The sequence below is a fragment of the Arachis stenosperma genome, chromosome 1 (assembly GCF_014773155.1).
Source record: "Arachis stenosperma cultivar V10309 chromosome 1, arast.V10309.gnm1.PFL2, whole genome shotgun sequence".
NCBI lineage: Eukaryota > Viridiplantae > Streptophyta > Magnoliopsida > Fabales > Fabaceae > Arachis > Arachis stenosperma.
In genome coordinates, this window is record NC_080377.1 from 126,643,557 (window position 1) to 126,787,735 (window position 144,179).

Sequence of the window (144,179 nt, forward strand, 5' to 3'; positions counted from 1 at the left end):
TCTAATCACGAATAAAGTATAGACTATTATATATTGCTGGAAAGCTTTGGATGTCTAATTTCCAATGTCGTTGAGAGCGCGCCATTTGGAGTTCTGTAGCTCCAGAAAATCCATTTCGAGTTCAGGGAGGTCAGATTCCAACAGCATCAGCAGTCCTTTGTCAGCCTCCTATCAGAGTTTTGCTCAGGTCCCTCAATTTCAGCCAGAAAATATCTGAAATCACAGAAAAATACACAAACTCATAGTAAAGTCCAGAAATGTGAATTTAGCATAAAAACTAATGAAGACATCCCTAAAAGTAACTAGATCATACTAAAAACTACCTAAAAACAATGCCAAAAAGCGTATAAATTATCTGCTCATCACAACACCAAACTTAAATTGTTGCTTGTCCCCAAGCAACTGAAAATCAATTAGGATAAAAAGAAGAGTATATATTATAAATTGCAAAATATCAATGAATAGTAATTCTAATTGGATGAGCGGGACTTGTAGCTTTTTGCTTCTGAACAGTTTTGGCATCTCACTTTTTCCTTTGAAGTTTAGAATGATTGGCTTCTATAGGAACTTAGAATTTCAGATAGTGTTATTGATTCTCCTAGTTAAGTTTGTTGATTCTTGAACACAGCTACTTTTATGAGTCTTGGCCGTGGCCCTAAGCATTTTGTTTTCCAGTATTACCACCGGATACATAAATGCCACAGACACATGACTGAGTGAACCTTTTCAGATTGTGACTCAGCTTTGCTAGAGTCCCCAGTTAGAGGTGTCCAGAGCTCTTAAGCACACTCTTTTTACTTTGGATCACGACTTTAACCACTCAGTCTCAAGCTTTTCACTTGGACCTATGATGAGCGGATAATTTGTACGCTTTTTGGCATTGTTTTTAGTATGTTTTTAGTATGTTTTAGTTAGTTTTTAGTTAAAATTCACTTTTTTGGACTTTACTATGAGTTTGTGTGTTTTTCTGTGATTTCAGGTATTTTCTGGCTGAAATTGAGGGACCTGAGCAAAAATCTGATTCAGAGACTGAAAAGGACTGCAGATGCTGTTGGATTCTGACCTCCATGCACTCGAAGTAGATTTTCTGGAGCTACAGAAGTCCAATTGGTGCGCTCTCTTCGGCGTTGGAAAGTAGACATCCTGGGCTTTCCAGCAATGTATAATAGTTTATACTTTGCCCGAGATTTGATGGCCCAAACCGGCATTAAACGCCGGAACTGGCACAAGAATGGGAGTTAAACGCCCAAACTGGCACAAAAGCTGGCGTTTAACTCCAAGAGAAGTCTCTACACGAAAATGCTTTAATGCTCAGCCCAAGCACACACCAAGTGGGCCCGGAAGTGGATTTTTATGTCATTTACTCATCTTTGTAAACCTTAGGCTACTAGTTCTTTATAAATAAGACATTTTGCTATTGTATTTTCATCTTGGTTCTTCTGGTTCCCTCTTTGGGGCTGAAGCCAATGATCACTTTTGTTCTTATGTATTTTCAACGGTGGAGTTTCTACACACCATAGATTAAGGTGTGGAGCTCTGCTGTACCTCGAGTATTAATGCAATTACTATTGTTCTTCTATTCAATTCAGCTTGTTCTTATTCCAAGATATTCATTCGCACTCAAGAACTTGATGAATGTGATGATTATGTGACGCTCATCATCATTCTCACTTATGAACGCGTGCCTGACAATCACTCCCGTTCTACAAGCAAATAAGGCTTGAATGTTTATCTCTTGGATTCTTTAATCGGAATCTTCGTGGTATAAGCTAGAATTGATGGCGGCATTCAAGAGAATCTGGAAGATCTAAACCTTGTCTGTGGTATTCTGAGTAGGATTCAATGATTGAATGACTGTGACGAGCTTCAAACTCCTGAAGGCTGGGCGTTAGTGACAGACGCAAAAGAATCACTGGATTCTATTCCAACCTGATTGAGAACCGACAGATGATTAGCCGTGCCGTGACAGGGTGCGTTGAACATTTTCACTGAGAGGACAGGACTGTAGCCACTGACAACGGTGATGCCCAACATACAGCTTGCCATGGGAAGGAGTAAGAAGGATTGGATGAAGACAATAGGAAAGCAGAGAGACGGAAGGGACAAAGCACCTCCATACGCTTATCTGAAATTCTCACCAATGAATTACATAAGTATCTCTATCTTTATCTTTATGCTTTATTCATATATCATCCATAACCATTTGAATCTGCCTGACTAAGATTTACAAGATGACCATAGCTTGCTTCATACCAACAATCTCCGTGGGATCGACCCTTACTCGCGTAAGGTTTATTACTTGGACGACCCAGTGCACTTGCTGGTTAGTTGTGCGAAGTTGTGTTTATACCATGGTATTGAGCACCAAGTTTTTGGATTCATTACCGAGGATTATTTGAGTTGTGAAAAGTAGTGATCACAATTTCGTGCACCAACCTGCATGCCACAAGCACATGGTTAGAGACAGCTTGATTTAGCCGCTTAGGCCTAGATTTATTTCCTTGGGCCCTCCTATCCATTGATGCTCAAAGTCTTGGATCCTTTTTTTACCTTGCCTTTTGGTTTTAAGGGCTATTGGCTTTTTCTGCTTGCTTTTTCTTTTTCTTTCTAAAATATTTTTTTTCACAAGCTTTTGCTATTCACTGCTTTTTCTTGCTTCAAGAATCAATTTCATGATTTTTCAGATTATCAATAACATTTCTCTTTGTTCATCATTCTTTCAAGAGCCAACAACTTTAACATTCATAAACAACAAGATCAAAATTATGCACTGTTTAAGCATTCATTCAGAAAACAAAAAGTATTGTCACCACATCAATATAATTAAACTAATTTCAAGGACAATTTTCAAAATTCATGTACTTCTTGTTCTTTTGAGTTAAAAACATTTTTCATTTAAGAGAGGTGAAGGATTTATGGAATTTATTCATAGCTTTAAGACATAGTTACTACTACTAATGATCATGAAGTAGAGACACAAAACATAGATAAACATATAACATAAAAACCGAAAAGCAGAGAAAAATAAGAACAAGGAATGAGTCCACCTTAGTGGCGTCTTCTTCTTGAAGGACCAATGATGTCCTTAAGCTCTTCTATGTCCCTTCCTTGCCTTTGTTGCTCCTCCCTCATTGCTCTTTGATCTTCTCTAATTTCATGGAGAATGATGGAGTGCTCTTGATGTTCCACCCTTAATTGATCCACATTGTAACTCAAATCTTCTAAGGAAGTGTTGAGTTGTTTCCAATAGTTGTTGGGAGGAAAGTGCATCCCTTGAGGCATCTCCGGAATTTCTTGGTGATGAGCTTCCTCATGCGTCTCTTGGGTTCCATGAGTGGGCTCTCTTGTTTGCTCCATCATTTTCTTAGTGATGGGCTTGTCCTCCTCAATGAGGATGTCTCCTTCTATGATAACTCCAGCTGAGTAACATAGATGACAAATAAGATGAGGAAAAGCTAGCCTTGCCAAAGTAGAGGACTTATCGGCTATTTTGTAGAATTCATGGGAGATGACTTCATGAACTTCTACTTCCTCTCCAATCATGATGCTATGAATCATGATGGCCCAATCCACAGTAACTTCAGATCGGTTGCTAGTGGGGATGATGGAGCGTTGAGTGAACTCCAACCATCCTCTAGCCACAGGCTTGAGGTCCAGTCTTCTTAGTTGAACCGGCTTGCCTTTGGAGTCTCTTTTCCATTGAGCTCCTTCCACACATATGTCCATAAAGACTTGGTCCAACCTTTGATTAAAGTTGACCCTTCTAGTGTAGGGGCGTGCATCTCCTTGCATCATGGGTAAGTTGAACGCTAACTGATGAATTGGATTTTTGACGGTTTAGAATTTACAAATGAATTCTCGTTGCAAGTATAGTTTCTAAACCAATCACTAATCCTTTCATACAAAAAGTTGTTTGTCACTAAAACAAACCCCTAAAATTTATAAACCGAAGTATTCAAACCTCGGGTCGTTCTCCCTAGGAATTACAATAAAGTGTCTTGTTATTGGTTGTGAGTTATTTTGGGGTTTTTGAGATTTTAGACAAGAAATATAAATGGCAAAGAAAATAAACTAACAACTAACAAAGCTCTTGGAAAGATATGAGAACTAGAAGTCCTATCCTAGTTATCCTCCTCAATTGTGATAACAAATTGTCCATTGCTCCCACTTAGTTAACCTCTCACCATGGAGGAAAGTCAAGTGGATGAATCAATTTGATTCCTTAAGTCCTAATCAACTCCTAAAGGAAAGACTAGCTTTAGAGGCATTCAAATCAATTAGCAACTTCTAATTATCAATCAACAAAGGAATTAGATAACTCAAGAGTCACTAATTACTCTACCTAGGCCAAGAGGAACAAAACCTACACTAAAATCCAACCAAGCATTTCATCAAACACTTGGAAGGCACAAAAGAAAAGCATAGTAATTTGACAACAAGAATGAAATCTAACAACAATTATTGAAAGGAATTAACAACAACAATTAAAGGAAACACATTTATTATGAATTACCTTGATTGAATTGAAAGAGAGTAGAAGAAACAAAAGTAGATCTACATCAAAATACAAGAACAACATAAAGGAAATTACAACAAAAGAATGGAAGAAGAATGAATGTAACAACAAGGAATTGAGAAGATAGAAGTAGAAGAAGATGAATTAAAATCTAGATCTAAGAACTAAACCTAATCCTAATCCTAATCCTAGAGAGAAGTGAGAGCTTCTCTCTCTCTAGAAACTACTTCTAAAACTAAACTAAACTAATGGTTAAAGTTAGTTGATTCCTCTTCAATCCTTGGCTTAAATAGCATCAGAAATGAGTTGGATTGGGCCCACAAGGCTTCTAAAATCGCTGGCCACGTTTTGCTTTAAGTGGACCAGGTGGCAGCAACGGCGCGTGCACGTACTATGCGCGTGCGCGCCACCATACGTGTGGCAACTATGGCAAATCTTATATCGTTTCGAAGCCCCGGATGTTAGCTTTCTAACCCAACTGAAACTGCATTATTTGGACCTCTGTAGCTCAAGTTATGGTCGTTTAAGTGTGAAGAGGTCGGCTTGACAGCTTTCCAGTTCTTTCATTTCTTCATGAGTTCTCCAACTTTTCTTGCTTCTTTCTTCATTCCCTTGATCCAATCTTTGCCTCCTAAACCTTAAATCACTTAACAAACATATCAAGGCATCTAATGGAATCAAGGAGAATTAGATTTAGCTATTTTAAGACCAAAAAACATGTTTTCACTCTTAAGCACAATTAAAGGAGAGGTTATAAAACCATGCTATTTCATTGAATAAATGTGGGTAAAAGGTCATAAAATCCCTTAAATGAAGCATAAGATAAACCCTACAAATGGGGTTTATCACTAACCTCACATTTTCCAGACTAAAATCTAAGTATTTCCCCCGAACTATTGTAAGATAATTCTTTGGACTCGGGTTCACACTTTGATCATGGTTCCTAGTGATCCATGCATTGGCATAGAACTCTTGAACCATTAAGATTCTAACTTGTTGAATGGGGTTGGTTAGAACTTCCCAACCTCTTCTTTGGATCTCATGTCGGATCTCCGGATACTCATTTTTCTTGAGCTTGAAAGGGACCTCAGGGATCACCTTCTTCTTGGCCACAACATCATAGAAGTGGTCTTGATGGACTTTGGAGATGAATATTTTCATCTCCCATGACTTGGAGGTGGAAGCTTTTTTATTCCCTTTCCCTTTTCTAGAGGATTCTCCGGCCTTAGGTGCCATCAATGGTAATGGAAAAACAAAAAGCTTATGCTTTTACCACACCAAACTTAAAATATTGCTCGCCCTCGAGCAAGAGAAGAAAGAAAAGAAGAAGAAGAAGAAGAAGAAAATATGGAGGAGAGGGGGAGAGGTGTATTCGGCCAAGAAGGAGAAGAGAGGTGTGTGTTGTGTGAAAATTAAGGAGAATGGAGGGGTTTATATAGGGAAGTAAGAGAGGGTAGGTTCGGCCATTTAGGGTGGGTTTGGGTGGGAAAGATTTTTGAATTTTGAAGGTAGGTGGGGTTTATGGGGAAGAGTGGATGGATGTGAGTGGTGAAGGGGGTAATTGGGAAGAAAGATTGAGGTGATTGGTGAAGGGTTTTTGGGAAAGTGTGTTATAGGATTAATTAGGAGGTAAGGTGGGAATATGTTGGGTGGAGATCCTGTGGGGTCCACAGATCCTGAGGTGTCAAGGATTTACATCCCTGCACCAATTAGGCATGTAAAATGCCTTTGCATGCAATTCTGGCGTTTAAACGCCGAAATGATGCACGTTCTGGGCGTTCAACGCCCATGTGTAGCATGTTTCTGGCGTTGAACGCCAGTTCCATGCTTGTTACTGGCGTTCAGCGCCAGCTTTCCTCAGGGCATATTCCTGGCGTTCAAACACCAGGATGTTGCTTGTTTCTGGGGTTCAGTGCCAGATCCATGCTCTGTTCTGGCATTGAACGCCAGCCAGATGCTCCTTACTGGCGTTTAAACGCCAATAAGTCCTTCCTCCAGGGTGTGATTTTTCTTCTGCTATTTTTTATTCTGTTTTTAATTTTAATATTTTTTCGTGACTCCACATGATCATGAACCTACTAAAACACAAAATAACAATTAAATAAAAATAAAATTAGAGAAATAAAAATTGGGTTGCCTCCCAACACTAAACTTAGAGTTTGATTGTGGGGGCTCTGTTTGACTCTGTATTAAGAGAAGCTCTGCATGCTTACTCTCCCTTGTTACAGAAGGATAGCCATGTGCCTTAAACACAAGGTAGTCCCCATTCAATTGAAGGACTAATTCTCCTCTGTTAACATCTATCACAGCTTCTGCTGTGGCTAGGAAAGGTCTTCCAAGGATGATGCATTCATCCTCCTCCTTCCTAGTGTCTAAGATTATAAAATCAGCAGGAATGTAAAGGCCTTTAACCTTTACCAACACGTCCTCTACTGATCCATAAGCTTATCTTAATGACTTGTTTGCCAATTGTAATGAGAATAAGGCAGGTTGTACCTCAATGATCCCCAGCTTCTCCATTACAAAGAGTGGCATAAGATTTATGCCTGACCCCAGGTCACACAGAGCCTTGTTAAAGGTCATGGTGCCTATGGTACAGGGTATTAAGAATTTGTCAGGATCTTGTTTCTTTTGAGGTAAGGTTTGCTGAACCCATGTATCTAGTTCACCAATGAGCAAGGGAGGTTCATCTTCCCAAGTCTCATTACCAAACAATTTGGCATTCAGCTTCATGATGGCTCCTAGATATTGAGCAACTTGCTCTTCAGTTACTTCTTCATCCTTTTTAGAGGAAGAATAGTCTTCAAAGCTCATGAATGGCAGAAGGAGATATAATGGAACCTCTATGGTCTCTATATGAGCCTCAGATTCCTTTAGGTCCTCAATAGGGAACTCCTTCTTGTTTGAGAGACATCCCAGGAGGTCTTCCTCACTAGGATTTTTGTCCTTCTCCTCCCTTGTGCATTCGGCCACATTGATTACATCAATGGCCTTGCACTCTCCTTTTGGATTTTCTTCTGTATTGCTTGGGAGAATACTGGGAGGAGTTTTAGTGACTTTCTTACTCAACTGGCCCACTTGTGCCTCCAAATTTCTAATGGAGGATCTTGTTTCACTCATGAAACTTAAAGTGGCCTTAGACAAATCAGAGACTATGTTTGATAAGTTAGAGGGGCTCTATTCAGAATTCTCTGTCTGTTGCTGAGAAGATGATGGAAAAGTCTTGTTATTGCTTAGCCTGTTTCTTCCACCATTATTAAAGCCTTGTTGAGGCTTTTGTTGATCCTTCCATGAGAAATTTGGATGATTTCTCCATGATGAATTATAGGTGTACCCATAAGGTTCACCCATGTAATTTACCTCTGCTATTGCAGGGTTCTCAGGATCATAAGCTTCTTCAGAAGCTGCCTCTTTAGTACTGTTGGATGCATTTTGCCATCCATTCAGACTTTGAGAGATCATGTTGACTTGCTGAGTCAACACTTTGTTCTGAGCCAATATGGCATTCAGAGCATCAATTTCAAGAACTCCCTTCCTCTGAGGCGTCCCATTATTCACGGAATTTCTCTCAGAAGTGTACATGAATTGGTTATTTGCAACCATGTCAATAAGTTCTTGAGCTTCTGCAGGCGTTTTCTTTAAGTGAATGGATCCACCTGCAGAATGGTCCAATGACATCTTGGAAAACTCAAATAGACCATAATAGAATATATATAATATGGTCCATTCTGAAAACATGTCAGAAGGACACTTTTTGGTCATCTGCTTGTATCTTTCCCAAGCTTCATAGAGGGATTCACCATCTTTTTGCTTGAAGGTCTGAACATCCACTCTAAGCTTGCTCAGCTTTTGAGGAGGAAAGAATTTATCCAAGAAGGCCGTGACCAGCTTATCCCAGGAGTCCATGCTATCTTTAGGTTGTGAGTCCAACCATGTTCTAGCTCTGTCTCTTACAACAAAAGGTAAAAGCATGAGCCTGTAGACTTCAGGATCTACTCCATTCGTCTTAACAGTCTCACAAATCTGCGAGAACTCAGTTAAAAACTGGTAAGGATCTTCAGATGGAAGTCCATAAAACTTGCAGTTCTGTTGCATTAGAGCAACTAATTGAGGTTTCAGCTCAAAATTGTTTGCTCCAATGACAGGAATTGAGATGTTTCTTCCATCAAACTTGGACGTTGGTTTAGTGAAATCACCAAGCATCCTCCTTGCATTATTGTTGTTGGGTTTGGCTGCCATCTCCTTCTCTTGTTCGAAAATTTCAGAAAGGTTGCCTCTAGGTTGTTGTAATTTAGCTTCTCTTAGTTTCCTTTTTAGAGTCCTTTCAGGTTCTGGATCAGCTTCAACAAGAGTGTCTTTTTCCTTGTTCCTGCTCATATGAAAGAGAAAAGAAAAAGAAAAGGAAGAGGAATCCTCTATATCTGGACAAAGAGGATCCTTATTATTAGTAGAAGAAGAAAGGAATGAAAGTGGAGAATCCAATCACAAAGGTGAGGATAGAGGCAGTGATTTGGAGATGAAGAGAGGTGAAGAGAAGTGTTAGTAAATAAATGAATAAATAGCAGAAGAGAAGAAGGAGAGAATTCAAAAATTAATTTGAAAAGTTAGTTAATGATTTTCGAAAATTAAAGATAAGATATAATTAAAATTAAAATTTAAGACAATTAAAAAGAATTTTTTGAAAAAGAGATGAGATATTTTCGAAAATTAGAGAGGGAGAAGTAGTTAGGTGGTTTTGAAAAAGATAAGAAACAAACAAAAAGTCAAATTTGAAAAGATAAGAAGATAAGAAGTTATATAAGATATTTTGAAATCAAATTTTTGAAAAAGAATAAATTTTGAAAAAGATATGATGAAAAGATAAGATAAAAAGATATGATAAAAAGATATGGTTGAAAAAGATTTAATTTTTAAAATTAAAATTAATTACTTGACTAACAAGAAACTAAAAGATATGGTTCTAGAATTTAAAGATTGAAGCATTCTTAACAAGAAAGTAACAAACTTCAAATTTTTGAATCAATCACATTCATTGTTAGTGTAATTTCGAAAATTATGATAAGATTAGGAAAAAGATTTTTGAAAAAGATTTTGAAAAGATAAGATTTTTAAATTTGAAAATTTGACTTGACTTGTGAGAAACAACTAATTTTTAAAAATTTTTGACCAAGTTAACCCAAAATTTTGAAAATTTGGAGGGAAATAAGGAGAAAATATTTTTTTATTTTTGAATTTTTAATGAGGAGAGAGAAAAACACAAACATGACCCAAAACATGAAAATTTTGGATCAAAACACATGATGTATGCAAGAACACTATGAATGTCAAGATGAACACTAAGAACACTTTGAAGATCATGATGAACATCAAAAACATATTTTTGAAAAAATTTTTATGCAAAGAAAACATGCAAGACACCAAACTTAGAATTCTTTAATGCATGGACACTATGAATGCAAAAATGTATATGAAAAACAACATAAGATACAAAACAAGAAAACATCAAGATCAAACAAGAAGACTTACCAATAACAACTTGAAGATCATGAAGAACACTATGAATGCATGGAATTTTCTAAAAATTAATGCATAAATTTTAAAAACATGCAATTGACACCAAACTTAAAAATTGACTCAAGACTCAAACAAGAAACACAAAATATTTTTGGATTTTATGATTTTATGATTTTTTGTATTTTCTTTTGATTTTTTTAGAAAATCATTTTTTTGAAAAACGAAAATAAAGAAAAATTTTTGAAAGAATTTTGAAAACTTTTTGAAAAGAAAATAAAAGAAAATTACCTAATCTGAGCAACAAGATGAACCGTTAGTTGTCCATACTCGAACAATCCCCGGCAACGGCGCCAAAAACATAGTGCACGGATTTTGTGATCATCAACAATGGCTTCAATAATTTGGTAGCTCTTACACGTGAATTACACTTAGTCACAACTCCGCACAACTAACCAGCAAGTGCACTGGGTCGTCCAAATAATATCTTACGTGAGTAAGGGGTCGATTCCACAGAGATTGTTGGTATGAAGCAATCTATGGTCATCTTGTAGATCTCAGTCAGGCTGATTCAAATGCGATTGGATTAGATAATTAAAAGATAAATAAAATAGGATAGAAATACTTATGTAAATTAATGGTGGGAATTTCAGATAAGCGTATGGAGATGCTTGTCCCTGTTGAATCTCTACTTTCCTACTGCTTTCATCCAATCCTTCTTACTCCTTTCCATGGCAAGCTGTATGTAGGGCATCACCGTTGTCAATGGCTACATCCCATCCTCTCAGTAAAAATGGTCCAAATGCTCTGTCACAGCACGGCTAATCATCTGTCAGTTCTCAATCAGGTTAGAATAGAATCCCGTGATTCTTTTGCGTCTGTCACTAATGCCCAGCCTTCAGGAGTTTGAAGCTCGTCACAGTCATTCAATCTCGGAATCCTACTCGGAATACCACAGACAAGGTTAGACTTTCCGGATTCCCATGAATGCCGCCATCAATTCTAGCTTATACCACGAATATTCTTATCAAGGAATCCAAAAGATATGCGCCCGGTCTAAGGTAGAACAGAAGTGGTTGTCAGTCACGCGCGTTCATGGGTGAGAATGATGATGAGTGTCACGGATCATCACATTCATCAAGTTGAAGTGCAACGAATATCTTAGAACAGGAATAAATCGAATTGAATAGAAAATAGTAGTAATTGCATTGAAACTTGAGGTACAGCAGAGCTCCACACCCTTAATCTATGGTGTGTAGAAACTCTACCGTTGAAAATACATAAGTGATAGGTCCAGGCATGGCCGAATGGCCAGCCCCCAAAATGTGATCAATAGTCTCCTAAGATGAATAATAAAATAAAACTGAGACCAAAGATGAAAATACAATAGTAAAAAGTTCTATTTATACTAAACTAGTTACTAGGGTTTACAGAAGTAAGTGATTGATGCATAAATCCTTTTCCGGGGCCCACTTGGTGTGTGCTTGGGCTGAGCTTGATCTATCCATGAGCTGAGGCTTCTCTTGGAGTTGGACGCCAAGTTGTAACATGTTTTGGGCGTTCAACTCTGGTTCGTGACGTGTTTCTGGCGTTTGACTCCAGAATGCAGCATGGAACTGGAGTTGAGCGCCAGTTTACATCATCTAATCACAAATAAAGTATGGACTATTATATATTGCTGGAAATCTCTAGATGTCTACTTTCCAACGCCGTTGAGAGCGCACCATTTGGAGTTTTGTAGCTCCAGAAAATCCATTTCGAGTGTAGGGAGGTCAGATTCCAACAGCATCAGCAGTCCTTTGTCATCCTCCTATCAGAGTTTTGCTCAGGTCCCTCAATTTCAACCAGAAAATACCTGAAATCACAGAAAAATACACAAACTCATAGTAAAGTCCAGAAATGTGAATTTAGCATAAAAACTAATGAAAACATCCCTAAAAGTAACTAGATCATACTAAAAACTACCTAAAAACAATGCCAAAAAGCGTATAAATTATCCGCTCATCAATTACACAGTTGGTTCCTATACTTTCACTGAAATTGTAAATTGGTCCCTACACTTTAAAAATTTGTGATTGGTCCCTAAACAAAATTAAATTTGTAATTTAGTCCACACCATTCAAATAACGTTTGATTTAACAGAATACCCATCAGCATATTCGCTATTTTAAACATGTGAGTTACACGTGTTTGATAGTAAGGACTAATTTGCAATTTTAGTGAAAGTATATGGATCAACTATATATATAATTTAACCATTTGAAAATGACCAAAAACTCTCTAGGCTATCTGAACCCACCCCACCCCTCCCCACCTCTCTCACTCTCACTTTTTTCACTTTTCAAAACAGCACCTTACCCTCCACCCCTACCCCATCGTCCACCGTCTTGTGTTCTACCTTTACATTATCACCGAACCTAACCCTCCACCACCGCCCCCATCCCAACTCTAAACGCAACAACTCTCGACTACTCATAGCATCTTTGGCGACGACGGGATATAGCTTGACAAGCTACCACCTCAAGCTCCTCCTCCTCTTCATTGATTTGTAGGTTGACCTGCTCCTCTTCCTCGGAGCTCGGATAGCTACAGATGGTTTCATCAAAAGATACTTGCGACTTCGCAGGCCTCACCATGGAACAAAAACTCTTCTAAAAAACACATGACGTTAGGAAGTTTTGTGTTTGGTCAGGAAAAAAAATTAGTGACAACGAGAGACAGAAAGACACGATTGGATATGATATCGTGGAGGGGTTGAAAAATTGCATCGTTGTTGTAACGCTTAACAACGTTCTTGGCCATGGAAACCTTCTTTTGTTCCCTGCAAGAACGTCCACTATCCTTCTCCGTCTTCATAATCTCGTTCGTTAAATTTTCTAGAGGATTTAATCCATCTAAGAAACCACCAAGGAATCGCTCTGCAACCTTAAGAATATAGCGCCTTACACGCGACAGCCATGGCGTACAGCAGAAGAGGCACGACGAAAACAATGAACTAAGTTGCGATGGTTGTGTTGGGGATGGGCCTTGTCCGAGTCAGGTTTCTGTTTAGGTGTGTTGGTCCAGTTCACTTTCTAAAATAGCACCCCACCCCAGCATTTTCTATCTCTTACCTCGGTTCACTGTGGTTATGCCGAATCCACCGCATCTGTGCTCATGAATTCCTCTCTTTCTCCTGCGTTCTGCTTTTACATTATAAAAAAATTAATTTTCTTTTTTTAGCTATTCAGTTATTGAATTATAATATGTTAATTTATTACTGTTTTTATATGGTTGTGATAAATTGAGCTACTATTTTTCTGTTGATTTGTGGAGGAAATGGAAGAAGGGAGGAGAAGCGGGGGAGAGAAGGGATAATGGAAGAAGGGGGCGGGAGCGGGCTTTGGCGGTGGTGGCTCAGGGTGGTAATGGAAGAAGAAGAATAGAAACGTTGAAGAGAGGAGGAGGAAGAAAACGAAGAAGAGGAAGAAGAGGACATTATGGTAAATGTGCATTTTTTTTTACGACAAATGTCATTAAGGACCTACCTAATTACAAAATTATATTTTTGTACATGGACCTAATTACAAACTTTTAAAATATCACTACAACAAATATGGCCTTTAGCAACGCCAAATTTTGTAACACCTTAAAACCGTTCTCGTAGATAGGTTTAGACAACGATTTTTTATAGTGTTACTGTTGAATTCAACTTTTTCATTATTTTATAGTAACAAATTAAAACCGTTCTCTTTGACTATTTTAAAGAACCGTTTTATAACCATTACCATGATTTGTATTTAAGCAACGATTTTTTATCGTTGTTTAAATAATTGTACAAAGAAAATGCATAAAAATCGTTGCCAAAATGCTACACTTTAAAACCGTTCTATTAGGTGGTTTTAGACAACAGTTTTTACAATGTTGTTGTTGAAGTTCAATTTTTCATTATGGTATAGTAATGAAATAAAATTGTTATATTTGACTATTTTAAAGAATGGTTTTATAACCATTACAACAATTGTTTATGAAACAAAAATTTTCTAATATTATTTAAATAATTATACAAATTAAACAATAAAAATAAAAATAATTTTAAATAATCATATAAATTAAAATTATTTTTTCTATAAATACTGAATTTATAAAATACTCAAAAACTATTGTTATAAATACATAACAAATAATTTTTTTTAAAATAAAATTAAAATAAATTTATAATAAATATTATATATTTTTGTTATAAATATATAATAAATATTATTTAAAATAAAATTAAAATAAATTTATAATAAATATTATATATTTTTATTATAAATATATAACATATATTATTATAAAAAAATAAAATTAAAATAATTTTAGAATAAATATTATATATTTATTGAAAAATTTTTCCTCTAAGATAATCAAGAACTCTGATCTCTTCAAAAAAAAAAGAAAATCAGAGCGCGCTCTTCCTCCTTCCACCATCAACGTAACCTTAACCCACACCAACCCAGGCCATCAGATTCAGAGTTATAGCAACCCAAGTTTTTGGAAAATTAAATAATGAGTTATTTATAATTTATTATAATTATTGAGAATTTTATTTAAGGAAAATTATTTTACTGAAGATAATTAATTAGAGTTTCATAAAAATTGAAGTTTAAATTAATTAGAATTTTATTATAATTTTTATTATATTTGAATGTTTCACATAATTTCAATAATTGAAAAATAAGAAAGAATTGTATAATTTAAGTTAAGTAACCTTTATTACGAATAATTTATGATTTAATTCGAGTTTCTTATTTTTAGAAAATAATATGTTAAGAATGATTAAATTGATTTTATAAATATTGAGTTTAAGCTATTTAAAATTCTTGCGTAATTTTATTATAATTGGTTATTTTATAAATTAGAATTAAAGTTCCGGTAATAGAAAAATAATGAAAAGTTATATCACTTAATTTGAATAATTAATATTTTATATTTAAATTATATTTTATAAAATGTGATTAATATATTTAATTTTAGTCCCATTTATAGAATTAAAAGTGAGAGATCACACTTTATTCTCTCAAGTGTACAAAAAAATGGAGAGGATCCATTTCCTATAACCCCATCCCTTTATGAGAAAACGCAGAGAAGAGAGAAAGAAGCTAAGCACCGTGGGAAAGAGAAAGGGAGAAGAGGTCGCCGGCGGGGGAAGGGGAGACCGCTACTGTCATTGCCACATGACGCGAGGAGTGGGAGAGCTCGCACCGCACCTTCATCGTTGTTGACCCGTCGAAGCTAGCGCGAAGGAAGAGAAGGAAGGGGCGTTGTCTCGCGCCGTCACCGTCGCGTCTCTCTACTGTCGCCATAGAGACCGCCATCATCGTTGATTTGTGCTTGCCAGAGGAAGCCGCTGCTGCCACTGTGATGCGTGCGAGAGAAGGGAAGTCGTGCGTTGTTTCCATCGCCTTTTCTGCTCGGGGTTGTGGTCGCCGATTGGTTTCGTTGCTGCTGAAGAAGAAGACGCGTCCGAGATCAGGGGGAGTGACGCGCAAAGGAGGCTGTAACGGAGAAGGAGGACACGCTGTCTCATCGTCACCGCTGCCGTTGTTTCCATCACCGTCATGCTTCATGATCACCATAGGTTACTCTGTCATTGCTGTTCTATTCTGCTTTTTCCTAGTAGCATTGAGTTATGTTCTGTTTTCATTATTTGATTTGGTAATTAGTTCTCTGAAAATGTTGTTCTGGTTTTGTTTTGATTTTAATATTAATTTTATATTGATTTAGAATAATGCTGTGTGAGTTTGATTTGGAATTGGTTCTCTAGAAATTTTAATTTGATTTTAATATTGATTTGGTATAGTACTATTCTAATTTTGATTTGGTAATTGGTTATCAGAACATGTTGTTCTAATTTTTTTGTTGTTTTTAATATTAATTTTGGTCAATGCTCTGTTTTGGTCATTGATTTAAAATAGAAAAATATTACCACAATTATTTTGAGTCACTTTGAACTGTTCAATGCAAATAAGTTTGATTTTGTTGTTAATATTTGGATGTCATAAATGAGAAAAGTGTTTTAGTTCACTAAGTATAGTGAATTTGCCTATTTGTGTCGGTAGATAGGTTGAAGGTGCTTTTGTTACGTGGTAACTAGTGTCTTTGATCGGTTTTGTTTGATTTATAGGTGATAATGCTAGTGTGTAGTCATAGAAGTGATAGTAACATTAGTATTAGAGTTATGATTATGAATTGCTTATATTTTATTTTTTATTGCTGTTGTAGTTTGTCTCTTTAAAATAAAAAAAGGAAATCAAATAGTGCGTCTCTCTGTAGCTGTCACTATCTTAGACATTGAGCTACACTACAGGTAAAGAGCAATTGGATGAGAATGAAGGAGATAATATAGAGGAGCAGGACAAGGATTATATTAATCCAACTGAAGCTGCGGTCATAGACAATACTGTGAAAGATAATTTTTTGGTCTCCTTAAAATCATTTTATGACATCATTTCTCTTTAAATTTACTGTTGTGAAAATTTTATATATGATGACTTCTTTGTATAATAGGGATATATTTTAATAAATAATTTATTGGATCTATTAATTGGTGGGGGTGGTGGGTTGAAAAAGAGTGTTTGTTGGTGAGCATGATGATGAAAATGGTTGTATTGAGTTTTGTTCTATTGCCATTATTTGATTTGGTAATTAGTTCTCTGAAAATGTTGTTCTAGTTTTGTTTTTATTTTAATATTAATTTTATATTGATTTAGTATAATGCTGTGTGATTTTGATTTGGAATTGGTTATCTGAAAATGCTATTTTGATTTTAATTTGATTTTAATATTGATTTAATATAGTGCTATTCTGATTTTGATTTGATAATTAGTTATCTGAACATGTTCTGATTTTGTGTTGTTTTTAATATCAATTTTGGTTAATGCTCTGTTTTGGTCATTGATTTAAAATAGAAAAATATTACCACAATTATTTTGAGTTTCTTTGAACTATTCAATGCAAATAAGTTTGATTTTATTGTTAATTTTTAATGTCATAAATCAGAAAATGGTTCACAAATATAGTAAATTTGTCTATTGTAGATAGATTCAAGGTGCTTTGTTGTGGTAACTAGTGTCTTTGGTGGGTTTATTTGATAGGTGCTAATGCTAGTGTGAATGGAAGTAATATTAATACTAGAGTTATGGTTATGAATTGCTTATATTTTTATTCGTTGTTGCTGTTATAGTTTGTCTCTTTAAAACCAAAAAAAAAAATCAAATAGTGTGTCTCTCTGTAACTACCACTATCTTAGACATTAAGCTACACTACAGGTAAAGAGCAATTGAATGAGAATGAAAGAGATAATATAGAGGAGCAGGATAAAGATTATATTAATCCAACTGAGGCTGAGGTCATAGACAATACTGTGAAAGGTAAATTTTTGGTCTCCTTAAAAATATTTTATGACATCATTTTTTTTAAATTTATTGTTCTGAAAGATTTATATATAATGACTTCTTTGTATAATAGAAATATATTTTAATAAATAATTTATTAGATCTATTAATTGGTGGGAGCGATAGGGTGGGTTGAAAAAGAGTGTTTGTTGGTGAGCATGATGATGAAAATGATTGTGTGTAAGGACATGGTTTTTTGTTATTTTCATTAATAAGCACAAATAATTTACTTGAATTGATTAATTTGAGCTAGGCTTTCAATAAAATCAAGACTCAAGTTAAATAACAAAATCCGAACAAGAAAATCAAGACTCAAGTGTTAAAATAGTTAGTTTTCTTATAGCAGTTGTGAGAGTATGTGACTTTTACTTGGTGCCCTAGGTTATAAATAACTCTCTCTATGTAATTGAGGTGTAATTGCTATCATTTTTAAATAATAGTTCAGTTTACTTTCACTACAAGCTATTTATTTTTCTAGCTTCTGCATCTTTTCTATGTAGTCCTAGTTCATTCCTTCTTCTTTCTTTTTTGGGAAAGTTTCTAGTTGTTTGTCATTCATTGAATTAAGAGAGAAATTTTTTACAAATGAGGCCGATATCAATTTAAGCAAAATAGATATTTCTCATAACTTATTATAATATTTTTAAATTTTCTTTATTTCAATTTCACACTTCAGTTGATATAAAATTATTATGTTTGCGTACCTGTGTAACACCCTAACTTTTAGCACCTCATGATCGTACTAAAAGTCTGAGTGCTATTTACCTTTAAACCTTTTTATTATATACTATCTTTATTTAATATTGAGCCTTCGCGAATACGAACCAAAACTTTAATTAAGAAAACGAAAAGAGACTTTATTTTACGCCACTAAATCACAAAAGTATATATATTCACATAGTATTAAATACATAAACTTATCTCAAGATTCCCAAAAACAAATCCTACCCCTCTAAAAACTCTAACTAACAAGGCGAGGGGAAAACAAATCCTAACAACTCAACTTATAAACATATTCCTCTGTGCTCCCGTAACTTGACAATGAGCCTTTGCACCTGTAGCTGAAAGGGGTAGAGATAGGGGGTAAGAACCGGGAAGTTCTTAGTAGGGTCGGGGTTAGAAGTTAAGTTCATTTTGCCATTATTAACCAACCGCAACTAACAACAAAACACTTATGAGCATGAATAATAAAAGAACTCAGAAGTCAATCAGTCACGCAGCACACACACACAATCACAGGGTTACACAGCACAGAGATATGCGCAAACAAGCATGATGCATGTCTATTCCTATCGCAGGTAATGAGTTCATTTGTCGGTTTCGACCCGCACCCGACGCAATCCGACCCGCAAGTCAGATAAGGCATTCCAGCGGCATAACTTCTGCAAGTTTTCACTTCTTGCAGGCGCTGATTCTCCAGCTGAAGTATGCCAAACATGACCTCTGCAAGTACTTGCAGGCGCTGAATCTCCAGCTGAAGCATGTGCCACTTTCTCCTGGAAGTCGTTCCATACACACGGGCGTCCCCGCACAATCATTCAAAAACAAAGCCCACGGCTTAACACTTTCACATCGGCACCATGACTATTTATTTTCCGTCACCCTCTCGTGACCTTTCAATCATTCTCATAAGTACACGTGCCGATTTATCTTCTCTTTTTCTTTTAAAACTAAAACCACATCTTTATGCCATTCTCCAAAATCTTTAAAACAATTAATAATCCAACCGACTCCAGCAGCAAAAATATTTCTTTAATAATTCAAAATCAGTTATTATATTTCTTAGAAGCTTTGGAAAATTTCATTTCTTATTCCCAAAATAATCAAAGCATCCCAGCTAGTTGTTTATACATAACTGAATCAAAATCTCAAGCAAACAACAATAATTCAACAATAATTTAGCATAAACTCATTCAAATTCACGCAATAATCAGCTAAATCAACATTCACTTATCAAACTCACATTTAATTATTATAAAATTACCAAACCTAACCTCCATACGAAATCAAATTAACGGGACCTCCGGAAAAGTTTTCTGACCGAACCGCTGAAGAAGAAAGCGTCAGAAATCGTCTGTGCTTCCTAGAACTCCAGTTAGTCGAACTCAAGGGGAAGAAGAGCTACGTCACTGTCAACTTCTACCGAACAAAAATAACACCAATGTATAAAAAATGAGGATACGAATACTTTTACCGGATTAGATTTTTTATTGGAGTTAAGAATCGCAAAAAAATCAAAACCGAAAGATCAAGAAAGCTACGGTTCTCTCCCTTTCTCTCTCGGTCACTTCTCTTCTTTTTTTTTTTTTTGTTCTTCTTTCTCACCGTTCATGCAATGAAGTCAAATGAAACTAGATGATGATTAGCATAATAGAAAATGAGTAGGTGTCTTGCTTAAGTGGGTTCCACCGTTATATATATACACATGTATACATATTAGCCACACTCCTTATTTTTCCTGTTCCTTCCTCAATAGTTCGGTGGTATTGAATGAGTAATAATAATTCAAGGCTGATGGTGAGGAATGATTATTTGTGGGGTTTAGAGTTTATTAGTCATATATATATATATATATATCGTAAACAAGTCATGAAAGAAATCCTTGTCATATATATACATATGCATATATAATTCATTTTTCATTTCTTTCTTTTCTTAAATGGCTTCGGCCACTTTTTTTTTTTTTGAATAATAATAATAATAATCATAATAATAATAATAATATTTATAAAAATTAATTTAGACGGTAACTATCAATATAATTTTTAATAGATAATTCAAAATAATAGAATAAATTATAATTAAATTAAATTTTATTTTTAAATTTAAAGTGTAAAATTTAATTTTAAAAATTTGGGTGTTATAACCTACATATGGTGGGATAGTTCCCCACACACGCACAAGCTCACACTTTATAGTTCACGTATATATATTGCTGCATATGGTGGGCTATTTTCACATTACAATTTATATTTTATCAAATGATAAATCTATCACTGAAATGAGATGAATATCTGAATAGAATCTGTACTCATTAATTGTACAAGAAAAGGTACATACACATACTATGATATGATATAAAAAAAATGATCTTTGTGACTTTTTTTAGACTTTGACTTTAATTTTAGAAGCAGATTCTAGTTTCCTACGCAGTTGGAATAAATCATTAGCAATAGTGAAATTATGGAATTTTATTCGTTTGACTAAATGGATGAAGCTGTTTTTTTTCAATTAAATATATATAAATCAATAAGAGAGGGATGGTATATAATGCTAAAAATATTAATGTTTTAGTCTCTTTGAATATATTATGATAATTTTAATTAGTCTTTTTGTATACAAACAACAGTGAAAAAACACGATAACCTACACAATGCTTGAAGATTCATACAAGACAGTTGGAAGATAGAGAAAAAATTACTCTAGATATTGAAGAAGGGGTAATTACTCCTATTGATGAAGCTGTAAACAACTTGAATAAATTTTTTGGCACAATGGCAAGAAATTCAGATTTTTGTCCATTAATTTATACAAACTAAAAGGGGATTAAAGATAAAGAAGCTATTTGAGAATGTGTTCAAGTGAGAATATTAGTATTATTTTTTTTAGAAACTTAAGGAAATGTACACATTTTATTCTTACTAGCAAATAATATAATGTGATTGTGGATCTTACAATAATTTTTGTAAGTCAAATTTGATGGAAAATGTTCAATTATTTTTCTCTAGTGACTTGATTCAAATAGTTTAAATTATTTATTGATACTAAATAATAATAAAAAAATTGAAATTAAAACCGTTGCCAAAAAACGACACCAATGGTAATGTTTTAAAATCGTTGTCTTAGACGACTATAAAATGAAAATGATATTAAAACCGTTGTCAAAAAATGACACCAACAGTAACGCTTTAAAATCATTAGCTTTGTGAATAATAAAACTACAACATTTTAAAACCGTTGCCTATTCAGTTATGATTTTAAATCATTGGATCACGAAAGAGAACGGTTTAAAACCGTTGCTTATCAAGTAACAGTTCGAAACCGTTGTTTAAAATTTTTTTTCAAAACCGTTGCCTATGCTAGTAAATTTGGCAACAGTTTTTTTTGTTACCGTTGCCTTAGGTAAAAAACCGTCGCCTTTGAGCATTGGCAACAGCCGCATATACCACAGGTCAAAAACCATTGCCGAAGCGTTGCCTAAAGTTTTAGGAACGGTTTTTCAATCTACGGCAACGTACCGTTGCGAAAACCCTTATTTATTGTAGTGTATATAGATCAATTTGTAATTTCAGTAACAATATAGGGATCAACTGTATAATTTAACTAATAAATTAGTATATTCTCGTTTAAATTCTAAATCAAAAGTAATAATAATTTATTTAATTCACCATTTATGACTAATTGATATCCAAATAAAATAATATCTTTTCTTTTAGTCTTATTTAATTATTCCAAATCAAAAATAATAATTACTTATTCAATTCATTATTTATAACAATAATTAAAATCATCGTTATATAAATTATTTAATATAAAATAATTTAATTTGTGATTATAATTAATATATATATATATATATATATATATATATTGTCTATAAATAAATTAAAGAATAATAATTTTCAAACAAAAAGATACAAACAAAAAAGAAAAAGATAACATAGATAAATATCGAATACAAAAAGAATAACGCACGTTTACATAAACGTAATTTAGTTGGACTTAGTGTAAAAATAATATTTGGCTGCTTAGTATTTTCGTTCTATAATTTATATATATAACAAGTGTATTAACCAATCACGTGATAAAATTAAAATTATAATTTTAAATTATTCTATTAAAATTAATTTAAATTATAATAATTTAATTAATAAATAAATAATATAATATGTATTGTTCGTGTTTTTTTAAATATAGTATTAAATGTATTAATTCGAATATAGCTATTAAGTATATAAAAATTATGTTTGAATTATAAATTTTTTAAATAAAATTATCTCGTTTAAAATATTTAAATTATGATTTCAATCATAAATTATAATTATAATTTAAACAAATTTTTTTGATATAATATTACATTTTTTTCTCCACCTTACTATTAATATATTGATATTACAAGTCAGTTTACTGGATCTTGACTGAAAAAAAAAATAATTACGTATTTTTATAATTTAATTTATTTAATACATCATGTGCTAATACTAACAGTATTTTTTTTAAAAATATATTGATAAAAATTGATATAATATAATTACAAATATAACATAAATAAATAAAATATATAATAAATGCGAAACCAATATGTTTATCAATGTCTTTGTTAAATTTTATAAATTAGAGAATATATTATGTATTCGGTTGTTTGGTGATCATATAGATGATCAAGTAATTAGATTGTAAATTGATTTCATAGTGTACATCTTATTTTTTTCTCATTTTTGAATGAAACCGAGAATTAAAAGAGTAAATAGTAATACATAAAAAAAAAAATTTTACATTGATTTCTCAATCTCAAAATTTGAAAAGATATAGACCTTTCTTTCTACCAATTCATTCTAAAATATTTTTGTCAAATAATTGTTGATTGAACAATGAATTTTATCGTACTTCAAAATAAATTAAATATAAAAACTATTAGCATTTACAAAACTATTAAAAAGAATTATCTTTGACTTGTAAAATAGTGTATTTATAAAATTAACTTAAGATATGAAACTACAAATACTTATAAGAATTTAATTTTGATGCATTGACAGTGTAAAGTAGTTTTACACCTGCATCCAATTACGTAATGACACATCAATAAAAATAAATACATTTCACATTGACCGTGTGAATAGTCATCCAAAAGAACGGATGTGATTGCACAACTGTGTAAAATGCTTTACACTGTCAGTGCATCGAAATTAAACTCTATTTATAAATTGAACTTAGCATTATTTAAAAAAATTTAGTAAATAAATCAACTAATCTTATCATCTATTAGACCTATTTCTATGTAAGTCATCTTGCTCTTATTAAACTTGGATGAAACTTTCTATAGCTTTATAATTCTTGTCTTTATTTTCCATACTTTCTCTTTATATAATCTACTATAGGTGATATTATTGATAGAATCATAGTTAAAAGTCATTAGGTATGAAAAAAGATAGAATAAAGACTATATCAAAATTATAAATTTTTTAAATGATAAATATAAAAGAAAATTTAGTATTGCTTATTATATATACTAATAATATGTCAATAGTTTTAAAAATATACTAATAATACTAATAGTTTAAAGATAATTGTACTACAATTATAATAAATTTAGTTATTACTCTAAATAAATAAAATAAATAATATATTTAAAACCTAAAGAAAAAAAATTAGCGGTAATTATGTTTAGAATATTCTCATATTTTTTTTGCTTGCCATTCTTTTACCACAATATTAAATAAAAAAACTCTAAATTTAAAATATAATAATAAATATGACATGTGATAGAAAAATAATAAACTAATATATATATATATATATATATATATATATATATATATATATTATTGCTATATAGGGAGCCGATACACAAAGATATGTTATCGTAATAAAATATTACACTATGAATAATTATATTTGTCAAGTAAATTTATTTATACTCTATATTTATTATATTATTTTATGTAAAATTAAAAATTACTCTTCTAATTTAATATTATATATATTTGGTTCCGACATTGTCCAAAATTAAATTGGGATTATGTCTAAAGCCTTAACACGGTAAATGGAATATAATTAATATCTAATATTTTAATAATTAAATACCTAAAATAAGTTAATAAATAACAATAATTAATACCTAAAATATCACATATATATATATATATATATATATATATATATATATATTTGATATTGTCCAAAATTAAATTAAAATTATGTTCAAAGTCTTAATATTGTAATTGAGGTATAATTAATACCTAAAATTTTAATAATTTAATACCTAAAATAAGTTAATTAAATAACAACAATTAATACCTAAAATATTGAAAAGGAATTTTTAATAAATATGAGAAATAAAAATAAAAAATTAAATAATATTAGTATTTAAATAAAAGAATTGATAAAGAATAATAATTATAAGTAAAAATAATATTTTTATTTTGAAAAAAAATACATGAAAAATTGTTTAATAATCTATGCCATGTACATAATAATAAATTGTTCAATAATACGTATTATGTACGTGATAAAGTTGAAATTATAATTTTAAATTATTTTATTGAAATTAATTTGAATTGTAGTAATTTGATTAATAAAAAAACATGTTATGCATTCATTTTTTCTTAATCTAGTATTATGTGTATCAACTCTAATAAAATTATTAATTATTTTTGTTAATCTACTTTTTTTTAACTTGTGATTTAAAATAACAATTATAAATATTAATAATTAAACAAATTATTATATTATAATTATTTACGTTTTATTCCCAAAACTAAAAGCATACTATTTCTTTTTTATTTAATAGTTCTTTTTATTTATACTACTAGTATATATTGATCAATTAGTCAATGATTTTTTTATTCGTAGGATATATTTATTTATTTTCTTTAAATAATTTTAAATCTTTTCTTATTTAAGTATACATATATATTAAGTGACATATATTAATTATTTCTTAATTTTTTGTTTACCTACAATCATCATTAATTTTGTTATTCCATTAATACCATCATACGTGTAATAACATTTATAATCATACTAATTTTTGTATTTATTTATACATATATATATATATATATATATATCAATTATTTAGTTAATAATAAAAATTTTTAAAATATATTTATTTTGTTAAATAATTCTAAATACTTCTTTATCTAGTTTATATATATATATATATATATATATATATATTAATTGTATGTAAATATATTTAAATCATATATATTAATTATTTTTTTTATCGTGATTAATTTTTTTTTGAGTCTACAATTATTTGATAATTTTTTTATTCTTTATTATTATTATGTTGTAAGTGTAATTTTCATAAATTATAATAATTTATTTATTTATCTATACATATATATTAATTTTGTTAAATCATTCTAATATATATATATATATATATATATATATATATATATATATATTAATTGTACATATAAAAATTTAAGTCACATATATTAATTATTTTTTTGTTATGAATATTTTTTTATATATATAAAATTATTTTTTATTCTACAATTGAGTAATAATTTTTTATTTTTTATATCCATGCATATGCTCCGATCCCTTTTCATATGCATGATTAACAATTTTTTTTTTAAATGGTGATATTATCATTTTTTTTCACATATTTTTATATATTAGCAAGAAAGCAAAACCACGTATTGTGATTCTTTTTCTTTATTCACGCCTTAATCTTAATTAATCAAGCTTGTGTCCACACAATATAATTAAACTTTTAATCATTCTAATCTATTGATGAATTGTATTAAGAATTACTAGTCTAAAATACAAAAAAAGGTGATACATATATCCAAAAAAGAAAACAAACTTAAAAATAAAAAAAAAAAAGAAAAAAAGTTCATATTAAAAAGTTTAAAAATAACATATTCAAAAAATAATAGTCATAATATATAAATTGAGACAACAATTTAAATTTTTCTAAAACTAATTTAATCAAATACTAATATTAGAACTAAATTATTTAAATAATATTTAATCTATTCTAATATTTAGATACGTATAAATTAGAGTCATTCTCATAACAACCAACCGAAATAACATCATAAGATCGAACACTTAGAATTCATATAAATTCAGACTATCTTCTTGTTAAATTGTCAAACTAAATTGACTTTTATTCTCCTCAATGACATTGCATTAATGCACGAGAAGGCTAGTAGTTTCTAAAAAAATCACAACATGTTATAAAATTATTTTTAATACAAAAAGCTTAAGAGAAGAAAATTTAAATATAGTACCAATTTTTGAATTGCATCTTCAAGGTTGACACGAATTTTTCAATAGTGAACCTAAATTGAGCAAATTCAATCTCATTATATGCTCCACTTCGAATATTTTCGGACAAACGTAGAAAACATGGAGGGGATGTGACTTGAACTTGACCTACAAAACTCCTTAGAAACAATTGCCTAATCAAAGAAAAATAACATATTAGAAAAAAAAGAATACTTTAACTCTTAGATTTAGACTCACTAACCACAAAGAAACACTATATATAGCCATTAATAGTACAAAAATAATTATAGAAATTAATTATTACAATATCAATTTACCACGACCACTATGAACGTTAGTATCATATTTATGGCAATTAGAATTATAAATTTATGTTTAATTTTTTATATAATTATAATTAAGATATTTTTCAAAATTAATATAATTATGCACTATTTATTAAATACTAATTGTAATATAATTCTAATAAAGATATTTTTTCAGAAGAGAGAATAGTACTTTTATTTTGAAAAGAAAATAAATTTATGAGGAATTGACACCTTACTTTCATTAGTTGGAGGAAAATCTAATTTTAGTATATTAAGTAGATTATTTTATATAATTATAATAAAGATATTTTCCTAAATTAGTATAATCATGCATTATTCATTAAATTCTAATTGTAATATAATTATAATAAAGATATTTTTTAAAATAATTTTAGAAAAGAGAATAGTGCTTTCATTACATGAAAATAGTACTTTCTAAAAATAAAGATATTTTCCTAAATTAGTATAATTATGTATTATTACTAATTATAGTATAATTATAATAAAGATATTTTTATAAAATAAATTTAGAAAAGAAAAATAGTACATTTATTTTGGCGGAAAAATGAATTCATGAGGAATCGACACTTCACTTCTATTAATTGGGGGAAAATTTAATTATTAAAGTAGATAGACAGATAGATAAATAGATATTTATACTTATAAATGTTTATTACATCTATAATTATTTATTTATTTCAGTAATGATTATGTAATACAAAATAAAAAAGGGAAAGCTCAGTATACAAGCGATTAGGGCTTGTAACTATTACAAGTTTATTAATGTCTAATCCACCAAAACGTGTTGCAACTCCTACGTCACTTACACGCGCTTTATTAATGCCATTTCACGTTTTTTTGTGTGCCTCTTTTTCTTCTTCTTCTTTCTCCGTGCTTCCTCTTCTTCTTCCTCTTCCTCTTCCTCTTCCTCTTCCTCTTCCTCTTCCTCTGTGTCTCTTTTTCTTCTCTTCCTCCCTCTTTTTTTTTTATTGAAATTTCTTCTCCTCTTTTCGTTTTCTCTTTCTCCTTTATCAAAATCACTAGAAAAAACGAAGAAATATTATTCAAGGTACGTTTCTTGCCTTCTCTTTTTCCTCCTTCTTCTTCTTCTAGCTACATGTTCTTCTTCCTCTTTCTGTTCTTCTTCTTCATTTACGTGCTTTTCTCTCTGTTTTCTTTTTTCGTTATTCTCGATTTCTATTATTTTTTGACATCAAGCTCTGAAATCGTTTTTGAAGAAGAAAAAGTAGCAGAAGATGGGGAGGAGAAAGAGAAAGAGTTCTGAATTATGCATGATTTTGGGTGTATTTTCTTAAATTCTTTGGGTGAATTCCTGTAACCGTTTGGGTGTATTTCTGTAATCTCTTGGGTGTATTTTATGTAATCGTTTGGGTGTATTTCTGTAATCTCTTGGGTGTATTTTATGTAATCGTTTGGGTGTATTTCTGTAATGCCTACCATTTTTTCTGAAATGAAAAGTACACCCATAGATAACAGTAAGATACACCCATAGATATGAGTCAGATACACCCATAGATATCAGTCAGATATCACTCAAATACACCCAAATGATTACAGAAATACACCCAAAGGATTACAGAAAATACACCCAAACGGTTACAAGAATTCACCCAAACGATTATAGAATACACCCAAAGGGTTACAGAAAATACACCCAAAGGATTTAAGAAAATACACCCAAAATTCGTTGAAGTACATCTTATGCATAATTTAGAACTCTTTCTCTTTCTCCTCCTCATCTTCTGCTGCTTCTTCTTCAAAAACGATTTTACCATGAAAAATTGAAAAAAAAACGAGAAAACAGAGAGAAAAGACGTAAATGAAGAAGAAGAAGAAGAAAACGAGGAAGAAGAACGTGCAGAAACGAAAGAAAAGGAGAAGAAGAAGAGTAAGAGGAAGAAGAACGTGCAGCAAGAAGAAGAAGAATTTCAAAAACCATGAAAATCGAAAAAAACGAAGAAGAAGAGGAAGAGGAAGAGGAAGAGGAAGAGGAAGAGGAAGAAGACGAAAACGAAGAAGAAGAAGAAGAGAAGAAGAAGAAGAAGAAGACGAAGACGAAGAGGAAGAGGAAGACGAAGAGGAAGAGGAAGAGGAAGAAGAAGAAGAAGAAGACGAAGAGGAACTGTTTGAGTGGGGCGCGTGTAGTTACGCTCCATTCAAAATGAGTTAGTACGCGTGTTAATAAAATTTGGGCTGATAACTTGTAAAACTTGTACGGTCTTTTTACTTGTATGTGTAGCAGGGCCCAATAAAAAAATACATGTATTAAAAGAGTCAAAAGAAGCAAATTATGACTTTGTATGGTTTCTAAATTTTGATGCAATATTTTCGTTTAGTTAATACTCTCCTTTTACTATTTTGCCCTTTCGTAAGTAATATTCCTATAATAAATGTCTTATTAAGAATAAAGTATTGTTTTTATTTCTAATGTTTGGGGTAAGTTTTAAAGTTTTTTTTAATATTTTAATCGTCCTATTTAAGTCCCTACCGTTTTAAAATTGACTCAATGTTGTCCTGCCGTTAGAGATCCGTTAATAGAATTGATGGCGGGACAAAATTGAGATGATTTTAAAACATTAGGGATTTAAATAGGACGAAAATGTTGGGGACAAAAACGATACATAAAAATAAATTTTAATTTAATTTTATCTTTCAATAATATTAATTTTTTTTACGGTACATAGTATTCAATTATTTTTTAATTACATCTAAATAAATTACACTTAATCACATTACTTTCATTTTAAATAAATTTATTTTTTTATAATTTTAAAAAATTTTGATATATTAGAGACAAAAGGTATAATTTATATTTTATTATATATATATATATATATTAATTTTTTCTTTTCTATAAGTTTATATACTAGTCATTCTATAAATTAAACATTTCATGATAACTAAAAATCTTTAAGAGTAAAATTATAAAAAAAATTAATTTATTTAAAATAAAAGTAATATGATTAAGTGTAATTTACTTAGATGTGATTAAAAAATAATTGAATACTATGTATAGTAAAAAATTGATATTATTGAAGGATAAAATTAAAATTTATTTCTATGTATCATTTTTGTCCCCAACGTTTTTATCCTATTTAAGTCCCTAACGTTTCAAAATCGTCTCAATTTTGTTTTGCCGTCAATTCTGTTAACAGATCCCTAACGGCAGGACAACATTGAGTTAGTTTTAAAATATTAGAGACTTAAATAGAATAATTGAAACGTTAGGGACAACTTTAAAATTTACTCCAAACATTAAGAACAAAAACAATACTTTACTCGTCTTATTAATAACAAGTTATGTTCCATTAATTAATATTTTTTCCATATTAATGCACATATAAATATTTCACTTATACCATATCATAAAAGACCGTTAATTGATAAAAGAAGATAGTATCTGAATTTTTGTTGCTACACATGCCTAAATTTAATATGCATAATCCATTTATCATGAAAAAAAAAAAATAGGTCACTTCACCATAATAAAATGATTGACGTCTTAAATTATACAAATGTTCTAAATAAAAATAAGTTACATACGTCTATCTTAAATAATTTTATTATGTAAATAAAATTAAATCAATTTAATTTAGCATGTAATTTAATAAGAAAGTATACTAATTTCTTTTTTTGTTTAGAATTCATATCAATATAAAAAGAATGATTAATAGTCGAATTAGTTCCTAAAAGATAACGCATTCTTTAAATTCGTCCACAAAATTTTTTTCAATCAAATTGGTCATTCAATGATTACGAATTAATCATATCTGTCTTTCAGTTACTCTATTCACAATTTTCGTCTAACGATTAATTATGTGAAATGTTAACTAATAGCATATATAACACATAACATGTTCAATTAGACATTGACTAAATATATTTAATTACAAAAATCTATCAATTTAGTCATATCACTAGGTCATATTAGGAATAGGATTTTTGTAATTAAGGAAAACGACTAAATTAATAATTTTTCATAAACATATTTAGTCAATACCCAATTAGACCTATTAGGTATTATATATCATGGTTTTGAAAACCGGACCGGACCGGCCGGTTCGACTGACACGCAAAACCGTCTTGCAAAAAACCGATTTAAAAACCGGCTGAACCGGTGAACCGGATGAACCGGCCGGGTCAAAAACCGGTTCTGTATAAAAAAAAAACCCACCCCCCAAAACACCCGACCCTCTCCCTTCTGTCTCACTCTCACATTCCAACCAAATCCCTAATTCGCCTAACCTTTGAGAGAAAACACCGCCGCCAACATAAACTCCCAGCAACCACCACGGCATCCCTTCTCCCTTCTCCATTCTCCCTCCCTCTCATCAGTCTCACTCACCCAAATCCCTAACCCACTATGGTGCTACTTCCCTCTCTCTCTCTCTCTCTCAGCCAGGCGCCAACAGCCCCTCCTCCTCGTCTCGCTCTCAGCCAACAACAGCAGTCTCCGGCGACCCATCGTCTGGAAAGCTGACCACCATTCTTACCTTCCCTCTTCTCTTCTCGCCTCTCCTTTTTCCTTCGAACGCTTCTGCCCCCACTCAGCTCTCGTCACTGCCACAGAGAGAAGCTGAATCTCTCTGCCCTGCATTGTTCCGCCGCGAGCTCAGCCGGCCACCACCAACTCTGGGCGGCACTACTTCTGCTCTTCTTTCCCTTTCCATTTCTCAGTCTGTCTCTGCTACATTTCAGGTCCCCTGCCTTATCCCTACTTTCTGCTCTGTTTCTTTACTTTCTTTTATTAATTTTGTTATTAATTTTAGTTAGATTACTGATTAATCATAATATAGAATTAAGAAATTGGTATGGATGATGAGAAAGAGACATGTATAAAGATGGGGCCATGAGGCATTGAACTAACTTGATACACACATACACTAGTTTGATCTGCCTTTATAAATAGGTGATGTAGGAATAAATGCTTCTAGTTGTAGCTCAAACGTGGTGATTGTAAGAGATCCCCAATTGAAACAAAAAACAATTTGGTTCTTTTTTGTTTTCTTTCCTTCTTCTCTGATATTATCATTATTGTTTGGTTTTGGGATCTTTTCCAGTTTCTGCTCGTTGGCTGCCATAGTTTTTTGGGGCTCTATTCAGCTTTAGGAGAATACAGAAAGAAAAGAAAGCTACAAAAGTAAGAGTTTTTCCTCAGAAGAAAGATACCATACATACATTTAACAAGGTTTGTAAATATCTTAAACTAGCAGAACCTAGTGCAGTGAAATGGGTAGTGCTCCTTTATCAAGCTTGCCATGGGAGAATTTTGGATTATTCAAGCTATATTATATTATGCGATGCATCTGTTATGTATATAGAATAAGTCTAACTACTTGTGTGTTTTCAATTTGATAAATACAGTATGTGTTATACGGTCCATTGGTGGGGAAAGTTGTGTATGAATGGTTGAATGGCATGGAACTCTACTCCATGATCAGCTGCTGGAGCCTTCACTTGCTCATACTATGGATTCTAAGAGGAGGAGTTCATGTTCTGTGGAGTTCTTAATAATTCTGTTTGTTAGAATAGATAGATATATATGCTGTTAGGTAGCTAGGTTGTGGTTAGAGGATTCTAGGCCTAATAATTTCTCCGTTATTGATTATCCAACATGGCTTGATACTGCTTGTTTGCTGAATGATGTTGGTGTGATCATTACTGTGTTGTTTCTGTTTCATGTGACCTGATTCTACCTGCTGTCCTGCTGAACTATACTTGTGAAATTAAGTTTGATGCTGCCTCTGTACATGCAATCCATGCTTTTCTCATGTTAATTGCAATTTTTGGATTCATGTGCTTATATTTTGCTGCTACTTGCTACCCAAATTTCTAGAAATTGTTCTGTTTTTAAACTTGTTACTTAAGAGTTGAACGTGGCACTTTTCAAATTCTTAATATCACTATATTTCTCTTCCTTAATGATCTATGAAATTGTTTAGTTATAAACTTTGATGTTTGAAGTTGTTTGTGAACTTCTAATATTAAGTTATGGATAATTTATTATGTGAAATTTTAAATTTTATTAAGTTAGAAATGATTGAATTTATATATTTAAAATTATTTTTAAATTTGTTAATAATTTTATTTAATATTTAATTAAACCGGTTGAATTTCGGTTGAACACCGGTCGAACCAGTGAACCATTGAACCAGTAACCTCACCGGTTTATTGACCGGTCCGGTTTTCGCAACCTTGTTATATATTTTATCAATTAACGTTTTACAACATCAATCTTTAAAAAAAAAATTGTTAATAGAATGACTGGAGGACAAATATGATTAATTCGTAATTTTTAAAAGACTAATTTGATTGAAAAAATCATTTAAAAATAAATTTAAAAAAGTCTTATCTTTCAGGAATTAATTTAACTAGAATTTGGATCCTCTAAATTTTAAATTTGTACTTTAGAGGGTAAAGTATGATCTTCTACCTTTGAATGATTTCTCTCTCATATTTATTCTTAGTCTCACCTATAAAATAAATAGTGAAAGATCACACTTTATTCTATAAAGTAAAATTCAAATTTTAGAGAATCCAAATCCATTTAACTATTAACCCATAAAAACAATAAAGAGAAATGGATCAGTGTTTTAATTAGAAAAAATTTTTATACCACCCTTATAGCATCTTAATAATGTATATTCTAAACGCATTCCAATTGTTAATTTGAAAGTAGTTAAGATTCAAACATAAATAGTTGTAAACAAAAAGTACACATTGATACAGAAAAATGAGAGTAAACAATATTACAGAATAAAAAAAGAAAAAAAAAACTGAAGTAATTGACATTAAAAGAACAATAGAATATACACATATATAATTTTAATCCGTATATTTCAAAATAATTGTCCAAAACAAAAAATAAATAATATATATATATATATATATATATATATATATATATATATATATAAGTAAATGTAAGTTTTGTTTAAATTATTGTAAATAGATAAAATATAATTAAAAAATACATATAATTAATAATTATTTAATTATCTAAATTTAATGTTTAATATATAAGCTTTTATTTGCAAATCTTTCTTATAATATATATTTCTTCCTCTAAAGTTATTGACACCCATAATTATCACAATGGCCCACAAAATTCTTACTCTATGCACAAGATGGGATGCAATATAATCCACTAAGAAAATACGAAGACATAAAATCTATTAAACTACTCTTCTATTTTAGCCCATGATAACAACAAAGAAGTCTCGTGGCCCACAAATTCAACCCAACAGAATACATAAATTTAGTTCTAATTTTAAATCATTATTATCTTATCTTATCTTATCTCTATGTTATCTTCTTATCTTATCTTTACTTTTACTTTCATAGGCAATGCACTATATATATTTAGTTTTACCTTCATAATTTTCAATTCAATCAGTCAACAATCAATAAAAATTATTTTCTTTGCTTGTCCTATTCCTTCATAATTTTGTTATGGTATCAGAGCTCTTCTTGAGCTCTCATCAAACGAATGTCATCTTCTTCTGGAAATCCTAGCTATTCTTAGCATGATATTGGGGAATCTCATTGCTATTACCCAAACAAGCATGAAACGTATGCTTGCGTATTCGTCCATAGGTCAAATCGGATATGTTATTATTGAAATAATTGTTGGAGACTCAAATGGTGGATATGCAAGCATGATAACTTATATGCTGACATCCATGGATAACATGGATAAACCACCCGATTTAGATCCTAAAACTTTTTCAACTCTCCCGCCTACCATGAATAATCAGCCTTCCAATTTAACTCAAGATACAACCAATCCCTATTATATTCATCCAAGCGAAAATCTTACCTCAGTCTTGGTTACCCCTGTTCTCACAGGAAACAATTACCATTCATGGAAAAGATCCTTCACTATGGCTATTATTTTCAAAAATAAATATGGATTTCTTACCGGTTCTATCTCCTCTCCTCTACCCGGGGATCCCCTTTTCTCGGCTTGGGAACGTTGCAACAACTTGGTCTTATCTTGGTTATTCCATTCTGTCCCCTTCTATAACTCAAAGTATCCTCTATTTTGACACTGCCTCCTCTGTCTGGACCGATTTGAAAGAACGATTTGCTCAGAGTGATCTTCTCTGAATTGCTGAGTTACAAGAAGAAATCTATGCACTTAAGCAGGGCACTCTATCTGTCACCGAGTTCTACACATCACTAAAGTCTCTTTGGGAGGAACTCGACAGTTCTCGCCCTCTCCTAGTCTGTTCATGTCCAGCAACATCTCATGGATCACAAGATTTCATAATTTGCTTTCTTAAGGGATTGGATGAACGATTTTCGGTGGTGCGATCTCAAATACTTCTCCTAGACCAATTACCTCCAACAACCAGAGTTTTTGCATTGGTCATCCAACATGAACGACAGCTACAAGTCACCGCTTGGATTCTAGATGATCCACGTTCCATCACTGCCGCCGTCGATTCGCGGCACCCCTCACAAGGTCGCGGTAGCGGTCGCAGTGGCTTTTCCTCCAGCAAGGGTCGCGGTAGTTTCCCCTTCAGCGCGGGACGTGGTGGTTCCTCTAAGTTCTGTACGCATTGCGGTCGTAGTGGCCACACGATTGAAGTCTGTTATTCGAAACATGGGTTCCCACCAGGGCATCCACGTCACTCTGGTAGTCAACATCACTCCGCTGCTATCGCCGTCGCCACTCCTCCTTCAATTGCCCCTCCAGTTTATGATGAGAGGGCAGCCCTAGGTCATGTTGAAGGGCATACCCATCAGCCGAATCCAAACCCAATTTTGGACCTCTCACTAGCCCAACAACAAGCTCTCATAGCACTTCTTAAAAGGACCGAGTCTCCCTCTTCAGAATATAGAGATAATGGTTCATCAAATCAAAATGGATTTTTGCCTAATCCGAGTACTCATTATCTTTGTTCTTCAAACACATTTTCTATTTTAAATAATTTTTCCAACAAAAATACCTTTTTAAATTCTTGGATTATTGACTCTGGTGCCACAGACCATATTGCATCAAACTTATCTTAGTTTATTTCATATTATAAAGTCTCTCCCATTATCATTCACTTACCAAATAACACTAAAGTCACTGCTTCCTATAAGGGTGTTGTGCAATTTTCTTCATCCTTAATCCTTCATGATGCTCTTTATCTGCCTCACTTTAATTTTAACATTATTTCCATTCCAAAATTACTTCCAATCTTCAATGTCAACTCACTTTTTCATCTTCTTCTTGCACTTTACAGACCAACACTTTGAGGACGATTGGCTTTAGTAGAATGAAAGAAGGCTTGTATGTTGTTGAAAATACTCTCCCTCACACTCCATCAACTTCACATTCCATTCATACTATCAAAACAAAATCAACCATTACACCATCCGAGCTATGGCATTTTCGTTTGGGTCATCCTTTTGAACAAAGACTTAATTATTTACATAAGTAATTTCCTTTTATTTCTATGCATTATGATAAAACTTGTGATATTTGTCATTTTTCTAAACAGAAGAAACTTTCTTTTTCTAAAGCTTTAATAAAGCTAATGCAATTTTTGATTTATTACATTTTGACATTTGGGGTCCATTTTGACAAAATTCTATTCATAATCATAAATATTTCTTAACTGTCGTTGATGATTTTAGTCGCTTTACATGGGCTATTTTATTAAAATCAAAAGAAGAAGTGCAAAATCATGTAAAGTTGAAACACAATTCAACTCTAAAGTCAAAACTGTCCGTTCTGATAATGGACCAGAATTTATTTTACATGATTTTTATGCTTCCAAGGGCATTATTCATCAACGTAGTTGTGTTGAAACCCCTCAACAAAATAGATGGGTAGAACGCAAGTATCAACATATTTTAAATATAGCTCGTGCTCTTATGTTTCAATCTAATTTACCATTATCTTTTTGGTCTTATGCTATTAAACATGCTGTTTATTTGCTTAATAGAGTTCCATCCTCTGCAATTAATTTTCAAACACCATTTGAGATTCTATTTAATCATCCACCAAATTATCATGACCTTAAAGTTTTTGGTTGTTTATGTTTTGTGTCTATCCTAATGACAAATAGATCAAAATTTGATCCAAGAGCCAAAAGGGGTGTTTTCATTGGTTTTCAAAATGGTTTTAAAGGATATATCATTTATCTTTTGGATGACAAAAGGATTGAAATTTCTCAAAATATTGTATTTGATGAATTAGTCTTTCCTTTAGTCCACACAAATGACCTAATCTCTCCCTCCAACCCAACAACAAATTCTGACCCAAATAATTTTTCTATCAACACACATAAACCAAAAATACCAACCCTTCCAATTGAACCCTTACCCATACCCATTGACCCAACTCTATCTAATTCTTTATTCTCTCCAACAACCTCTCCTTCTTCCTCACTATCGTGTCCTAATCAACTTGAATCCATGACAACCAAATCTCTTTTGAGGCCCACACCCTCCTCTTCTTCTGCACTAGACACTAGTCCACCCTCACCTCCTCATCCCCCGTCACCTTCCTCACCACTTGAGCAACCCCATCCTCGTCATTCTGATCGACCTCACCGACCTCCAGCATATCTCTCTGATTACTTGTGCAATTCGTCTCTCACCTCTACCAATCAATCTCCCTCAAAGTGCAAGTATCCTTTATCTTCAGTCATGTCTTTTTCTTCTCTTTCATCTTCACATAAAAGGTTTTTATTATCTCTACATTCTGACGTTGAGTCAAAGTTCTTTAAAGATACCAATCAACATCATAATTGGCGTAGTGCTATGAAAGATGAGCTGGATGCTCTTGAGTTGAACAAAACTTGTCGTCTTGTTGATTGTCCTGCAGGTGTTAAGCCAGTTGGCTGTAAATGGGTCTATCGCATCAAACGCAAGCCTGATGGTTCAATTGATCGATATAAGGCTCGCCTTGTGGCTAATGGATTCACCCAGACTGAAGGTGTTGATTTTTTGGAAACCTTCTCTCCCGTTGTCAAGCCTGCCACCATCAGATTAGTTTTGGCATTGGCCTCTATGAAGCATTGGCCCATACATCAGTTAGATGTCAATAATGCTTTCTTACATGGGGATCTTTCTGAAGATGTTTACATGACTTTGCCACCCGGGTTCACATCTCCTCGCCCAAATCAATGCTGCAAGTTACTAAAATCATTATATGGTCTACGACAATCTAGTCGTATGTGGTATGACAAACTTTCTCATCTTTTGCTATCCCATGGATATCAGCAGACTTTATCTGATTATAGTCTATTTGTTAAATTTATTGGTGCTCAAATTTCTATACTTCTAGTCTATGTTGATGACATCGTTCTCACTGGCAATTTTATTTCTGAACTTGCTTCTATTAAGTCTATTTTGCACCAACACTTCCGAATTAAAGATTTGGGCCCTTTAAAATATTTTTTGGGTATTGAAGTAGCTCAATCAGCAAAGGGAATTTGCTTATCTCAGAGAAAATATTGTCTTGATCTTTTGGAGGATTCTGGTTTATTAGGTGCTAAACCTGCCTCTGTTCCAATGGATGGTTCCACAAGATTATATCAAGACAAAAGTCCCTTACTATCTGACCCTTTTGTGTATCGCCGTTTGGTTGGGCGTCTTATCTACCTTACCACTACTCGACCAGACATCATGTATGCCACTCAATAATTAAGTCAATTTATGGCAACTCCTACTGAATCTCATCTTCAAGCTGCCAAGCATGTGTTACGATATCTGAAAAACTAGCCCCGGCAAAGGAATTTTTTTCCAAGAGAATCAGAAATTCAGCTTCTCGACTTCAGTGACTCTGATTGGGCCGGATGTCCTGACACTCGGCGATCCTTAACAGGCTATTGTTTCTTCTTAGGCAACTCTTTAGTCTCTTGGAAGACCAAGAAACAAACCACTGTTGCCCGCTCATCCACTGAAGCAGAATATCATGCTCTTGCCAACACAACTTGTGAACTTCAATGGTTACTAAATCTGATACAATTTTTACGCATCTCTCCTATCCGCCCACCAGTTTTATATTGTGATAATCAAAGTGCTCTTCATATTGCTGCTAATCCAGTTTTTCATGAACGGACCAAACATTTAGAGGTCGATTGTCACTTGGTTCAACAAAAAGCTCAAGCTGGAGTGATGAAACTTCTTCCCATACCTTCTTCTGGGCAATTAGCTGACATCTTCACAAAGCCTTTGTCTCCTCAACCCTTCCATCTTAATCTCAATAAGCTTGGAGTTCTCGATATCTTTCATCCTCCAGCTTGCGGGGGCATATTAAACTACTCTTCTACCTTAGCTCATGACAACAATAAAGAAGTCTCGTGACCCACAAATTCAGCCCAACAGGATACATAAATTTAGTTCTAATTTTAAATCATTATTATCTTATCTTATCTTATCTCTATGTTATCTTCTTATCTTATCTTTACTTTTACTTTCATAGGCAATGCACTATATATATTTAGTTTTACCTTCATAATTTTCAATTCAATCAGTCAACAATCAATAAAAATTCTTTTCTTTGTCTGTCCTATTCCTTCATAATTTTGTTAAAATCGAAAAAGAGCCATACAATAATTACAATTTATCTTAGACTTCTTAAATAGTTTTTGCCTTGCTTTAAATTTGTGTGATTTCCTCTAATATTTCGATTCACTATGTTACATATTATCGAATTGACTCGATTTTATTTACATAGAATTATTTAAAATAAATAAATAACCTATTTTTGTCTAAGATATTTATGTAATTTAGAAGCCAATAATTTTATTCAGGTAAACTGCCTAAAGAAAATATCTATTAAGAATTATTTATAAATCTATCATTATTTTGTTTAAAATTTAAAACAGAGAAAAAAAAGAACTATGACAATCACGTTTTTATTGTACACTTTTTTTTTCACGGAATGAAGGGGTCAAGGATCCAAGAATAAGAAAAAGAATAATAAAAAATTTAATTATTCTTTTATTTTTTATAGTTTTATTAAATTTATAATTAAATTTTTATATTTTTTTAATTGAATCTTTATAATTTATACTGCTTTTAATTTTATAATTAGATCTTTTTCATGTTAAAATATTAAAATTAACAGAATATTTATTTTAAAATATATATAATTAAATATCTAATTAACTTTTTAGTTGTGGATACTTTTAATTTGCAGAAAAATATTCAGTTAATTCTAATATTTTTTTTACACTAAAAAGAACATAATTATAAAATTAAAAGTAGGATAAGAACCCAATTATAAAACCTAATTATAAATTTAATAAAACTATAAGGACCAATAAAATAATTAAACTAAATCAAAACTAGTCTCTTGTCAATCTAAAAGTGCCAGAGTGATCCCATGACAAAGCTAGCACAATTTCTCGAGGAAAACGGTTGAACAAATAAAGACCAATTGGAAGATGTTGTCCAATGATAAACAACAAAAAAAAGCACTGAAGGAAGAATGAACCAGTAACTTCAGCAATGCAAATTCAAGAAACTACAAATTTAACAAATCCTACTTATGGTCTAATTTACAGTAATATTTTGATCAGCAATAAGGAAAATTTATTGATTAGCAATTCAGAAATATGCAAAAATACAAGAAGAAGGAAAATCTAGAAAAGAGAAAACATGAAGCGATAGTGTATGGACTCACTAACGGTCGATGGTGAGTCAGCGACCACCCTACGAAAGGCGAAGAAGCAAGAGACAACCCCACGAGTTGCTTCTGTCATCGGCGACGAGACAGATAAACCACGAGATGCCAGCAGTGTGATTGAGACGAGACTCAAGTGAGACTCAGATGCAAAGATAACCACGGACGACGAGCAACAACCAACACGCATACATATGGCTAGAAGCTAGAATAGAGCAGAGCAAGGGAGGACAGTGGCTGATGCGGTAGAACAGAGCTGGTGCCGATGGGAAGTGACTGCACGATGGAGGCAGGAGGCTAGACCGGCAATGGTGGTTTCGATTTTTGAAGCTCCAACGGCGGTGGCTGGACGGAAGTTGCAACGATGGCTTTAAGCTCGAAGTTGCGACGACGGTGGTGGCTGGACGGAAGTTGCGCCAGTGGCTTCGATGATGATAAGAGGAAGGAAAACTGGAGAAGCTCGAGGGAGTGCTAGGACTGGGAGCTACGCGTTTGTGGAGTGTGGAGTAGAGGGTTGAGTAATGGTTAGGGTTCCACAATGAAAACAGTGCTGTTTCTAGAAAAATCCTAAAAATTGGTCGGTTCACAGTTGGGTTCGACTGACCGGTTCTCGATCGATTTGGGAGTCCAATGCCGATTTTGCAAACATTCGGTTTTGTCTTTTGTCCAAACCGAAATTTTCATCGGTTCAAGTTGAACCGCTTTTTAGAACCTTGGTTTTAAGGCTAAAAGTCTCATCTTGCGTTTGGCTCCAAGCCACCTGGTCAGACCCTTTACTAGGGGTGGCAATAGGGCGGATTTTTACCCTATCCAACTCCGTTCTCATCCTACAATAATCCACATCGAACCCGCCACGCTTCTATATGCGGGTAATAAAAAGTTAAACCCTAACCTATTTCTGCGGATATTTGCCTCGCCCCTACCCGTCTCTATAATTATTAAAATTCAACAGATAAAATTAAATTTTAAAATTTATATAACTATCATTACATACATAACATAAATTAAAGTAAAAATTTAAATATGATACAATATTTTTAATCATTTTACTAATATATATATATATATATATATATATATATATATATATATATATATACCGGGCGGGTAGAGACGGATTTAACATAAACCCAACCCTACCCAAAAACTTGTTTCGTTAAAATCCGTTCAGTGCGAGGTGGGTACCACAAATTCTGATAGTGTTGCCACCCCTATTCTTTACCAGGGATAGAAGCGGCATAGCTAAAATTCTTTTGGGAGTAGCTTTTAGAAGCATCTAGTTCGCTTGTATTGATTTAAAGTTTCGAATTATTATCCCATTATTTTATTTACTAAATGTGTATAATATAAAATTCCACATAAAAAAGAAATAAAACATACTTATAAAAATATGAATATCTTTTGGACACATTTTGGTAGGTGAGCATAACAGATTTTATTACCATAATTCCTACTATTGAGAATAAAACTGCAAACTCAAAATATTAAAGCTAATCATATCCACACATTTGTGAAAAATATTGAGTTATTGTGAAAAATATTGAGTTTAACTTTTAAAAATAAAAGAATTAAAAAGTATTTTCATGCTCAAATAAATATGAGAAGTATATCAGAATAGTAAAGATAATTTATAACTTAAAATTTATAACTTAAAATCTTGAGAGATAGAAAATATTTATATATAGACATTAGATGAATGACACTCACGTCATAATCGTTTGTTTATTAAGTTGGTAAAATTATTGTATATAAAATCGAGTTATGACTTTTAATGTATAATAAAGAGTGAACTATAGCATAATAGATTATATATTGTATCTTACTCTTAGTAGCATAATTTAGAAAAGAGAAAAATAGTTAAATAAAAAAAATGTATTAATTATGCAAGAGAAAAAGTCAAATGAAATACATTTTAAAGGTTTATTTACGAAAGAGAAATATAATAAAAAATAAAAAAACAAATAAAATTTTGATTTCTATAATTTTTTTAGTTTTGGTTCAATAAAATTTAAAATTTATATTTTAATTTTGATCTATTAGTCATATGACAAAATTATGTTTGAAACCAAAATTAAACATAAGATTTTATAAAGCTTAAAAAGTTGAACATTTTATATAGACCACAAATTTATTTAAGAAAAATAAAGTGTTTCTTAATTAACTATGACCATGAAGTGTCAATTGAAGGTGTATTTGGTTGAGTATTTGAGTTACAAAACGGGGCGTTCAATGGTTTGAAATGTCTTTTTCTTTGGACTTTTTTTTTGGATTTTTTTTTTCTTCTAAAGACAAATGCAATTTCATATTTTAATAAATTGTAGTTTTTGTGTTCAATAATTACAGTTGAAAAAATAATTTAAAAAATTTATTTTTTGTCAATTTTGTCTTTTAATTTTATATAATGTATATTTTTGTCTTTTTTTTGAAATTTTTAATACTCATTGTTCAGATAAAATTTTTAATATTTTTACTAATACAAAACTTTTTTTATGAAACTTTTTTTTGGTTATTTTTTCGTTTGGTTTTATATAATTCTTATCGTGGATTCTTGAATTAAAATGTAGTCTGTTTATCATGATTAATATTTTATAATATAAATGATTGATCCTAGAAAGATCAAATTAAATAAAAAAAATACAAAAAGAGTATTGAAAAGTTATTATTAAAAGAGTATTAAATGTCAGCACATCAATTTAAGTTCTTTTAAATTAGGATAAAAAAGTGTTTGAAAAAATGTAGTTTTGAATAATATAAATTCATGTATTTTGTTAGTAATTTTGACTTTAAATAATATAATTTAAACAACCTTTATTTTATTATAATTCATTTTTGTATATAAATTACTAAACATATATCATATTAATACGCTTTTTTTATATCAAAATCAAATTTGTAAAATCAATTTGATATAAAATTTTTTTTGCAAACTTTAATATAAACACATTTTAAACTTTGAGTTGATATTTAAATGGGTTGCTACCTCTATAATATTTAAACGTTCAACACTCATATAAATAAATAAATGAATTATTAGACTGTATTTGAAAGAAAAATTAAATCTGAGTGATAGATATTTAAAGATTGAAACTAATTTAAGTTTTCAATTTTTTATATTATATTTAATACAAAATATATAAAATTGAGTTATCTTTCAGTATCTTATTTGGTTTAAAATAAATATAAAAATAAAATAAAAATATTTACTAAAATATCTTTAGTTATTAAAAAATATTATTAAAATTTTAATTTTAATTTTCAAAAATTTTAATCTCTTATATTTTCACTTTTTAAAAATATTAAAAAAATTAAAATTTTATATTTTAAAACTAAAATTTTATTTCTAATTATCAAATACAATATTAAATCTCAATTTAAATTTCAATATCTTAAATACATGGCACGCTCATACTTATTATCACTTTATCTCATATTTATTATCACTTTATCAAAATTCAAAAGGATTTTCTGCCAATACTAATCACTGACCACTGCGATTCACCTGTCACGGTAAGAGCGTTACTTCTGTTCAAGTTTATCAGTTACACTAAAGTACATGTACTCTTATAATTTCGAAAAAAAAAAGTAAATTTATATCACTTATATTTCAAAAACACTGTATTGTAATTTTTGGATAGCTTGATGAAGTCCCAAATCTAAAATTTAGAAATTTAACTCTACAGTATAGTTTAAGTGATCTGTCTAATTTACAAAAAAAATTAGACAATAATTAGAACTAAGTCTACTTTAAAAAATTGGTGAAAATATAACTACAAAAAATTAAAGTTAATAATTTTAAAGTGTCTAAATATAATTATATTTTTTCTGGAATATCTTTAGTATATATTAGTCATCAAAAAACATTTTGTATCATTACTATTAATGAGTCTGTAAATAGTTATATATAAAACAAGTGTTTGAAATTATTCTTGACAATCACTAATTATATAAAAAAAAAGAAAAATATTTGGTTATGATTTTTGTCTTCTACAATAATGATCAAATATTAATTTGCAAAAAAGATTGGAATTAATAAATTTTAGCAATTTTGATAAATAATTAATCACTATAAAAATAAAATTATTTTTAATAAATAAATTTGATTTATATATATATAAATTCTGATCAATATAAATATAAATTATGTGTTTTATAGATTTTGATAAATATAAATATAAATATAAATTATTTCTGATTAAGTAGTAATTTAAAATAATAACATTTGATAGACATACAGTAAAATAATTTGGAGTACTTGTTGTGAAAAAAAAAAACGTACAACTGTGGGTGCATTCGGGTCATAAGAGTGTAATGACTGGTTATTGGCTGTTTCCTCGGTTGCATCGCCCTCTTTGTTCACTATATATCTTGCCACTTGCCAACTACTTCATTGCCCAAACTTCACTTCATTTCATCATCACTACTAACTAGATTAGCGGCTACTTTACTGTCCTCTCTCACTGCATTTTTCTTCACACATGGAAACTGGAGGAGGCTTTCACGGTTATCGCAACCTTCCTACTACTACCTCTGGTATATATCTACACATATGTAGCTACATATATTCCATTATTTAATGTTATATGTTCTCTCTTTTTCTGTTTTCATTTAGCATGCAGAAATAGTATACATATATGTCTGCAACTACTTATTCTATTATTCTGCCACATGCATGTAAGGTTATCGAATTTTCTTTAGCTAGTCATTTTCATTTTTCTGATCTATCTTTCTAATCATCTCTCATTTTTTCTCGTTGATTTCTCTATCTATCCCCACCATGGTAACGGGTTTAATCAATGGGCAATGGCACTACTTCCTGTTTTGCTTTCATGGTTTTACATGGGAACAAGGTTTATATTTATTTTTTTTCCTTCTTAACAACAATAAAATATTTCTTCATTGTTAAAATGAATGAACAGGCATTTGAAACACTAGCAATATACGAAAGTAATGATGGTGACACTGTAATGATGCATTTATTTTATGTTTATATACGATAGATATGTTTCTTAGATTGGAATGTACAAGTGGCAAGCATGCCTAGATGGTGCATGCAGGAGTGGTGCTGACTGGAGAGTTACAAGTGGCATACATGCATTCTTCCAAATAATTAACATCACAAACACATCTCCCTTCTTTAATTTTCTCTGCCAACTTTAGTTCATTTTCATTATCTTATCTTGTCTTCTTCTTTCTCTTATTTCTCATCCAAGCATTCTTACTTGGAAAGACACACATACTACTACTACTCGATCTTCATATTAATATTATTCGTGGTCCATTATTATTATTGCATGCACTAGTATTAAATAGATAGTTTAGATAAATATAAATATAGTACTCTCTTATACATTATTATTATTATTATTATTATTATTATTATTATTATTATTATTATTATTATAAGAGAGTACTCAAAAAATAATGTATCTATAATTAATTATAAAAATATTGATCATTAATATGATATTTCTATATTTATTTAAATTTTTCATTAATAACAAACTAAATAATAAGCACACAAATATTTTTTGAAATATCAACCATAATGATATACATTCATATTGTATAAAGTACAAAATTTAATAAATACTATTTTATTTTAATTTATTTTTCATTTGAATCACACGAAACAAAAACTACTAATGGTAACCGTTTTCTTCTACAACTTGTTTCCTTTACACGTATGACTGTACTTTATTTTCATCTCCATCTCGAAAGACAAAAAGTTCCTGCATGTGCAGCCCCCAATAACCACTCACAAGCAAACATGTTTTAAGTAACTCCCCTCCCCAATGCGTAGCTTCTTTGACCATATAAATTTGGGCGCCGCATCCAAGATTGCCATTTAATTTCCTCTCTATACACTTGTACTTTTTACTTGGTAGCAAAGTTATATACACGAATCATAGTTAGTTTGATATATGTATATGCATATAGGGTTGAAGCTATCTGTGTCAGAGATGAACATGAGAGCAGTAGAAAACAACACAGGAAGCAATAATAATAATCATACAGATGATAACGAATGCACTGTGAGGGAGCAAGATCGGTTCATGCCAATAGCAAATGTGATTAGGATAATGCGCAAGATCCTACCACCGCACGCTAAAATCTCTGATGATGCAAAAGAAACAATACAAGAATGCGTATCAGAGTACATCAGCTTCATCACCGGAGAAGCTAACGAGAGGTGTCAGAGGGAGCAACGGAAGACCATCACGGCGGAGGACGTTCTTTGGGCAATGAGTAAGCTTGGCTTTGACGATTACATTGAGCCTCTGACGATGTACCTTCACAGGTACCGTGAGCTTGAAGGTGACCGTACCACCATGAGAGGAGAGCCACTTGGAAAGAGAACTGTTGACTATGGAACTCTTGGTGTTGCTACTGCTTCTGCTTTTGTTCCACCGTTTCACATTGGACATCACCATCATCATCCTCATCCCAGTGGTTATTATGGTACACCCATGGGGAATTACATTAGAGATGCACCCAATGCTAGCTCGTCTCTTCAGCCTCCTTCACTTGCTCATGCTGAACCAAATACTCAATACAAATGATCCTATCATGCAATAATAATAGACACTGGTGGCTACTAATAATTAAGGTCTTATTATCATATAATAATCTAGCTGCTTAATTTAACTAGGACTGGTGGTTTAATTTAATTTTCTTGTTTGTGTGTGTGAGAAATGTGAATCTGAACTTTGATAAGTGGTTTAATTTGATTTTGTAATCTGTGTGTTTGAGAGAAACGTGAATCTTAACTTTCTCATTGTTAAATGATTCTATTCTATTTTATTCATGCATCTTCTGTTCCCACTGTGCTATGAAGCTGAATTTGTGGTTTTTCAAAATTTTTTGACCTTGACAAGGAGGAATTAATAATTCCTACAGCACACAAAAAATTTCAAAATTATTTAGTTTTAACTTTTAACTCTCAAGTCAGGAGAATTTAATAATTTATGTAGAGAAGAGCTAAAATAATGATGTACAATACACATTTTTTTTCCATAAATTTAATTATAATTTTTTATATTTTGTAAATTTCTAAAATAACCACTTACAATACACCATATTTATCTCCTAGTATGTTTTGTTATTATTGTTGTTGTATTTATGTCATGTAAGTACTTTAGTACTAAAATAAAACATGCACAGATGGATTCTTTTATATTGTTTTAAAATGTGAATCTAATATAATAAAAAAATGTTATATGAATTTTTTAAGATTTTTTTATTTTTAATATTAAAAATAATTAATTAAAAAAATGGTCTTTCATATCATAAAAATGCATCAAACAAGTATATCCCAAAAAAGTGTTGGATCATTTTTCTTAAAAAAATATTATATTTTTTATTTTTGTTAAAATATGCTAAGTACTTTATTATTTTGGCAACATCCCACTCAAAATTGTTTTGAACTTGTCTTCTTTTACACATTCTTCTTAAACAATGTTGTTGTTATCATAGTCTTCCTCTTCAATCTCTTCCTTTTTTTTTATTGGATGCTTTTTTCCTTTTTTAATAACTTTCTCTTCCTTTTTTTCATTTTCTTCTTTTTATAGCACAAAATTTTAATACATAACACAAAAATTTTAATATTCAACACAATTTTTTGAAATGATTATGTGTCTGAAATATTAATATCCAACCAACATAAAATTTGATATATAGGAGTTGAATTTTATACAAAATTTTTAATTTATTTTGTTAGTTTTTCTTACATAAAAGTAATTTATATAGGTTATATAATTACTGAATTGCCTTTTTTAAAGATTTTATAATATATAAAAAAATTCAGTAATTTTATTTTTTATATGATACCAATACTTTTATAGTATATTTAATTAGAAAGTTGTTACATATCTTTTTAATTAAGATTAGTTCTTTCAAAAATTTCAAAAATTTAAAAATAAATTATACATTATTAGTTATCTCAAAATACCGCATTTTTATAGAATGCAAAATACAACTCTTAAAATAAAATTATAATCGAAATAAATTATCATGAAACAAGGTAAAAGTTTTCTTTTCAACAATATAAGTTTAAAAAATTAGTATTTTTTACAAAAAAAATCTAAAATAGACAATATAATTATTAAAAAAAAATTGTAAGTTATTATATTCATAGAGATAAGTACCTATATAGAAATTAATTTAAAAAATATAAAAATTTGAGTGTATGATACAAAATTGGTTAAGTAAAAATATTAGTGAAAGAAATAATTGAGACTTAAATCTATCACATTATTAAAAATAATTACATATAAAATTACTAAATATTTTAAATATTAGTAAGGTCACTACTTGCTTTTTTTGAATTCATTCTTAGTGTAATATAAAAATTTTTAAAGGTCTATAAATTTAAAATATTCATATACAACTAATAAAATATATATAATATAAAAAATTTAATACACAATAATAGTTTTTTTTAAAGATTACAATTAACTCATTTAGTTAACAAAACATATTTACAATAAAAATTTATATACTATGTATCAAAATTTATATGCTATGCGAATAAAATTTTGTGTTCTCTAATCAAAATTTTTGTGCTAAAAAACACAGAAAAAGAAGCGATGACCGTATACTTGCGTTTTTTTCTTTTTATCATCAAGGTTTTCATAATGTATACGGATTAAATTGAATCTTTACTAGAGAATATCTGATTCCAATTTACTCAATTGAATATGCAATGCTTTCTATAAATAATTTATGGAAAAGTTAAATAACAAAATAAAGGACCAATTCTTGTAATAAAAACATTATTGAAAGAAAGTAGAAACACCCCCGGGCTACTCGGATATCAAGTCCTTCATTAACACTTTGTTTGGTATTGAAGAATTTATAAGGAAAGAAGAGGAGATAAAAAAATGGATGGAAAATTTAATTTTCCTGTTTGGATCAGTAGAAAAATTGTATGAAAAACAAAAAACTATATGTGGAATTCAGTTTAATTTTTTTCCCCAAAAGTGTGAAAAAAACTGGGATTGAATTGTAAAAATGGGTAAAAGTACTTATTTACCCTTTTAGTAACATCTTTTATTGAATTTTTATGGTTTAGTTGTTACTAATGTTTAAACAGCTAAGAAAAAATTGTCTTTACTTCATTGGCAGTCTTAAAAAACATTTGTTCAATGCATCTTCAACTCATTTTTTTTTGTAAATTATACAAAATTCTGCTTTGGTTAAATTAGTTTTTGACCATCAAAATTATTAAGTGATTTTAGAAGCTAAGTCTATTGAATTTTGGTGCTTTTGACCATCTTCAATGCAATTGTATATGATTTTTTGTTGTTTGTAGTAAAAAAGAAATATTAGCAACTTTTATTGTTATTATTTTATTTTTTTAAAGACAATTTAGTGATTTTTTTTTACAATATAATTAAAGAAATTAATAGTGTAATCTGTGAGTAATTTTTATTATTCTTTTACACAATTATTTATTTGTATTTGTTTGAAAAATAAAGATATATCTCGTTGTTTATGACATTTAAAATCTTTAAAAATAATTTGGATATTTTTTATTGAAAAAATAATTTAAATACATTAATAAATTATAATTTATATATAATATATGTAAGGATAATAAAATAATTTTATTCTATAATAATTTTTTCTTTTCTTATTTTTTTTATATCCAAACAAAAAAAAATTCTTCTTATTTTTTTTTCTTTCTATTTTTTCTTCATCCAAACAACATACAAAAAAAATTTACTTTTTTTTTATTTTCTTTTTTTTCATTTTCTTTCCACTTATTTTCCATCAAACATCTAAATATAGTGTAAATTTCTTGGCTTCCTTTTCTTTAGTTTGACTTTGACCTGATTTTCCCTCGAGTACACACTATACAGTAGAATTTTAGAAAACATACCTTCTTAACTGTTATTAAATAAATTGCGTGCTAGGTATGTAATTATCTTGATGAAGAACCAATAATAAACTGATCCAGGGGTAACTTCTGAATGGTTGAGTTACATCCAAAGTTGTATCTGTTAGTAGGACTAGAAAGGAGTTGAGTTGAATTGAGTTGAACTAGCCCAAAATTAAATTTGGCTCACAAAAATTAAGTTTGGTTCACAAGTCGACTCATTAACAATCGAACTTATTTCGTAAGCTCAAGTTCGACTCAACCAAAGCTCATGAGTTGACTCAAACTCATGAACTGACTCAAATAATAGGAACATAATATATAATTTATTAATAAATTATAATATATATATATTAAAAATATTAAAAAAATTGTATATATTCTCTATCTATCAATTATAAATTTTTTATTTATGTCTTATATCAAAATTATATAAAAAATACTATAAAATTTTAAATAAATAAAAATATTAATATATATGTAAAATTATATATTATTATTTTTTATATATAATATATATTAAATTATTAATACGCATATCCTATATGTATTTAATTTATAATTTTAATATTATATATAATCGAACTAGCTTACGAGCTAATGAGCTGAGTTTATCCAAACTCGACTCATTTAATTTATGAGCTCAATTTCATGTTCAAGCTCGGCTCACCACCTTACGAGTTTAGCTTATTGAGTTATTAACGAGTCGAACTCGAACTGGCTCATGAACTGACTTCACTCATTTCCAGTCCTATCTGCAAGTATAACAACTTGTGGAACTCGATTAATTGACTGAATTCGTAAATTAGTATAAGTTTATCATAACACATAATAATATAGAATTAATACTGTTGATAAAAAATATCTAGCTTCGAGAAATGTCATACTCGAAATATAATGGAATTTTATTTCGAGGAATGGAGGCTGTATCGAGTAAGGTTTGTCAAGGAATGAGAAGCATGAGCCAGTCAATGGATTAAGTCGAGAAGATAGTCGATGTGCTCAGTCAAGAAATAAATTGGTTATTTGAAGTTTATTTTAGCAGTTACTCACATTGTGTGTAACACTTTAATTAGCCTAAGCTTTACCTCGCGTCGTAAAGCAAAGGTTAATCAAAGATTACGACAGTTCTAAGCTCATACATATAATATATAGAAGAAATAATATTATTTAGAAGCCTGATGAAGGATATAACTCAAAAATGGGATTTGAAAAGCTCATAAGTACTAGCGAAACTACTAACTTAAAGCACAAGAAACAGATGTAATATACCAAGATATAATAGTATAATATTATAAGAACCTAGTCACGACTCGCAGAGTTTAAGTCGGCTAGCCAAATATACAGACAAAATAAATTGAAGTTTAAAATGGCTTATACAACTTTTGTTCTCTCAATACATGCCTCTAGGCAAAATAAAATACAAAAGTGAGAGATGTATAAACAAAATAAATCAAAAGGACTCCAAAAAGATATTCGGATCCTCCGCTTCTGTCACCACCCAAAGCAACTCACCGAGGTGGGTTGCGACCTGCATCTGAAAACAACAACAAAAATATGGTATGAGAACCGGAGATTCTCAGTATAGTAACAGTGCCAGTGATATAAGACCCCGGGACGCCGAAGGCAATTCTAGACTCCAAATCCCTCACAAGATTCAAACTTAAGGCATACTAAAATAATAAAACATAATTATATAAAACCTTAACATAAATAAACAGGGTACTCTATATTTCTATTCTAACCAAACACCGCTGTCCCACAGGCTTCACCAACCTATCCTCCATGCGATCCCATTGCCACCGCCTTCCGAACCTCCTCAATCCCAGTAGAAAACACAAGTATATACAATACAAGTAAAACATAAGTAGAAGCATATATAACAATTAATTCAAATAGAAATTAGACAGGTTATACAAATAGGAAAACAATATCAAGTCGGCAAAGCATACAAACAGATAGAAAATGCACATGATGAATGCCTGCCCTACTGGCTATGATATCACATTGTTGGTTCAACTGCCAACCCGACACATCTCCATGGAGATGTTGCCCTTCGGAATCATCATATGGGAACCCTCAAGATATAGTGCTCAGATCACTATCCAGGGTTTTGCGCCTGTACGCTCTATTGATCCGAAGGGATGCGAGCGGGATACTATTGCCACTGACCTCACATCTCAACACAAGCGGGACAAACCACCGCCCTTACACTGCCGCCGCTACCTCGACAGGCGGGATCCAACCGCCGTCCCTGCCGGACGCATAGCGTCTCATAGTCTCAATATACAAATGATACATCAGTGGTTTTCAGAAAACATTTGCAATATATCATGGATCCATCATCTCATTCCGAGTCCTCGACTCATCTCAACCACTGTCAATTCAATATCTCCATTCATCTTCCTCACTCCACCAAACCCATCCCTAGTACACTAGAAACCTAAACCTCCATTTTCTAGTTTTCATAATAATCATCAACTAAAACCCTTAGCTTATTTCCCATATTCCCATATTCAAAATTAAGCCCAAATGCCTTAAAATGGTGTTATAGAAGCTTACAACCTTGTTGGGAAGGTGAAGTAGTTGAAAATAAAATTTAAATTTGTGAAACAGGGCGTGTGCGTACGTGCAGGGCACGCTCTGGAGAGTTTTAAGACGTGCGCGTACGCATAGGAGTGTGCGTATGCACAGGTGCCAAAATTCACAATGCCTGTTCACTCGCACAACCTGTGCCAGCGCCCCCAACAGATTGGCCTTCCCAACGTGTGCGGCCACAGCGCTGTGCGTACGCGGCAAATAGATTGCCTGCCTCTGTGTGTGTATACGCACAGGTCTGTGCGTGCGCACAGGATAAAGATTTCGCAGAGGTGTGCGTGCGCACACACCAAAAATAACAATTCTGCAACTCTGCAGAATTTCAGATTTTAACACCAATCTTTGAATGATCATAACTCCCTCTATAAAAATCCAAATTTTACAAACTTTATATCAATTCGAAGAGTTTTCAATGAACTTTGATTCTAAACCAGTTTCAATAGATTTTAAAAACTGAGGCATAAGTTATGATCAGACAAAACTCACCAAAAATAAACTTTTACCCAAAATCACAACTTTCACAATTTCTTGTAAAATATGACCAAAACCATACCAAACCATTCCAAAACTCCATTTCTCATCCCAATCTACCCTTTGCATCATATTTCACCAATCTTGCCACATATCCCTTCTCATTTCATCCTTCTAAACCTCAACATCAACTATATAACACTCATAAACAATCCACATTCAAATTTATCATTTCATCAACCTCAACATTACATTAATCATACCAATCTACTTTTCAAATCCATACTATTATTCATCATCATCATACCATCATAAATCATCATACAGCAACATTCAACAACTCATCAACCATATTAAGTTCAAACCTATCCTATGGGTCACTAGCCTAAGTGTTCATGAATATTATATACTACATAGAGGAAACCAAAATCATACCTTGGCCGATCTCCAATACGCACCAAAACCCCAAATTGAGCCCAAGATAAGCTTTCAGTCATAATCTAAGCCACCAAGAATCTCCAGCAAGCATCAACAATCATCGACAAGCTCCAAACTCACCATAATCAAGCTATATATACATAAATCATCACAAATCAACTTAGGGCTCATTATAATTGAAATTTCACAAGAGTTTCAATGCCTCTTACCTGGCCCAATAGTTTTGAAAACCAAAACCAACATCAATCAAAGGTTAGAGTGTACCTAAACACCTAAAAATCACAAAACCTCACTTAGCCAAAAACCCTAAAACTCAAAACTTTGAGGAGAAAAACTAAGAGAGATTCGAGCTTTTCTTACTAGTTTTTTGGGTGGGTTTTGTAGAGCTCTTCACAAAGAACGCGTAGCCACAAACGGTGCAGCGATCGAAGTTCTATAGCTTAAGATATGAGCTTGGGAAGATTGAAATGAATAGTGTTCAAGGGTTTCTCTTCTTTCCCTTCTCTTTGAGCTGGGTGTGTGTATTTGTTAGTGTGGTTTGGCTGTTTGGGTTCATTAAATGAACCTTATATATGTTGGGTTTGGGCCCAACTTGGGTCCGGTCCAATCCGTTAGCATTTTTAGTCCGTTCGGTCCAATTTTGGGCCAAACTTTTAACACTAACGCCCGATTTTCTATTTCTAATATTTTTCTAAGGTTTTCGACTGTTTTCACTTTTTCTCGCATAGTACCGAGTAGACTTGAACCGGTTTAATCGGTTTGACTATTGGTTCGCAGTTTTTTACGATTTTTCTCAGAAAACACATTTTTTGACTCAGAAAAACCTGCTGAGTCCTAAAATTACATTTAAATTCTTGAATTCTCACTCTAACTTTTGGAACTTGATTTGGGCAATATTAATCACTTAATTAAACGGTTAATTGATCTCGGTTCTTACATTGTGCAAAAGGAGCGAAACAGTTACTCAAATACCAGCATATGTGGGAGTTACCCTTGAATCTGATTGGTCAAATATTTTTATAAATAGATAAAAGATCAATGAAAAAGTGGTTGGAACTTTGCTTAAAAAAATACTCAAGCACACTCACATCCCAAAGATTTTTTGAGTCTGTATTCGAGTCATTTTTCTGTAGGGTTCCTTCTACATCTTAAATTTCTATTTACATTTTCTGTAACCTTTACTTTCCATACAAATTTATCTTTCAAGCAATAGTTATTTTTTTTCCTTGTTTAATTTTAAGTTTCAGTACTTTATTTTCAATTTCAGAAATTCTTTGATCTAATTGAAGGCATTCTACTGTTTCATTTAAATTCAATGCACATTATTTTAAATTTAGTCAATTTATTTTTAAAATTTATTTTGTTTATCTTTCATATTTCCTTTTATTTTGTTTAATCTAAAAGGTCATTTAATGCACTTTAAAAATCTGGTACTCATAGAAGAATAAATTTCACTTTTAGACCATTAAATATCAAATCACTTTTAATTTGTTAAAAATCGATAAAACAAATACATAACACATAATAAATTAAAATAATATAAAATAATAATTTCACCAAATAAAATATAATAAACTAAAATAATAATTCAAATTATAATAAGTATATCCATATCTTTTATAATTATGTAATAAGTATGAAACAAACTACAAACACAAAACACAAAATAAAAATAAGACTTGAATCAACCCTAAAAGCACAGACATAAAGCAAAAATATGAGTTAGAAGTTAGAAATTTAAATTAGGAGACATAAAGCAAAAATATGAGTTAGAAGTTAGAAATTTAAATTAAGAGTAAAAGCTCATAAGCACATGCAACCATAGCAAAAAAAAAAAGGCGAAATAAAACCGAAATAAGTGATCGATGAAGAAGGATGGATGGAGGAAGAAGTTAGTCAGGAAGCACAAAGAAAAAAACTAATAAAATTGTGAAAGAATAAAAAAAGAAAAAAAAGAAAAGAAAAGATGAAGATTTTTTATTGATTGTTTATTGATTGAATTATGAAAGTAAAACTAAATATATATAGAGTATTGTCTACGAAAGATAAGATAAGATAAGAAGATAACAAAAAGATAAGATAAGATAATAAAGGGTAAAATTAAAATTGAGTTTATGTATTCTATTGGGTTGAATTTATGGGCCGTGAGACTTCTTTATTGTTGTCATGGGTTAAGGTGGAAGAATGGTTTAATACGTCCCCACAAGCTGGACGATGTCAAGAACACCAAGCTTATTGAGATTAAGATGGAAGGGTTGAGAAGATAAAGACTTGGTGAAGATGTCAGCTAGCTACCCAGAACAGGGAATGGAGAGAAGTTTCATCACTCCAGCTTGAGCTTTTTGTCGAACCAAGTGACAATCAACCTCTAAATGTTTGGTTCGTTCATGAAAAATTGGGTTAGCAGCAATATGAACATCACTCTGATTATCACACTATAAAACTGGTGGGTGGATAGGAGAGATGCGTAAAAATTATAACACATTTAGTGTCCATTGAAGTTCACAAGTTGTGTTGGCAAGTGCATGATATTCTGCTTTAGTAGATGAGCGGATAACGGTGGTTTTGTTTCTTGCTCTTCCAATAGATTAAAGAACTGCCTAATAAGAAACAATAGCCTGTTAAAGATTGTTGAGTGTCAGGATATCTGGCCCAATCAGAGTCACCGAAGTCGAGAAGCTAAATTTCTGATTCTCTTGGAAAAAAAAGTCCTTTGCCGGAACTAGTTTTCAGATATCATAACACTTACTTGGTAGCTTGAAGATGAGATTCAGTAGGAGATGCCATAAATTGAATTAATTATTGAGTGGCATACAAATATCCTCAAAAAGATCTCCATGTAAAAAAAGCATATTATTGACATCCAACTGATGTATGGGCCAATGCTTCATAGAAGCCAATGCCAAAACTAATCTGATGGTGGCAAGCTTGACAACAGGGGGAGAAGGTTTTGAAGAAATGAACACCTTCAGTTTGAGTGAACCATTTAACCATAAGGCGTGCTTTATATCGATCAACTGAACCATCAGACTTGCGTTTAATGCGATAGATCCATTTACAGCCAACCGACTTAATGCTTACAGGGCAATCAACAAGACGCCAAGTTTTGTTCAACTCAAGAGCATCTAGTTCATCTTTCATGGCACTATGCCAATTAGAGTGTTGATTGGCGTCTTTAAAAGATTTTGGCTCTACATCAGAATGTAGAGATAAAAGAAACTTATGATGAGAAGATGAAAGAGAAGAAAAAGATATAACTGAAGATAGAGGATAACGACACATTGAGGGAGAGAAATTTGTGGATGTGAGAGAAGAATTACACAAGTAATCAGAGAGATATGTTAGAGGTCGATAAAGTCGGTCAGAATGATGAATACGAGGTTGCTCAGGTGACGTGGGATGAAGAGGTGATGATGGGTTAGTGCCTATTGCAGAAAGAGGGGAGGTTGTATGACTTGAAATAGATTTGGGGTCATGGGTTCGATTTGGGTAGGACACGACAATGAAAAAAAAGAGGTGTTGTTGGAGAAAAGGAAGAATTGGATAGAAGGGTTCAACTGGAAGACTAACTGAATATTGTTTTTGAAAATGCGTGTTTGGCAATGTTGGGTTGAGTATATGGAATTGGACATTTTTGGTAACTAAGGACAAGATCATTCATAAAAAATCTCATTTATAGAAATCTCAATTCTTTTATCTTCTAAAACATAAATAATATATCCTTTAAAATCATGTTGAAAACTAATAAACACAGCCTTTTTGACTTTTAGATCAAATTTTGATCTATTTGTCATTAGAGTAGAAACAAAACATAAGCATCTAAAAACTTTAAGGTCATGATAATTTGGTAGATGATTAAATAAAATCTCAAATAGTATTTTAAAATTAATTGCGGATGATGGAACTCTGTTAAATAAATAAACAGCATGTTTAACAACATAAGACCAAAAAGATGATGGTAAATTAGATTGAAACATAAGAGCATGAGTTATATTCAAAATATACTGATATTTGGTTCTACCACTCTATTTTGTTGAGGAGTTTCAACACAACTACATTGATGAATAATGTCATTTGAAGCATAAAAATCATGTAAAATGAATTCTGCTCCATTATCGGAACGAATAGCTTTGACTTTATAGTTGAATTGTGTTTTAACTAAAGTAATAAATCTTTTTACATGATTTTGCACTTCTCCCTTTTGATGTCAATAAAATAACCCATGTAAAGCGACTAAAATCATCAACAATAGTAAAAAATATTTATAATTATTAATAGAATTTTGTCGAAACGGACACCAAATATCAAAATAATAAATCAAAACTTGCATTGGCTTTATTAAAACATTGAGAAAATAAAAGTTTTTTTTTTACTTAGAAAGATGACAAATATCACAAGTCTCATAATGATACATAGAGATAAAAGGAAGATGTTTATGTACATGATTAAGTCTTTTGTCTAGAAAGGTGTTCTAAACGAAAATGCCATATATTTGAAGGTGTAATGGGTGGGAATTGGATGAAATTTATGGAATATGCAGTGGATAGATTTTTACTGAAATTGAGTTCAAGGAGATATAATCACTCTCTCATTATGCCCAAATCAATCGTCCCTAAATTGTTGCTCTGTAAAGTGCAAGAAGAAGATGAAAAAGTTAGTACACATTTGAGTGCTGAGGTAATTTTTGAGATGGAGATAATATTAAAATTGAAATGAGATAAATAAAAAACATCATGAAGAACTAAAGATGGTGAAAATTAAACAATGCCTTTATAAGAAATAGTAATTTGAGAACCATTTTGGTAAATGAATAATAATAGGAGAAATTTATGTGTAAGAAATAAACTAAGACAAATTTGATGCAATGTGATCTGTGACACCAGAATTAATTATCTAAGTGAAAATTTGTTAACAATAGGAAAAGTACTTAAAAAACAAAGATAATGAGTAATTGAACTTGACAGAAGCCTAAGTTGGTTTGAAGGATGAGTTTTTTTATTGGAAGAAAGTGTCATGAAAAAAAGTGTTTGACTGAGGAGAGGTTTAAAAGAGGCTCCTGATAAAGTTGCTGGTGTGCCATTTCTCCTTGACCTAGGATAGAGTAGGGAGACAGTTCAATAATTCGAAAAAAGATGGCTTTGAGTTAAATTGGAAGGTTGATTATTCATAATGGGAGGGGGTTGAAGGGATTTTAGGATCTGAATTGATTGGTTTATTTATGGATGTTAGCAGCACTCAAGAGGAGTTCTGGTATCATAATAAAATTGTGAAAGAATAAGAAAAAAAAAAGATGAAGAATTTTTATTGATTATTAATTGATTGAATTATGAAGGTAAAATTAAATATATATAGAGTATTGTTTACGAAAGATAAAATAAAAATAAGATAAGATAATAAATAGTAAAAATATAAATTTGCAACTAAATTTATGTATTCTATTAGGTTGAATTTGTGGATTGCGAGACTTTTTTATTATTACCATAGAGTCAGATGAAAGAATAGTTTGATACAAATTAAAAATATTAAAGTAAGACAGTAAATAATAATTTTTTTTTAAACTCAAACAACATCAGTTTGGCTCAAAATAGGTAAAGTCACAAACTCACGAATTTAAATGAGTTCATTCAAGTCAACTCGAATTCAATTAAATCTATATAAAAATAAATTTGAGACCAAATCAACTTGATTCCATTTCTTGAAAATATAAATTTAGAAAATTCCACGAGCTAACTCTAAAATTTTCAACAAGAAACATCAGTTTTCAAGAGAAAATCCGAGTGAAGGAGTGATGGTGGCTAAAGTAAAAAACAAAAGGAAAAAAGAGGTTTTCCTGAGGTGAAATACATGTTGATTCTTACGATTTAATGCCACCGCAGTGTTCAGGTGCTGAGCCAATGAAAAATAACGAGCAACTGTGGCATCGACTTAAGAAGGGGAAAAAAAAAAGGATAACTAGCCAAAATATTCAAGCGGTGCACACGCAGCAAAAATTTTAAAAGATTTACTTGCTTTTTGGTTTTTGGAGGGGTCGTGGGGAAGACTGGAGAGGATTGATATGAAAATATCTTCCGAAGTAGTGGTATCACTGCAAAAAAAAGAGAGATTTATATAAAAATAAATAAGCCAGCACGCTAAATAGCCAAATGGCTTGTATAACAATAAGAATAGAGAAATAAATAAAATAACAAAATACTAGTTATAACAATTAGAGTTAATTTCGTTTTGGTGTCCGAAAATGGGAAGGCCGGTGGGTACAGCGGAGAAGACACACGAAAGAAAGAAACAAAATTAAAATTGCAATTAGAAAACCCTCTTTGGTTGTTGTTCTTCCACTGAGACTAAAGTCTGAAGCTGAAGCTTGGTCTTCATGAAACAGAAAGAGAAAGAGCATTGAAAAGAAAATAAACGAAACGACGTGTCGTTTTAGTCGACGGAGGAAATTATGGCTGAGAAGGCGGAGGTGCAGCTCAAGGAGCTGGGATCCAAGCTTGACACCCTTCCTTCCTCCAAAGACGTTCTTATCAAGCTCTTGAAGGTACCTTCCCCATTCCGATTCCCTCTTCTCGCAATTCAATCTCTTTAGGCGGCTTCCTTATTTCTCGTTAATTATTATTTATTTATATTATAATTATAATTATAATTATTAGCTCAAATGGCTTCGATATCGGTGGGCTTAGTCCAAATTTAACGCTTCTCTTCTTCATGGTCATGAAGTTTGTTTGAAAGTGGGAATATGGCATCTGCTTTATTTCAACGGTGTTTCCTGCAACTGGGAAACGAGAAGTGCAATTAGTTGGTTTGAATTTGCTATATATTAGTTGAAGCTTGTCTTAATGTCGAGTAAGCTTGTGAAGAATCTTGCGACTTCTTAGGTTAATGCTTGAGTGGTAGGAAAGGTGTAAGGTGCTCCAGTATTGTGTGCTAAATCCAGGGAAATTGCTGAATTGACTGACCATTATAATGATCTTGTGCTCTGATTCTAATAAGTTTAATATATTCGGGATGTGAAGAAAACTGGGCAGCAATGGATAAAGATGCTGAAAATTGCAACTTAAGTTTGTGGATGTGAATGTAATAAGTCCATGTATGCGGAAAAGGGAGAAATTGGGGTTATTTTTAAAATGCTATTGTGCTTGAAAGTTTGTTTACTTGAGATGGATTATGGCATAAAGAAACAGCAAGATGAAGAGAGAAACATATATTGGACTGTGATTGGTGAATGAGGGATTGTTGAAGTTTCATATGCTACCGTTGAAGTTTATATAGATGTAGTCTTATAAACGTAGTTTTTGCTAGAAAGTTAATATGCCCTTTTTGTGTTGTCAACTGCTGTTCCCCTTCTCACTTTTCTCTCCCTCTTACTTGTAGCAAGCAAGTACATGCCTTGCTGAGTTGGATCAGTCACCTTCGGTTTCAACATTGGAGTCAATGAAGCCCTTTTTTAATGCAATTGTTAAGCCAGAATTGCTGAAGCACCAAGATAAAGATGTCAAGCTTCTAGTTGCAACCTGTGTGTGTGAAATAACTCGAATCACTGCCCCTGAAGCTCCTTATAGTGATGATATTCTAAAAGTACCTTCCCTTCTCTAATACCCTATAATCATGAATCATCTTCTCATTTACAACTTGAAAGTACAATTGTTTCCCGTTTAGTTTCAGCTGAAGTTTAAAAAGAAATTGGAAAATAATTACCGTTATCCTTTGTCCTACCTAATCTTGGAAAGATCTCTTTACAGGAAACCTTTCACTTGATTGTGGGCACTTTCAGAGGTCTAAGCGACACTAATGGTCCTTCCTTTGGCCGAAGAGTTGTTATATTGGAGACTCTTGCAAAATATAGATCTTGTGTTGTAATGTTAGATCTTGAATGTGATGATCTTGTGAATGAAATGTTCAGTACTTTCTTTGCTGTTGCCAGGTTAGTTTATAATAAAATCTGCCAAGTGGTTAATTGCGTGATATGCTTGTTTATAATAAAACCTTTAATTATTTTTTTGATTAAACATTCTCTTTGGGTTATGAGTGTTGCATGAATATTTTGTTTCATGCTCAGAGATGATCATCCAGAAAGTGTACTGTCCTCCATGCAAACTATAATGGTGGTTCTCTTAGAAGAGAGTGAGGATATCCGCGACGATCTTTTATCTATTATATTGTCTTCATTAGGTCATGAAAAAAAAGTAAGTACTTTATGTAATTTCTTTCTCCTGTTGAAGGCAGATATTAAGAAACTATATTTAAGAAATTTTAATTCCAGGATGGTACTATGGCTGCAAGGAAGCTTGCTATGAATGTCATACAGCAATGCATAGGAAAACTTGAACCCAGCATTAAACAGTTTTTGCTATCGCTAATGTCCGGAGATGACAAGCTGGTGAACAGTCAAGTTGAATATCACGGTGTTATCTATGACCTATATTGCTGTGCTCCCCAGATGCTATCTGGAGTTCTCCCTTACGTGACGGGGGAGCTACTGGTGAGTAGTGATTTATTACCTTGACACTGTCTTTTTAAACAGATTATCATTTATTTACAAGTTCCTTATTGCTCTATGAAGTGTTTCCGTTGTGAAATTTTATTTTATTTTTTATCTTTTTGTGCTTTGTGGAGGTTCTAGCTTTGAAATGTTTAAACTTGTTATATCAGAGTCATTACTGGAGCTTTTTTTCCCCTAATTAATCTAGTTCATGACATTAACAGAATTGTTTATTCTTGCGTGTCATCTTGATGTCCGGATTCTCACATGTAATTTGATAATTTGTAGACTGACCAGCTGGAAACCCGTTTGAAAGCAGTGAATTTGGTTGGCAACATAATTACTCTTCCTGGATCTTCCTTTCCTGAAGCATTTCAGCCTATATTTTTAGAATTTTTGAAGAGGTTGGCTGATAGAGTTGTTGAGGTTCGCATGTCTGTCCTTGAGCATGTTAAGAACAGTTTGTTGTCCAATCCTTCTAGAGCTGAATCTCCTCAAATATTATGTGAGTGCATTAAGCACACCACCATTCTTTTACTATAGTATCAATACTATTATTGTTGTTGTTGCTATTGTTGTCTATATGTACTGATTGTATTTGGGTCAAACTTAGCTTCCCTATGTGAGCGGCTACTGGATTTTGATGAAAATGTCCGAAAGCAAGTTGTGGCTGTTATCTGTGATGTAGCATGTCATTCACCGAATGCAGTTCCAATTGAAACTGTGAAACTTGTTGCAGAACGTCTTCGTGACAAATCTGTATGTATAGATTTATGTGTCTATTTTTGTTTTTGTTTCCTTCTTAATTCATTGTTTGATGATTTCAACTAAGGTATCTTGATCCTTATTTTGTTTTGCATTTGCAGCTACTTGTTAAAAGGTACACATTGGAGAGATTGGCTGACATGTATAAAATTATTTGTGAGAAGCGCTCTGACAATGTCAATCTTAATGAATATAACTGGATTGTTGGGAAGATCCTTAGATGTTTCTATGATAAAGATTTCAGGTGAAACACTTGTGCTTTTAATTCTTCATCTCTATCATCATGTGAATCAAAATTTATTCCTTTTTATGCATTGGTTATACTTGTACTGATACTAGTAACACTCATATCTTGAGTTTCTATTTTCTTGTTATAATATTTAGTAATTATGATTTTGAAGATTTCTTCTTGTATTTGGGCACAGGATACCTAAAGTTTGGCCACTCTATTTTTCTGTTACATTTGATCAATGATTTCCCTGTTATTGCTTTCTTCCCCTATTTGGTTTGGTTTTATGTTATTTCTTTCATAGAGTTGGGGGTGTTCAGGATCAATGACTTCCATGTTGTTTCCCTCTTCTCCTTTTTGGTTTGGTTTTCTGTTATTTCTTTTCATTTAGTTACTGGTGTTATAGTTGTTGGTCTCTCTCTCTCTCACTCTCTTTTTTCCTTTCTCCTACATTCTGCAGGTCAGATATAATTGAATCTGTTCTGTGTGGGTCCCTGTTTCCTGCAGAGTTTTCAGTCAGTGAACATGTTAAGCAATGGATTGGGATTTTTTCTTTATTTGATAAAGTTGAGGTCAAGGCTTTTGAAAAGATGCTGGAACAGAAAAGCAGGTAAGATTGGTTGACCTTTGTGAAGGCTTGTACTGCACCTGGCATCCTGATATCAGTATGTAAATCAAATTTTAGTTTTAACAGTATCTCTTTGGTAGCAGGTTACAACAAGAGATGCAGAAGTATCTATCTCTGAGGCGGACAAGTCAGGTATGTGACTTTGGAACTTTTCAAAGGGAAATTGATGGGCAGAAAGGATTGACTCTTATTTAAACGCAGGGTAAAGATGTTCCCATGGTCCAAAAAAAGATTTTGTTCTGTTTCCGAGTGATGTCTCGTTCATTTATTGACCCTATAAAGGCTGAAGAAAGTTTCCAGATTCTTCATCAATTAAAAGATGCTAATATCTGGAAGATTTTGACAAATCTTGTGGATCCAAATACTAGCATTGACCAAGTTCGTGTTTACCAGGTAAATAGTCTATAACTTACAGATACTGACGGTTTCAGAGATATTTATTTTTATAAACATGTTAAAACTGTTTGGCCATTAATCGTTGGAACTACTAAATATTTGAAGGCAGTATTCAATTCCTCTGATATATTTCATCCGCTGGCTTCATGAATTTGAGGGGTTATTTTTTATCCCTTTGCCATTGGCATCTTTGTTTGCTACCATACATTGCACTGCCAAATGCTAATTACTGTGCCTTTCTGGTGCTTTTTGGCAATAATCCTCATTAATTTTCTCATTCACTCTTCCAGTTAATTGTAGCCATTTTTAACATTATAATTGAGCATGAATCACAGTTTGATCATAATTTAATGTTTTTATCAACTGATGCTAGGACAAGTCAAACTGCTGTTTTACCAACTAGATTAAAGTAAATTTAAGTCCAACATTTTAATGAATTTACAACTTGATGCTTTTATATCTGTCTCTAGGACTGCTTTTCTCTAGCCAGTAAGAATGCTTTTTCTAGGTAGAGACCGATTGAACTGCATAGATGTCATTGCTGTAGTTATTCAAACCAGTATAGTTTCTTTTCCTTGTGTGTAAAGAAAGAAACTCTTGCTTGTAATTTGTTATGTGTTGATTTAAAGTATTTATTTATGTATTTTTGTTTGCAGGGTGATTTGCTCAAAATTCTTGGTGAGAAGCATCGCCTCTATGAATTTCTGAGTACTCTTTCTGTGAAGTGCTCCTATATGCTTTTCAACAAGGAGCATGTAAAAGCAATTCTTTCAGAAACAGCTGCTCAAAAATCTGCTGAGTGTGCTCAGCATACACTATCTTGCATGAATATACTGGTGGTAAGAACACAGCTTCTTGGTGTCCTTGATTAAATTTAGTTCTTGAACATTATTTGATGTCTTCGGGTGTGATTTATATTTAAATAGTTGTTAACTGGCGTCAAAATATTTTCAAAATTGCAAGGTTTATTTCCATAAGATTACTGAACAAAGTTGTGAGACATGAAAATTAAAAAGTCAGCATTATCCCTCCCTTTTTGCGTTTCTTGTTCTTCTTCTTCTTCGTTAACTACACTCATTGTAAACTGCAGATGATTGCTCGTGTCAGTCCATTTCTTCTTACTGGCAGTGAGGAGGAGCTAGTGAATTTACTCAAGAAAAATGATGATTTGATTAAAGAGGGTGCTTTGCGTGTGTTAGCCAAGGCTGGTGCTACTATTCGTGAACAACTTGCAGTTACTTCAAGGTTCTCCTGTTAAGGTTGTTAAAGTTTTAAACCAAACTTTTCACATAATTTTCTTACCATCTCTTTATTTCTTCCAGTTCTGTAGAGCTTATATTGGAGAGACTATGTTTAGAAGGTAGTCGAAGACAGGCCAAGTTAGCTGTCTATGCACTGGCTGCAATATCGAAGGATGACAGCCACAAACCTCTCTCTGTTCTATACAAGGTTTATATGGTTAATTCATTGATTATAAATATACTCATGTTTTATAATATTCTGATTCTTTCCCACCTTATATACAGAAACTTGTAGATATGCTGCAACAGAAACAACATCTGCCTGCAGTGCTGCAATCTCTGGGATGTATTGCTCAGACCGCAATATCTATCTTTGAAACTAGAGAGGGTGAAGTCAAAGAATTTATTATAGACAAGATTCTGAGATGTGATAGTGTAAGCCTTTGGTGTCCCTCTGAATGGTGTGCTTTTTAATGGAACAAGCATTGAAATAATTGATTTTCATACAAACACATCTTTCTCTGTTTCAGAAAGAAGATCGCACGAGAGAATCTTGGGATGATAGAAGTGATATTTGTATGTTGAAGGTTGGTATGAAGAATAGTCTCTTGCTATTGGAGATACTTAGGATAGCTTTTTGTGCTCTGTAATTTGATATATTGAATATGTTTGTAAGTTTGGTTCTTTTTTAATAATTTATACTCTATGTTACCCTTTTTTTACCTTCTTTGCTACAGATATACGGCATTAAAACCTTAGTAAAGAGCTACTTGCCAATTAAAGATGCCCATGCTCGTCCTGATATAGATGGTCTTTTGGATATACTTAGGAACATCCTATCTCATGGTGAAATTTCAAGAGAGCTACAGTCCAGGTTTTATAAGCTTCAGAGTTGTATATATACACATTTAAGTTAGTTCAAATTGAATTGTGGGTTCAAATACTGTGTATTCATTGATGCTCTCTTGCAGTTCAGTTGATAAGGCCCATTTAAAGCTTGCTGCTGCAAAAGCAGTTCTTCGTTTATCAAGGCTGTGGGATCATAAGATACCTGTTAATCTATTCCACCTAACTCTAAGGGTATCTGAGGTGAGCTCCTTTTTCTGTGTAGTTAATCTTTTTCATGAACGTTTGTGTGTGTTTTTTTTTCCTTCCCCACCTAATTATTATGAAGATTCAAGACTACTACTACCATATTTGTAAACAGTAATTCATTTATTGAAGTTCTCATTTCAATGTAGAAATATTTGTTTCTCTTTCTGTTTTGACTCTTGCAGATCAGCTTCCATCAAGCTAGGAAGATTTTCTTAAGTAAAGTTCACCAATATATAAAAGAACATCTCTTGGATGCCAAATATGCGTGTGCTTTTTTGTTCAACCTATTTAGATCTAAGCCAGAGGACTTTATCGAGGTAATAAATTCTGTCTTTGGTAATTTTCAAGTTTTAGGTAAATTGTTGATAAATAATGCCTTCTTTGCAATTTTAAGTTTTCCTAGCTTTGACGTCAACTTTGTGTTTTTATGATGACTTGTCTCTGTTAACGCAGGATAAACAGAACCTGGCTGATATTATTCAAATGCTACACCAAGCAAAGACACGACAGCTTTCTGTGCAATCAGATGCAAACTCCTCAACAACTTATCCCGAAGGCATCCTTCCGCACCTAGTTCATGCACTTGCTCACAATTCATGTCCAAATGTTGATGAGTGCAAGGATGTTGGAGCATATGATAATATATACCGGTACTACTTTACCCAAATAAGAAATTTGAGCTGGATGAGTATTTATATACTCTTCAAAAAGGGTGTGAGAAGATTTGAGAGATCTGGAAAAAGGGGGGAATAGGGCAGCTTGGATGTTATGGTATTTCATATACGTTTTGTCCTGTGCAAATCAACTTGTCGCTTACTAATGCCTGTATTGCTAATATTTGGTTCTCTTCTGTTTGAATTTGAAAGATAAGAAGAAAGCCATGTGTATTGAATTTATGCCTTCAAAAGTTTTTCCTTTTGGCATATTGAGCTGCACTTGTTCTTTTTTGGCTCTGATGCTTACATTACATGTCTATGTTTTTGCTGATTTGTTTTGTATTTAACAAATATTTAGATGCGTATGTGGTGTTGAATTCAAATTATGGTTAGGAATGGAACTTGGGTTCAGTAGCTAGGAATTATTTTTTAAAATACTTGAGAGATGGAGTATGTTATGTTGCATATGCTTATTGCTAGTGTTTCAAATGTTCAGGCAGCTGCACTTAGTTATGTCAATGATACTGCAAAAATATATAGATGCCAAGTCAGAAGCAATGACTGACAAAGAGAATGAAGCAATATCTACCATCACCTCTATTCTTGAGAATATCAAGTGTTCTGAAGATATAGTTGATTCGTCAAAATCAAAGGTTGAGGACAAATATAGTTTAACTTTTGACCATTAAAACTAGTAAAAGCCCAAGTGATAAGGGAGTGTAATCTTATATTTCTGATAAATGAATGTCCAGAATTCTCATGCAATATGTGACGTTGCGTTAGCAATAACAAAGCAATTGGTGCCAAAGGTTGTTGATTCACAAGGATTTTCCCCTTCAGTTCCTCTACCTCCAATGCTGTACAAAGCATCTGACAAGGAAGGAGATGAAACCGTGGTATGCTTTCTTTGGATCTTTTTTTTTTTAAAGAAAAATAAAGGTTCTCCTTCCAGTATGCTAAGTTATTTCATATGGAATTAATGCTTAGTAATGCAACTGAATTCATCTGGCAGGTAAGTGAAGTGAAAACCTGGTTGGCTGATGAAAGTGTCTTGACTCACTTTGAATCTCTTGAACTAGAAGTGGTAAGTGTGATGCAAAGTTTATGTCAACTTCTAGTGCTTTTCACTCTGGACCATGTGGTTATGCTTTTGCATGTCAGGTTCCATCTGAGTCTGCTGATAATGAAACTTCAAAGGACAACGAACAAGATGAAACTGACATGCCTCTGGGAAAGATGTTGAAGCGCATAAAAGCTCAGGCAACAAGTGGAAAAAAGGTGAAAAGGAGTAAGAATGTTACAGCTGAAGTGGAAGATGCTGAAAATGATGATGATATCTTAACTCCAGTCAAACAAAATAACTTGGATAAATCAGGTGTATCTACCAATTTTGAACCTAGTAATGGTCATGAACATTCTTTGAGTAAGAATGAACTGAAGAATTCAGAGTATTCATCATCAAGTAAAAAACGAAAAGCTGGAGAAACTACACCTATCTCATCATCTAAGAGTAGGCGGTCATCTACCTCTAAGACTTCTCAAAGAGTATTAGGAGAAGACTTTCCTGAAGATGAATTAATGTTGAGTGCAGGAGTTGAGCCTGATGGAAAAAACAAAAGTAAGCAGAGAAAAATGGTCAAAGGCAGTGACAAAGACTTGTTAGTCTCCTCATTAAAACGAAAAAATAAGCACTCTGATAGCTATCATAATGATGAGTCTGCCGAACCTGATGAGCATGAAATGAAGGTGCAGTCTTGTGGTCAAGTACATTTATGCTGATGTGGAATCTAATTTATCTACATTGTAGACTTAAGCCTTCTTTTTTATTTTTCCTTTTTCCCCTCTGTTGCAGAGTTCCCATAGTTTTAAACAAAGTAATAAGATGTCAAATACAGCAGGGTCTACAAAAAAGGTGAAACGAAAAACTACAGCAGGATTGTCCATGGTAAATACTATATACAGGATTTTAGTTGATGTTGTAATGGTTTGCATTTTAATATTACCCATATGCAATGTGTGTATCTTAAATGACACGCACACAGTTATTATTTGTATTCTTGCAAGTCTCTTTATTCAGATCGTTTGATTTGATATATTATCTACAGTGCACAATGAAGGAAGATGAAATTGATACTGAAGATCTAATTGGTTGCAGAATTAAAGTTTGGTGGCCCTCGGATAAGAAGTAAGTGCTTATGATTATAAGATCATGATGTAGAAGCAAAACAAATTATTGATGTCAATATATCTCTCAAATGTTTGTGCTGCATTTTCAATTCGTTTGGATACTGCAATAAATATTTGCATCTGGCTATCCACCTGACATACTCAATATCTTCCTCGTTGGAACCCTGGAGACATTGCTTGTTAGAGTTTTCTTCATCTCTGCCACATTCCAATTGAAGTCTTTATGATGGTATATTGATGGTCTGCAGGTTTTATGGAGGCACTGTTAAGTCTTATGACTCACTAAAAGGAAAGCATGTGGTATGCTGAACTTACCTAATTTAATTAAACCCCCTTCCCCACGGAAAAAAAACTGCCTTTTCTTCTCCCCCTCTGCTTTCTGCTGTTTAATTCTAATACAAATTCCCTGTCTCACATCTTGTTGAAGATATTATATGATGATGGTGATGTGGAAATACTCCGTTTGGAAAAAGAGCGGTGGGAGCTCATTGACAAGGGTCGCAAGACTTCTAAGGTGGGTTTTCCTTTTGTGCTGTTCCTACTTTTCACCGACTTGTTTCCAATATTTTTTGTTTCCATTTAAAGACATTAATTATATTTAAAATCTGAATATCTGATGCACTTTTTACTTTTTTCCCCCCCTCCAGAAGTTCAAACCCTCTTCGCTTGAAGTGTAAGTATTCCTTTACAAGTTAGTTTTTATTTCGGTTCTATCTGCATGAATTAGATGTTTTAATGTGTATGAATTATGAGAATGATCATAATATCTTAGAAAATGAAAAGGCCAAGTACGTGTTAATCTATTTTAATTTGTGTGCTGACTTCCGCCACCCCCCTCTCTTCTTTTTTCCTTTTAATTTGTTTTATAGGTCTGGGTTCAAACATAAAGGTCCAAACATAAGGTCCGATAAAAGAACAAAAAAAAGGTGAGTGTAAATAACTGATATATTTTTGCACATTTGTGATTCTTTCATTTATTTATTTTTTAACGCTTCAATCATTATCTTTGTCCTGTAGTATAATTGGTAAACAATCTCCGAAAAAGCCTGTAAGACGTGAGCAACCACATGCGTTGAAAAGTAATTTCCATGAGGAGAATGTAAAAAATTCTTCTGAAGTATCAAATCCTGAAGAAACAACTAGTGAGATGGACTCAGGTACTGCGTCTTAAATGAGGCCTATGTGTTTGTGTCTTAGAGTTCAGACTAATCACGTTTAATTATGTATGTATATCAAGAAAATTCAGTTGATTGATTCATGATTATTGATTCATCGTTTAGGCTGGAATGAAACCTGGTAATTGTATTCTACTTTCAATGTATTTGTATTTCTAGTGTCTCATGAAATTTCTTTTGAAGATGGTTCAGAAAAGGAACTGGCTGAAGTGTCTGATGAAATCATAACAAAAAAGAACGAGTCTAAGAAGAAAGCAACATCAACTTCAAGAGGAAGGAGGCTTCAGAAAAAGAAGAGCTGGAGTCATTTAGAGGAATCAGATGAGGAGAAGCAGGATTATGGCGAAAGGCTTTCTGATGACAATGTGAGCATCCCACAAGGTGGTCAAGACGACATTGATGGTGAAGAAAGAGAAGTGGAGCAATCAAGTGAAGCTTCAAAAGAAAATGATCATGGAGAAGAAGAATCAGATTCTGAAGGGCACCAGGATAACAGCAATTTGGGAGGTAATCCTATACAAATGGAGAAATCACATATATCATCAAGCCTTGATGGTGCCGGGGTTGCTGAGATTTCTGATGATGAAGCTCCTTTGGTAAATGATTTATCCTTTCCAGTACTTATAACCCTTTTCTTTGTTGCATGTTCTAAGCTCATCAATGAGTTTGTCTGGTGCAGAGCAAATGGAAACATCGGAAGACAACATCAGGGAAAAAACGGTGAGCATTGTAGCAAATATGGACAGCAGCACCAGCAGCAGCAACAGAGGTGACAGGTTTCAACAAGAATGAAGATGACCTCCAACTTGGATGATGGATATCATAGTTATTATTAACACACCATAAAATATAAATGTGCTTAGCATGCCTGGTGATTACTGGTTAATGGCCATGGCAATTTTATACAATGTAAAAAGAAAATATTTAGGGCGCATCTAGGTTCATTAGGAGTAAGTTCATGCTAAATGAGATGACCTTTGTTTTTGGTACACTGCTAAATGATCTTGTATTAGGCCGAGGAAGTTATAGGTTTAGCTTTAGCATATGATTCATTACCGACTCTGGCTATCAACAATGTGTACAGCTATACCTATACGTGCTGGATAATTATGTTTGCATCTTTAGCATCTTTATGTTTTTGCTTAATTTTTATAATGAAATGTTTAGACAAAAGAAATTTAATTAATGAAATTGAAAACACAGTATTTAAGTTAGAGTATACCAAGTAATTAATAAACGTTTTGTTCTTTGTTAAGAACTGAAGTCCTTTTCAGGACGAAATAAATTAAGGACGCATTTGGAGTGAGTGAACTAATTTATACATGATATACGACATAGAACACATTTTTCACTAGTAAATTGTGCATTTCAAAATAGACTGATAAGAAATGATTAAAATGCAAGAACGAATGTTGAGTATCAATATTTGTTAGTGAAGTGACACGCTCTCTTCCAGTTTCCATGACAGCAGATCACCGAGGAAGTTTGGTCAATGGTCAACCCGCGGTGTCTAGGTGGAATGACAAGCAAGCTTCACGTGGTGACTCTGGACGAGGATGTTCCATTAGCACTTGCTTCTTTATATAGTTTTGTGTTACTCTCCACTCATTCTGTTGAGTTTTCCATTGCTTCTGTTGTCGGTGTTCACTTGCTGGTTTCTTTTTTTTTTTGTTCTAGTTGTGTTCTTGTTGCTCTATAATTAAAATTAATGGGTGAAGGGTTGAGGCTACTGAAAATCACAGTTGTGCGAGGGAAAACATTAGTGATCCGGGATTTCAAGAGCAGTGATCCTTATGTTGTGGTCAAGCTTGGCAATCAGGTATATCCTTTTTTTGTTTTAATTAATATCATATCAACACTAATCAACATACTTTAATCTCAGATCAGAATGTTAGTATGATTCATCTAACTGTGTATCAGACAGCAAAGACCAGGGTCATCAATAGCTGCTTGAATCCTGTTTGGAATGAAGAGCTAAATTTCACTCTCACTGAACCATTGGGATTGCTCAATTTGGTGAGTTGAGTTTCTTGATATTTGTTTTTCTCTTCTTAAATAATGAAACTTCCTAATATAGTGTAAACTAACTAACAAGTTGGTCTTGTATGAATAGGAGGTATTTGATAAAGATGTTTGGAAAGCTGATGACAAGATGGGAAAATCATACCTGAACCTTCAGCCATTGGTGGCTGCAGCTAGATTGAGGGACATTTTGGGGAGTTCATGTGGTGAAACAGCACTGAGGAAGGTGATGCCAGAGAGAGATAACTGTCTTGTCCGTGAAAGCATCATCAACAATAATGTGAATGGAGAGGTGGTGCAGAATGTTTGGTTAAGGCTTGATGGAGTTGAGTCTGGGGAGCTTGAATTGACCATCAAGTTGATCACTCCTGTTGCCTCTTAGTAGCTTTAGCCCTTAGTCTATTTATTTATCTATTCTTATTATATAAAAGTTAATATCTGTTATAAATATATTTTTTTAGTAGCTTTAGACCTTTAGCTAAGAGTTGGGTTCTTAGCTAAGAGTTAGACCCTTAATTATAAATAGCGCTTCTCATATTCTCTAATGCATACAATCAATAATAGAATTACTTATTATTCTTCTTATTCTCTCTCCTCCTTCTCTCAAATCCTAATTCATATTTTCATAACACATTATCAGTTTTACTCTACGGCTAAGAAATTATCTCCCCCCACTACACACTTTATTTTCCTTACTACTTATTTTATTTTCTCCCCTTTTCTTAAACATAATTGTCAATTTTTTTTTATATATACATTCACATTTATATATATACCACACATAAATAACTATTTTTATCATTTTTTTCATAAATGCATTTTTTTCCTTTGTTTTAATCCATATAAAAATTTTTAAAGTTTTATTGAACAAATTTTCAGAGAATTATTGTATGCTTTAGGCACTTTGAGTCATTCAGGAACTTTTATATAAATTTCTTTATCAATTGAGTTGTATAAATAGGTTGTAACAATATCTATTAGAAGCATGTCAAACTTTTCATGCACAGCTAGACTAATCATATATCTTAATGTTAATTGAGTCCACTAGGAGAATAAGTGAAGTCAATACCAAGTTTTTGTGAGAACCCTTGTACTACTAGTCGTGCTTTGTATCTTTCTATTCTATTTTTTTCATTCTGTTTACGCACAAAAATCCACTTGTATCCCACTAGTTCTATACATTCAAGGGTTTTGATTATAAAACTAAAAACTTCACATTTTCTAAGTGAAGTTAATTCAGCGTGAATTGTGTCTTTTCATTTTGACATTTTGGTCAATCATCTCTCTGTTTGCATTCTTTGACATATTTTGGTTCATGATCCTCATCTTACTTTACTATTTCTACAACAATATTATAAGCAAAAATGTTGTCGACAACAGTATTCTTTCGATCTCATATTTTTTCGGTAGTGACATAACTTATCGAGATCTCTTCATTTTCAACTACCTGAACCTCTTCAGAGGTTTCATCAATAGTTATGTCTTCGGATCCCCTTTGAGTATTTTCCTCCATATTGTGACCACCATGATTGATTATCTCTCTCCTTTTTTTTGAAAATTTTTATCCTTAAAACCGATTGGTCTTCACGCTTTAAGCGTGGATTGCTTTCATTTGTACTACTTCCGAAATACTTATTTTTATTGATGCATTTGTTGCTACAATGTGAGATTTTGTTATTCTCTTTAGGTCAGTAAATGCATCTGACAATTAGTTTGTAATATTTTGTAAATGAATTAACTTTTGTACTTCTATTTCACATTGTCTAGTGCGAGGATCTAAATGCAATAACGACAATGTATTCTAAGTAATTTCCTTTTTCAACAGCTTATTTTCTCTCCCTAATTTTGGAAAAGTTATTTTATCAAAATAGTAATCAGAAAATCTTGCCTTAAATAAATCACCTGTCGTGGGTTCAAGATGTTTTATAATGAACTATGCTAAGGAGACAATGAAGAATCTTAACAATGTGTACATAGATTGTTTATTTAGTCTAATAAGGGTAAAAAATAAAAATTATTCTACAAATTACCTTAAATCCAAAAACCTTCGTTCATTTATTTCAAAAATAACCATCCAAATCCTAAATTATAAACAATTTCACCCCCAAATCGCTCTTCCTCCCCAGCCAGCAGCCACTCCTGTAGCCCCCTCCCCTATCACTGTCGTAGGATTGTCATCAAACAACTATTCACGTAGTTATTGAAATAATCATCTGGCTACCTAGTGAAATGACCATCTAACATTTGTTAATTATAATATACTTAAACTGAACTAACAAAATAACTATTCAATTAAGAATTAAAATAATCATCTACATACCTAGTAAATTGAACATTCAACACATTTACAAGGTGAAAAGAGTTGATGGCAACTAGATTGTGAAAGAGAACATAATTAAATCAGAGGTGTTAAAGAAGAGAAAAAAAAGCTAAAAAATGCATTGCTTGATATGTTTGCAATCAACATTTTACATTGCTAATGAGTGAAGATATTGACAAGAATTGACATGTTAATTCCATCCAAACTGATCCGAAAAAAAAATTATATTATATTGGAAGAAAAGAAAAACAAACAAGAAAAATTGAAGGAAGCATGCATACATAATGTTGTATGGTGTGAATTGCTGTAAAATGATTTTTCTAGTAGCTTACTATACATTTCTCTCTGACAAAATTCTCCAATTGAAATCGAAAAAAAAAGTTAAAAATGCATGAATGGTCATGTTTACTATGCAAGAGAACAAAATAAGTACTACTTCCTCATTGAACTTGAACTTAGAACAAGAAACCCGGCGACTGTTAGGAGCTACACAAACACCGCAATGGGGGCTGCTTGGGTCACTCTTTGTGGGCGAAATAAGTGCTCAGATGTCCGCAGCGAGCACTCTTGCGTCAGTGGATGCTCTAGGTGGCGGCGGCTTGTGTTTCTTGCGGTGACGGACCAGTGAGAATGGAAGAGAATAGGAGAGACGAAGCGAACACACATGCGGAGAGAGAAGCAGGTTTGTTCTCTCCACAATTCCAAATCTTAGTTTTTTTTAATTCAAAAACGGTAATTGTTAATAATTAATTAAATTAATTATTATATACTCTTAATTTTCTTTTTATTTTTATTGTATATATTGTACACTAAAATTAATATCTCTTCATTCTTTTTTCTTTTATAATTGACGGACATAACCAACATATATCCTAATATCCTCAATCTGTTTTGGGTTCCGTCTTTGTGCATTGTGGTGGAGTAATTGGGACATAAATTGCACATTTAAATACTTTAAGATGAGTAATATTTGACTCCTAACTACAAATTAATTGTAAAGGAGAGAATTCTAAGTAGAAATTAACCATTTAAAAAGAACATGTTTTCATAAGTGTTAGAGATATAATCATTAATGTTGCTTTCTCCCATTAGCTTAAGTTTTTGGGATGAGTGGTTTCATAACTTGGTATCAGAGCTCTATGTTCGAAAGGTCAAGAGTTCGATACTTAAGCCTATGCAAAATCAAACAAACTCAGCGAGGAGGAGTGTTAGAGATATAACCATTAATGTTACCTTCTCCCATTAGCTTAAACTTTTGGAATGATTGGTTTCATAACAACAAAAACGTCTAATAACAATAGAAACTAAAAAAAAATAAAAACAAATACAAAAATAAAAATAACAAATAAAAATATAATTTTATATAATTTTAATATAAAAAAAATTTATATTACAAATTTTTTTAAATAATATAATAATTATTAAAATATATTTTATATTATCATTAATTTATCATTCTGCACATCATGCAGGTACCAATCTAGTTTATTGATAATGATTAATTCCATCATATATAGATGCCTATGCCAATGTAATTTATTATCTAATTTCTAAATGAAAGTGATCTGCTTCATGCTTATAATTTATGCCATGTGGTAATGGGATAGTAATAAAAAGATAAAAAGATAAAATTGATAAACAAAAATTACCAGCCAAAAGTCAAAGCAAACAGAAAATGAATAAAAATAATAATTAAAAGAGGTTGCCTTACGTGCCTAAAATTTAATCCATAAGAATAGGATCAAAGAAAGGAAAGTGTATACTGTATACTACTGTGGAAATTGATGAACGTGATAAGGAAGAGAGCGCGGAAAGACAAAAAAGAAAAGACAAAAAAAAAAATGAGGAAGTGGGTCCCTTTCACAATAACATATAATAATTGCCGTATTTAGTTTCCCAACGTAATTCGCTTTTCCTTCGTTTGATCTTAGCTACTTTGCTTGGCTTCTCAAAGTCTCGCGCCTCTGTTCTAACATCGACCTTCTTCAATTCTGTTTCCTTCTTGTTCTGACTGTGAGTTTCCTCTGCAACCGTAACTGTAACAGTAATTTTAACTATGTGATGGTTCTTGTGACATAACAATAACATATCATTTTTGTTGTCAAAAGGTTATTTTTTATATTTCCGGAAGCACCCCATGTCGCCAAAATCCCGAGGTATGTCTCTCTCTTGTTAAATTTTGAGACGCCAATCATTAATTTATACAAATTTCAATTTTGAGATCAGATGGTGCTTCTCTCTACTTCCTTAGCTTGCTGAATTTTAGAAACTTAAGATGGATTCCCTCTGAAGGGAAGTATAGTTGATGAATGAGAACAGCATGAAGCCTCTCTAATCAGTGAATTTAACTCCGCTTTAACTCAGCCTCGGTGCATATGTGTGTGTGCTTTTTTTGTTACAGATGTTTGTATTGTTGGTGTTGCAAGAACTCCAATGGGGGATCTACTTGGCAACCTATCATCTCTATCAGCAACACAACTAGGCTCAATTGTTATTAAGGGTAATGATCAATGTGCTTTGTCCAATTTTTTTTTTTTTTTTTGCCGCCCGGGGGGGGGGGGGGGGGGGGTTCTTTCTTATGGAAAGGGTTTAGCACATGTACCCTTACCATTAGTAGAAAGTTTTAAATGTTTTTGTTTAATGCATGCAAAACAAATGCATTGGAAACTTAAAATTTTTTTTATTTTCAATTAAAACTTTCTTTTAATTTGTAAACTTAACATCAGATACATAAACCCTTATGGAGTCAAATACTTGATCTTCTTGTGTTTTATGTTGTCATGTAAATATATGCAGCTGCTCTCAAGAGAGCAAATGTTGATCCATCCCTTGTGCAAGAAGTGTTTTTTGGGAATGTTCTTAGTGCAAATTTAGGACAAGCTCCTGCCCGACAAGCCGCCTTAGGGGCAGGCATACCTACTTCTGTAATCTGCACGACTATTAACAAGGTGTGTTCATCGGGGATGAAAGGTACATCTTTTAGTGAGTTCGGAAGGCTATTCATACTCCAATATATGATTTATTAGCGGGTATGTGATGAAATCACGGTCCTGTGTTTTTTGTTGCAGCTACCATGCTTGCAGCACAGACCATAGAATTGGGTAGAAATGATGTTGTTGTGGCTGGTGGTATGGAAAGCATGTCAAATGCGCCTAAGTACATTGTAGAAGCAAGGTTTCCTTTTCATTCATAAATTGCCAAAATTATACACTTTGCCGTGTTCAAATGATTTTCTTGTGGTGTTTCAGTAGATACTTTATCCCGCCTAGTTTCACCTACTAAGTTGCTTGCATTTTATGCTGGGTTTTTCTTGTATATATTGCACTTGTAATACAGGAAGGGGTCTCGGTATGGACATGATACGATCATTGATGGTATGATCAAAGATGGCCTTTGGGATGTCTATAATGACTTTGGCATGGGAGTTTGTGCAGAACTATGTGCAGATCAGCATGTCATAACAAGAGATGAGCAGGTTGTGTAATATATTTCATGCTATGCTTATATATTTCTTTATTATATCGATTTGAGAAGCTTTACCTTCTTGCCAAATGACATTACTCTATCCCTTGGAATATATTATTTCAACTCATTGAAAACCTTAGTTGAATCAAGTATTCATCTTGCTATTCTTTTTTTCTATGTATATCTGTTAGGACTCGTATGCCATTCAAAGCTTTAAGAGAGGAATAGCTGCTCAAAATGCTGGTCATTTTTCTTGGGAGATAGTTCCGGTGTGATTATGATTTCTGCCTGCACTGAACTGTTGATAACTTATGTGGTAATATTTATGTAATTCTGATTTAACACTTTGGTCTCCTACAGGTTGAAGTTTCTGGTGGAAGAGGGAAACCTTCTAGAATAGTTGATAAAGATGAAGGATTGGGGAAGGTAAGCAGATAACAGTATGTAATTACATGTGTTAACTTATCTCTATAGGACATAGTGGTAGATATTAGGATTACATTGTGATGCTATGTGTATGCACATCTAGAGTATAATGTACTAACCAGAGTTACTGATAAAGGAGAGTTTATTAGAATTTAGAGTTTCTTTCACTTTACTCTTTTTTTTCTTTTTTATTTTGTGGTATCTTCTGCCTCTATTGGTATAACTAGAGAAATTTGTCACCAAATTCACGTCAGTTCCGTAATAAAAAAAAAATCTGTATCTGTTATTTTTGTTTTCAGTGTTATCTCAGCATCTAGCCTTTTGGTACCGCCAAGGTTAAGGTTCTCCTGAACACCCTAAAATTAAGCTCTGTTAATATGGTATCATACACTGGTTAATGTTGGTGTGCTTACTTCTGTTATTTAGTTCAGAAGTTCTTCTGACTTTTTATGGTTTGCAGTTTACTTGATTCATGGTCTTTCTGACTTGCTTGGCATTGGATTATGGTGGAGACTGGTGCATTTTGATTAATATCTATATTATTGTTCTTGTGGCTAGTTTGATGCTGCAAAGTTAAAGAAGCTTAGAGCAAACTTCAAGCCGAATGGTGGTACTGTGACTGCTGGCAATGCTTCTAGCATAAGGTCCGTCTCTTCCACCATGTCGCTCTAAACTTCATACATGTCTCTTTGCTTATCTGTTATATGTGCTCTAAATCTAGAGTGCATTCTTTATTCTTATGTGAATTCATGGGAATAGTTCTATTCATCATTGCAAGAAATTCGATTAGTTTTAATCATACCATTCTAGAAAACACTGATATAGCAATCACAAGGTTGTGAAGTGCATGCCCTTTTATTGATAATGAACTGGTTTATGGATTTGACTAGTGATGGTGCTGCTGCAATAGTGCTAGTGAGTGAAGAGAAAGCACGTGAGCTCGGATTGCATGTAATAGCAAAGATAAGAGGATTTGCAGATGCGGCTCAGGTCTTGTGACTGATTATTCTAAACTGTTTTGATCTTGATAAATATGATCATGCAGAGCTGAATCAAAATGATCCTTACAGGAACCTGAATTATTTACAACTGCTCCTGCCCTTGCAATACCAAAAGCTATATCAAATGCTGGTCTGGAGGCTTCTCAAATTGATTATTATGAAATAAATGAAGCTTTTTCTGTAAGGAATACAGCACCCTTTACTCATTTATTCTTATTTCCTTTATCTTTTGTTGTTCTAATTTCTTCTATACAGGTTGTGTCTCTTGCAAATCAGAAGCTTCTTCGTCTTAGTCCTGTGAGTGTTCATGTGACTAAACTAGTTCTTTGCACATTAATCTGACATTTTCTTTTGGCTAGCATGGCTGCTTCTCCAATTTGATTCCTTCATTCTGCCCCATTACATGACTAAATATTGTATATAATTCATGCATTTCTTATTAAATGCAGGACAAACTTAATGTACATGGTGGAGCTGTATCATTAGGCCACCCACTGGGTTGCAGCGGGGCTCGAATCCTAGTTACATTAATAGGGGTAAATTGCAATCTTGGTTACTCTAAGCATCTTATTCCTTCACCCTTACATACTTTTGCATGTATATGAACCAACTTGGGTTCGGCTGTTTAGGTATTGAGACAGAAGAATGGGAGGTATGGCGTTGCTGGCATCTGCAATGGCGGAGGCGGGGCATCTGCACTTGTCCTTGAGCTCATGTAAGCACTTTTTTTCTTTGGTTAAGCTTTAGCCAAGCTTAACATACTTTACAGTGTAGTTGGTCCTTGTTTTTAATTAATGTAGCTTATAAAGTTATAACTGTAATTGCTGGTGAATTAGTCAGGGGCCTTAAAGCCTTATGCTCAAATATGATGCTTAAATATGGTTTAAGATGATAAATGTGGCTTAAATAAAGGGCAGAAGATAATCCTTGTAGAACAATGAGGTTTATACATAAAAGAATGGAAATATTGTCAATGAAATTGAACAATCTTAATTCCTGTAAGTTGTAACAATCTGTGTCAACTATCTTGGTATGTATTCTGATGAATAATTAAACATATGTTTGCTTATTATTAATCGAGAAATCCCCAATAATTGAGGATTTTTGCAATTTGCAGGCCATCAGCCAGGTTGGGGCATTCTAACTTATGATCTTGGTCTCCTCACATACTGCTTCACAACACTTCTGTAGCATTTTTTTTTTTCTTTGATCGATGAATAATGTAATAAGTTCAATTAGAGAAATAAATGGAAGTATTAGCTAAGCATCACATTTTTCTTTCTTGGATTCATCTCCTTCTATTCATATATCTTTTAACACTATTATTGGTTCAGCTTTCAATGGCATTCAGTTTCTTCCATAATAATTTGGTTTGGGGATTCTTTGAGCATGACTTGCATGCCTTCCCCTTCTTGTTTATAGTGTTTATTCTATGGAAAAAGATTTTTTGTTAAAAAAAATTCACTATTGTGCTATTCATTATAAACTTACGTTATGACTTTTGAGAGATTTTGGTAATTTTATGGCAGCAGATTAGATTCAAAGGGGACAAATAATTAAAAAAAAGGAAATGCAAAAAGAAAGGAAAAGAAGAAAAGAAGGAAGGCAGAAGGAGTTATTAAGATGTGAAGTTATTCATTGTGAAACATGAATTGATTTAATTTGTTTTATGAAAATTAGCAAATTTAATACGAGGAGTATCAGAATGAGTTGAATAAGAAAGATGGTACCAATAGGGAAGCTAACGTAAGTACAAATAACTATTTGACATAATCTTTTTCCTAAGAAGTGAGATGCCTTAAAATATTATAGGTATTATTTTTTATATATATTTTGTTTTAATATTAAAAGTGATTGATAAGAAGAGAAATTTTTTATACAAAAAAATGTACCCTTAAAAAAATAGTACAAATATTATTTCTCAACTTTAAAAGCATTTTATTTTTAGAGAAATATTAAAAAGTTAGAATTTATTGTTTTTTGTCTTTTTGGCCATTAATGTTTAACAGTATAGGTTAGAAGTAGGGTTTTTATTTTTTGTATTGCAGTACAAGTAGTGTTTTTCAATAATGGAAAAACTTAGTGTATTTTTATTTGAAAAAGTTTAGGGGACTAGCAAATTTTGTGTGTTTTGGCCAGCATTTAATCATTAAAAGAAAAGTGAGTGATTCTTACTATTGGATATAATCTCATACTATTAAAAATATTATTGTTACGGTAGGCAACCGGAGATTAGTCCAATGGATGGCATCTGGCGGCCCAAGTGAGTGATGGAGGACTCCAGGTAGGTCCGCAACTCGGGAGGCTCCGTCCGACTTGTGCTCGCGTGGGAATGGGGGGTGGTACCTGCAAAGACACTCCGATGCCTAAGTTAGCAAGGGTGTAAGCAGGTCTTAGAGAGTATTGGACTTAGGAATACCTGATTGGTGTCAGTGTACTTATAGTGGTGAGCCAATAACCACCGTTGGTGTAGTGCCGTATCTTTAGGGTGATAACCGTCCCTATTATCTTGGGGAGGTTAAGATATGGCTTTATGAGGCGGTTAGAGGGATTTTAGGGGCGGTTACTCATTTGAATGAGTATTTATCTGCCAGCTAGTCTCACATCCGACCTCTTCATACCAAGTCGTGGTTGACACCGACTTCTTATGTGAAAGTCGGTATTTCGTAAGGTTTATCCTATTGGATTAGGCCTTTCGGTTGGACCTGGACCCTTATCATTGGGCCAGGGTATGAACAGTGCCCCTACTTGAGCCCAAATTTTCTTTAAAGTTTGGGTTCAAGTATTCAACTCGGGTTCGTAGTCGACTTGTTTGAGAGAATACGGATCTTGGGAACCGACGTGATTTTCGCGACCTTTTGATTTCTGACAGTTACGTCAATTCAAGCGTCGTGTCCGTTGAGGGATCATTTAGGGATCGAGGGCTTTGGTAACGGTGCAGTCTCATTAATGACTGCCTCGCTTTTTACCATTATGCCCCTTAGCCTTTTTTATAAATTCTTTCCCTCTCTGTCCATTTTCCGTTTCTGCAATCTTTCAAACTTTCTCCTTATCTTGTTCGTACTGCATCCTTGCGTTTGGAGACTTCTGTTCTTCTCCAACCTCCATTTTCGGATAAAGGTTAGTTTTGCTTTTTTCACGCCGTGCTTTATGTTTGCATGTTTTGTTTTGCGAGTAGATAGGTTGACCTGTAGATTCTAGTTTCGAATCTCTCTTCTTTAGTGGCCGTATTTTTTGATTTTCTTTTTCTTTTTCCTTTTTGTAGGTTTTCTGCCACTTTCTTCTTTATATAAAAAATGGCTTCTGTAGACATTCTTTCTCAGTGGGTTGACGATACGGTCCTTGGGGAGGAACCGTTGGTTGACGCTGAGTTCATCACCCACCTTCGTACTCATCATAGGCTCTGTACTTCGGACGAGGACGAGCCCAAATATGAACTGATAATCCCGGGTCCTGAAGACCGGGTCTGTTTTGGGAGAGCTAATGAGGCGGCCCCTCATTTTTTCTTCATGTATGAATGTATGATCACCCGTTTGGGTGTTTTTCTTCCTTTCTCTGATTTCGAGATATCCGTTTTGCACCACTGTAAGGTTGCCCCTACTCAACTCCACCCCAATTCATGGGGTTTTTTGAAGATTTACCAGTTTATAAGCCACGCTCTGGACTTTCCGACTTCCTTGAGAATCTTCTTTTATCTTTTCCATATGACTAAGCCCTTTAGTGGGCTAAACAACAAACAACAATGGGTATCCTTCCGAGCCATTCAAGGTCGGAGGATTTTCACCCTTTTTGACGAATCTTTCCACGACTTCAAAAATTTCTTCTTCAAGGTTCAAGCCGTAGAGGGTCACCACCCCTTTTTTCTGGACGAGCATTCCTCCCCTCGCTTTCCCCTTTATTGGCTGCCGGCCACCCCTTGCGAAAAGATTGGTCTAGATGACCTAGACGAGGTGGAGGCGGCCATTGTGGGGTTTTTCCGAGAAGCATGGGGGAGGGCCCCATACTTGGATACGAGGAAAATCCTCCAGGGGACGTCGGTCTTTGTTCAATCTCAAATAGGTAGTGCATGCATTCTTTATTTTCGAGCTGTTCCCGCCCGACTTGTATTTTACCGACTTGTAACTTGGTTGTTTCTTTTGTAGATATGGCAAAAAAGAACGCCCAGGAGGCCTACCAAAGGGTCCGGGAGGCCAAGGCGAAGTCCCGGGCTAGGTCCGGGGGTGCCGGGGCGATCACCTCTCCTCCTCCTCCACCTCCTCCTCCTAAGAATACTGTCACTCCTTCTCAACCCATTGTAATCTCTTCCTCGAGTTTGCCTCGACCACCCCCCTCTGCCCAAATTCTCTCCGAACCCGAGAAGAAGAAGCGCAAGACTTCAGAGTCTGGCTCTTCTTCCTTCGATGGTGGGGTTAAGGCGGATGCTATGGCATTCGTCCGAAAGAACATCTATCCTTTTATACATATGGATGATGTTTCTGTTCGAAACCACCTTACCACCATGGCCGAGGAGAGTTTTAGGACGGCGGGTGTTTGCGGCAAGCTTTTGGACATTTTTGAGAAGGCTCCCCTTAGCTCCTTGGGTGCAACCTCGAGGGTTGAGGAGTTGGAGGGGAGACTTCGTATTTTTGAAAAACATGAGAAGGAGCTGAAGGAGGAGAGAGATAAGTTGAGGAAGGAGAGGGATCACCTGAAGGAGGAGGAGGGGAAACTGCGGGCCCAATGTACTTTGGAGGCTAATCTGAGGAAGACGGCGCAAGACAGCTACCACAGCTTATTTCAAGATATTGTGGCCGTGAGGAAGGACTTGCTGAACTCTCGGAACGCATACGCCGAGTTGGAGGACTCTATCGCCGATGGTGCCGAGGAGTCTTGGAGAATTTTCTTGGAACAAGTCAGAGTTATCGCTCCCGACTTGGACCTTTCTCCTTTACATCCTGATAAGGTAGTTATTGACGGCGCCATCGTTGATCCTCCTGTCCCCGAGGTCATTTCCGAGTCAGACCTGAAGACTCGGGGACAGAGAATTATCGAGTCTCCTCCTCGTCCTACGGATGCCTCGGGTTCTTCCTCTGTTCCTCCGACTTCCTCCTCAACTCCTCAACCTGGTCCTGGTGGCGCTCCTCCTGAGTCTGGCGGTGGTGATTCCTCTGCTCCCTTAAAGAAATAACTTCTTTATTTTTGTGGCTATATGGGGGCCCGGCCTGTGGGTCCCCTCTTTTTTAAACTTTATTCCTTTGTTTGGTTGCCGTGAACAATTGCTTTTTTGGCCTTTTAAGGCCGTAAACAAAATATTCTGTTTGTCGCCCTTTTTTGGATAAGGGTTTTAAACAAAATAAATGCCCTTTTTGGATAAGGGTTGATCGAAGTAGGTGCCCCTTTTTTGGATAAGGGTTTAAGTTACTTTGTGCGTGCACATGCTTTTCTATTTTGAAATATGTTTGATCTTTTCGAAAAACCTTCTGCTAGCTTGCATTATTTTTTCGAGCCTTTTTCGTGGAAAGGCTTGTATGCAAGCTTTAAACTTTTCAGGCTGTCATATCTCTTTTGTTATCCTTTATACTCGACTTCGCTTTAGTGAGTTTTTATGACTTAGGTTATTTTTGCGATGCGTTTTTCTTCTACTCGGTGTTATACTCCGATCTGTGGATCAAAGTTTTCCAAGTTTCCCTACTCGGGATCTCTTTCCGACTTATGAGTCGGGTTGGTTCCCGAGTTTTTTACGACCGACTTATATAACCTCTTTACACCGACTTGTACCTCGTCGTTTTATCCTGACGACCATCTAGGTCGGTTCATGGGATTTTCACGCTTTGTCGAGCTTAAGTCGGCGCGTTTCGTAGAAAGACTTAAAAAATAAAGGAGGATATTTAATAGAGACATAGTAATGAAAAAAGATCTTTATTAATTGGGAAGGTACCTTTTTGCTACTAAGGGTTTTTGACAGCATGTTTCCCTTAGCCTCTACTATGATGCCTCGTTAAAAACCCCTCTCCAGAAAAAAAAACCCTTTTTTGGGAAAAAATCATGAAGCTGGGAAAAGAGTACATCAGGGAGTAGAGTTCGCTTCTAACTGTAGTACCTTTTCATATTACAAGCATGCCACGACCTTGGTAACTCAGTGCCATCCAGGTCGGTTACTTTATAATAACCTTTCCCTAACACTTCCTTGATTTTGTATGGCCCTTTCCAATTTGCGGCGAGCTTTCCATCTCCCGATTTGTTGATCCCAATGTCGTTTCTAATTAGGACCAGGTCATCTACGGCGAATGTTCTTCGAATGACTTTCTTGTTGTATCTGGTAGTCATCCTTTGCTTTAATGCCGCTTCTCTTATCTGGGCGTTCTCTCGGACTTCGGGGAGCAAGTCGAGCTCCTCTTTGTGCCCCTGTACATTTCCGACCTCATCATGGAGGATTACCCTTGGGCTTTGCTCACTGATTTCTATAGGAATCATGGCTTCTACGCCGTAGACTAGTCGGAAGGGTGTTTCTCCTGTGGCGGATTGGGGGGTCGTCCTATAAGCCCATAGCACTTGGGGGAGCTCGTCAGCCCAAGCTCCCTTTGCTTCCTGTAATCTCTTCTTCAGTCCTGCCAGTATGACTTTGTTGGCTGCCTCGGCTTGCCCGTTGGCTTGTGGGTGTTCTACCGAGGTGAATTGATGTTTGATTTTCATACTGGCTACAAAACTTCTGAAGGAGGCGTCGGTGAACTGGGTCCCATTATCTGTGGTGATGGAATAAGGTATTCCATACCTTGTGATAATGTTTTTGTAGAGGAACCTGCGACTTCTTTGAGCGGTGATAGTAGCTAGTGGTTCTGCTTCTATCCACTTTGTGAAGTAATCTATTCCCACGATCAAGTATTTGACTTGCCCTGGTGCTTGGGGAAAAGGACCTAACAAATCCATTCCCCATTTTGCGAAAGGCCAAGGGGAAGTTATACTGATAAGCTCTTCTAGGGGAGCCACGTGGAAATTTGCATGCATCTGACATGGTTGGCATTTTTTCACAAAGTCGGTTGCATCTTTCTGCAAGGTCGGCCAATAGAATCCTGCTCGGACCACTTTTCTGGCCAGCGACCTTGCTCCGAGGTGATTTCCGTAGATTCCACTATGTACTTCCTCCAACACCTCGGTGGTTCTTGAGGTCGGTACACACTTCAGCAATGGTGTTGATATCCCTCTTCTGTAAAGGACATTTCTCACCAATGTATAATGTTGTGCTTCCCTTCGGATCTTTTTAGCCTCTTTCTCCTCTTTGGGGAGGATGTCGAATTTTAGGTATTCGACTAAGGGATTCATCCATCCGAGATTTAGGCCGACTACCTCAAGTACCTTTTGTTGATCCTCTGTTTTTGATACCGAGGGCTCTTGGAGGGTTTCCTAGATCAGGCTTCTATTGTTCCCTCCGGGTTTGGTACTTGCTAACTTGGATAGGGCGTCAGCTCTGCTATTTAGATCCCGAGTTATGTGCTTAACTTCGGTTTCCGCAAAGCACCCGAGGTGTTCCAAGGTTTTTTCCAAGTATTTCTTCATATTGGGGTCCTTTGCCTGATACTCTCCACTTATTTGGGAAGTCACCACTTGTGAGTCGCTGTAGATCATCACCTTTGTAGCGCCAACTTCTTCTGCTAACTTTAATCCGGCAATCAAGGCTTCATATTCTGCCTGATTGTTTGAAGCCGGAAATTCAAATTTTAAGGAGACCTCTATCTGGGTCCCTTTTCCATCTACCAATATTATGCCTGCGCCGCTCCCTGTCTTGTTGGAGGATCCGTCTACATAGAGTTCCCATGTGGTCGGTTTTTCCTCTTGTTCACCTGCGTATTCCGCGATGAAGTCGGCGAGGCATTGGGCTTTAATTGCAGTCCGAGTTTCGTATCTCAAATCGAACTCGGAGAGTTCTATCGCCCATTGAACCATTCTCCCTGCAACATCCGTCTTTTGGAGGATTTGCTTCATGGGTTGGTTTGTACGGACTCTTATTGTATGAGCCTGAAAGTAAGGTCGTAGCCTTCGTGAGGCTATCACTAAGGAGTAAGCAAACTTCTCTAGTTTGCGGTACCTTAGCTCAGGGCCTTGTAGAACCTTACTGGTAAAGTAGACCGGGTGTTGACCGACCTCGTCTTCTGTGATCAGGGCTGATGAGACAGCCCTGTTTGCGACGGATAGGTATAGGACGAGGTCTTTTCCCGGTATTGGTCGGGTCAAGATAGGAGGTTGGCTTAAGAATTTTTTGAACTCTTGGAACGCCTCCTCACATTCCGGAGTCCATTCAAACTGGCATCCCTTCCTTAACAGGGAGAATAATGGAAGGGATTTTAGTGCCGATCCTGCCATAAATCTGGAGAGGGCTGCAAGTCGGCCATTGAGCTGTTGAACCTCTCTTAAACAAGTCGGGCTCTTCATTTCTAGGATGGCTCTGCACTTGTCGGGATTGGCCTCAATCCCTCTTTGTGTTAGCATGAAGCCTAGAAATTTCCCTGCTTCTACTGCGAAGGCGCATTTTGCGGGATTTAATCTCATCCCATGCAACCTTATAGTGTCGAAGACTTGTGAGAGGTCGGTTAAGAGGTCGACTTCTTGCTTGGTTTTTACTAACATGTCGTCGACGTATACCTCCATTAGGCTCCCTAGATGGGGGAAAACACTTTGTTCATCAGCCTTTGGTACGTAGCCCCTGCATTCTTTAATCCGAATGGCATGACCACGTAGCAGTAGTTGGCTTTTGGTGTGATGAACGATGTTTTCTCTTGGTCGGGTTCATGCATCGGGATTTGGTTATATCCCGAGTAGGCGTCCATGAATGATAGGTATTGGTACCCTGAGCTGGAGTCTACCAGGGTATCAATACTTGGTAAGGGATAAGGGTCCTTAGGACAGGCTTTATTCAGGTCGGTATAGTCGACGCACATCCTCCATTTACCATTTTGTTTTTTGACTAGCACTACATTGGCTAGCCATGTTGGGTATTTGACCTCTCTGATGAAGCCGGCTTCCAGGAGCGCCTGTACTTGCTCTTCTACTATGGAGGTCCTCTCTGGGCCGAGCTTGCGTCTTCTTTGCTGTACAGGTCGGGACCCTGGGTAAACCGAGAGCCTGTGAGACATGAGCTCGGGATCAATCCCGGGCATGTCGGAAGCCTTCCAGGCGAAGAGGTCGGAACTAGCTCTTAGGAGTTCACCCAACCTTTGTTTCAGGGTTTCCCCTAGGTTGGCTCCTATGTAAGTCACCTTTCCTTCCTCTTTACCGACTTGTATCTCCTCGGTTTTTCCACCCGGCTGGGGTCGTAGCTCTTCTCTTGTCCTTGTGCCGCCCAGCTCTATGGTGTGGACTTCTTTGCCCTTTCCTCTCAGATTTAGGCTTTCGTTATAGCACTTCCTTGCCAATTTTTGATCTCCTCTCACCGTTGCTATTCCTCCTGGAGTCGGGAATTTCATGCAGAGGTGAGGAGTTGACACCACTGCTCCGAGTCGATTAAGGGTAGTCCTGCCAATTAAGGCATTGTAGGCTGACCCTTCATCGATGACTATGAAATCTATGTTCAAAGTCCTCAATTTTTCCCCTTTTCCGAAAGTTGTGTGAAGGGGCAAAAATCCCAGTGGTTTTATTGGCGTATCCCCTAACCCATATAGGGTGTCGGGGTAAGCTCTCAACTCTTTTTCATCTAACCCCAGCTTGTCGAAGGCGGGCTTGAAAAGGATGTCCGCCGAGCTTCCTTGGTCCACTAGGGTTCTGTGGAGATGGGCGTTGGCCAGGATCATAGTTATCACCACGGGATCATCATGCCCGGGGATTATCCCTTGCCCATCTTCTTTCGTGAATGAGATGGTGGGGAAGTCGGGCGCCTCTTCCTCGACTTGGTAGACTCTTTTGAGATGCCTTTTGCGAGAAGATTTGGTGATCCCGCCTCCCGCAAATCCTCCCGAGATCATATGGATATGTCTCTCTGGGGTTTGTGGCGGCGGATCTCTCCTGTCCATATCATCCCGCTTTCTCTTTCCATGGATGTCCGACCTCTCCATGAGATATCTGTCAAGCCGACCTTCTCTAGCCAGCTTTTCTATCACATTTTTGAGGTCGTAACAGTCGTTGGTGGAGTGACCATATATTTTATGGTACTCACAATACTCGCTGCGACTTCCCCCTTTTTTGTTTTTAATAGGTCTTGGGGGTGGCAGCCTTTCAGTGTTGCATATCTCTCTGTATACATCCACTATAGAAGTCTTTAGAGGAGTATAAGAGTGATACTTTCTGGGCCTTTCGAGACCGGGTTCTTCCTTCTTCCTGACTTCCCTTTCCCTCTCCCTAGAGGAGGAAGTAGGTCCAGGTCGTGAACTCAGGTCTCTTAATCTGGCATTCTCTTCCATGTTGATGTACTTCTCGGCCCTTTCTTGTACATCACTTAGAGAAACGGGGTGTCTTTTGGATATGGACTGTGAGAAGGGACCTTCTCTAAGTCCATTGACTAACCCCATTATTACTGCCTCCGTGGGCAGGTCTTGGATTTCTAAACATGCTTTATTGAACCTTTCCATATAGGCTCGTAGAGACTCTCCAACCTCCTGTTTTATCCCCAGGAGGCTCGGTGCATGTTTTACCTTATCTTTTTGGATTGAGAACCTCATCAAGAATTTTCTTGAGAGGTCTTCAAAACTGGTGATGGATCTTGGGGGAAGGCTGTCGAACCACTTTATCGCTGCTTTCGACAAAGTGGTCGGGAAAGCCTTGCATCTCGTAGCGTCGGAGGCGTCAGCTAGATACATCCGACTTTTGAAGTTGCTAAGATGATGCTTTGGATCCGTAGTTCCATCATAGAGGTCCATATCAGGGCTTTTGAAGTTCGTTGGAACTTTTGCCCTCATTATGTCCTCGCTGAAAGGATCTTCTCCGCCTGGGAGTTGATCTTCTCCTTCGTCGCGGGAGTTCTTGAGAGAGGATTCTAGCTGCAAGAGTTTTCTTTCTAACTCTTTTCGCCGTTCCATCTCTTCCTTAAGGTACCTTTCGGTTTCCTTTTGCCTCTCCCGCTCTTGTTCCAATTGCTCCAGGCGGCTATGAACCAATCCTATTAGTTCAGCTACGTGAGCTGGTCCGCCTTTTTCTGAGTCACGCCCATCTGAGGAATTTACCTTCGGATTCTTTACTCCGGAGGTACCCTCTCTGTGTTGATCATTGTCTTGATGTTGGGCTGTGTCTTCATTGTCATTGCCCATGTCTAGATTCTCTTGCTCAGAATCTGTTTCGACACGGCCTTCTTCATGGGATCTTTCTGCCATCGAGGGATGATCTCTCGGGTCCCCGGCAACGGCGCCAATGTTACGGTAGGCAACCGGAGATTAGTCCAATGGATGGCGTCTGGCGGCCCAAGTGAGTGATGGAGGACTCCAGGTAGGTCCGCAACTCGGGAGGCTCCGTCCGACTTGTGCTCGCGTGGGAATGGGGGGTGGTACCTGCAAAGACACTCCGATGCCTAAGTTAGCAAGGGTGTAAGCAGGTCTTAGAGAGTATTGGACTTAGGAATACCTGATTGGTGTCAGTGTACTTATAGTGGTGAGCCAATAACCACCGTTGGTGTAGTGCCGTATCTTTAGGGTGATAACCATCCCTATTATCTTGGGGAGGTTAAGATATGGCTTTATGAGGCGGTTAGAGGGATTTTAGGGGCGGTTACTCATTTGAATGAGTATTTATCTGCCAGCTAGTCTCACATCCGACCTCTTCATACCAAGTCGTGGTTGACACCGACTTCTTATGTGAAAGTCGGTATTTCGTAAGGTTTATCCTATTGGATTAGGCCTTTCGGTTGGACCTGGGCCCTTATCATTGGGCCAGGGTATGAACAATTATTAATAGCCAATTGATGGTTACAAAATATCAAAATTGTTAGCCTCCTAGCATTCCTCTTTTTATTTTATATGAATACTACAAATCTGAGGGTCAGTTTTGTATTCCAAAACTGAAAAAATTTTTGAACAAGCAAATCGAGCTTCTGATTTGGGTTTTCTGAATTTTTTTTTTGTTTTTTAATCCAAAACTGACCTTCATTTTTCTACCTCCACTCAGAACCGATTCTCGTTTTTTTACTTTCATCCAAGATCAGACTCAGTTTTCTATTCCTACTCAAATCTAAGTCTCCGATCTATAATTTCTAATTTTAAAAAAAAAATATCTCCATATCCATAAGAAACACACTTTTTATAATTATATATAACATACTCTTCCAATTCATTATAAAAAAAATTAATCTTAAAAGTACGTTATTGAATTACTAAACTAAATAAATTGGATTGATTGATAAAAGTGATTGATAAAAAATAATATAAATTTTGCCTATCCTTAAATATTTTTATTTTTTTTATTTCATCATTTTTTACAAATTACAAATAACGAACTACAACTAATATATCATATCATTTAGGCATTTAACATGACCACTATCACAGTTAGGAATATTATCGTTACGCAATTACGTGAAAGAGATTGTTGTTGATTTCTACTTGTTGGTTATGCTATGTATGGTATGGAGTCAAATCTTATCAAAGGATTGGCTGTAACAATTCAATTTATGGACAAGAGAAGAAAAGAGAAAGACAATCCCCATCCCGATAATAACAATAACAGATCATATACATAATGTTATGGATAAGATTAAGGTTAAAGTTAATGTTAAAGTTAAAGTTAATCCTGTGGTGTTTCACTATGTCCAGCGTGGCATACTTACTAATGATATTCCGAAAATACCCCGGGAGAGAAATTTCAAAATAGTATTTTGACACCACCCTGTAATGACCACAAACCTGTCTGTGAGATGAGCCAAAATAGGCAAAGCGAAATGTACGTCGCTGCAGATTTATTCAAACACATTGTCAAAGGGGAAGGGTCCCTGAAGCCTTCGCATACGTGTATAGGAGGGAAAAGCTTGGGCTCAAAGGAACCTCTTCCTCTTCTTCTGGGGAGTTCTTTTGAGTTCCTACCTTCCCCGGGCCCCCCCTCTCTCTCTCTCTCTCTTCTGCCTTCTTCATCATCTTTGTGTCTTTCACGTAAGATATCATATTATTTGTACATAGTAATAAGAAAATGCCGTTTGAAAAGCTTGCATATTTTGTTGTGCATTTTTTATATCATGCATGTCAAGATCTGTGTGCATAGAAACGGTTATCAATAAAATATTATATGAATTGTGGTGTGATGCAGTGCGGTGCAGGTAATTAGAAGGATCAAAGAAAATGCACGCCGGGTACACAAGGAAGGCAGCTTCTCCAAGAGGAGAGGTGGGAGAGATTGACACAACGGCTCCGTTCCAATCCGTCAAAGCTGCTGTTAGTTTATTTGGAGAAGTAGCCTTCCACAAGGACAGATTTTCTATCAAGAGAAGATCTTCAGAGGTATTCATCAATTATTACATAGATAAATGATATGCAATGTTCTTGGATCTGTAGGCAATTTTACAAACTCACAATCTAGATGATGGATGTTGAATAAGGAATATATATTTATAGATATATTGTTTGGCTCTTGTTTTATGGTTGCAGAATGTGTTTGAGAAGGAGACACAGCTTGTCTTGGCACAAAAAGAGTTGAGCAAGATAAAGAAGCAGCTGGACAATGCCGAGACGGCGAAAGCGAAAGCGCTGTCCGACCTTGAGAAGGCAAGGATGACACTCAAGAATTTGACAAGAAAGCTGTCCAACATGAGAGAATCCAAGCAATCGGTGATCAATGCTGCTCAGGCTGTGCAGAATCAGGGAAAACAACTCGAGAAGTCGCTAAAGTCGCTGTCCGTTAAAGCCATAGGATTTGAGGCATGGAAACGTGAAGTGGAAAATGCAAGGAAGAAGTACACGGTAACCATAAATGAACTAGATGCTTCTAAGCAAGACCTCACCAAGATCAGGCAAGATTTTGATGCAGCTTTGGAGGCAAAGCTGGCAGCACTGCAGGCAGCAGTAGACGCTCAGCGTTCGGCAAAACTCAACTCCGAAAGGATCAGCGAACTCTCGAGTGAAATCGCAAACATGAAGGTGAGAGCATCAATTGAGCAAATGAAGCTTTCATCTGAAGCAGCAGAACAAGAAGAACAGCAATCAAATGTCACAGGACAAAGAGAAGCCCAACTAGGCTTCTACAGAAGTGCTAAGGAAGGAGCATTGGAAAAATTGCAGGCCTTAAAAAGCCAGTATGATCCAGAGCTAGTGAAGAGTCTAGATGCTAAACTTGCTGAAGCAAGTGCAGAGATTGAGGCTCTTCACGAGCAGATGAGAAAGATCCATGCTTCTGAGATGGAAACTGTGAGAATTGTAACTGCAGAGCTCAAAGAAGCAACAAAGACACTGCAGGACATTGTTGCAGAAGAAAACTCCCTCAAGAACCTTGTGTATACTCTGAGGCAAGAACTAAAACATGTGAAGAAGGAGCAGGATGAAGTGAGGGAGAAGGAACAGGCAGCGGCAGATCTTGCTTCTTCCCTTGCTGAAGAACTGCAAGGGAGCATGGCAATGGCAAAGCCTAAGCCTGGTTCTGAGGAGGAGAAGGAAGCTGAAACCTATTACGAGCAGAGTCTGCAAATCCGGAAACTAAAAAAGGAGGCAGACGAAGCGAAGAGAGAAGCTGAAGAGATGAGCAGAAAGGCTCAAGAGCTGAAGCAGGAGGCTAAAAATTCCCGGGCAGTGTCTGAAGAGCAAGGGATTAAGCTCCAAATTGCTATGAAGGAGGCTAAGGAAGCAAAAGCATCAGAACAAAGAGCCCTTGTGGAGATGGAGCATCTCGCTGAAGTGCAAGCCAGAGTCACAAACTCGAAAACCGGTGCTAGGATCAAATTGTCAAAGAATGAGTATGAAACAATGAATGAAAAAATCAAGAAGTGTGAAGATTTGGTTCATGAGAAAGAGGCAGCTGCCAAGGCCGAGTTACAAGCAATTTGCATGAGGAAGAATGAAGTGGAGATGAAGGTGCAAGCTAATCTGAAAGCAATTCAGGAGATAAAGGCTGCAACAGAAATGGCTTTGTGGCATGCAGAGATGGCGGATTCTGCAAAGGAGGCATTTGAGAATGAACTAATGAGGTGGCGCCAACAAAAGCAAAAATCAGATGTTTCCTCCAAGATGATGGATTTCTCAGAGAGCTCTTCAAGATCAGTGTCACTTAGCATCTAGAAAGTGAAATCCACCAACAGATGCTTGTGAGATTGATTGACTCATTCTTTCATTCATTCATTATAACAAAGGAACACTCCTTGCAGTGAAACACCACTCACTTTATGTATCAGCATCTCTCATAGTACGCTTGGAAACATTTAAGGCTTCCATTTTTTCATTGAAAGAACATTGTGCAAAAAATGCCAATTATCATTGTATACATACTCTTGCTCCTAGGTGATAACTTTAAAGTAAAGTTTCTGCCTCTTCAGTCAGGTAAACTTAAAATGTAGACATAGTTGTCTATCGTTCCTTACTGCACATTATGTAGACTTTTGCAAAGTCAACGATGGTTAAAAGTACCATGTGTTATTACAGGAAGTAACAAAACATCAACATCACAAATTCACAATCTAGTCGTACCAAATAATCAGGATTCTTAGAATGCTTCTAAAACCAAACCAACTCGCCTAATATATATCGAGACATTAGGAGGCTTGAGCATCAAACATTCTCATTGGAGAAATTCTTGTATGAAATATAAATCTAGCACTTCATATTTTAACACAATAACAATCAAACTCACTCCACTAGCTTTGTTTAAACTACACTTCACTGCTGTGCTTAAATTAGGAATGTCATGTCTGTCAATTCAAGAGCCTTTTTAATTAACGAGGACAAAGGACATGATTATTTTATATTGTAATAACGAATGGGAAACAAAACACTGGCGCATAAATGAATTGGATGTGATGAATTGATTATATTCTGAGACTAACATTAATAGTAAAGTATTATGTAAACAACAATACTTTAGCCACAAATAAGAATGTATTTTTATTCCTACTTATTTCTCTATACAATACTTTCAATTTAATATATTATATCTGCAAAGAAATGGACAAATGATATATCTAATCTGGCTACTACCTCTGAATTTCTAAAACAAACAAAAAATATGGATGATTAGTAGTACTGTCAAAGATCAGATGATCAAGAGATTCAACAAAGCCTTAGATGTTAACTCATCAATGCAAATCCTGAACGCAAGTATTAGTCATCATTGATTTTGAGGTCTGAAACTCCATTGCCATTATGAAACTTCTGTAACTCTGACTCTAAAGTCTTGGCAATTGATGCTTCTTCACCTTCGGCCGGCGGCTCCGGAAAATCTACATGAAAGGATCCCTGCTTGATGGGTTCAACAGATTCACGGAGTCTGGCTTGCTGATTGATGTAACTGTAGAGCTGTTGGTGAAAGGGGTGATCCAAGGAATAGCAATTTTCACTTCCTCTCCCTGAATGCTTGGATGATCCAGAGCCTTCTTTTTTGCAGAAGTGTGGCAGAGATGAGTAATCCATGATCTACATACCAAGTTTTCTTTATTAGATTCAATTAGGCAACGTAGAAAAAGAATGCGGAAACCACATAACCAAGACTGTCTCTACCTTCAACAACTCCTCTCGCCCACAGCCTGGTAACACCTGCACTTTTCTTTTTGTCCTCTCTTGTAAAAGTGGCTTCACAACCTGCTAATGCTAAGTGTTTAACATCATGCTGGTGTCTCAATAGGTGCTCAGCAGAAAGCAACTGCCATTTAAAGTAGCAATTTCACACAGGAAACAAAGTTGTAGAGAATAATGTCTTCTTACCTTCCAACAAGCTGAAAATATGTATGGGGTATTTACAACGTAATAAGTTTCTGTCTTCTCGGGGTAGTTCAGATCATCAATGGATGATATAATAGTTAACAACTGCAACAGCATAAACAAGTCAGCAAGATATATAGCCATTAAACTCAGGGAAGGGAGGAGGGAAGAAACTTCATTATGTCATTTTTCATAAAGCAATGAGCAAAGACTCCAATCTGGAACAAAATTTTGTGCATGTTAAGCACTTTCAGATATACTACAAGTTACTAATCCTGATCTGATAACAACCATTTTTACATGAGCACAAACTTCTCCAGCATACCAATTCTTCACAAGCCATTCTATTCACAATCCATATATAACTTCAAGAAGGAACATAAATAAATTCAGTGCATAATTAATCATGGGCATGCTAGTCTTGCTGGATCAAGTGGCCATATGAACTAAATAAGTACCTTAATCTGGTTCAGGGCTGACAGCTTCAATCCTGTCATATCTAAAACCTTTATACATTTGGTAATAGGCCGCCCATGCTTCTTCGACGCAGAAGGCTGCAGCCATATGTGTCAAAACAAAAAGGAAGAAAGTCTCCTATAACTAATAACTGGTTAACAGAAGAGTATTCCAAAGACTACTGCTCACCAAGATTACTCGATCACGATATTCATTAATTTGAATGTGAGACTGCACATAATAATGAACCTGCACTCAAACAAACATACAAAATAATGCCAGAAGAGATTGGAATCAAAAGCCTGAAGATTAATGTATACTGTACCCCAAAAAATAAAGCAGTGTCCTTTTTCTTTTCTTCTAATAATTAAACTTACAGATGCTTTATCTAATGTGCTAAGCCCAGCACCAATTGCGAAGACAGGAAGACCCTAGAGGAAAATAAACAGGGAAATAAGTCAACTAAACAATATTATTTGATCAACATAAATGTAAGTATGTGGTCATAAAACCAATGTTTCACTAACAATTGCAATAATGTCAGGTTGCTTTCTGTTTTGAAGCACAACTATGATGAAATGGAATGAGAAAAAGAATATGTTTGAGAATGAGTACCTCTCTTGAGTACCCTGACAAACCTATGAGTTGTGAATCACGCACTGCTCTGTATAAATCAGGAGGAATAATTGGTCTCTGAAAAGAATCACCAAAAAGATTTATGTGATGAAAAAGAAAAAACCAATACAGCACTAATGAGACACACTGTATACTTAGCAAAATAAAAAAAAAAGGATAGCAGGAAACAAACCTCATTGAATCAAGCATTGAACTTGGAAAAAAAAAGAATATATATATATAAACTATTGTGTTAGAGATACAACATAATATGAACTTACAGATAAGATGTTGTCAATATCATTTTGAACTCTCCAGTTTAAACAATCAACCAACTGAAACACAGTACAACATCATGTTACTTAGTTTTAACTTACAGTGAAGAAGATATTAGCAAGCAAAAGATTAAACAAAAAGGACACTTGCACTATGTATCTTACCATTTTATGGGCCTTGGAAGGATTCCACTCTCTTGCTTTTAAAAATCGCACTAGAGTTTGAGTGACATATCCTTGATGAACATTCTATCCATGAAAGCAAGTAAAATCAATGAGAGAGAGAAAAGGAGAAGGAACAAATGTATTATATCGAATTTAGAAGGAAGAGTTATTAGCTTTTTCAGCCAACTTTTAGTCAATACTAATATAGACAGAAATTATTACTCGTGTTCATCAGTATATAATTAAGAAACTGAGTGAAAGTGTGAAACACAAGAAAGACTATAGATACTTAAAAATTGAAACATTTTACATAGTGTGCCAAATATTCAAATCACCAGCAAAGACAAAGATTTCACTTTCAGGGACTCAAGCTATGTAAAGAGAACCCATTATCTCACAAAACCTACAAAGCAGCGAGCTTTCTAACAGGCGATACAAGAACACAAAAATTAATGCAGATTAAAAAAAAACAATATATAAACTGTCAAAATCAGCATAGTTTCCTAGTAGCAAAACCCAGGAAGTAATTTTAATTCAAAGTCAATAACTGTGGTCGGGAGAAAAGTTGAAAGGTCAAAAAGTCAAGGAATGAATTTGACTTGAAGAATTTGGAACCGATCGGTTAGAGCAGAAAGAAAGGAAGGAAGAAAGAAAGGATGAAGAACGAAAGCAGAAGGAAAATAGGAGAAATGCTAACCTGGAATGTTTTCTTCAATGGCTCCTCAACTGCCATTGTTGGGAAATGGAGTTCAGCAAAAGAGAAAACAAGTGAGGAGCCCATAATGAGAAGAAAAGGAAGAAAGAGAGGTAAAGGAGAAACCTTGATCCATTGATGCTTGCAACTCTTTGACGGCTTCCTCAGGAACAAGCCCCATTTTGTTGTTGCTGAGAATGAATGAAGAGCCAACAAGCCCAGAAATTGGTGGCGTGAATGTGAACACAACACAAACCCAATTCAATTGGGGATAAGCCTTTGTCGCAGCTTGCTTAGGTTCAGTTTTCTTCGCACTTTAATTTGCTATTTTGCTTCAATGTTACTGATACCGCTGACGAGAAATTTGAAGAACGGAGAGAAACACACACGGAGAGAAAGGTCTAACGAAGAAAAGGAGGGTGCATTATATATAACTAAAGAGAGGAGAGTCAAAACTCAAGATTCAAGAATGGCGGGCCTAACCTAACCCCGCTCTCACCTGGAAACAAATTCTCTGTGAATTAAATTTACATTTGATAAATTGAATCTTCTTGAGAGAATAGTTAATTCAAAACACACACACTCTCTCTCTGTGGATTAAATTGAATGTTCTCGTGATTAGTGGCATGGTTGATGTTTATTTTTCCCTTACTACTATTATATGTTAGAAATAAAGATGCAGAAAAAAGGGAAGCTTCCGAATCTACAGTATCAGAAGACTTTTCAGCATAAAGCAGGAACCAAAGTATCTTTTATCCTATGTTTGTTTGAGTGGAAATGGAAGGAAAGAAAAGAGAGAAAAAAAAAAATAGGAAAGAAAATGATTATTTTTTATTGTTTAGTTGAAGAGAAAAATTGAAAGGAAAGAAATTGGATGAAAAAAAATTAGTGGAGTTCACTAATTTTTTTTTCTCTAACATTGGAAAGAAAATAGAGAGAAAACTAATGTTTCTCTCTCTACTTCCAATACTACATCTTCACTTTTTTTAATATATATTATAATATAGGGATAAAATTGTCTTTTTATAACATTTCTTTCCTTCTTATTTTCCTTTCAATCAAATACATCTAAAGAAAATAAAAATCCACTCAATTTCTTTTCTTTCCTTTCTTTTCTTTCTATTTCCTTCCTCTCTATTTCTTTCCTTTCAACCAAACATAGTCTTAATTCTTGAATAAAATCACAGCCACGTCCCGGAAGATTTTGATTTCGGATCATTAGTGTCCCAAGGAAAACAAAAAATTAATTTGACCATTTACAATAATAAATGGAGATAATTTTTTAATTTTTTATTAATTTATCACGTAAAATTTAATAATGATATTTATATATCTTTATTTATATCTGAATCAAAGTTATGAGTTTATGAGTTTTGGAGATTTTAATTGGCACAATATTATTTTCAAGTTAGAAGATAGAATTATCTACGACGACATTCGGATACTTAAGTTAATAGTGTTCTTAAGTGTTAAAATAGACAGATATCTACTTGCTAAGTTTTCTCTTTTCTTTATACCGTTTTTTCGATTCGACATTATTAGAAATTTACTGTTTTCGATATCTATTTTTTACTATCATAATATGGTGACTTAAAGAGGTTTTGACGTTTTTTTTCCTCGTGATATATCCTTTAGCTCGTAACGTAATATTCTCGTTAAATGTTAATAATATTCTTTAGCTTGTCGTTTCGATAAAAATATCTATCATTTTCTGGTCTTTGATAGCAAAACGTGGTTTATATTGTATATCAAATTAGGATAACTCTATGGACTAACTCAACATCCGACCTGTCAAATCTGGCTTTTGCAAAACCTTTCAAATTAGTTTATCGGTTCGTACTATAATTAAATAGCTTTGAAAATATTGACGTAACTGACGCGCCAACGTAATCAAACCAAAAGCCAATTTTTCTAATTTTAAATATCTTAATTCATGTAATTGAAGAACCTTACTTATAAAATAGACAGGCCATTGGTGTTTACCCTCATTTTTCAATACTAAAGTGAAAGCTATAGTTTCCTCAATCACAGATAAATACAAATAAAAGGGGTTTTCAGGTTCTAATTTTGTTAAGATAGGAAGAGACGGCAATAATTGTTTAAAATATTGGAAGGCAGTCTCACACTCCTCTATCCAAGCAAAATCCATTCCTTTTTCATTAAATTAAAAAATGGTTTCATTTTTTCAGCAGAAACACCCAAAAATCTTGATAAAGCGACTAACCAACCTGTAAGCCTTTGAATTTCTTTAAGGCTCTAAGGACTTGACATGTCGAATATAGCCTGACACTTCTCAGAATGAGCTTCTATTCTCCTTTGAGTTACCATAAAACCTAAAAATTTACCTCTTCAAACTCCAAAAACGCATTTCGCTGGGTTCAACCTCATCTTGTGAAGTTGGAAGCAAGATATTTCTTTCAAATTAGTAATCAAATTAGAGTCTTCTTTAGTTTTTATCAACATGTTGTCAGTATAGACTTCCATGTTCTTCCCAATTTGCTGCTTGAACACTTTGGCCATCAACTCCTGATAAGTGGTCCCTATATTTTTCAAACTAAAAAGTATTACGGTATTAGTAAATCCCTTCCGAGATAATAAAAGAGGTTTTATCTTTATCAGGTTTATGCATACGTATCTGATTATATCCAATATAAGCATCTAAGAAACTGAGTATATGATATCCTGAGATAGAATTTATCATGTTATCTATATTAGGCAACCATGTAGAATAAGTTAATTCTCTGATAAATCCAGCATCCAACAACTCTTGAACCTGTTTCTTGACCTCGAAAGCTCGGTCAGACGACATCATTCGACGTTGTTGCGCAACAGACTTAAACGTAAAATTAATAGCAAGTTGGTGGGACATGAATGTGAGATCTATCCCGCACATATCAAAAGGTTCTCATGCAAATAAATTTACATACCTCTCAAGAAACCCTAAAGTTTCAACTTCAAGGGATAAAGTAAATCCTTATTAATTTTGGTGTATCTTTATACAACATCTCCAATATGAAACTTTTCTAAATTTCCATTGGGCTTTGGTCTCGACTTCGCTTGAATTCAGGTGTCCATATTAACAAGAAATACGCCAGTAGAATCCTTAGCTTTGTCTCTCAAGGACAAACTCGCTTTATTGCACTTTATGGCAGTTACCCGATCTTGTTGAATAGTTGCCACCCGACTTTCTGAGGTTATATACTTCATGATCAGGAATTTTGTTAAAATAAATGCAGACAAATAATTCAACGTCTTCTTTTCGAGGATCACATTATAAGTTGTTGAATCCTTCTGAACGACAAATTCTGCTGGAACCACTTTAACGTTTGGACCTTCCCCTATGGTAAATACGAGATCAATAGCCCCATGAGGCTTGATGTAGTGATCTCTTAATCCCACTATCCCAAGAAGGTATGACTTCAAGTGCTAGTCCTTCAATCCCAATGCATCAAAAGCGTTCCTAAAAAGCAAATTCGAATCTGCCCTAGTGTCTACTAGGATTCCTCTTACAATGTAATTTTCTAATTTTCCAGTAATTACTAATGGCTCATCATCATTTGATATGGTGAACTGAAAATCATCCAATGTGAATTGTACAGTAGGGATGCTGGTTACTTCCAGGACCTCCGAATTTACTGCTTTAACATATCTTTTAATGGCATTCTTAGATTTAGGCAATCCATTTCTGCATATTTTGGTCTTCATCATCATTTTGCCCTCTGAGCGACCTAACGTGTTGAACAAATTTGGGAAGTTTTCCATCTTGAATTGCTTGTTTCAATGTATCCTTTAAATCGATGCAATCTTCAGTTTGATGACTATAGGATTTATGATAGTCACCATATTGTGACTTATTCAAAGAAGCCCTTGATTGTATTTATCTTGCTTTAGGGAGGATACCCCTGTGAGACACTTGCTGATAAACTTTCGCTAATGAGGTCACCAACAGAGTATAGTTTAAAAACTTTCCAACTCGCGGGGTTGACGGCTTTGGGGTGTAGCTTATCCTGATGTCCTGACCTTATTAGGTGATGGAGCGAGGTTTTTGCTCTTGGTCACAATCACTTTCGAGACATCTTCATCCCTCATATACTTTAAGGCGATTTGATGGATTTTTTCCATAGATTTTACATTCCTGGAAGTCAAGTGTCTCCGAAAATTCCCTTCTAACAAGCCTGCAACTAGGATATGCATATGACTTGTGAGAAAACACGACTTGTGTATATGCATCACCCTTGTGCGTACGCATAAATCAGAAAGGCTTCCCAACTTGTGTATACGCACAACTTGAAAATTTTCTGGGTGTATGTATGCATACCCCTCCTGCGTACGCACGAGTACTAACACCCACCTTGTTAGGTGTGCACGCACCATATTATGCGTTGGCACGCGAACCGGAATTTTTGGTTTTTTTGTAAATTCTCAGATTTCAGATTTTTATACCAAATTTCAAATTTTCATAACTTTTTCCACAAATTTTTATTTTTCTTCATTCTTAAACTATTTTAAAGATCGTTTCACTAGCTTAAACTAACACAAATTGCATTTGATTTTGAACTCCGAGCGCCAAATTATGACCCGTCGAAGTTGGTCAAAAACTAGTTTTTACCAAATTTTACTTAAGTGCCAAATTCACTAATTCTCAATTCAATTCAACTCAAAACCAACCCAAAATCATTCATAGGCATCCTCAACGCATAATTCTCAATTCTCTATCTATCCTTACAATTCAAGACTTAATCAACTCAATTTCAACACCGTCAATTAATTCTAACATTTAATCCATCATTAGTCAAAACCAAACCATCAATCCCACAATAATTCACACAATACCAATATATCCATTATCACAAACAACCAAACATCAATTAACTCATACCACTTACCTCCACTTATCAAATAGGAGATTCATCATCCTATCACGGGTTCTGGTCCAATTTTGATATCAATCAACATCATAAACATCCATATCACTCAATCTACAATATTGCAACCAATTTCAATCCAACCCTATCTTAGGGACAATTAACCTAGATTTTCACATAGTGTTACACGGTACCTATCTAAAATTAAGATCTGTACCTTCGTTGATGGTGATCTCAACCTCGAAAAACTCTTCTCCAACAATACCAACCTCCACCAAATTCTCAACACTTTGATATGCAACTCTACTCTGCACCAAATTAATGCCAATGCCAATTCCGAACGAGCCGAGATAATCCACACAATCTAATCACAATAATAACTCAACTTTCATACTAGGATTTTACTCAAAATTATGGAGAATGAAGGGAGTTAAGCTTCCTTACCTTAACCTAAGAATCCATGCTAGAGTACCCCTAAAGAACCAAAATCACAGGATTTCAACTCACACGTACCCTAAAAAATACAAAACCGAAGAGAATCGAAATCTGGGCAAGGATTTCGTGTTTACTTAGCACAATGCCTAGATAAAATTAAAGATGGATCCAAAACGAACGCGTGGCCAAAAACGGCTCGTTAATCAGAGTTTCAGAGCAAAAGTTATGGACAAATAAAGATGGTGATGAATAGTGTTAGGATCTCTCTCTCTCTCTCTTAAAACCTTTAAAATTAGTGCTTTAATTCATATCCTAATTTTTATTCTCCTAAATTATAATTTTTTTATTTTCTAATCTTCTTTATTTTTAATTAATTATTCAACATTTATAAATTTTACAGAAAATATAGTGAAGTTAAAATGGCTAAGAAGGCCACTTAGGTGTTGGAATAAGGATAAGTTTGGCTTGATTAACAATAATATTGAGAAGGTAGAGAGGGAGATGCAGAGGATTGATAAGCATATTGAACAAGGAGAAGTGGATGAATGCTCGTTAGCAAGAAGTAGAGCTTTACAGGTGTTAGCAGAATGTTGGTATACAAAGAAGGAATTTTATTCGAAACAAATGTCACGATCAAGATTTGCTTCAAGTATGGATCAAAACACAAGTTTTTTCATGCTATCACTGAACAAAGGAAGGGTGCTAAAATAATGAACAATATATGAATACAAGGGAGGATCTTCAGTGGATCAAGAAGGGTAAAGAGAGTCGTGAGGGTATTCTTTAAGAAACTCTATATATACGGAGGAGTAATTTTCGAATATAGAGTTTGAAGCATTATTGGTGATTTCTATCACAAATGAGAAAGCGAAGGAGCTGGAGGTAATTCCGGATGAGGATGAGATAAAGAAAACAGTGTGGGAATGTAATCCAACAAGAGCACCAGGACCAGATGGCTTTAACTTCTGAGTATTAGAAAGCTATGAGGAGTGATTGGTGTGGAGTTCTGTAGGATAGTGACAATGTTCTTTACAGATGGGATTTTACCAAAGAAGGCAAACTTGACTTGGGTGGCTCTTGCACACAAAGAAGGAGGAAAAGATGACCTTGGGGACTATAGACTAATAAGCATGGTGGGATATTTGTATAAGGTTATATCTAAGATGCTTGCAAATAGACTTCGTGGTTTGATGCCTGGTCTTGTAGGGGAGGCCCAATCGGCTTTTGTAGAAGGAAGAAAGATTATGGATGATGTTCTTATTGCTTGTGAAACAGTACACTAAATGAAAAAGAGAAAGGTCCTAGCATGGCTAATAAAATTAGACTTCCAAAAAGCATACGACAGAATAAGATGGAATTTTGTAGATATGATTTTAGAAAAATATAGGCTTTGGTGAAAGATGGAGGAAGTGGATTAAAGTACATGTCACTACAGCTAGTATGTCAATCTTGGTAAATGGGATTGTAACTGAACCATTCTCCATGCAAAGGGTCTGTAATAAGGAGATCCACTGTCTCCTTTTTTCTTTATATTGGTGGGAGAGGTTTTAAATAAAATGCTGGTTAGACTTAGTGAGATGAGGAGAATCAAGACGTTGGAAAAGGGAAAGAAAAAATTAGCCTCTTTCGTCTGCAGTTTGTTGATGATATAATTTTATTTTGTCTCGGAGATTTGGAGTCTGTATGAAACTATAAGAGAATCCTAAAGGATTTTGAACTGATGACAAGACAAGGTTGAAGATCAATTTGATAAATATGCAATAATTGGGATGAACTGTAAAGAGGTGAAAACTCTCCAGGCATGTGCTATTTTGGGTTGTAAAAGGATTGATCTCCCTATTTGGTATCTAGGAATTCCCTTGGAGGCTAATCCTAGAAAAGTTGTTATATGGACTTCGTTTATTAAGAGAGTGGAGGAAAGATTGAAGGGGTGGAAGGGTAAGTATCTAACAAAAGGTAGGAAAACTAGTTCTAATAAAATCAGTTTTGAACAACCTCCCAATGTACTACTTAAGCATATTTAAAACCCCAAAGAAGGTGACAAAGAAGATAAATTTCTTACAAGTGAGGTTTTTTTGGGAAAAATCGGATGGAACGAGGGGAATGCCAGTTGTAAGGTGGAAAGTAATTCAGCCCGAAAAAAAATGAGGGCTCCGGGGTAGGAGATATTGAACTAAAGAAAATGACGTTTCTCTTTTAAATGGTGGTGGAAGTTTGATAAGGGGAATTATCCTCTTTGGAAAAGGATAGTGTGCTCGTGTAATGATCTATGTGGGGATGAACGACTCTACGATCAGGGGCTGAAACTTAATACAGGACTTTGGTCGGATATAAGGAGGATTGAAGAGAGAAACGAGAGGTTGGCTACTTTATTTTTAGACAAGTTAAAAATATCAATTGGAGATGGAATAAAGACAAAATTCTGGTCTCACCTGTGGTTAAAGGAAGGAGTTTTAATGAATAAGTTTCCAAGATTGTATATGATTGCAGCAAACAAAGATAGCCTCATTAGTAGATGTGGGGTGTGGAATGGATTAAAGTGGCTGTGGAGAATCCATTGGAGAAGGCCGCTTAGGAAGTGGGAAGAAGAGATTTTTGAAGAGCTGTTATCAAATAAGGTGGGGATGCAACAACATGATGAATACTCATTGACTTAGTAACATGAAAAATCTAGTTGTTTCTCTATTAAATCTTTATTGCAGAAATACTATGAAGATCTTTACTCGATTCAAGGAAGTGGGAAGAAGAGATTTTTGAAGAGCTGTTGTGGTTTTTATTTACGTTAGCTGTCTTGTGTCCCTCACCTTTCTATTAGAAATTTGTGAGAGGTGGAACTATATAAAAAAAAAGATATAACTGAATAATTGTATAAAATGTTATTAAATTCAAATTAAATAAGACACCAAAAATTCAAATTAAATATGATAATTTAATTCTGTTTTATTAAAAAAAAAATGACCTCATTATGTGAATTACATATATATATGATGACACATCATTTTGTTGGAGATGAAATGCTTTTTTTTTTTTCGTTGGAGACGAAATATACAGCAATAAATCCCTAATTTTAAATGGAGAAGAACTCTATGAAGAGTATTCTAACATCTATACAGTATACTTATTAATAGCACAATCTTTGTAGCAGGCCATTATTTATGTGTAATCTCAATTCTTTACCATTTTTTCCAAGTCCTGCGTCTCTCTGTTTGTCTATCTGTTTTTCTATTCGACTTCTTAATAATGAATCTATTGTCTATCTATATATCTATATATTCTATTTCTTATAAATGTGGTCAATAAAGCATTGAATGCCTTCAAATCTTTCCAAGAAACTGTTAATTATTAAAAATAATTATTTAATAATTTAATGAGTAATCCATAAAATAATAAGATCAATACATAAATGATAAATAATAAATTTAAATATTTCACTTATGATAATAACTAGATAACTATAAAAAATAAAATAACAGCATTTATAAATAAATATTTGATAAATTATTTTCTTTATCAATTTAATTTTACCTAAGCTATTAAATCTAATTTTTATGGTGTGATTTTTTTTTTACAAATATTGTATAGATTAATGCTTAACTTAAGATACAAGTATAAAGGGTTAATCTTTTACAATTACTAGAGAATATAATTTAATATACTAAGAAAAAAGTTTTAAGTATGATTATTATTAAATAATTATAATATTTTTAAAAACCATTAATCAATACATAGACAAAAAATAAATTTAAATTAAACAAAATTAATTTATTTATTCTAATCGAATCAAATAATTAGTATAATTGATTGGTTATAGTTAATGTGGTTAAATAAAATATTAAATAATTTAATATTTTTTTCAATCAAATTAAATAAATAATTAATTATGACACTCTTAAAAATTAATAATCAGAATATATAAGACAAAAATTTAATATAAATTAAAACAAAATCAATTCATTTATTCCAGTCAAATTATATAATTAATGCAATTGTCAATTATAGTTAATATAGTGAAATAAAATATTAAATAATTTGATATTTATTTTAATCAAATCAAATAAATAATTAATTATTTAACGCATTTAAACGAATCAAATAAAATAAATCAATAAATACCTTTAAGAATATGTCATACCAATTATGTTATTAATTAAAGAAACTTGATCCGAATAATTTATTCTTTAAAAACTTAATGTGAGTGTATATCTAATAGAATGGTTGTATAGTATTATTTTTAATATTTTTAAGAAATGAATTGATTTAGAATTAAAATTTGTATAAAAATTAATTGACAAAATAAAACTGGTCAAGAGATATATATTATATTATTATTTTGATAGAAAATTAATAAAATTTTTATGTTCATATAATTATGTTGATAAAATAATTAAAAATAATATAAAATTTTAATTAAATTAAGATTAAATATTAAAATAATAAATTTTATTTTTAATTTTAAATTATTATTTATAATATATAATCTTATAAATATTTATATATTATTTTATAAAATTTAAAATAAAATAAAAATTAGAATTAGTATTAGAGATATTTTGATGTCAATAAATCTTATCGTATGTTACGTAATCTTAAGGGTTCGTGGCATTTGACTTTAATGTATATATATATAGACCGGATCCTAGTATATACTCTGTTCGTATTCTGACTTAACATTTTCCAATGTAGAATGTTACAATCTTTCTTTGCAAATGATTGATACGTACAACCAATAAGAACACATAGCCCAGGGTGATGTTACTTACATGAACCAACCACGATACGAGTAATATTAAAACTTCAAAGTCCACATCAATGAAGTTTCTTGGTTGAGGAGTTTACGGTTTAGTTTGTTTAACTTAAGCCAGTCAACTCAAGACTTTTTCTCATCAACTTAATCAATCAATCGTCACTAGCTAGTTTACTAGTCTTAATAGCGCATAGAGCACGAAAGCCTGAAGCTGCTCTATCAAGATGTGTACGGTCAACTCTGGTTTTCGTGTTTATTACGTATTTACCCTCGGCTACTCAAGAATTCATCAGCTATATATGCATTTCTGTGTTTCAATTTTTTGGTCCATATAAAATATCTGATCATGTCATCAGTTACAAGATCCGTAGAAACGGACTACGACGATGAAGAAGAAGAAAGTTTCGCTGCGTGCAGCTGCAGTAGCTTTATGGCTAACGGGTTCAAGAGAAACCAAGTGTATGATTGCAGCAGTGAGATAGGAGAAGAGGAGGAAGAAGATTACTATTATTCAGAGGAATTGTTTGAGATCAAGCTGATGAAGGAGGCTTTGGATACCATAACAGAAGAAGACGACGACGACATGAGCACTGTCTTCTCTCTTGATTTTCATAAATGCAATGAAGAGGAGGAAGAGGAAGAGAACTTGGTATATGTGGCAGTTGGAGAGGATGATTCAAGCATGGAAGTGTTATCATGGGCGTTGAAGCACGCCGTGACACCCTCCACCACCACCCTCTATCTCATACACGTTTTCCCTATCATCAAGTTCATTCCAAGTCCACGTAAGCAGCCATCGATCTAACCATTTTTGCACTTAATTTCAATTGAAAAATGCTATTATTTTTGTTCATTACTTAACCATTAATTCAATTCTTTAATCTATTAATTCAATAACATACTTTATCACATATTTTTAAACATTGATGGATTCTAATGACTCTCTAGTGTTCTTTGTTTCGATTCCTACCAATTAATTAAAGTACTTGAATGTTCACTAATAACAGTTGGAAAATTTCCAAGGAGTCATGTAAACAGAGAGTATGTTAACCACTTCTTGACTCAAGAGAAAGACAAAAGGAAATTGATGCTTAAGAAATTCATTGACCTATGCATTCATTACAAGGTAAATGGATCCCTGAACCCTCACCTACCTAGTAACATTAAATCATTAATCAATATATTATAAAACATACAGGTTAAGGCGGAGATTATGCTGATAGAGGGCGACAAGGTTGCTGAAGCCATCGTTGACCTTGTTGGGACACATGATGTAAGGAAACTGGTAATTGGGACAAACAGATCTAATTTAAGGTACACCAATTTAGAGACAGAGAGAGAGAGTATATTAATTAATAATGATAGCAAGCATTATATTTTAATTTACTAATAATTACTTTGTGGTATTTGAATGATGTAGCAGAAAATCAAGGAGTGGCATAGCGGACAAGGTACTCAAGAATGCACAGGAAACCTGTGATGTTAAAATCATATGCCAAGGAAGGGAAGTCATGGACAAAATGATTATCCGCAACTCAAATTCATCACGCTCCAGAGACAGCACCACCAACTCACAGTCACAGTCACAGGATGAAGATGAACCCCGCAGCAGCATTGTCCCTCTTCCGCGTTTTGTGCCCAATCCCATTCCTAATTGGTTATTTAGGCTTTGATTTTTATCACCTCAATAACATGACCAAACATTAAATGTGTAAAGAAAGAAAACAAAAATTGTGTATATCTTTTTGTACTATGAGATATTAATTTACTTATTACTTATAGAAATAAAAAATGGTAGTACTCTTCTGAACTTTATAATTCTTTTCTCTAAACTCTTACCGTGATTTTAAAATCTCGTAATTTTTCTGTCTGAATTTCGATCACTACACCGTTTGTAGCTACCCATCCATTGCGTCAAGCTCTACGTTTTTACCGGAATAATTTCATAGGTAACCCGCTTATTCACCATCAGCCTCTTCTTCCCCAATTTTTGGAAAATTAAGTGGAGATATTAAATTTCTTTACTCTTTGATGTTCTAGGATCCAATTAGCTTGAGAAAAATGTTTACTCTTACTTATGTGAAGTTTGGGTAAGGTGAGGATATCATAAATCCTATTTAATTTGCTGAATTTATGTTTCGGATATTAAATTGGGTATATATGTGTTATAAATGTGTATTAGGTTGAGAATAAATAATTTGTGCTTGAAATTGTGGACGTTGGGATTTTGGTGGAGGCTGGATATTAGTATTTTAATTGAGCTTTGTGGCTGTGTTTGTGTTGGGTAAATTGTTTTGGTCGCTACGCAGGAATCGGCCAAGATATGGTTTAAGTTTTTTGCATTTAATATATAATGTTTTGTGAAAACTTAGACTAGACGACCATAGGATAAGTTGGAATGCAGGTGTATACTTACTGTTTAGTAACTTGATGATGAACATGTTTGGTTTGGTTTGGTGATTTGATTATATGATTATAAGTATATTGAAGGAAAGCATGAAGGAATTGTTGAAGTATAAAATTGTGTAATATTATTAAATGGTGGTTGATGAAATGATATACAGTTTTATTGAGTTTTGTTGTTAGCATATTGTATTGGTATTGATAGGGTTGGTGAAGAATGGAATGGAGATTTTGAATGAAAAATAAGGTTTGAAGAATTTGCAAAAGTTGGTTTTTGGGCTAAATTTCGGCGGGCTATAACTTGGCTTTCGAAATTCCAAATTGATTCCAACTTATTTTAAATGAAAATGGGTTCGTGAAGTTTATGTTGTTCGAAGAAAGAAAGAAAAACAATTTAAAACGATTGATTTATGCCCGTTGAAAATTTTGGTATGAAATATGTGGTTATGCAGGTGCCATTTCCTCATTATGTAGCTCTCTGGTTGATCTATTTTTTTTTGGGAGAACGTACGTCCACGCGTACGTGTGGCATGAAATTTTCAACTGTGAGTACGCGTATAGCCCCATGTGTACACATAGGGGATCAACATACATGTCCACGCGTGTGCATGACCCACGCGTACGTGTGACATGAAGTTTTCACCCACACGTACGCATGACAAAGGGACGCGCGCGCGAGCTGCAGTTTCACACTCTCACGCGCACGCGTGAGCTACGCGTACGCGTGGTCCTTGTTCCAGCAAACATGATTTTTGAGTTTTAAACCTTATTTCAAACTTCTAAACCTCTATTTTCATACCTTTAGTCATGAATAGTAGTATTAAACCTGATAATAAGATGAAACTAGGAAATGAAAATAACTTGGAGGTGAAGTAAAGTTGAAAAGTGGTGAATTGATTATAAAATGTTACGGATGATCATGTATGATACTTGGCTTGATAATCAAATGAATGATTATGTACATGCACGGACCCAATTATTAAAAGTCTCAAATCCATTTTATCTTACAGATAAACTAAACCCAATTATTAAAAGTCTCAAATCCATTTTATCTTTCTATTATTTTTTACTATTAGTTAACCTAATCAAATTTAGTCTTCTTTTATTCTCAAATCCCAGCCGTCACTCGTTTATTCTTTTAAATCCTCTTCTTAGTTTTATATTTTCAACCTTCTTTTTCTATTCTTTATCTAGTGGTCATCTTTGTTTCATTAAAAGGTAAATTTTAAATTCTCTATTTTGTTTTATATAGCTCTCTGTGACTCTATGTATCTTTCAATTTTATTGTTTCTCTTTTTGATATTTTCAATTACAAATTTTAATTCAAACAGTTATAATTTAGGTACTAGTCTATTTTTTATTCTCTTCATGAATTTATATATTTTATTTTATTCTCAACTTAGTGATCTGATGAGCGGATAATTTGTACGCTTTTTGGCATTGTTTTTAGTATGTTTTTAGTATATTTTAGATAGTTTTTAGTATATTTTTATTAGTTTTTAATTAAAATTTACTTTTCTGGACTTTACTATGAGTTTGTGTGTTTTTCTGTGATTTCAGGTATTTTCTAGCTGAAATTAAGGGATCTGAGCAAAAACCTGATTCAGAGACTAAAAGGACTGCAGATGCTGTTGGATTCTGACCTCCCTGCACTCGAAGTGAATTTTCTGGAGCTACAGAAGCCCAATTGGCACGCTCTCAATGGCGTTGGAAAGTAGACATTCTGGGCTTTCCAGCAATGTATAATAGTCCATACTTTTTCCGAGATTTGATGGCCCAAACCGGCGTTCCAAATCAGCTCAAGAATGCCCGGCGTTAAACGCCGGAACTGGCACAAGAATGGGAGTTAAACGCCCAAACTGGCACAAAAGCTGGCGTTTAACACAGAGAAGAGTCTCTACATGAAAATGCTTCAATGCTCAGCCGAAGCACACACCAAGTGGGCCCGGAAGTGGATTTTTATGTCTTTTACTCATCTTTGTAATTCTTAAGCTACTAGTTCCCTATAAGTAGGACCTTTTACTATTGTATTTTTAATCTTTAGACATCTAGTTCTTAGATAAGATCTTGGTTCTTCTGGTTCCCTCTCTGGGGCCGAGGCCAATGATCACTCTTGTTCTTATGTATTTTCAACGGTGGAGTTTCTACACACCATAGATTAAGGTGTGGAGCTCTGTTGTACCTCGAGTATTAATGCAATTACTATTGTTCTTCTATTCAGTTCAGCTTGTTCTTGTTCTAAGATATTCATTTGCACCCAAGAACTTGATGAATGTGATGATTATGTGACGCTCATCATCATTCTCACTTATGAACGCGTGACTGACAACCACTTCCGTTCTACAAGCAAACAAGGCTCTAATGTTTATCTCTTGGATTCTTTAACCGGAATCTTCGTGGTATAAGCTAGAATTGATGGAGGCATTCAAGAGAATCCGGAAGGTCTAAACCTTGTCTGTGGTATTATGAGTAGGATTCAATGATTGGATGACAGTGACGAGCTTCAAACTCGCGATTGTGGGGCGTTAGTGACAGACGCAAAAGAATCACTGGATTCTATTCCGACATGATCGAGAACCGACAGCTGAATAGCCGTGCCGTGACAGGGTGCGTTGAACATTTTCACTGAGAGGACGGGACTGTAGCCATTGACAACGGTGATGCCCAACATACAGCTTGCCATGGAAAGGAGTAAGAAGGGTTGGATGAAGACAGTAGGAAAGCAGAGAGACGGAAGGGACAAAGCATCTTCATACGCTTATCTGAAATTCTCACCAATGAATTGCATAAGTATCTCTATCTTTATCTTTATGTTTTATTCATATATCATCCATAACCATTTGAGTCTGCCTGACTGAGATTTACAAGGTGACCATAGCTTGCTTCATACCAACAATCTCCGTGGGATCGACCCTTACTCGCGTAAGGTTTATTACTTGGACGACCCAGTGCACTTGCTGGTTAGTTGTGCGAAGTTGTGTTTATGCCATGGTATTGAGCACCAAGTCTTTGGGGCTATTACTAGGGATTATTTGAGTTGTGAAAAGTAGTGATCACAATTTTGTGCACCAAGTTTTTGGCGCCGTTGCCGGGGATTGTTTCGAGTATGGACAACTGACGGTTCATCTTGTTGCTTAGATTATGTATTTTTCAGAGTTTTTAAGAATGAATTCTAGTGTTTCAAGGTGATGATCTTATCATCACCAAAGCTGATTGATTCTCATCAATTTAGCTCTTGAATGCAATGTCCTGCTGAAGCTTGGCTATCTATGTCTAATTTCTTTAGACTAAAGCTTTAGACTAACATTGCATGATTCCTGGAATTCTCATTAAGAATTTTGATACCTTTATTTTCTTTTCGACTTAATTTTCGAAAAATCCAAAAAAAAAATTACAAAATCATAAAAACAAAAAATATTTCATATTTCTTGTTGAGTCTAGTGTCTCATTTTAAGATTGGTATCTTGCATGCATTGTTTATTTGATCTTGGTTCTATTTTCAAGTCAATAATACAGGGAACTGAAGATTCAGTACATGCAGCAGAGGAATTATACAGAAAAAGCTGGGCGTTCAAAACACCCAGTGAAGAAGGAAAAACTGGCGTTTAAACGCCAGCCAGGATACCTGGCTGGGCGTTTAACGCCCAAAAGGGTAGTGCTTTGGGCGTTAAACGCCAGAATGTGCACCATTCTGGGCGTTTAACGCCAGGATGGCACAAGAGGGAAGATTCTGTTTTTAATGCAATTTTTTTTTCAAGTTTTCAAAGTTTTTCAAAATCAAATCTTTTTCAAAATCAATTTCTTTCCTTTCTTTTTTCAAAAATGCTTGTTAACAATTATTGATTTGATTCAGCATTTCAAGTAAGTTGCCTTTTCTGTTGAGAAAGGTTTAAAGTCTGAATCATATCTTTTCTTGATAGCCAAGACATTTTTTTTTAAAAAATCAAATCTTTTTAAATTGTTTTTCAAATCATATCTTCTCAATCACATCTTTTTAAAACCATAACTTTTAAATCACATCTTTTTAATCACATCTTTTCCAAAAAAGTTTTCAATCATATCTTCTTCAAAATCTTTTTCAAAATGATTTTAAAATTTTTTTTAATTAATTTTCGAAAAACTCTTCCTCTCTTCTCACATCCTTCTACTTATGGAGTAACACTCCTTCTCAATGCACAATTCGAACTCTATCTCACTAAGTTCGAATTCTTCTCCCTCTTCCTTCTATTTTTCTGTTCCTCTGACACCTCAAGGAATCTCTATACTGTGACATAGAGGATTCTATATTTTCTTGTTCTCTTCTCTTTCATATGAGCAGGAGCAAAGACAAAGGCATTCTTGTTGAAGTTGACCCTGAACCTGAAAGGACCTTGAAGCGAAAGCTAAGAGAAGCTAAGGCACAACTCTCTGTAGAGGACCTAACAGAAATCTTCAAAGAAGAAGAACCCATGGCAGCCGAAAACAACAACAATGCCAACAATGCAAGGAAGGTGCTGGGTGACTTTACTACACCTACTCCCGACTTCTATGGGAGAAGCATCTCTATCCCTGCCATTGGAGCAAACAACTTTGAGCTTAAGCCTCAACTGGTTTCTCTAATGCAACAGAATTGCAAGTTCCATGGACTTCCATTGGAAGATCCTCATCAGTTTTTGGCTGAATTCTTGCAAATCTGTGACACTGTCAAGACTAATGGGGTTGACCCTGAGGTCTACAGACTTATGCTATTCCCTTTTGCTGTAAGAGACAGAGCTAGGATATGGTTGGACTCACAACCTAAAGAAAGCCTGAACTCTTAGGAAAAGCTAGTCAATGCCTTCTTGGCAAAGTTCTTTCCACCTCAAAAATTGAGTAAGCTTAGAGTGGAAGTCCAAACCTTCCGACAGAAGGAAGGAGAATCCCTCTATGAAGCTTGGGAAAGATACAAACAATTGATCAGAAAGTGTCCTTCTGATATGCTTTCTGAATGGAGCATCATAGGTATTTTCTATGATGGTCTGTCTGAACTGTCCAAGATGTCTTTGGATAGCTCTGCTGGAGGATCTCTTCATCTGAAGAAGACGCCTACAGAAGCTCAAGAACTAATTGAAATGGTTGCAAATAACCAATTCATGTACACTTCTGAAAGGAATCCTGTGAACAATGGGACAAATCAGAAGAAAGGAGTTCTTGAGATTGATACTCTGAATGCCATATTGGCTCAGAACAAAATATTAACTCAGCAAGTCAATTTGATTTCTCAAAGTCTGTCTGGAATGCAAAATGTACCAAGCAGTACTAAGGATGCTTCATCTGAAGAAGAAGCTTATGATCCTGAGAACCCTTCAATAGAAGAGGTGAATTACATGGGAGAACCCTATAGAAACACCTATAATTCTTCATGGAGAAATCATCCAAATCTCTCATGGAAGGATCAACAGAGACCTCAACAAGGTTTCAACAACAATAATGGTGGAAGAAACAGGTTTAGCAATGGCAAGCCTTTTCCATCATCTTCTCAGCAACAGACAGAGAATTCTAAGCAGAGCCACTCTGACTTAGCAACCATGGTCTCTGATCTAATCAAAACCACTCAAAGTTTTATGACTGAAACAAGGTCCTCCATTAGAAACTTGGAGGCACAAGTGGGACAGCTGAGCAAGAAAATTACTGAACTCCCTCCTAGTATTCTTCCAAGCAATACAGAAGAAAATCCAAAAGGAGAGTGCAAGGCCATCAACATGGCCGAATTTGGAGAGGAGGGAGAGGCAGTGAACGCCACTGAGGAAGACCTCAATGGACGTCCACTGACCTCCAATGAGTTCCAAAATGAGGAACCATGGGAATCTGAGGCTCACACTGAGACCATAGAGATTCCATTGGATTTACTTCTGCCCTTCATGAGCTCTGATGAGTATTCTTCCTCTGAAGAGGATGAATATGTCACTGAAGAGCAAGTTGCCAAGTACCTTGGAGCAATCATGAAACTAAATGACAAGTTATTTGGTAATGAGACTTGGGAGAACGAACCTCCTTTGCTCACCAAAGAACTGGATGACTTGTCTAGGCAGAAATTACCTCAAAAGAGACAAGATCCTGGGAAGTTTTCAATAACTTGTACCATAGGCACCATGACCTTTAAGAAGGCTCTGTGCGACCTAGGGTCAAGTATAAACCTCATGCCTCTCTCTATAATGGAGAAGCTAGGGATCTTTGAGGTGCAAGCTGCAAGAATCTCACTAGAGATGGCAGACAATTCAAGAAAACAAGCCTATGAACTTGTAGAGGGTGTTCTGGTAAAGGTTGAAGACCATTACATCCCTGCTGATTTCATAGCCCTAGAGACTGGGAAGTGCATGGATGAATCCATCATCCTTGGCAGACCCTTCCTAGCCACAGCAAAGGCTGTGATTGATGTGGACAGAGGAGAATTGATCATTCAAGTGAATGAAGAATCCTTTGTGTTTAAGGTTCAAGGATATCCCTCTGTCACCATGGAGAGGAAGCATGGAGAGCTTCTCTTAAAACAGAGCCCCCACAGTCAAACTCTAAGTTTGGTGTTGGGAGGCCACAACCAAACTCTAAGTTTGGTGTTGAACCCCCACATTCAAACTCTAAGTTTGGTGTTGGGAGGTTCCAACATTGCTCTGAGCATCTGTGAGGCTCCATGAGAGCTCTCTGTCAAGCTACTGACATTAAAGAAGCGCTTGTTGGGAGGCAACCCAATGTTATATTTTATCTATTCTCCTTTGTTATTTTATGTTTTCTGTAGGTTGATGATCATGAGAAGTCACAAAATCAATTGAAAAAGCAAAAACAGAATGAAAAATAGAAAGAAAAACAGCACACCCTGGAGGAGAACTTGCTGGCGTTTAAACGCCAGTGAAGCTAGCAAATGGGCGTTTAACGCCCAGTCTGGCACCATTCTGGGCGTTTAACGCCAGAAAGGGGCACCAGACTGGCGTTAAACGCCAGGAAAGGGCAAGAAGCTGGCGTTAAATGCCAGAAATGGGCACCAGCCCGACGTTTAACGCCAGAATTGGCAAAGGGTGCATTTTTGCACGCCACTTGGTGCAGGGTTGAATTTTCCTTGACACCTCAGGATCTGTGGACCCCACAGGATCCCCACCTACCCCACCACCCTCTCTCTTCTTCTTCACCCATTCACCAATCACCTCAACACCTCTTCCCCAAAAAACCTTCACCTATCAAATCCCATCTTTCTCTTCACCACTCACATCCATCCTTCATAAAACCTCACCTACCTTACCATTCAAAATTCAAACCACTTTCCCTCCCAAACCCACCCTTACATGACCGAACCCTACCCCTCTCTCCACCCCTATATAAACCCATCTTCACTCCTTCATTTTCACACAATCTAAACACTACTTCTACCCTTTGGCTGAACCACAAAGCCATCTCCATCTCCTCTATTTCTTCTTCTTCTATTCTCTTCTTTCTTTTTTTGCTCGAGGACGAGCAAACCTTTTAAGTTTGGTGTGGTAAAAGCATTGCTTTTTGCTTTTTCATAACCATTTATGGCACCTAAGGCCGGAGAAACCTCTAGAAAGAGGAAAGGGAAGACAAAAGCTTCCACCTCCGAGTCATGGGATATGGAGAGATTCATCTCAAGGGTGCATCAAGACCACTTCTATGAAATTGTGGCCTTGAAGAAAGTGATCCCCGAGGTCCCTTTCAAACTAAAAAAGAGTGAATATCTGGAGATCCGACATGAGATCCGAAGAAGAGGTTGGGAAGTTCTTACCAACCCCATTCAACAAGTCGGAATCTTAATGGTTCAAGAGTTCTATGCCAATGCATGGATCACCAAGAGCCATGATCAAAGTGTGAACCCGAACCCAAAGAATTGGCTTACAATGGTTCGGGGAAAATACTTAGATTTTAGTCCGGAAAATGTAAGGTTGGCATTCAACTTGCCCATGATGCAAGGAGATGAACATCCTTACACTAGAAGGGTCAACTTTGATCAAAGGTTGGACCAAGTCCTCACTGACATTTGTGAAGAGGGCGCCCAATGGAAGAGAGATTCAAGAGGGAAGCCGGTTCAACTGAGAAGGCACGACCTCAAGCCCATGGCTAGGGGATGGTTGGAGTTTATCCAACGCTCAATCATTCCCACTAGCAACCGGTCTGAAGTTACTCTAGACCGGGCCATCATGATCCATAGTATCATGATTGGAGAAGAAGTAGAAGTTCATGAGGTTATAGCCCAAGAACTTTATAAGGTGGCGGACAAGTCCTCTACCTTGGCAAGGTTAGCCTTTCCTCATCTCATTTGTCACCTCTGTTATTCAGTTGGAGTTGACATAGAGGGAGACATCCCCATTGATGAGGACAAGCCCATCACTAAGAAAAGGATGGAGCAAACAAGAGACCCCACTCATCATGAAGTCCCTGAGATACCTCAAGGGATGCACTTTCCTCCACAAAACTGTTGGGAGCAAATCAACACCTCTCTAGAAGAACTGAGTTCCAACCTGGGACAACTAAGGGTGGAGCACCAAGAACATTCCATCCTCCTCCATGAAAATAGAGAAGATCAAAGAATCATGAGAGAGGAGCAACAAAGGCAAAGAAGAGAAATTGAGGAGCCCAAGCACTCCATAAGACCTTCAAGAGGAAGAACAAGCCGCCATCACTAAGGTGGACCCGTTCTTTAATTTCCTTGTTCTTTATTTTCCTGTTTTTCGAAAATCATGCTTATGTTTATCTATGTTTGTGTCTTGTGATCATTAGTGTCTTAGTGTCTATGCCTTAAAGTTATGAATGTCCTATGAATCCATCACATTTCTTAAAAAAAAAGTTCTTAATTGAAAAAGGAAAGAATTGCATGAATTTCAGATTTTATAACAGATTAATGTGGTGGCAATACTTTTGTTTTCTGAATGTATGCTTGAACAGTGCATATGTCTTTGAATTTGTTGTTCATGAATGTTAAAATTGTTGGCTCTTGAAAGAATGATGAAAAAGGAGACATGTTACTGAGGATCTGAAAAATCATAAAAATGATTCTTGAAGCAAGAAAAAGCAGTGAATACAAAAAAAAAGAGAGAAAAAGAACGAAAAAAAAGGGAGAAAGAGAAAAAGAAAGAAAAAGAAAGAAATAAAGTTGTGATCCAAAGCTGAGTCACAATCTGAAAAGGTTCACCCAACTATGTGTCTGTGGCATGTATGTATCCGGTGGTAATACTGGAAGACAGAGTGCTTTGGGCCACGTCCAAGACTCATAAAGTAGCTGTGTTCAAGAATCATCATACTTAACTAGGAGAATCAATAACACTATCTGGATTCTGAGTTCCTATAGAAGCCAATCATTCTGAATTTCAAAGGATAAAGTGAGATGCCAAAACTGTTCAGAGGCAAAAAGCTAAAAGCCCCGCTCATCTAATTAATACTGATCTTCATAGATGTTTTTGGAGTTCATTGCATATTCTCTTCTTTTTATCTTATTTGATTTTCAGTTGCTTGGGGACAAGCAACAATTTAAGTTTGGTGTTGTGATGAGCGGATAATTTGTACGCTTTTTGGCTTTGTTTTTAGTATGTTTTTAGTATATTTTAGATAGTTTTTAGTATATTTTTATTAGTTTTTAATTAAAATTCACTTTTCTGGACTTTACTATGAGTTTGTGTGTTTTTCTGGGATTTCAGGTATTTTCTGGCTGAAATTGAGGGATCTGAGCAAAAACCTGATTCAGAGACTAAAAGGACTGCAGATGCTGTTGGATTCTGACCTCTCTGCACTCAAAGTGGATTTTCTGGAGCTATAGAAGCCCAATTGGCGCGCTCTCAACGGCGTTGGAAAGTAGACATCCTGGGCTTTCCAGCAATGTATAATAGTCCATACTTTGCCCGAGATTTGATGGCCCAAACCGGCGTTCCAAATCAGCTCAAGAATGCCCGGCGTTAAACGCCGGAACTGGCACAAGAATGGGAGTTAAACGCCCAAACTGGCACAAAAGCTGGCGTTTAACTCCAAGAAGAGTCTCTACACGAAAATGCTTCAATGCTCAGCCCAAGCACACACCAAGTGGGCCCGGAAGTGGATTTTTATGTCTTTTACTCATCTTTGTAATTCTTAAGCTACTAGTTCCCTATAAGTAGGACCTTTTACTATTGTATTTTTAATCTTTGGACATCTAGTTCTTAGATCAGATCTTGGTTCTTCTGGTTCCCTCTCTGGGGCCGAGGCCAATGATCACTCTTGTTCTTATGTATTTTCAACGGTGGAGTTTCTACACACCATAGATTAAGGTGTGGAGCTCTGCTGTACCTCGAGTATTAATGCAATTACTATTGTTCTTCTATTCAGTTCAGCTTGTTCTTGTTCTAAGATATTCATTTGCACCCAAGAACTTGATGAATGTGATGATTATGTGACGCTCATCATCATTCTCACTTATGAACGCGTGACTGACAACCACTTCCGTTCTACAAGCAAACAAGGCTCTAATGTTTATCTCTTGGATTCTTTAACCGGAATCTTCGTGGTATAAGCTAGAATTGATGGAGGCATTCAAGAGAATCCGGAAGGTCTAAACCTTGTCTGTGGTATTATGAGTAGGATTCAATGATTGGATGACTGTGACGAGCTTCAAACTCGCGATTGTGGGGCGTTAGTGACAGACGCAAAAGAATCACTGGATTCTATTCCGACATGATCGAGAACCGACAGCTGAATAGCCGTGCCGTGACAAGGTGCGTTGAACATTTTCACTGAGAGGACGGGACTGTAGCCATTGACAACGGTGATGCCCAACATACAGCTTGCCATGGAAAGGAGTAAGAAGGGTTGGATGAAGACAGTAGGAAAGCAGAGAGACGGAAGGGACAAAGCATCTTCATACGCTTATCTGAAGTTTTCACCAATGAATTGCATAAGTATCTCTATCTTTATCTTTATGTTTTATTCATATATCATCCATAACTATTTGAGTCTTCCTGACTGAGATTTACAAGGTGACCATAGCTTGCTTCATACCAACAATCTCCGTGGGATCGACCCTTACTCGCGTAAGATTTATTACTTGGACGACCCAGTGCACTTGCTGGTTAGTTGTACGAAGTTGTGTTTATGCCATGGTATTGAGCACCAAGTCTTTGGGGCTATTACTAGGGATTATTTGAGTTGTGAAAAGTAGTGATCATAATTTCGTGTACCAAGATCCTTATTATTTATTTGTTTATCTTTTGTTCTATTCTATTATGTGTAATTATGTTGCATATAAATTTTGAAAGTGAATTGATCAATTTACTAATTTAGAATATATATTTTTTAATTTTAGAAATAGTAATAGAAAAATATTTCAAAAGAAAGCTACCACTACAATCTGAAGTCACTCCATTAGTCTCTTCTAATAAAAAGAAGTTCTTAGAATTCAATGTGAAAAGTCTTGTAACTGATCCTGGACAACGGCATCAGTTGAGAGAACATTTTCTGCTATGAATATCATAAAGAGTCAACTTCGTAATCGAATGGGAGATGAGTGGTTGAATGATTGTTTGGTTACATATATAGAAAGAGAGACATTCAATCAAGTTAATAATGAAACAATTATTCAATATTTTCAAAATATAAAAACAAGAAGAGAAGTACCTTTAAGATTAGAAGCAAAGAAACTTAGTGGCTAATGTAATTTTTTATTTTTTTATTTGAATAATTAATGCGCATTATTATATTTTTAAATTTAAATTAGTATATCTTTTGATAGTAATGTGTATTATTTTTGTCCCCCAACATAAATTTTCTGGGTCCGTCACAGATCATGTATGATACTTGGCTTGAATGATTATATGATCTGAGATACGAGATTCCCTGGATAAAGTACCGTGGCTTGCCACCACATGTACCGGGTTGAAAACTCGATACTCTGTTGACCTTACGAAGTAAGAGTGACCGGGCACTTATAAATTCCCAGGAATGGTATCCCCATTGAGAGATTTGATATATGTATGAGAAAAAGCTATGCATAGACTCATGGGGATGCACGTCGGGGGACAGTCCAATGGTTTAGCAAACCGGACTTGTCGGGTTGGCTGTATAACCGACAGATGAGCTCATTAGACATAGGACAGGCATGCATCATGTGCATATTGCTTGAATTACTTGTTTGTGCTATAACTGGGTTTGCCTAAGTGCATTTACTATATTAAGTGTATATTTGCTACCTGCAGTACTTGTATCCTTCTTGTGTTTGCTTTTATCTATTTATTTTTCTGTGAAATGCTGACGAAGATGGAGGTATAGAGGAATGACAGTATGGGACTTAGATTTAAGATTAAGTTAATTTAGGTTTAGATACTCTTAGAGAACCACCTTTTATGGCTTCTGTTTAATACTTTAACCTCTATAATCTAAGTGTCGGCATTCTAGCATTGCCTCTGGTATTCCCAAGACCTTATATATTATGTGTGTGGCACCTTTACCATACTAAGAACCTCTGGTTCTCACCCCATACTATGTTGTTATTTTTCAGATGCAGGTCGAGAGGTATCTCGTTAGGCGTATGGACACTTGAAGCGAAGTGGTTACTAGATTATTTTGTTGTACAGTGATGTATATATATGTACTTAACTTTCTCCACGCATAACTTGTTCTTGTTGATCCTCTTAAAGGTTTATGGAGAGTCAGAATTTTGTTTATGTACATTTGGGTTTTGGATATATATATATATATATGTGTGTGTGTGTGTGTGTGTGTGTGTGTGTGTGTGTGTGTGTGTGTGTATGTGTGTTCTCTGGCCAGTAACTTCACAGGTTGAGTTAGGAGCTTGTTACTTTGTATCTTTGACCCTCTGTTCCTGTTTTGGTTACTTTATACTTAACAACTATAGCTTTCTTAGTATGCAAGATAACTCGTTTCTTGAGCATTGCACTTTTATTTCGCGATTTTTATTTCCTCTATTTTTCAAGGCTCCTAGTATAATATAATCCTTCTGCTATTATATGTACACATTTTATTTTAGAGGTCGTAATACCACCCCACCTCTGTTTTATGACTTAAGCATAAAGCTCAATATGGTATGGTGTTACATTATGGTATCAGAGCAGTTCGTTCCTATAGAGCCTAAAAGATGAACTGATTATACTTCTGTGCATTCTCTGTATACGTGTTTATGTGCTATTAGGATATCTGACTGATATATATGGCATAAACGTTTGTGAGCATGCATTTGGAACTTAAAGCATTAGACCTGCGATATTGAGACTGATCAACTTAATATAACTTGTTTGGTGTGTATAGGGACCAGATGTTGACTCGCGGACGCAGTCGCGGGCGAGGTAGAGGTAGGATAGGCACCGTTACTCTTTGCCTGGTAGGGAATGATCCAGTAGACTTTATGGCTACCCTGGGAAATGTGGCTGCATCTATGCAGGCGACAGCCGAGGAACTGGGTAATCAGATAAACCAGGGTAATCACAGGAACAATAATGATGAGGACGACCTTATGACACTTGCTACATTTCTAAAAGTTCATCCTCCAACCTTCAGGGGAACCTCAAATCCCACTAATGCAGACAATTGGATTCAGGCTATGGAATGGGCGTTGCAGGCTCAACAGGTTCCTGAGGAGCAATGGGTTGAATTTGGAACTTATCAGCTGCAAGGTGAGGCTCAGTATTGGTGGCAGGGAACACGATGTATCCTGCAGCTTGGTGGCACTGCGATTCCTTGGGAGGTTTTCCGATACTTTCCTAATTCAGTCAGAAATACCAAGAAACTTGAATTGATACAATTAAAGCAGGGTCAAATGACCGTTACTGAGTATACTAGCAAGTTTAAAGAGTTATGTCGCTTTTCTCGTATCTGTCAAGGTGTACCTGAAGATTTTACTGAGTGAAAATATATTAAGTATGAGGGAGGTCTTCGGAGTGATATTTTGGGCTTTGTTACACTAATGGAGATTAGAGTGTTTTCTGAATTGGTGAATAAGAGTAGGGTGGCTGAGGAATGTGTGAGAAAGGTGGCAGCAGAGAAAGGAAGTTTAAGGGTGCCTTTTCAGAGGACTTCAGGGAGGAACTTTGTTTCGGTAGGAATTTCAAGCGTGAAGGCTTTGTTCTGCAGCAGAATCAAGGCCACAACAATTACAGAAGACTGAATACTAATGTTAATCAGGGAAGAAGGTTTGGAAAGCAGCCACAGCAGGATTTGAATTGTCAGAGGTGCGGGAAGTATCATCCTGGAGTTCTGTGCAGATCAGGACTTAGAGTATGCCATTTTTGTGGACAGCCCGGGCATTAGGCCAATAATTGTCCGGAGATGAAGAAGTATAAGACTAGTAAAGTACAGCAGCCGGGGAGAGTGTATACCAATTCTACGGCAGGTGCTGAGGGATCTGAGACACTGATTAGAGGTAACTATGAAATGGCTGGTAAAATCTTAAATGCTTTATTTGATTCAGGAGTAACTCATTTATTTATTGCATTTGAAAAGGCTAATGAATTAGGATCGAGAATGGTGGTTTTAGGTTATGATTTGAAAGTACATAATGCTACTCATGAAGCTATGGTGACTAGATTAGGATGTCCACAAGTTCCATTTCGAATACAACAGTGTGAATTTATGCATGATTTGATTTGTTTGCTGATGACTGGTCTTGATCTCATCTTGGGATTGGATTGGTTATCCAAAAATCATGTTTTGCTTGATTGTTCTGAGAAGTCAGTATAGTTTATGCCGGAAGGATCAGAAGCGTCGGTTGTGGTGAATAGTTACTATTTGAACTCTATGATAGTAAACTGTTCTGGAACTGAATGTCAGGGTATTATGTTATTAACTGCGGGAGTATCAGGTGATGATCAAAGTTTAGAACAGATTCCAGTTGTATGTGAATTTCCAAATGATATTAATGAATTTTCACCTAATCAGGAGGTTGAATTCGCAATTGAGTTGGTGCATAGAGCTGGTCCAATTTCCATTACTCCTTACAGGGTGTTACCTTTAGAAATGACTGAACTGAAAGCTCAGCTGAAAGATCTGTTGGGTAAGCACTTTATTCGACCAAGTGTTTCTCCGTGGGGAGTGCCAGTGTTACTGGTAAAGAAGAAGGACGGAAGTATGCGCTTGTGTGTCGATTATCGGCAATTGAATAAGATCACTGTGAAGAATAGATATCTGTTACCTAGAATTGACGATTTAATGAATTAGTTACAGGGTGCTGGTGTATTTTCTAAGATTAATTTGCGATCCAGGTATCATCAGATAAGGGTTAAAGATGAAAATATTCTGAAAACTGCTTTCAAGACACGTTATGGTCATTATAAGTATACGGTGATGTCTTTTGGATTGACAAATGCTCCGGCAGTATTTATGGATTATATGAACAGGATTTTCCGGTTGTACCTGGATAAGTTTGTCATTGTCTTCATTAATGATATTCTTGTTTACTCTAAGACTGAGGAGGAGCATGCTGATCACTTACGAACTGTGCTGCAAATTCTGAGAGACAAGAAGTTATACGCTAAGTTATCTAAATGCGAGTTCTGGAAGAGTGAGGTGATGTTTCTCGATCACGTAGTGAGCAAGTAGGGAATAGCTATGGATCCTGCTAAGGTAGAAGCAGTGATAAAATGGGAGCGACCAACTTCAGTGACAGAGATCAGGAGTTTCCTAGGTTTGGCGGGGTATTATCGGAGATTCATTAATGGATTTTCACAGCTCACCTTACCTTTAACTAAACTTACTAGGAAGGATATGCTTTTTGTCTGGACTCCGGAGTGCGAAGAGAGTTTTCAAGCATTGAAGCAAAGGTTGACTACTGCACCCGTGTTGGTATTGCCTGAGCCAAGTGAACCGTTTGAAGTGTACTGTGATGCATAATTAAAGGGTTTGGGGTGCGTCTGATGCAGTACCGAAATGTTGTAGCGTATGCCTCACGGCAATTAAGATCGCATGAGATGAACTATCCGACTCATGACTTAGAACTTGCTGCTGTTGTGTTTGCTCTGAAAATCTAAAGGCATTATCTCTATGGCATTAAGTTTCATGTCTTCTCAGATCATAAGAGTTTGAAGTATCTCTTTGAGCAGAAAGAGTTGAATATGCGTCAGAGGAGGTGGATGGAGCTTCAGAAGGACTATGATTTTGAATTGAATTATCATCCAGGAAAAGCGAACATTGTGGCGGACGCCTTGAGTCAGAAGTCTTTATATGCAGCTTGGATGATGTTGTGAGAAGAAGAGTTATTAAAGGCATTTTAAGGTTTGAAACTGGGACTTAGGAAAGAATCTGGAATTCTGTGTTTGAGTTAGTTGCAGATTTCAAGTGATTTTAAACCAGAACTTCTGAAGGCTCATCAAGATGGTGAAGCATTACGTAAAATATTGCCAGCAATTGAACAAGGAAAATAGTGGAGAGTGTCAGAAGGACAGGATGGTTTATGGAGGTTCAAGAATCGGATTATTGTACCAGATGTCGAAGACCTGCGACAGAGTATCCTGAAGGAAGCTCATAAGAGCGGGGTTTCAATCCATCCAGGAAGCACCAAAATGTACCAAGATCTGAAAACAATGTTTTGGTGGCCAGGAATAAAGAATGATGTGGCATTGCATGTATCTAAACGTTTAACATGTCAGAAGGTTAAGATTTAGCATCAGAGACCATCAGGAACCCTTCAGCCTTTAGAGATTCCACAATGGAAATGGGAGAGTATCGCAATGGATTTTGTGACAGGTTTGCCTAGGACCCGGACTGGTTGTGACGCTATTTGGGTGATTGTGGACCGACTGACAAAATCAACTCGCTTTCTTCCCATTCGGATAAGTTGAATAATGGAAGAATTAGCACGAATGTATATCAAAGAGATTTTCAGATTACACGGCGTGCCTTCTATCATTATATCTGACAGGGATCCTTGTTTCACATCAAGGTTCTGGGGAGCCTTTCAGCGTGCATTCGAGACTCAGTTAAGTTTGAGTACTGCATATCACCCTCAGACGGATGGCCAATCAGAGAGAACTATCCAGACCTTGGAGGATATGCTAAGGGCTTGTGTTTTGGACCAACCAGCGAGCTGGGATCGGTATATGCCATTAGTGGAGTTTGCTTATAATGATAGCTACCATGCAAGCATCGGAATGGCTCCATATAAAGCTCTGTATGGCAGTAAATGTCAATCTCCGCTATGTTGGTATGAAACTGGAGAAAGAAGCTTATTAGGGCTTGAGATGATAGCTGAAACTAATGAGCAGATAAAGAAGATTCGTAGCCGAATGCTTATAGCCCAGAGCAGTCAGAAAAGTTATGCTGATCAAAGGCGAAAGCCTTTGAAATTTGAAGAAGGGGAGCTTGTCTTTCTAAAAATTACACCAACCACCGGAGTGGGAAGAGCCATTAAAACTAAGAAACTGAATCCCCGTTATATTGGACCCTTTGAGATCCTAAAAAGAATTGGGCCGGTAGCTTATAGGATTGCTTTACCGCCATATCTTTCGAATTTGCATGACGTGTTTCATGTGTTGCAACTTTGGAAGTATACCCCTGACACAAGTTATGTTCTAGAACCGGAACCGATTCAAGTAAGGGAAGACCTAACACTTCCAGTAATTCCGGTGAGAATTGATGACCCTAGTGTTAAACGATTGCGTGGGAAGGAAGTATCACTGGTAAAGGTAGCCTGGAGTTGAGCTGGTATTGAAGAACACACTTGGGAACTCGAATCAGATATACAGAAGGACTACCCACATCTCTTTTCAGGTAACTACATTTGAATTTTGGGAGCAAAATTCTTTATTAGGTAGGTAGGATGAAAACCCCATTAAATTAGTATATAATTAGTCAATAAATTGGTTTTTAATAAAGAAGATTAGAAATGTGAATATTATATCAAATTAGGATAGAGTTCATCGAAACGAGAATTTTGACACTAATTTCGAAGAAATCGGTCCATGATTGGACCCAACGGTCAAACCGGTTGAACCGAGCTCAAACCGGACCCGTGGGCCCAATCGGCCAGCACTTAAGAAGACCAAAGCCATTTCTTTTTTCCCATTCAGGAGAAATGAAGCTGAAAGCTTTCACGGGAGGAAAGAAAAGAAATTTCCCCGAAACCCTTACGGTGATTTCAAAATCCCGTAACTTCTCCATCCGAGTTCCTATCGCCGCATCGTTTGTGGCCACGCGTCCACCATGTTTTGTTCTATGTTTTACCGGAACAATATCATAGGTAACCCGCTTATTCACCCTCAGCCTCTTCTTCTTCAATTTTTGAAAAATTAAGTGGAGATATTGAATTTCTTTACTCTTTGATGTTTTAGGATCCAATTAGCTTGAGAAAAACGTTTACTCTTGCTTATGTGAAGCTTGAGTAAGGTGAGGATATCATAAATCCTATTTAATTTGCTGAATTTATGTTTCGGATATTAAATTGGGTATATATGTGTTATAAATGTGTATTAGGTTGAGAATAAATAATTGGAGTTTGAAATTGTGGACGTTGGGATTTTGGTGGAGGCTGGGCATTAGTATTTTGATTGAGCTTTGTGGCTATGTTTGTGTTGGGTAAATTGCTTTGGTCGCTACATGGGAATCGGCTATGGTATGGTTTAGGTTTCTTGCATTTAATATTTAATGTTATGTGAAAACTTAGGCTAGACGACCATAGGATAAGCTGGAATGCATGTGTATACTTACTATTTAGTAACTTGATGATGGACATGTTTGGTTTGGTTTGGTGATTTGGTTATATGATTATAAGTATATTGAAGGAAAGGATGAAGGAATTGTTGAAGTATAAAATTGTGTAATATTATTGAATGGTGGTTGATGAAATGATGTACAGTTTTATTGAGTTTTGTTGTTGGCATATTGTGTTGGTATTGATAGATTTGGTAAAGAATGGAATGGAGATTTTGAATGAAAAATAAGGTTTGAAGAATTTGCAAAAGTTGGTTTTTGGGTTGAACTTCGGTGGGCTATAACTTGGCTTCCAGAACCCTAAATTGATTTCAACTTGTTTTAAATGAAAATTGGGTTCGTGAAGTTTATGTCATTTAAAGAACGAAAGAAAAACGATTTAAAATGATTGAGTTATGTCCGTCAGAAATTTTGGTGTGGAATATGTGGTTATGCAGGTGCCATTTCCTCATTATGTAGCTCTCTGGTTGATCTATTTTTTTTTAGAACGTACGTCCATATGTTCGCGTGGCATGAAATTTTCAACTGTGCGTACGCCCCATGCGTACACGTAGGGGATCAACATCCATGTCCACGCGTGCACATGACCCAGACGTACGCGTGACATGAAGTTTTCACCCACGCGTACGCATGACAAAGGGACGTGTGCACGAGCTGTAATTTCACACTCCCACGCACACACGTGAGCCACGGTTATGCGTGGCCCCTATTCCAGCAAACATGATTTTTGAGTTTTAAACCTTATTTCAAACTTCTAAACCTCTATTTTCATTCATTTAGTCATGAATAGTAGTTTTAAACCTGATAATCAGATGAAGCTAGGAAATGGGGATAACTTGAAGGTGAAATAAAGCTCAAAAGTGGTGAATTGATTATGAAATGTTACGGATGGTCATGTATGATACTTGGCTTGATAATCAAATGAATGATCATGTATGATACTTGGCTTAAATGATTAAGTGATCTGAGATACGAGATTTCCTAGATAAAGTATCGTGGCTTGTCACCACGTGTACCAGGTTGAAAACTCGATACTATGTTGACCCTACGACGTAAGGGTAACCGGGCACTTATAAATTCCCAGGAATGGTACCCCCATTAAGCGATTTGATATATGTTTGAGAAAAAGCTATGCATAAACTCATGGAAATGCACGTCGAGGGACAGTCGAATGGTTTAGCAAACCAGACTTGTCGGGTTGGTTGTATAACTGACAATTGAGCTCATTATCCATAGGACAGGCATGCATCATATGCATATTACTTCAATTACTTGTTTGTGCTCTAACTGGGTTTTCCTAAGTGCATTTACTATGTTAAGTGTATATTTTCTACCTGCAGTACTTATATCCTTCTTGTGTTTGCTTTTATCTTTTTATTTGTCTATGAAATGCTAACGGAGATGGAGGTATAGAGGAATGGCAGCATGGGATTTAGATTTAAGATTAAGTTAAGTTAGGCTTAGATACTCTTAAAGAACCACCTTTTATGGTTTCTGCTTAATACTTTAAACTTTATAATCTGAGTGTCAGCGTTCTAGGATCGCCTCTGGCATTCCCAGGACCTTATATATTATGTGTGTGGCAGCTTTACCATACGGAGAACCTCTGGTTCCCACCCCATACTATGTTGTTATTTTTCAGATGCAGGTCGAGAGGCATCTCGTTAGACGTCTGGATGCCTGAAGCAAAGTGGTTATTGGATTATTTTGTTTTACAGTGATGTATATATATGTACTTAACTTTCATTCCTGCGTACGCGAGCAAGTGCTACACGATGTGGAGCTTCCTTCTGTCTAGGGGACTCACGTATGCGGACAAAGGTCGCACACGCGAGTTGGGTAATTACACCCCTGCGTACATGAGATAAGGCATGTGTACGCGGCCATTCAATACTATTCAGTATATTTGCGTACGCGAGACACCCTGTTTTGAGAAAAGTGCTTTTGTTTGTGATTTTCAACCTATTTTATAACCTCTAAACCTCTACTTTTTCTCCCTGAGGCTCTAATACTTAGTTTTAATCTTGGTGAAATGGGAGAACCTTGAGAGAGTGTTAACTCGATGGTGAAGAAAGGTTTTAAAATAATGTATTGGGCTTGAGAAAGTGAGGAAATAATGATGATAATGTTATGAATGATGACAAAATTAATAAGTAATGATGATAACATTGAATGAGCTGAGATGAAATGAGATTCATATTGACATTAATGATTTATGATTGAACGATCACATGATTTGTATGTTTTGAGATTCTTGAGACATTCGTTGACCCCCTGCATGTAAGATGTGACTGGACACTTTAACTTCCCAGGTTCTCCCATGGGCATGCACATATATATATGATTTGAGCTTGGAGTGTTGTCTCCCCCATGTCAGCTAGGAATTTGTCCCATGAATATTTTTGAGCTTGGGGATGCACGTACAGAAGGACTGTCCACGGTTAGCATCCAGAACATGTCAGGCTAGCTATGTAATCGATAGATGATATCATCAGCCATAGGACAGGCATACGTCATATGCATTTGAATGATTTGCTTAAGTGTGCATTATCTTGGATTGCCTAATTTTTTACTTATGTCAAATTGCTATTTGCGTAGTTGCCGTACATGTACTCTATATGTTTTGCTTTGCCTGCATTGATTGTGTTTGAACAACTGAGAGACCCCTCGTATGGCAAAGATGTGGTGAGGGGAGTTCCATCGGTGTTTCGGAGGGTTGGAGGAGGTAAAAGTGAAGTGTTAAGTTTGGATTAGATTCGGAATTTGAGAACCTTAGGCAGTTTACAAAATTTCTAGTTTAGTTTATTCCTTAAGTTTAAATCTGAGTGTCGGAGTTCTTGGATTATCTCTGGCTTTCCCGGAACCTTATATATTATGTATGTAAGCACCTTTACCATGCTGTTGGTTCTTTTGGTGATTCTACTTTTTGTCTTAGGCTATGTTATATATGTACCTAGACTCTCCTTTTATGTATTTTGGATATTGAACCTCTTAGAGGATACTTCAGAGAAACAAATGTCAGTTGTGCTTTGGGATATTTGGGGTGTTTATTTATATATATATAATATTATATATATATATATATATATATATATATATATATATATATATATATATATATATACGATATTCCGGCCGGCCTTGGCTTTTCAGGTCAAGCTTGGAGCTTGATACTCTGTATTTTGGCACTCTACTCTTTATGTATCTTTAGTTATGCTTTGGGTTTATCCAGTTTTATGTTTTCGAGTGTGATGCGCTTTTCTTTTTACGGTTTTTATTTAAACTTTCCTTCAAAGCTCCTCGATATGTATTTCTTTCAACTATTACGGCATATATATTTTATTTTTAGAGGTCATAATACCTCACCATCTCCGTTTTACGAACTTAAGCGTAAAGCTCTGTGTGGTAAGGTGTTATACTTTCCAGAGAAAAATTTTAATTTTGGGCTGGCAGTTTAACTTCCATATTTATCTCGCATTGTTCCGACAAGAACTCAACTGGTGCATGGTAGAACTGAAAGGCCAAGGTATATCTAGAGGCAACCATGTAGCATTTACTCTTTTCCTTATTCCAGGTAAGCATATCTTCTGCTTCTCTGATGCTTGTGTTTATAACTGCCTGTGCTACTTTGTGAATGAATCTTGAGGTGATTAGCTCTTGATTCCAATTTTGAACTGGTACAAGTAGTTCAGAAACCCAAACCGGGTGATTGTGTGAATTATTGAGAATATGAATTTTATTTAGTTGAATTTGCTTCATCCAATTATCCTCTAAGATTTTAACTAAATGTCCCCTTCCAATCTTCCAAAAAATGTCTTTCTCCAAAACTTTTCTACCCTCCAAAACACTTTTCCACCCCCAAGATGGATTATTACCTATTTCTGCACGTAGGAAGGTTGAAAATTTAAACTATCTGCTTTGATAGACCTTGTAAATTAGAGAGTGAGGCTGAAAGATCAACCTCCATCCCTGTTTCCCTAATATAGCCAAGTTAAAGCCCTGAGATCCTTAAAAATCAAACCACCTTGGTTCTTTGGTCTACAAGCAATCTGCCAATTAATCCACTGTATCTTTTTTTCTGCATTCCTTTGGCCCCAAAAAAACTTCATTATTGACTTTTGGATGTCCTCTAATAGTGTCTCAGGGAGCTTAAAGCAGCTCAATGTGTAGATAGGCACTACAGTTGCCACTGCTTTTATTAAAATCTCTTTGCCACTAGCTGAAAGAAATGCTCGCTTCCAGTGTTGTAGTTTTTGCAAAATCTTGTCTTTGACAAAATTAAATGTCTCCTTTTTTGATATATTGACCACTGTTGGAAGACCCAAATATTTGTTCTGCCAACTAACATGTGGTATAGACAACAGGGCAGCCAGCTGATTATGGATTGATAGAGGAGTGTTTTTACTAAAGAAAATATAAGACTTATCTAAATTTATCACCTGACCACTCACTTCTTCATAGATTTTTAACAACTTTAGTAAACTTTTGCAATCTTCCATTGTTGCCTTGCTAAACAAAATAGAATCATCCGCAAAGAATAAATGACTAATCTTAGGGCATCTGAGGTTCAGTCTCAAACCATAAAACTCTAGCTTCTGTTCTCCTTTGTGGAGTAGACGGAAAAAACCCTCTACACAGAACAAAAATAGATAGGGGGAGAGAAGATCACCCTGACGTAATCCTCTACATGGTTTGAAAAAACCATGAGGTTGACCTTCCACAGTAACGGAGTAAGAAACAGTCGTCACAGACTCTTTGATCCAGTCCATCCACTTTTTGCAAAATCCCATCTTGTTCATAATCTCCCAAACAAAAGTTCACTCAACCCTGTCATAAGCCTTGCTCATATCAAGTTTCAAAGCCAATTCATAGTCTCCATAACTCTTATTCTTCAGAAATATGCATAAACTCATGCGTAATTAAAATATTATCACTAATCAATCTTCCTCTAATGAAAGTGCTCTGAGTATCACTTATCACCTAATTCATTACATGTTATAGTCTTTGCCCCCAAAATCTTTGAAATGATTTTATAGAAAACACCACTAAGGCTGATTGGTCTAATGTGCTTCATAGTGTTAGCATTTCTAATTTTTGAAATAAAACAAATATTTGTATGATTGAAAGCTTTCAACAATTTACCTCTTGAGAAGAAACTCTTGACTGCACTAATTACATCCTTTTTAACTAGCTCCCAACAAAATTGGAAAAACTTTCCTATAAACCCATCATCTCCCGGAGCTGAAAATGGATTAATAGAAAACACTGCTGCTTTAATCTTACTGTCTGTTACTGTTCTAGTGAGCATTCGGTTTGTGCGAGAATCCACCTTTGTAGGAATTTCTTCTAGAACTTCCATAGGCTCCCTTGGATTATCAGAAGTAAATAGATTAACAAAATATTCTTAAGCTACAGCCGCAATACCCTATTTATCAGAGGCCACATTACCACTTTCATCAACGAGTTCTTGTATTTTATTCCTCTGGCATCTTGACTGAAATTTAGGGTGAAAGAACTTTATGTTTTTGTCACCCCAATTTAGCTATTGCACCCGAGATTTTTTTTCTTCCAAAATTCTGGTTACTGCGCCACCTGCATCTACTCCTTTTCCTTTTTCTTCTTCCAATTTCCCCTGAACACTTTAGATCTGCTGTTTTGAGCTTGAAGCTACTGATTTTTTCCATTCAACCAATTTATGCTGCAATGTTTTAGTTTTGCAGCCAATTTAAACATGGGTGAGCCCACTACTTTCAAGTCCCAAGCATGTTTAACAATTTCCGATACCTCTTCTTTATCGCACCAACGCTTTTGGAACCTGAATATTCTTCTTGACATTTTTTCTTCTTTTTCTAAATTAATGAGCAAGAGAAAGTGATTAGATCATGTACCATCTAAATGAGACACAAAACCGTTTGGATATTCTGCTCCCCATTCTGTCAAAATAAGTGCTCTGTCTAGTCTTTCCTGAATAAAATTGCCTCCGAATTGTCTATTATTCCATGTGATCTTCTTGCCTTCATATCCAAATCCACCAACTCAACTTCATTAATAAAATCATTGAATTTTTGAATGGATAAAGCTGATTTCATCCTCCCTCCCTCCTTCTCATGGTGGGCCTTTATAGCATTAAAGTCTCCTATCACCAATCGATGCTCTCCCGAATTATTCATGACCTGAAGTAACTGTCCGAATCGAGCTTCTCTAATAGCTTCATCTGTGTGGAAGTGCACAGCAAAAACTTCTCATGTCTTTGCATTTTGACCATCCTCTCATGCAAAGTGCACAAGAAAAGACTCAAAAGCTCTGATTTGCACCTTCGTTTCCTCCTTCCAAGCAACCATTAACCCTCCTACCTGTCCAATCGGGTCCATGTAAAACAAATTCGAGAAACCAACATCCTTAATCACCCTCTCCACATGCAAGGTATTGTTTTTGGTTTTACAGAGAAACAATAACTCAAGGGAATGGGATTTAACAATCCCTTTAATGTTGTGAACTGTACGAAAATTTTCCAAACTTTGACAGTTTCACATTATCATCTTCATGGATCCTTGGGTGCCAATTGTTGGGTGGCACCCTCCCCCTTCTCAGTTTGACTTGTTTCTATCGAACAATGCTTCTTACTTGCTGCCATATCCTCCTTTTTCCTCTGTTCTCCTTTTAACCCATTGTCATCTTATTACCCATTTTACCTCTCCTTGCCATCTGCTTTAATCGCAACTTGCGTTTTTCTTTAGTCTTAGGTGCACTGGCCAAAGCATTAAAGAAAAATATGTCGTCTGAGGTAAAATTCTGTTCTAAATTTTCTTCTCTATTCTCTATCTGTATTGCCTTCTTAGTTTTATATTTCTTCTCAAGGACCAAAATTTTCCTCTCCTCCTTCTGTGTCCCACTCTCCATCTCATTGTACTCAACTCCTTTTTGTGTGTTAACCTCATTAACCGAGAGACTTGGAAAGCTTTTAATCAGGCTTAACAGAGTTGCCTTTCTATTTCTTTGGTATTCTTCTCTGGCTGCTGGTCAAAATTTGGATTCCTTCTCTTCTCCTTTCAACTCATTCTTATATTTATTATATAAATCAATATTTACTTCATATTTTCTTTATCTCCTCTCATATAATCTCATACCTCTTTCACTTTCTCCTTTTTCTCTCCATTCTTACTAATTCTTGTACAACAGGAATTTGGTTGATGACCATAATTTTTATTTTTATTTTTTTAATTTATTAAACATATGTATCAGGTGATTGCGTGATTGTATTCATTAATTTTTTAATTTCTTTGTGTAATTGTATCATAAGTTATACAGCATTTTTGTCGCGTATATATCACTTCTTTTTTTTAACAATTTACATTTTTCTTAATATTATTTAGTTGTAATAATATTGATGAAAATACATGTTGTCATGATTCATGAAAAATGAAATTAGAAAATTGAATGCTGGTTTTAATTATCAAAACATTAATAATATTCATACTTGTATTTTATCGAATTGTTTCATCATTGTACCATAATATTTAAATATAACCTAAAAAAAGAAAAAATAAAAAATAATTATATAAAATCAAGTGAATAAACCTCAATTAAATATTTTTTATTTATAGTTTAATTTACGCATAATTTTATTTTTTATAATTATTAAATTTTGAATAAATTTTTTTATTTTAAATGATCATTTATCATCAACCGTTATAAAATTTAAATTAATTTTGATATGATACTAAGCAAAATTTTAATCTTCTTAATCAATTAAATCTAATTCATATTATTATTCAATTGAATTATAAAATAACGGTTAAACACAATTATTATATAATATATTTTTTTATATTTCTTTTTTTTTTGAATGATAATATTATTAAATCATATATAAATTGCCAAATTAAATAAATATAGTATAATATTTTTACAAATTAACTTATAAGTTTAATATTAATTTACATATTATCTAATATATCCCTAACTAATATATATATAATATTTTAAATTTATACTATATAATATGATTAATTTAGCTCTCCGCACATCGTGCCTTTGCGCTGGTCTTAATCTAGTTTTGTTTTAATTTTGTTCTAAAAATTTTTAATTTGCATCAAATATACTTTTGGCGGCTAATTTTCAAAAACTTTAAAACTGATTTAGCAATAATTTCACAAGAACAACATTTAACATAAACAAATCAGACATAATGGAATTACAAAAAAAATCATATATATATCATGCATTGTTGCTGAATTTGTAAACTTAAAAAAATTTAACAACAGAATTAAAATTGAAACAAAATAAAACTTAATAGTATTTTTAACATTTTCAACAATTTAAGGAAAAAAATTATATTTTTCTCGTTAAATAATTAATTGAACTAATAGTACACACATTATTTCTAAGCAATTTCCAAAATCATGAGTCAAGAAAACGAACATTTTGAAATTTCACATAAAGTTAGAACGACGATTGTTTTGACAAAGTTTAGTTTAAAATTTTGATTGGAGTCATATTTATAATATTATCCATTCATTACATTATTGATTAGACTAAGAAAATAAGAAAATAATAAGAATGATGAAGGAAAAATAATCTTAGTCCGGGTTACCAAAAATTCAAATCAAGTTTCTAAATTATTGAAGGAAAATAACAATGTTATTTTTAACTTTTTTTTATCTCACTCCTCACATGATTTTTTCAATATATGTTCTTATGAATTTAGGGAGAAAAGTAACATTATCAAAATAGGTCATTTTCCTAAACAAAAGACACCAAAAAAAAAAGTAGACACCAAAAAAATAAGCTAACATGATGGTCAGTTTTAACTCAGGTGCTATTGAGGGATTGATTCTACGAGTGTATTCATTCAAAGATGATTATTTCTACAAAATAAAATGATACCAGCATATGGAGTAAAGGAATTTACAAGTCTAATTCATATATGATGATGTACTACTCTGAAAAGTGCCCCACACTAAAACAAAACATAAGGGAGCAAAAAGTTAAGAACAAGTGAAAACCTAAAATCTAATGGGTGACTTGATCTACATTTTCTTCCAATACATATTTTCACATAACCAAACCATTATCTCCAACACAAGCAACATAATTTAGTGTAGTCAGTTCTACTCAAAATCTATTATTTGTTGTACAATGGATTTCAGCTTCAAAAGGCATTTGTGTCATCATAGGTGAATTCCCCATGTAAGCACACGTGGTTAATACTACAGGGAAACTTCAGCATGTAAAAATTAACATTTAAGTTCCGATTCACTTGCCACTGGCCACGTATCTGAGAAAATGGAAATCCATCTTGCGTATCTCACAAGTCATGACTAACAGGGCCGTTTCGGGTCAGGCTGATGCTCCGACCTATCCACGTTATCACATCTTCTGACAAACTGGTCAAGAGTTCTCTGCCTTAAAGGGCTATGCTCAATAGTAGTATGCTTTGCAGGGCTACTCAATGGCTGATTATTTGACACAGCTAAAGTGTTCTCATGGCCATCTAACATCTGATTTTTCAATAACTAAAATTCAGAATGGTTTCTCAAAAACATCAAAAAGTAACTCTCAAATACTACTTGAGTATAAATCTTGACAAAATATAAATATAAACCAGAATAGAACCACCAGTTTATTTTACCATATGTTACATATGATAGTTCCAAGACGATGTAGAGATGTACCAGCCCCAAATTATCCAGTTTGAATTGCACCACATCCCTAAGATGTAAAAATCTAGAAGATCATCAATGCACAATAAATGTTAAGTCAACACTATACCAAGCAGCGACAGACTGCAGAAATGACAGCACTTACCATATGATGTCATCAACCGTATCATTTGCCAGCAAGTAATATATATTTACCGGAGAGACCTGTAAACAAGAACTAACTAGTCAAAGAACCATAAGAGCACATGTTGTCTTTGCAACTCAAAAATTTAGACATGAGAGTTCTTCTCATTTGAGATTATTTGTTTTCTTAATGTTGTCATGCAACTAGTAACAACTCCCTTCTTCTACTTAACGAGTGTGAGAATACCTTGCCAATTCTATGAGCACGATCTTCGGCCTGAAATAGGTAACCAGGAGTCCAAGATAGTTCTGCAAATATAACTGCTTGCAGCAGTTAAAGTTAATCCAACTCCTCCAGCATTAATGGATGGCTGCATGATAACATGTCACATGAAATCATTATCTCAAGCAAAAATATTAACCAATGCAACAGAAAAGATACTTTTCCTGGAAAAACATGGAAGAAATACACCGACAAAATATAACCATACCACAGCTACCTTGATAGAGTCCTCTTCCCGGAAATCTGTAACCAATTGTTGCCTTGATGCAGCAGGTCTACCTCCATCAATCCGGATGCAACCCACTTTTTTCCCCTGGAAATTTTCAACAGTTTTTGTAAGTGTTTATAATTTCCAAGTTAAAAAAAAATGAGTAAAATTGAACTGGTCTTACAAGAAGGCACTCATGTATCGCATCTATCATTGGCTGATGGTGCGCAAATATAAGAAACTTAAAACCTGCCTGCCGTGATCACAACATATTACATGTGATAACCACCAATAGCCCAAACGAAGCATCAAGATGGAAGCAAGAGAAAAAAAATTGAAGAAATCAAACATTCAAACTAAGCATACACAATTATTTGGGGGCAACAGGAGGATGGATGAAATATAAGAAATAAAATATGATCTAGTTTACCATTCGTGTGTATGGTCACCACTCAGACCAGCCAACATTGACACCAATAATAGTTGTGGTATATGTAGGAAAAAGCCATATGCTGACATTTTCACTACACTAATCAGCCAATTTAATTCATTCAAGTTATGGTCCTACGTTAAGGGGCACCGTTTGCGATAAAAGAAATATGAAAAGACCAATTTAACCAACATTGATGCAAGCACACCAATCAAAGATGGGTGTGAAACTCGAGAAGTTGAGAACCTAACTTGACTTTCTTATAGTACATATAGCTGCAGTCATTAATTCTTAGTATTGGCTTTTTATTGCTTTGAAGCGGTCGAGGAGAGCAATACCTCAATGAAAGTTCCAAGATATTCAAGAACAGCAGGAATCTTGGCATCTGCAGAATCAGTACATATCTGGAATCGAATATATCATAACTCAGTTTTGATCATATACCAGTCAAAATGATTTAAACTACTCGCATATAGGCCAAGGCCTGAGAAAATGTTGCAGTAGAAACTATAAACCTATCATAGTTCTAGGTAATAAGAAAAACTTCCAAACAAATTGTACAAGTCAACATTATGTTCAGAGCTGTGCAAACCTTGTCAATCAGATTCTTATGAGTAAACTTAAGAGATTCACCCTCATCTTTTGATTTGACAGACTTAATTTTGGCTTTTACGGTTTTACCACCTCCAACTGCAGTATAAAAAATAAAAAATAAAAATAAAAAAAAAAGAAAAAAGAAACTAATATTGGTTAGATTTTACCAAGACTCAAACTGAAAATGGAGAGTACATATTACCATTTCCAAGTCAAATAACCAAATTTTAGAAAGAAAAGTAGAAAACTTACCACAACATTACCAGTGAAGAGTGGTGAGAAATTTTTTGAACCGTTTTCAGAAGTGGAAGTTTTAGACAATTACTCATAATCTAAATAACAATCACATAGTTCAAATAAATGACATCCACAGTCGAGAAAATACAAAAAAAAAAATTATATGCCCAAAATAAGCATATTGTCAACAAAATAGGAATTGTATTCTATAACTAGCTCAAACACAAATAACAAGAACTGCATGATGCTATACTAGTCTCAAGATATAGATGCAAAACAAATATGTTGAATTACTTCACGGAATAAAGCATTAGTTTGCTTCATGTCCTTGTCAGCTAAGTCTAAGAAGACCTGAGTAGGGGTGTCAAAAATCCCCAGGAGGCGGGGATCCCCGCAGGGACCGCCCCGAATGGGGCCCCGATTGTGGGGAATTTTCCCCGTGGGGATGGGGATGGGGAGCAAAATTTTCCCGAGACAGGCGTGGGGACCCGAGCGGGGATCCCCGCCCCATCTCCGATAATTCCCCGAATGTTTGAAATTTCTTAAATAACCTTACTTTATTTCTAACATAGGGGTTTTTTAGTAATTTCACCAATTAAAAAACCCTAACCCTATTATTCAGTCTTCCCTACTCACTGTGTTGTTTGCTGCGCCATCTACTCTCTATTCCCAGTCCCAATTCTCTTCCATCTCCACTTTGTTCAAACTCCAAAACTCCCACAGCACTATACGCTGTTCTCTCCCACAGCCCCAACTCTCTCCAGTTTCCACTTGATGTTAAAAACTATATCTTATTTTTTTTTTAGAATGGAAATTGTATTTTAAGATTTTATTTTATGGACTATAATTTACTATGTTGTATTTGTGGACTTATAATCTTGGATAAGATATGTTTGTGTTTGTAATAGTATTTTCTAGTTTGTTTTTTATTTTTTGATATTTTTTACTAATATGAATGTTAAACATAAGGGGATGGGGAATGGGGCCCTGCGGGGAATACGGGGAACGCGGGGAATGGGGATGGGGACAATTATCCCCCATGACGGGGATCGGGCGGGGATGGGGATTAATTCTGGGGGCGAGGACGGGGAGCAGGGAGGCATCCCCCGCCCCGCCCCATTGACATCCCTAGACCTGAAGATCAACAAAAAAAAAAAAAAAGTTCCAAGTTTCATGAGCATGCTGTGAATGTTCATTGATTGAAACAAACAATAGCAAAAGAGTGCACTGCAGATTGGATAGAAGAGATGGAGATAAACAAGCGCACTTGTTGCCTACAATTTACAGGAAGTTGAGAAAGAACAACTTTTTTAAGCCTTCGTATCATCACTGTCACCTTCATCAAATTGTGTAATTCTTCATGATTACTTACCCCTTGATAAACTCCAAAAACTCCCTAGAAGAGAAATGAAAAATTGAAAGTTAGAATAAACATCCATCAATAAAAGAAAACTGGCTGCTTTGAAGAATCTCATTAGTAAAGAAGAGACGACTTACATCCTTGCAATTTCGGTTACCATATTAATGAACACTCTTATATGCATCAGGATACAAAGCTTCCATCTGTCAAACACAATTACAAAGATATCCTCAAATGTCTCCACCAATGTCGAACATATACAAGGTATTACATATAATCAGACAAAAGGAATACCTGCTTGAACAGTTCTATTGGTCGGAACAAGGCAGGAGTTCCACTAAGCAATATTGAATATTGAGCTTTCTGACATTTTTAGTCTTCACTTGAAACAAAGCATGAGAGAATTAGATCAAGAAAGATTACTCAGCAGCTAGCAGGTGACTATTGCAACTAAATGAACAATGAAAGTCAAACATGAATGATAATAAATAAAACTATTTTACACGACACCGGACTCTCACATTGGGAAGAGGGAAACATGGGTTCACATTACTCGAGTACTTGCACACGATTCTGCATGTGCTTGAAGCTGGTTATTTATTTATTTAAAAGGAAAGTAAAATTAAAAGAATATCATCTTAGCTCTCTAAAAGGTTTTACATATGACACCAGACTCCCATTTGTTTGTTTGCTTATTTGTTTAAATACTTTTTAATTCTCTCCAAATTTTTCCCACAAATCTCTATGCTTGATAGACAGATGGATACTTTAAAGGCAAGTATACCAGAAGCAAGCATGTAATTGTAGCTTTGAAGCTTGTTACCTTTGTAACCGGAAGAGTTGCAATAGTCCTCTTTTCCTGAGATTCTTCAGATAGTATGATTCATATACAACCAAACCTGAATTGTTTTTTGACAAAAAATGGGGGAATCACTCCTATGAGCATGATTTATTAGCAAAAGATGAAGTACTTTATCAAATTTCATGGGTTTCCACCATAATAACATATAGATATAGATTAATTCCTCTATTCATTGTGCTCTGCCCCTCAGAAATAATAAAAATAAAATAGCAAATGCTGACATATGATTAAAACAGACAAACCTCAGTGGAAGCAAAATAAACCTGAAAACAAATAACTAAAACATAAATGAGGGCATAATATAAGAGCTGATTACCAAGACAGAAAAAATATACCAAAAAATGGTCTGCTGGTGAAAAAGTTAGCAAACGTCTACATACCATACACCTTCTCTCTGAAATGGCAAAAACTTTGATTCAATGTAACTAGGGATCTTGTCCATATCAATCTTTCGGTAATCATAGCAAAAATAAACAAATATCAAAAAGTTTTAGCCAAATAATAATAA

The 144,179-nt window shown here is 34.6% G+C and overlaps 8 protein-coding genes and 2 non-coding genes across 17 annotated transcripts; 7 read left to right on the forward strand and 3 right to left on the reverse strand.

Moving 5' to 3' along the window:
• Positions 1–8,252: 8,252 nt before the first annotated feature.
• Positions 8,253–8,356, forward strand: LOC130953695 (small nucleolar RNA R71). Its single transcript, XR_009075861.1, has one exon. It is a non-coding gene; the product is annotated as a small nucleolar RNA R71 (small nucleolar RNA).
• A 36,496-nt stretch (positions 8,357–44,852) lies between these two features.
• On the forward strand, positions 44,853–46,937 carry LOC130944858 (nuclear transcription factor Y subunit B-3-like). Its single transcript, XM_057873427.1, has 2 exons — positions 44,853–44,907; positions 46,315–46,937. The coding sequence occupies exons 1-2, from the start codon at positions 44,853–44,855 to the stop codon at positions 46,935–46,937; spliced, it is 678 nt and encodes a 225-aa protein (XP_057729410.1).
• Positions 46,938–59,972: 13,035 nt separating this feature from the next.
• LOC130971585 (sister chromatid cohesion protein PDS5 homolog A-like) lies at positions 59,973–71,742 on the forward strand. Of its 4 annotated transcripts, none has more exons than XM_057897122.1 (33): positions 59,973–60,296; positions 61,130–61,333; positions 61,498–61,679; positions 61,815–61,941; positions 62,019–62,237; positions 62,526–62,742; positions 62,851–62,996; positions 63,104–63,246; positions 63,692–63,841; positions 63,943–63,991; positions 64,061–64,252; positions 64,912–65,094; positions 65,346–65,500; positions 65,578–65,704; positions 65,782–65,931; positions 66,027–66,083; positions 66,234–66,370; positions 66,468–66,585; positions 66,774–66,908; positions 67,045–67,241; positions 67,744–67,900; positions 68,000–68,143; positions 68,260–68,331; positions 68,409–68,993; positions 69,100–69,192; positions 69,353–69,432; positions 69,683–69,734; positions 69,862–69,948; positions 70,082–70,107; positions 70,304–70,360; positions 70,452–70,591; positions 70,802–71,205; positions 71,289–71,742. In XM_057897122.1, exons 1-33 carry the CDS (start codon positions 60,204–60,206, stop codon positions 71,331–71,333), a joined length of 4,923 nt encoding a protein of 1,640 aa, XP_057753105.1. In that variant the 5' UTR covers positions 59,973–60,203; the 3' UTR covers positions 71,334–71,742. The 4 variants fall into 4 exon arrangements, 2 of the variants coding, with proteins under 2 accessions (XP_057753105.1, XP_057753104.1); XM_057897121.1 differs by having other exon boundaries at positions 59,974–60,296; positions 70,793–71,205; XR_009082828.1 differs by lacking the exon at positions 71,289–71,742 and having other exon boundaries at positions 70,304–70,359; positions 70,450–70,591; positions 70,802–71,035.
• A 179-nt stretch (positions 71,743–71,921) lies between these two features.
• LOC130971637 (protein C2-DOMAIN ABA-RELATED 11-like) lies at positions 71,922–73,216 on the forward strand. The gene is made up of 3 exons (XM_057897124.1): positions 71,922–72,428; positions 72,530–72,625; positions 72,723–73,216. Exons 1-3 carry the CDS (start codon positions 72,318–72,320, stop codon positions 73,011–73,013), a joined length of 498 nt encoding a protein of 165 aa, XP_057753107.1. The 5' UTR covers positions 71,922–72,317; the 3' UTR covers positions 73,014–73,216.
• Positions 73,217–76,733: 3,517 nt separating this feature from the next.
• On the forward strand, positions 76,734–81,209 carry LOC130971621 (acetyl-CoA acetyltransferase 2-like). Its single transcript, XM_057897123.1, has 15 exons — positions 76,734–76,964; positions 77,060–77,107; positions 77,353–77,451; positions 77,748–77,921; positions 78,020–78,125; positions 78,288–78,426; positions 78,608–78,685; positions 78,777–78,842; positions 79,401–79,486; positions 79,733–79,832; positions 79,913–80,023; positions 80,099–80,140; positions 80,293–80,379; positions 80,473–80,558; positions 80,961–81,209. The coding sequence occupies exons 2-15, from the start codon at positions 77,089–77,091 to the stop codon at positions 80,992–80,994; spliced, it is 1,227 nt and encodes a 408-aa protein (XP_057753106.1). The 5' UTR covers positions 76,734–76,964; positions 77,060–77,088; the 3' UTR covers positions 80,995–81,209.
• An 11,618-nt stretch (positions 81,210–92,827) lies between these two features.
• Positions 92,828–95,105, forward strand: LOC130946894 (WEB family protein At1g12150-like). The gene is made up of 3 exons (XM_057875790.1): positions 92,828–92,880; positions 93,035–93,225; positions 93,373–95,105. The coding sequence occupies exons 2-3, from the start codon at positions 93,067–93,069 to the stop codon at positions 94,990–94,992; spliced, it is 1,779 nt and encodes a 592-aa protein (XP_057731773.1). The 5' UTR covers positions 92,828–92,880; positions 93,035–93,066; the 3' UTR covers positions 94,993–95,105.
• A 612-nt stretch (positions 95,106–95,717) lies between these two features.
• LOC130940799 (SEC14 cytosolic factor-like) lies at positions 95,718–99,460 on the reverse strand. 4 transcript variants are annotated; one of them, XM_057869039.1, is made up of 12 exons: positions 99,329–99,460; positions 98,956–99,230; positions 98,833–98,861; positions 98,136–98,219; positions 97,977–98,030; positions 97,696–97,773; positions 97,458–97,511; positions 97,270–97,329; positions 97,083–97,178; positions 96,628–96,729; positions 96,424–96,504; positions 95,718–96,339 (listed from the first exon to the last, which is right to left on the reverse strand). In XM_057869039.1, exons 2-12 carry the CDS (start codon positions 99,008–99,010, stop codon positions 96,028–96,030), a joined length of 1,005 nt encoding a protein of 334 aa, XP_057725022.1. In that variant the 5' UTR covers positions 99,011–99,230; positions 99,329–99,460; the 3' UTR covers positions 95,718–96,027. The 4 variants fall into 4 exon arrangements, with proteins under 4 accessions (XP_057725022.1, XP_057725029.1, XP_057725046.1 ...); XM_057869046.1 differs by lacking the exons at positions 98,833–98,861; positions 98,956–99,230; positions 99,329–99,460 and adding an exon at positions 98,471–98,766; XM_057869063.1 differs by lacking the exons at positions 98,833–98,861; positions 98,956–99,230; positions 99,329–99,460 and adding an exon at positions 98,492–98,512.
• A 9,580-nt stretch (positions 99,461–109,040) lies between these two features.
• On the forward strand, positions 109,041–110,691 carry LOC130960603 (U-box domain-containing protein 35-like). Of its 2 annotated transcripts, none has more exons than XM_057886048.1 (4): positions 109,041–109,658; positions 109,881–109,999; positions 110,072–110,187; positions 110,294–110,691. In XM_057886048.1, exons 1-4 carry the CDS (start codon positions 109,220–109,222, stop codon positions 110,544–110,546), a joined length of 927 nt encoding a protein of 308 aa, XP_057742031.1. In that variant the 5' UTR covers positions 109,041–109,219; the 3' UTR covers positions 110,547–110,691. The 2 variants fall into 2 exon arrangements, with proteins under 2 accessions (XP_057742031.1, XP_057742037.1); XM_057886054.1 differs by having other exon boundaries at positions 109,043–109,658; positions 110,297–110,691.
• Positions 110,692–116,129: 5,438 nt separating this feature from the next.
• On the reverse strand, positions 116,130–116,237 carry LOC130948075 (small nucleolar RNA R71). The gene has a single exon (XR_009072923.1). It is a non-coding gene; the product is annotated as a small nucleolar RNA R71 (small nucleolar RNA).
• Positions 116,238–138,717: 22,480 nt separating this feature from the next.
• LOC130984778 (uncharacterized) lies at positions 138,718–142,962 on the reverse strand (the record flags this gene model as incomplete). Its single annotated transcript, XM_057907606.1, is given in 11 exon segments — positions 138,718–139,412; positions 139,544–139,623; positions 139,720–139,778; positions 139,945–140,020; positions 140,022–140,068; positions 140,189–140,293; positions 140,373–140,441; positions 140,957–141,022; positions 141,211–141,308; positions 142,822–142,845; positions 142,947–142,962. Coding segments are annotated over 11 exon segments (657 nt in total), but the record flags the coding sequence as incomplete, so codon positions are not given.
• Between the last annotated feature and the right edge of the window lie 1,217 nt (positions 142,963–144,179).

Coding starts and splice junctions, on each gene's coding strand:
- LOC130944858 (XM_057873427.1), top strand. CDS start 44,853: ATGGAAACTGGAGGAGGCTTTCACGGTTATCGCAACCTTCCTACTACT. Junction 44,908..46,314: donor CCTTCCTACTACTACCTCTG/GTATATATCTAC, acceptor ATATGCATATAG/GGTTGAAGCTATCTGTGTCA.
- LOC130971585 (XM_057897121.1), top strand. CDS start 60,204: ATGGCTGAGAAGGCGGAGGTGCAGCTCAAGGAGCTGGGATCCAAGCTT. Junction 63,247..63,691: donor TTCTATGATAAAGATTTCAG/GTGAAACACTTG, acceptor TACATTCTGCAG/GTCAGATATAATTGAATCTG. Junction 70,592..70,792: donor AACTAGTGAGATGGACTCAG/GTACTGCGTCTT, acceptor TTTCTTTTGAAG/ATGGTTCAGAAAAGGAACTG.
- LOC130971637 (XM_057897124.1), top strand. CDS start 72,318: ATGGGTGAAGGGTTGAGGCTACTGAAAATCACAGTTGTGCGAGGGAAA. Junction 72,429..72,529: donor TGGTCAAGCTTGGCAATCAG/GTATATCCTTTT, acceptor ACTGTGTATCAG/ACAGCAAAGACCAGGGTCAT. Junction 72,626..72,722: donor CATTGGGATTGCTCAATTTG/GTGAGTTGAGTT, acceptor TTGTATGAATAG/GAGGTATTTGATAAAGATGT.
- LOC130971621 (XM_057897123.1), top strand. Junction 78,843..79,400: donor AAGATGAAGGATTGGGGAAG/GTAAGCAGATAA, acceptor TCTTGTGGCTAG/TTTGATGCTGCAAAGTTAAA. Junction 79,487..79,732: donor GGCAATGCTTCTAGCATAAG/GTCCGTCTCTTC, acceptor GGATTTGACTAG/TGATGGTGCTGCTGCAATAG.
- LOC130946894 (XM_057875790.1), top strand. CDS start 93,067: ATGCACGCCGGGTACACAAGGAAGGCAGCTTCTCCAAGAGGAGAGGTG. Junction 93,226..93,372: donor TCAAGAGAAGATCTTCAGAG/GTATTCATCAAT, acceptor TTATGGTTGCAG/AATGTGTTTGAGAAGGAGAC.
- LOC130940799 (XM_057869039.1), bottom strand. CDS start 99,010: ATGGGGCTTGTTCCTGAGGAAGCCGTCAAAGAGTTGCAAGCATCAATG. Junction 97,330..97,457: donor GCACATTAGATAAAGCATCT/GTAAGTTTAATT, acceptor GTTTGAGTGCAG/GTTCATTATTATGTGCAGTC. Junction 96,730..97,082: donor CAGCCCTGAACCAGATTAAG/GTACTTATTTAG, acceptor ATGCTGTTGCAG/TTGTTAACTATTATATCATC.
- LOC130960603 (XM_057886048.1), top strand. CDS start 109,220: ATGTCATCAGTTACAAGATCCGTAGAAACGGACTACGACGATGAAGAA. Junction 109,659..109,880: donor CAAGTTCATTCCAAGTCCAC/GTAAGCAGCCAT, acceptor CACTAATAACAG/TTGGAAAATTTCCAAGGAGT. Junction 110,000..110,071: donor ACCTATGCATTCATTACAAG/GTAAATGGATCC, acceptor TAAAACATACAG/GTTAAGGCGGAGATTATGCT.